The sequence below is a fragment of the Coenobita brevimanus genome, chromosome 23 (genome assembly GCF_032717465.1).
Source record: "Coenobita brevimanus isolate Jiangsu-jjx chromosome 23, ASM3271746v2, whole genome shotgun sequence".
Lineage (NCBI taxonomy): Eukaryota > Metazoa > Arthropoda > Malacostraca > Decapoda > Coenobitidae > Coenobita > Coenobita brevimanus.
In genome coordinates, this window is record NC_136976.1 from 4,481,273 (window position 1) to 4,625,451 (window position 144,179).

The following is a 144,179-nucleotide window of genomic DNA, read 5'->3' on the forward strand; positions in this document are numbered from 1 at the left end:
ACAACTTCCAGTTAGGCGATTGGCAGGCAGGATTTTGGCGTTTTTACTGGCAGGAATAATTGAATCAGTTTAAATGCATTAGAGGAGTAGACGTTTTGCTTTAAGTTGCTCCTGGTAAGATATGTTCCCTAGTGATGATAGCAACTGTGCTGCACGTCACTGAACATTACCGTAGATTACCATAGATGTTGTACCGGAAGAGGCTCTTTTCTAAGCCTGTGTCTCCGGGCTTCTCAGTTCTTCACTATTGTTATAACCCAGATGGTGTTCAGTAAGATCACGTCACATTTGGTTCAGGAACCCAGGCAGCTCCTGCATTTGATCTTTGATACCATTCCACCTGAGTAGCCAGGGCAGTCCATCACTGGATTTTTTGTGGTCCTGTAATTACACCCGTAATTTTCATCATTTATCTTTTTATTGATTTATTTTGCAAAAACTGGAGGCCGTGTCAGGAGTGGGGACCCAAGAGGCACATGGCACTGTGCCAGTTGGGTAATGTGGCACTGGCACAGGGCATAGTATTAGTCAAGTGCCTCAAACCCACAATACAGATGAAGGATATATGGCGTGGCCAGACCTACTGTGCCAGTTGGGTAATGTGGCACTGGCACAGGGCATAGTATTAGTCAAGTGCCTCAAACCCACAATACAGATGAAGGATATATGGCGTGGCCAGACCTACTGTGCCAGTTGGGTAATGTGGCACTGGCACAGGGCATAGTATTAGTCAAGTGCCTCAAACCCACAATACAGATGAAGGATATATGGCGTGGCCAGACCTACTGTGCCAGTTGGGTAATGTGGCACTGGCACAGGGCATAGTATTAGTCAAGTGCCTCAAACCCACAATACAGATGAAGGATATATGGCGTGGCCAGACCTACTGTGCCAGTTGGGTAATGTGGCACTGGCACAGGGCATAGTATTAGTCAAGTGCCTCAAACCCACAATACAGATGAAGGATATATGGCGTGGCCAGACCTACATCACTGCTCCTTCATCTCTGCCAACAGGAAGAACAGGAGAGAGAGAGAGAGAGAGAGAGAGAGAGAGAGAGAGAGAGAGAGAGAGAGAGAGAGAGAGAGAAACATGCAATCTCTGCAACTCATGCCCGTTTTTGATTTATTGCTTAATCCTGAATGACCCCACCACGAGCATTGGGGTCCCATGCTTAGCTACTTAGCCCAGAAGTACTGTAGGTGACAATGACCAGTCACTCATCCCTGAGTGACATCATCAGTAAACATCAACCCTTCTGAGATGAACCAATATCACACATCTGGTTAGAGCACCTTAACACACTAGACCACCTGGAGTCCAATTGTTTAGCCTGCTTTTGAAAAAGGGCATACCAGTGGGCATTATAGTTGCCATAACCCTATGTCAAGATGAAGGAGTTTAAATAAGCAGAAATTAATTGGATTTTTTTTTCTTTTTATTGCATAACCCCTAATGCGCTATATAGGCAGTCATATGAGTATTAGAACTTATTATAAGAATTATGTTATGGTTTTTGTGAGACAGTGGAGCGGAATAATTAAAAAAAAATTATTTCAATGCACGCATCCTACACTGTGAATGGTCAGTTGGTGATACTATATTCTTTTTACTCTAACTTGGCCCTGGGGGGGCGCGGTAGCACAGTGGTAGCGCGCTGGACTTGTGATCGGGGGATTGCAAGTTCGAGCCTCGCCCGGGCTGCCGTGCCGGGAGGGGTAGCTCCCTCCTGTAACCCTAGCGGGGCTATATAGTCCAATACAGGGCTTAGCTCGGGGGAACTCCATTTCTCCCATTTTCTAACTTGGCCTAAACCTTACACCATGGATGCTGTGTTGTAGCAATGCTGTAGATTATCGTGTCCTGTCTTTCTTCTACGGTCTTTGAAAACTACTTTTAATCGATCAATCAATCATTCCTGAGCTGCTAAAATTGATGGGAAAATTTGAATTGAATTAATGTTCCGCAGCCACTTGCTGTCCGGGTGGTATATAGTAAAATAGTCGTTTGATCTTGTATACAAAAAATAAATCAAACTTCTTTACATTAAAATATCTTTTAAGAGTGCTTAGACAATATTATAAAAATGTATTTGTTGTTTGTAAGAGCAATGAGTCTTTTATTTGATTAACATTGAAAATAAGTGATTCCAGAAGACGGAGTTACGTCTTATAAGATGGTGAGAGTCAGACGGATGGGTCAGTTGTCGCCCAAGCCTCTGCGAGGTAAGGGTGTTGCCAAATCATTGCTTCTTGCACTTGTCATTAGTCTTGTATTTCTTGCTGACTTTTGAGTGTTTGCTTTGCTACTGAGCTAGCAATGGCCTCATACGAGGTTCCATTGAAATGGCTGAAAGGCCAAAAGCTAATTCTTGAGGTAAAGATACAAGATGTGTGCATTCCGTTTGTAGTAGACACGGGGCACCCACAACGACCCTGCCAAAAATCCTTCTTAGGAAATATGGTTTAGAGGGAGTCGTTGCCTTGGCTAAAGGTTATCTGGATGATTATCTTAAAGGTGTTGAAATAGTGCTGGAGTCGGTGAGTGGCCCAGTAAGTATTGTTATGGATATTGAAGTGGATAGTTATATGAATTATTGTTGTGGCATAGTGGGCATGGATTTTTTGAGGTCATGTAGTTGTACCCTAAACACGTCAAAGTCTTGTCCAGCGTTGACTGTCAGGGTACCCGAGGTCAAACCCACTAAGATTGTTAACTTGTTATTTAAGAAAACCATCAAGATCTGTGAGAAATCTTACGGCAAAGTTCTCTTCGATACCGGAGGAATCGTGTCTCTTATGCCAGCAGCCGTGGCTAAGAAACACGGGCTGAAATTTGAGGCCGTCCACCCTCCCCTCAATATTCATTTCACCTTCTTCAATCAAAGGTGTAATATACGGGAGAGTGTCAAAGATGTTCCCGTGTTCTTTGACGGCAAGGTGCACTACTTAGACTTTCATGTGTATTCAGGCCAGAAAATTATAGTTGGCATAAATGCTCTACAGGATCAGGCATTTTCCTTTAAACCAGGTGTTATTTTCAAAGCCTCTCGCCTTTGGAAGAGATTTAAGTCAGTGTTTTCTTGAAGCGGTATGTGACTTGCAGTTAGGCGATTAGCAGGCAGGATTTTCACATTTATACTGGCGTGAATATTTGAATGTTTAGTCCTACATGCATTATACTAGACAGTTGTTTTAAAGCAGGTATTATTTTCAAAGCCTTTCGCCTTTGGAAGAGATTTAAGTCTGTGTTTTCTTGAAGTGGTATGTGACTTCCAGTTAGGCGATTAACAGGCAGGATTTTCACATTCACACTGGCGTAAGTATTTCAGTGTTTACATGCATTAGACTAGACATTTTGTTTTAAACCTGATATTTTTTTTCAAAGCCTCTCGCCTTTGGAAGAGATTTATCTGTGTTTTCTTGAAGTGGTATGTGACTTCCAGTTAGGCGATTGGCAGGCCAGATTTTGGCGTTTATACTGGCGTGAATATTTGAATGTTTACATGCATTACAGGACCAGACATTTTGTTTTAAAGCAGGTCTTATATTCAAAGCCTCTCGCCTTTGGAAGAGATTTGTCTGTTTTCTTGAAGTGGTACGTGACAACTTCCAGTTAGGCGATTGGCAGGCAGGATTTTGGCGTTTTTACTGGCAGGAATAATTGAATCAGTTTAAATGCATTAGAGGAGTAGACGTTTTGCTTTAAGTTGCTCCTGGTAAGATATGTTCCCTAGTGATGATAGCAACTGTGCTGCACGTCACTGAACATTACCGTAGATTACCATAGATGTTGTACCGGAAGAGGCTCTTTTCTAAGCCTGTGTCTCCGGGCTTCTCAGTTCTTCACTATTGTTATAACCCAGATGGTGTTCAGTAAGATCACGTCACATTTGGTTCAGGAACCCAGGCAGCTCCTGCATTTGATCTTTGATACCATTCCACCTGAGTAGCCAGGGCAGTCCATCACTGGATTTTTTGTGGTCCTGTAATTACACCCGTAATTTTCATCATTTATCTTTTTATTGATTTATTTTGCAAAAACTGGAGGCCGTGTCAGGAGTGGGGACCCAAGAGGCACATGGCACTGTGCCAATTGGGTAATGTGGCACTGGCACAGGGCATAGTATTAGTCAAGTGCCTCAAACCCACAATACAGATGAAGGATATATGGCGTGGCCAGACCTACTGTGCCAGTTGGGTAATGTGGCACTGGCACAGGGCATAGTATTAGTCAAGTGCCTCAAACCCACAATACAGATGAAGGATATATGGCGTGGCCAGACCTACTGTGCCAGTTGGGTAATGTGGCACTGGCACAGGGCATAGTATTAGTCAAGTGCCTCAAACCCACAATACAGATGAAGGATATATGGCGTGGCCAGACCTACTGTGCCAGTTGGGTAATGTGGCACTGGCACAGGGCATAGTATTAGTCAAGTGCCTCAAACCCACAATACAGATGAAGGATATATGGCGTGGCCAGACCTACATCACTGCTCCTTCATCTCTGCCAACAGGAAGAACAGGAGAGAGAGAGAGAGAGAGAGAGAGAGAGAGAGAGAGAGAGAGAGAGAGAGAGAGAGAAACATGCAATCTCTGCAACTCATGCCCGTTTTTGATTTATTGCTTAATCCTGAATGACCCCACCACGAGCATTGGGGTCCCATGCTTAGCTACTTAGCCCAGAAGTACTGTAGGTGACAATGACCAGTCACTCATCCCTGAGTGACATCATCAGTAAACATCAACCCTTCTGAGATGAACCAATATCACACATCTGGTTAGAGCACCTTAACACACTAGACCACCTGGAGTCCAATTGTTTAGCCTGCTTTTGAAAAAGGGCATACCAGTGGGCATTATAGTTGCCATAACCCTATGTCAAGATGAAGGAGTTTAAATAAGCAGAAATTAATTGGATTTTTTTTTCTTTTTATTGCATAACCCCTAATGCGCTATATAGGCAGTCATATGAGTATTAGAACTTATTATAAGAATTATGTTATGGTTTTTGTGAGACAGTGGAGCGGATTAATTTAAAAAAAAAATCTATTTCATTGCACGCCTCCTATACTGTGAATGGTCAGTTGGTGATACTATATTCTTTTTACTCTAACTTGGCCCTGGGGGGGCGCGGTAGCACAGTGGTAGCGCGCTGGACTTGTGATCGGGGGATTGCAAGTTCGAGCCTCGCCCGGGCTGCCGTGCCGGGAGGGGTAGCTCCCTCCTGTAACCCTAGCGGGGCTATATAGTCCAATACAGGGCTTAGCTCGGGGGAACTCCATTTCTCCCATTTTCTAACTTGGCCTAAACCTTACACCATGGATGCTGTGTTGTAGCAATGCTGTAGATTATCGTGTCCTGTCTTTCTTCTACGGTCTTTGAAAACTACTTTTAATCGATCAATCAATCATTCCTGAGCTGCTAAAATTGATGGGAAAATTTGAATTGAATTAATGTTCCGCAGCCACTTGCTGTCCGGGTGGTATATAGTAAAATAGTCGTTTGATCTTGTATACAAAAAATAAATCAAACTTCTTTACATTAAAATATCTTTTAAGAGTGCTTAGACAATATTATAAAAATGTATTTGTTGTTTGTAAGAGCAATGAGTCTTTGATTTGATTAACATTGAAAATAAGTGATTCCAGAAGACGGAGTTACGTCTTATAAGATGGTGAGAGTCAGACGGATGGGTCAGTTGTCGCCCAAGCCTCTGCGAGGTAAGGGTGTTGCCAAATCATTGCTTCTTGCACTTGTCATTAGTCTTGTATTTCTTGCTGACTTTTGAGTGTTTGCTTTGCTACTGAGCTAGCAATGGCCTCATACGAGGTTCCATTGAAATGGCTGAAAGGCCAAAAGCTAATTCTTGAGGTAAAGATACAAGATGTGTGCATTCCGTTTGTAGTAGACACGGGGGCACCCACAACGACCCTGCCAAAAATCCTTCTTAGGAAATATGGTTTAGAGGGAGTCGTTGCCTTGGCTAAAGGTTATCTGGATGATTATCTTAAAGGTGTTGAAATAGTGCTGGAGTCGGTGAGTGGCCCAGTAAGTATTGTTATGGATATTGAAGTGGATAGTTATATGAATTATTGTTGTGGCATAGTGGGCATGGATTTTTTGAGGTCATGTAGTTGTACCCTAAACACGTCAAAGTCTTGTCCAGCGTTGACTGTCAGGGTACCCGAGGTCAAACCCACTAAGATTGTTAACTTGTTATTTAAGAAAACCATCAAGATCTGTGAGAAATCTTACGGCAAAGTTCTCTTCGATACCGGAGGAATCGTGTCTCTTATGCCAGCAGCCGTGGCTAAGAAACACGGGCTGAAATTTGAGGCCGTCCACCCTCCCCTCAATATTCATTTCACCTTCTTCAATCAAAGGTGTAATATACGGGAGAGTGTCAAAGATGTTCCCGTGTTCTTTGACGGCAAGGTGCACTACTTAGACTTTCATGTGTATTCAGGCCAGAAAATTATAGTTGGCATAAATGCTCTACAGGATCAGGCATTTTCCTTTAAACCAGGTGTTATTTTCAAAGCCTCTCGCCTTTGGAAGAGATTTAAGTCAGTGTTTTCTTGAAGCGGTATGTGACTTCCAGTTAGGCGATTAGCAGGCAGGATTTTCACATTTATACTGGCGTGAATATTTGAATGTTTAGTCCTACATGCATTATACTAGACAGTTGTTTTAAAGCAGGTATTATTTTCAAAGCCTTTCGCCTTTGGAAGAGATTTAAGTCTGTGTTTTCTTGAAGTGGTATGTGACTTCCAGTTAGGCGATTAACAGGCAGGATTTTCACATTCACACTGGCGTAAGTATTTCAGTGTTTACATGCATTAGACTAGACATTTTGTTTTAAACCTGATATTTTTTTTCAAAGCCTCTCGCCCTTGGAAGAGATTTATCTGTGTTTTCTTGAAGTGGTATGTGACTTCCAGTTAGGCGATTAACAGGCAGGATTTTCACATTCACACTGGCGTAAGTATTTCAGTGTTTACATGTATTAGACTAGACATTTTGTTTTAAACCTGATATTTTTTTTCAAAGCCTCTCGCCCTTGGAAGAGATTTATCTGTGTTTTCTTGAAGTGGTATGTGACTTCCAGTTAGGCGATTGGCAGGCCAGATTTTGGCGTTTATACTGGCGTGAATATTTGAATGTTTACATGCATTACAGGACCAGACATTTTGTTTTAAAGCAGGTCTTATATTCAAAGCCTCTCGCCTTTGGAAGAGATTTGTCTGTTTTCTTGAAGTGGTACGTGACAACTTCCAGTTAGGCGATTGGCAGGCAGGATTTTGGCGTTTTTACTGGCAGGAATAATTGAATCAGTTTAAATGCATTAGAGGAGTAGACGTTTTGCTTTAAGTTGCTCCTGGTAAGATATGTTCCCTAGTGATGATAGCAACTGTGCTGCACGTCACTGAACATTACCGTAGATTACCATAGATGTTGTACCGGAAGAGGCTCTTTTCTAAGCCTGTGTCTCCGGGCTTCTCAGTTCTTCACTATTGTTATAACCCAGATGGTGTTCAGTAAGATCACGTCACATTTGGTTCAGGAACCCAGGCAGCTCCTGCATTTGATCTTTGATACCATTCCACCTGAGTAGCCAGGGCAGTCCATCACTGGATTTTTTGTGGTCCTGTAATTACACCCGTAATTTTCATCATTTATCTTTTTATTGATTTATTTTGCAAAAACTGGAGGCCGTGTCAGGAGTGGGGACCCAAGAGGCACATGGCACTGTGCCAGTTGGGTAATGTGGCACTGGCACAGGGCATAGTATTAGTCAAGTGCCTCAAACCCACAATACAGATGAAGGATATATGGCGTGGCCAGACCTACTGTGCCAGTTGGGTAATGTGGCACTGGCACAGGGCATAGTATTAGTCAAGTGCCTCAAACCCACAATACAGATGAAGGATATATGGCGTGGCCAGACCTACTGTGCCAGTTGGGTAATGTGGCACTGGCACAGGGCCATAGTATTAGTCAAGTGCCTCAAACCCACAATACAGATGGATATATGGCGTGGCCAGACCTACTGTGCCAGTTGGGTAATGTGGCACTGGCACAGGGCCATAGTATTAGTCAAGTGCCTCAAACCCACAGTACAGATGAAGGATATATGGCGTGGCCAGACCTACTGTGCCAGTTGGGTAATGTGGCACTGGCACAGGGCATAGTATTAGTCAAGTGCCTCAAACCCACAATACAGATGAAGGATATATGGCGTGGCCAGACCTACTGTGCCAGTTGGGTAATGTGGCACTGGCACAGGGCATAGTATTAGTCATGTGCCTCAAACCCACAATACAGATGAAGGATATATGGCGTGGCCAGACCTACTGTGCCAGTTTGGTAATGTGGCACTGGCACAGGGCATAGTATTAGTCAAGTGCCTCAAACCCACAATACAGATGAAGGATATATGGCGTGGCCAGACCTACATCACTGCTCCTTGATCTCTGCCAACAGGAAGAACAGGAGAGAGAGAGGAAAAAAAATCAAACCCATGCCTGTTTTTGTATTATTGTTTCATCCTGTATTCCCCCACCAGGAGCGCTGAGGTTCCATGCTTAGCTACTCAGCCCAGATGTAATGTAGGTGACAATGACCAGCCACTTGTCGCTGAGTGACATTATCAGTAAACACCAACCCTTCTGATTTTATCTCATATGAGATAAAACAGTGTCGTTCTGACCTTCTGGCGTAGTTCATTTAGGTACTGTGCGATTGCCACCATACTGTCACGCACCTAGGTGTCACTAGGATTGTTTTGCCAGCGCCTCTGCAAGTTAGCCAGTGTCTTCTGCCATCCTAGTATTGCTGGATCAGTAGTATATGTAGGTTTACCGGCCACTGTTTGGGGTAGCTTATCTGAGCTGTGGTGCTTAGCAAAATTTTCTATAACAGCAACAAGACGTTCATAGAAAGTGTTAACATTCAAAATGGGCCCCCTATTGGTCCGATACCATTTCTGGACATTGCAGTAGCGTTTATGCAACTGTACACTTGGAATGACTAATCCTTTCCCTGGGTTGCAAATAGTGGCTCATAATGTAAGAGAAGTTTCTAGAGCGAAATGATCACTGAGCAGATACCTGAGTACATGAGTTTCAGCAGGACTTGTTTCAAAGTTGAACTAAGCTACATAGTCGAGCCTGCCTCCCTGAACATGGGTAGGAACACTTTCACCTGTAAGAAAAGCGGTATCAACAGCATCAAGGAAATTTTTCCAACGCACGCCATTGACATTGGAAGTTTTGACGCTACCCAGATCAGCATGCCTGGCATTAAGGTCCCCGAGTAGAATAGTTCTCTCCACAAGAATGCATGTGGGAAGGGAATCCACAAGGAGCCAGCATGCACATATATATTTGCAGTATAAATGAGTATGCTGTCAAGATGTAAGCAGACTACTATGTATTTAGTTCCATCGTGTACACCTTTTTCAAAGAGTGTAACAGGGAGACGAGACCTAACATACACAGTCAAGCCCCTGGAGCTGCCTTCATCTTGATCCAGGGTGAATACACTATAACCTTAGATAGGGCACATCACGTCCTACCTCCAGTAAGGGAATCAGGTCAGGTTTGTTCACTATAAGAGTGGAGGTCGGTAAATTGATTCCATAAGACATTTACATTCCAGGTCAGGAGGGCGTAGGAGGAGTTATCCATTGGATGGTGGTGTCACCGCTATCTGCTGTACCGCTACCGTTAAATGCTCAGTTGAATGCCTAAATTCTACCACGTCTCAGGTCAAGGCATCATAGTCCCTTGTATGCTTGTCAACCTGGGTGCGGAGAGGTGGTCTAGTTTTCTCCTTAGGGCGAGCCCCCGTCGAGTTTGCGTGTCCAGCAGCAGTCTCCTCACCACCACCAAGGCCTCAGTGAGGGGAAGCCCCGGCTACAGAATCACAATCGTCATCCTCTGTGTCAGATTCAACAAACAAGTCCTCCAGTTGTTTTTGTTGTCGCGAACGTGTCTCCACCTCCTGGAGTCTCCGGGATAGGTCTTGCACCGCCAGCTGAAGATACCTAACCATTTCCCTTAGGCTTGGTTCGTGCTGACTGGAATCACCATCTGGGGCTGGCTTGCCAAGGACTCAGCAGGACGTACTGGTTGCTGGCCATGCACTGGTGCAGCAGCAGGTGATTGTCCCAGACGTGGGAAATTTGAGGCCTGAAGGCGGGTGTCCCAAGCATTGGTAGGAGGTGGCGGTGGTGGTTGGGCTACTTGAGGTGGAGCAGCAGTGTGCCATGGTGCTGGGGTCGTCTGTGGTTTCTGGGGACAAAGGAATGAATGGGCATTGTGTTTCCCTCCACAGTTGCAGCACTTGAGTATGTGTTTGCCCTGCTTGATTTTATCCAGGTAAATAGTACCTTCATGCTTCCCAGCACAGAAGCGGCACCTGGATGCTGCACAACACTTCCATGCCAGGTACCCCCACCTGCTACAGTGGTAGCAGAGGTCAGGCTCCAAAACATAATGTGCAACTCTCTTGTAACCCAGCGCCTTGATGAATACTTTCTCAGGAATCTCCCTCTCAAACAGAGCAATAAGTTGCAGCCTGGGATGTTGGCCAACCATTCTTCTCTTCATCCACAGGACATTTTCAGGTATCTCATGGTCCTCCATGGCCCAATAGACAGGAACACCATGAATGATGATCCTGGAATGGGAGTGGTTGATCACAGCTACCAAGAAAACGTCCTGAAATCCATCACTGGTCAGGCAGTCTACTGCAGGGCCACTATTCACAGCCACATATGGATGTCTTACCGTCTTTGAACAGTACCTCAAAATCAGGAAATTGTTTCGCCACTGAAATGGCCCATTTTGCTTTTTCTGAGAGGGAGAGCTCACAATCCGAGGGAAAATTCAGCTTCACTCTGGCATCACATCGTTCCTCCGGGACACCGAAGTCCATGCCACGTTCAAGTGCTAGCATGTTGTCGTTTCTTGACATAAGGACCTGTGTCACTTGTGTCACATGGTGCCACTCGCTCCATAGCCACAGCACAACCTTCCATGTTCGTGTCTCATGCTTGAGATACTGCTGCTTCTTGCCCCTCTCCATCACTCTGTGAGGACGGGAGACTATCACGGGCATCAGTCTGGGCCATGTTGCTGTAGTTATGGTCTGAAGGGCGAGTCCTGTGGCGCATGCAGTGACTGTGGTGATGGCTGCAGGGGGCCATGTCAGCACACACCCGCGCTCTATGGCCACTCGCCAGTTATTGTGAGAGTATTCTGCATAACCCAATGTACAAAATGGCTTATACAGGTATAAAATAAAACAAGCATTGATAAGTTTGTAATCATATGTTGTATAAGCACAGGTTAGGTCTCAGGGTCACTAGAGCAGCCAAAATACATCACCGTAATAAATGCTGCGTTGTCCCTTTCTCCCTCATGCTTGACTCGCAACTCACTGCGGGTCATGTTGTGGTGGGTTTACAAAGCCCCCTACCGTCTCCTTCCCAGTTTCTTTCTATATATGGCATGTTGGTCCTTTGAATCTGATTATTTTCTTATGACTAGTTTATTCTTACTTCCAGAAAATTTTATTCAGTTTAAGAAAGACCTCTCCCACTTGAGGTTACTGAAAGCTTTAACCCCGTCAGCCTGAAGTGTATCCCATGTACAGTAAAACTGTCTGAAAGCAAGAACTAAATATGACAGCCATCACTGTAAAGAAGTGTTAATCCTTTAACTACAATGATACAGAGGTAGATGGTGGTGACCATCATCTACTCACACTGACTTTATCATTGTTTCTGTGACTACACTCATCTTTCTACATCTCTCTTTCCTTCCTATCACATGTTACTGCTCTGCTTTTCACTTCAGCTGGCTCTACACCGAGTGACAAGTCTAATGGTTTCCTGTTCACCCAAGAAACCATTTACAACACTGAGTGGTAACCACATAACCAGATCAGGGTGAAGTGGAGCTGCCTATGGTGTCCCTGTTTACTGTGTGGAGATACAAATATGCCATCCGTCCAGGAATCAAACTTCCACACATTTCCCTGTGCCGTGCTGTGGCAAGGCATGGTCAACTGCAAGAAACATTGGTTCATCACACAGTATGGCCCTACAGGTGCTTCCCTGTGGTTGGTGGGTCGGCTCAGCCAGACAGATTGGGGTTGAATAACAACAAAACTCCAGTAATGAGTTTTTGGCATTTTTTTTCTTGTGCCAGAGTGATTTTACTGTGTTTAGAAGAGATCTTTTGTTGTGAAAGAAGTAGCAACAGTCTCCATGAGCAATTCAATAAGGGATATTGGGCCTTTTTCATTCTGCCTCTTGCAACGCTACTCTCGACATTCACACTTCTCACTTTCCACACCAATTGTCATTCTCCATCCTCTCCACATGCCCAAACCATGTCAGTCTACACTTCCTCATCACAACACCAATACTACACAGTCCCATCCTTCCTCTCAACTCTTCAATCGCAATCCTGTCCCCCTTAGCCGTGCATTCAAGGACACACTATACATCCATCTAATCATTGTCATTTCTGTACATTCGAGCCTACAGATATCCTCCTTTTTTACTGCCCAGGCCTCCTACCATACAGAGAGAGAGAGAGAAAAGAGAAAAGAGAGAGAGAGAGAGAGAGAGAGAATGGACCCACACAGCTAAGAATGCATTATTAGGCAGCTTCCTCATCTCAGCACACCACCACCCTCTCTCTCAACCTTCCAGTACCACACTACCACTGCAAAGGTTTATGTGCTTCAGGTTGTTCTCGTATATATACAAAACAGTAACAGCTTTGTATTTTTTTTCTAATACTACACAACGTTACAGTACTCCAGCCCCATTATATTACAGTGCTACATTACCCTGGTCTTTCAGTATTTCAGTGTTCCAATAATCTGGCCTCTAAATATTACACAGTTCTGGTATTTCAGATTCTAGCCTCTAAATGTTCCAGTACTCCTGCTTCAAAATATTCCAATTGTCTGACCTCAGCATTTTCTACTGTTTCTTCTAATACTGTATTCCAGTTCCATATTGCTTTTCAAAATATTCTGCTATCATAATATTTGAACACTCCAATAAGGCCTAAAAAAAATATAAAAGTTTTCCCGTTTTTCATGCCTCCCCCCCTTATATTTCCATGTTTCATTGTCAGCCCAAAAATAATCTCAAGTTCTGATATTCACACATTTCCAGTTTTCCATTATTCTGGTCTGTTGAAATTTCATTCACACATTTCCAGTTTTCCATTATTCTGGTCTGTTGAAATTTCAGTATCAACAGTAACACATTTTGTTGTCATGATTCTGGTCCCCATTATTCAGTTTCACAGTATTAATGTTGCTTTATCCTTTCTGAAATTATATCCAATGCTTCTTTGTGTAACCCTAACAATATTCTGATGTTCCAATACTCTGAGTCTTGTTTCATCTTCTGGGTCATATTCTATCCATAGCCTTGTCAAATCATCATCGTCGTCATTATCATCCTCATCATCATCACCCTTATATTTATCATCCATGCCTTCTTTCCCACAAACAGATAATAAGACTGTCATCATATTATCTGTATCAGAGAAATAATGATGTGTAACTGAGAAACAGGACCTGAAATTACACCTACTAACACCAAAGAAAGCCAATTTAGAAGAGGTAACACAGAAATTCCATCATCAACATAAAAAAGTTCCAATATTCTGTCCATTACTGAACTAATTTAACACTTTTATCCTCACCTCTCTCCTACTTTATTCCAGTTAATGCTTGATATATTTTTTTAAAGCTGAGAATGAATTATATAAGACTGTTTGATAATATTCTCACCATTAACCCTCTCTTGGTTTAGACAGCTCTAAGTTCCTTTCTGGCAAACTCCAAATGATTTTATTCTGCTGTGAGGGAGTCAAATGAGTGTGAGAGTTTTAACTGGCCACACAACCCATCATCACTATCATCATCGCCATCACCACTTCACTATCATTACTGTCATCATCATCACCATCATCGTTTTCAGCATCATCACCACCATTGTCTTCATCATTATAATTATCACCATTATCATCACTGTCATCATCATCATCATCATTGCCATCATCATCCACACCCCTTTCCCCACTCTGGACGGGGTAAGGACAGGTCCAGATCAACCCAACAGGATACAAAATAGAGAAGAATTGCTACATTTCACATCTTGGTTATATATTTGTGTTTGTCACTTGGTTATATTGCTCAGAATCTTATACTCCTGAACTATAGCCTTGAAAAACCTGAAAAAATATCATATACAAAGAACTGCTGAATACAGTGGTTAAGAGATGGTTATTGTGTGTGTGTGTGTGTGTGTGTGTGTGTGTGTGTGTGTGTGTGTGTGTGTGCGCGCGCGCAAAACCTTTTACAATATCAATGTGTGTGTGCATACAAACCTTGTACCTGTGTGTGTACATATAACCCTTGTATCAGTGAATTTATGTAAACTTGGTGCCAGTGTGTACATGCAAAGCTTGTCTCACTGTGTACATGCAAACCTTGTGCCAATATGTGTAAAACCTCAATGAGTGTGGCTGTTTGAGTATAATGAGTATGTGCACATGGTAATCTTACTGTCATGTACATCTTTGCATCAGTGTATGTAAAACCTTGTGCCAATATGTATACTTCAACCTGTATATGTGTAGGTGTGTGAATGTATGGGTGTGCTGTATGTGTGCATGTAAACCTTGTCCTAATACTTAACCTGTATAAGCAGGGTTGTATGAGTATATAAATTGTGTATGCTGTGTGTATGTGTATATTTAAACTGAATATGTGCACATGTATGTTGTGCTGTCATGTACATCTTTGCATCAGTGTGTATGTAAACCTTGTGCCAAAACTTCAACCTGAATAAGTATGAGTGTGTGAGTATATAAAATGTGTATGCTGTGTGTGTGTACATAGACTGAGTATGTGCACATGTAAATCTTGCAGTCATGTACGTGCTGACCCTGTATGAATGTGAAGCACCAAGGGCCTGTTCTGGTGAGCTTGTAGGCATCTGAGCACCTCTTTATTTCTCCATATAGCATAGTAACATCATCCTTTAATTCTCTGCATAGTGTATTAATATTCCCTTTTATGTTATGTATGATAAACTATGCCTATATTAAAAAGATGCCAATAACATAACAGAGAATATTAACGTATATAAAAATCCATTCTCCTATTACCCCCATGAGGTACAGGGGGTTGAGGCTGGGCTACAAAGACTATCATATGAAATAGGGTTAAGTGACTGGCCTACCGTCCTTCATCCACTTCGCAGGATTTGAACTGATGTGTATGGAACCTTCTTCTCAATTTAACTGGAGACACAGGCCTTCAGGCATGTAATATGAAAAGTCTAATATGCAAAACAATTCAGTACATAAGAGGTACTGGAATCTCTCGTGTTAATATTCTCCTGTATGTTATTTACGCAAACTATTTCCACATTAGAAAGATACGCCATACACAAGAATATCAAGGTGTAGTTTGCAAAATAAATCACTAAGGAAGAGGAGCTACAGAGCCACCTAAGCCCACAAGAAGTAAGTCCGTGGGTGGGGTGCATGTGGGGCAATCAGGTGAGGAGTGTGGGGTCAATCTCAGCAGGTGTTACGGGGATGTAGGTGGCGCGACGCAGACAACGGGATATCACCTCGGTCAGGGAGTCTCGGCTGCCGGGTTCAAGGGCACTGGTCATCACCTGTGGGGAGGTAGAGGGGTACTGTCTGACTAACACTGAAATATTTAAAAAGATTACAATACCATATCATTATCAAAACTAGAGGGTAGAAGGCCACTGTCAGAATACAATGCTAATTACACCAAAGCACTGAAATGTCAAAACAGATTACAGTACCACCATCCTCAAAATCATCTAAAATCTTTAGAGGGTACAGTGACACTGTAAGGGTACACTAATAATAAACAAAACATTAGAGCATTTAAACACACATCAGCACTGTTATCATCATCTTCAACACCCATGTGGGATAAAATAATAGCCACAACAGATTGACAATAATCAGGATGGCACAAAAGTATTAAACACAAGGCTATGATACCAGACTAACACAATATACAACTTACAAACAATCCTCTACATCCTTCATTGTACTGCAACCCCTCAAACTATCCAGTGTTTACTCATCTCATGCATCAAGTTTCCTGCAGTCCACTGGACCCCCTGGTGAGGCTGTACCCAAACCAATATGAGAGGAATAAATACCAACCTGACAACCAGAAGCTTCACTCCCAGCAATAAATAACAGACAGACAAACACTCTCTAACTTTCTCTCTCCTCACCCACCTGTGTGCCTTGCTCCCCATCTTTCAGCTGCAGGATGGCTATTAACGCCATTTCTGCCGACGACCTAACAACCTGGTTCTTCTCCTTTGTTCCATTGACCAGCATGGGCAGGAGGGGTCGTGCCACTTCCACAGACAAAAGGGTGCCGGGCATCGTTGTGGCAACAGTCTCGGCGGCATACTGGCAGGCTCGGCACATACCCTGCTTTACCTCGTTGCTTGTGTGGTTGATTGACTGGTGGCAGATAAGAAGACAATAATTATACACATGTTGTTGTTCTTGTTAATACTGGTCAGTTACAAAGACTCATCAACCACCCCTGCAAAGTTATCCCATAGTGAACCAATGTTCCCTTGCAGCAGACTGTGCCTGACCACAGTGAGGCGTGTTGAAGACTGTGCAGATTTGGTTCCTGGGTGGATGTGGCATTTGTGTCTCCAACCAGGTGAGTTTGAGTCACACCCAGTAGCTGCCATGCTGGGAGCGGTAGTGCTCTCCTCTCACCTAGCAGGGCTATATGATTTAGGTCTAGCTTGGGGGAACATTTCCCTTTCCCTCTCCAACCAGTTAGCAGGGGCACCATAGCAGACTCCACATCACCCCATCATTATCATTATCATCGTCATCCGGACCTCGTTTCCCACCCTAGGGCAGGGTGAGGAGTAGCAACATCCAGACAGCCCAAGTCTGCCCAATCTCATGGGCCATGCTTCCAATCACTCATCATTCAAGCCCTCGGAATCCTGGCTCTATCACCCCAACAATATACCTACATAATAACAAATGATTTTACCAGATTTATTGCTGGGAATATATTTCTAAATTATTTCAGTGTTCTTTCAAGGTCTAAAAGGGGTAATATGGTTATATGAACTCGCTATTAAGTAGGCAGGTAGGTTATAGATTATGCAAACAGGTACAGACATAAATAAATACATTAAAGTTGGCAAGAAATTATACAGGATAGAATAATACACATAAACTGATATAAAAAAAAGATTGATAAATGAAGTACCAACCTTAGCAAATGTTTGTATGAGTGTTGGGGGCACAGATGCACCCTGGGTGACCTGGTGAGTGAGAAGGAAGGCAACTCCTGCCATTCCATTCTCCACTAACGCCTGACGGTCTGATGACAAGTATGACACCAACGTTGATGACACCTGCAATAAATAAATGAATGAAAAAATAATAATATGGTTACTGCACTATGAGGTGTGTTCAGGGTTTTTACAGTTGCTTGTAAATTCCCCTTCCTTTCTCCCCAATGGACACAACATACAACTCATGTACCCAGAATATTTTTTTACAGATTATTTTAAATATTAAAGACATTTTTTTACATAGTCCCTGCGGAATTGTATTACAATTTCCCTCCCTCCCTTACCCTCCCTCTCCCCTTCTCTCCTTCCCTCTGTCTGTCTCTGTCTCTCTCCCCACTCCCGCAGTACCCACCTGGTCTACAGATGCCACATTGAGGACCTGTTCTGGTGCTGACTTAAGGCCAGAAAACAGAGCAGCCGATCTTCCATGCCGAGCGGTCCAATCAGCATTTGTGTTGTCATCTGCAGGGGAAAGAATAAGTTGATACAGCATTTTCTCATTATCAGTCACCATTTTTACATTTTTTTTTTTTCTATGATGTCCTAAAAAATTACAGGAAAACTGCTTAGCTACATCTTACTGCTAAATATATTGTTGATCTGTTAGTTACCCCCAATTTACAGTATTAGTTACATGGAAAAACTTGAGATTTTTTTAACACAGCCCTAAATTATAACAAAGACATGCTGCGTAAGATTGTAAGTTAAATTCCATGTTTAAATTGTGTTGCATAAGTACACTGTTCAGTTCATCAGTACCTCTTACCTTGGACATGTTGGGTACAGTGTTAAGTTCACCAGGGTTTTATAACTAAGACATGTTAAACAAGAACACTTAAATTCATCAATATTTCACAGCAAAACCATATTGTGAAAGGACAATGCTAAATTCATCAATATTTCACACACACATAAAAAAAGATGTTAAATTCATCAATACTTATTTCACTGTTAAGATGTTGGATAAATGCAACCTTTAGTTCACTAGTCTTTCACACCAAGACATATTGTTGTACAGATTGTAAATATTTGTTACCTAAGACATGCTGTGTAAGGACATTATTAAGTTCGTCCTGCGGCAACCATGGCAGCAGGACACCCATGGCACCAGCGGCACAGAGACGTGTGGAGTCGTCGTCGTGTGTGAGCAGTGCCCCCAACGTCAACACCAGACCCCGCCGCACAGCATCACTCATCTTGTTTCCAGCTGGCTGCACCACACACCGCAGGGCTTGTAGCATTGTGTCTCTGAGCAGGGTGAAAGGTAGAGTATTAATATGTATAACCATGTGACAGGGGGATGTGAGTTGCATAGAAGGATGACAGATGGCAGAGGACAGGGTGACATGATTTGTTTGTGGCCACCCTTTATGGGATCAAGGCATCTGGTGATAGACAAATACAGATAGACAGATATATATGGACAGAGACAGACAGATACATACAGAGAGACAGACACATCACCATACCATCTTTTTTCCAATTAAGAATGTTGTGTGGGAGGGTACAGAAACAATGGAAGGTTAACCAAAGCATGCCCGGTACACAGGACACACAATCACTCGTATATAATTCAAGCCCTTGGAATCCCAGTGCTGCCTCACAAGCATAGCCATCTGCACAAACCTTTATATTACTTTATATCATCAACATGCATCATAATGAACATACCTAAATCAATTACAGGCCCTATACTAGTCTTCATATCATCATCACTCATCATCATCATCATCACAACCACTTTTTTCCACCCAATGACATCAGATATAACCACAGCAACTACAGTATCACTCCACTTATTTAAGTGTATTAAAAAACAGTAGAATTTTGTGGTTGCAGAGATGGATTACAATGATATCTGTCCATATTTTATTTATTTTTTTCTCTCTCATAGCTACTGTACATACTGTATTTCACTTTCTCTCTCTCTCACCTCACAGAAGTCTCGTCAGCTGCTTTGACTGCATTATGAAGTTCAGTGAAGAGTGGGTCAGGTTTTGTGTGGATGGTGATGAGATGTGCCAAGGCTGCCCCTGCCCTCAGCCTCACTCCCCTGTGCGGATCATGTACGGCTTTTACGAACGTTGTCTGGAGCTGTGGCAGGAACGGTTTCAGCATCACGCCAGTCTGAAAACGATACACGACACAGTTAGACAAAAAGGAGGTGATATGTATTCATCTGTTTTGGGAGTCTAGCTGTATTTTATATTCCCTCTCTCCTAATAAAATCATCTAAGAAGAGCATGACTTAAAAAAGGCTACTGTACTCGAAGGGTTGGTTAAAATTACTTGTGATTCTATTATAGTATGAGAAATGGTTGTATAATTAACTAAGAACATATAAACGCAAACACATACAAACTAACCTTTGCCAGAAGTAGTGCCAAGGTATCCAGAACGGCCACCTTGACATTCCAGGCGAACCGATCACCAAGGATACGAATCAGTGGGCCGGTTACGTGCACAACGGATGGTTTGAGTGCATCGGAGCTGGTCAGGCGGATCACCTCGGTCAAGCCATTGGATGCGGCTTCCTTCAACTCTGGCTCTCCGTTCAGCACTGCCTCACGGAAGATTGGAAGGATGGGCTGGATGCCTGTGGGGTGGAGGGGTTATTGTGATAGTAGTGATCAAGTGAGTTGGCCCCTTCATAGACCATAAATATAGTAGTGAGGGGGGCTTAATTAGGCGATACTGTACCACTTCACTCCCAGTGAAAACTCTGTCCTAAGTTAGATGAAATTATCTGAATGGATTCCAAGGGTTGTCACTCCAGTCAAATGAGATCTGTAAGGGTTTAAGTCTGAAGGATGGTTTATATTAATCACTTCCATGATGAGCAACTGGCCACTCTTCCCTTTGACATCCAGACTGAGTAACTTGGCTATAAGCCCCTATACTCCTGATGAGGTAATAAGGTACAACAAAAGAAAAAAATGGCGGGGGGCAGGGCAACATGGAGGCGATTTGTTTGTGGCCACCCCTTATGGGATTCAGGCGTCTGGCAATAGATAGATAGATAGACAGATAGCAAAGACAAAAACAGATGAATGCACAGAGAGTTCATGAGAATGGTACATTACAAAGAGAAGTGGATTATAATGTCTATATTTTGAGATGTGAGATGAGAGCAGTAAAAATGTGAGTCTCAGGTTGGACATTGGCTCCATTTACTTGTGGCTGACTTTCCCACCTAAAAGTGGTGATTGTGAAGCTAGTTACCAGTTCTGCTGCCACATTTCACTCACAACAGTACAGTACCTCCCTGGGTTGATGGTAGTTAAAAATCTACTACTTAAAAAAAATAAATACAAAAAGGTGGGAGGGAAATACACTCTGACTGACTGCAAGTATAACAATATTGTCTATACTGTAATGTGTGTTTTTTTTTTTCTCCTCTCTTTCTCTCTCTCTCTGTCTGTCTCTAAAAAAAAAAAAAAAAAAAAAAAAAAAAAAACTCAAATGACACATGTGGCACAACTGACCTTTGGGAAGACAAAAGCCCGGCATGAGCTCCTCCCCCTTGAGGTCCGAGGCAGCGAATTTCACTGCCTGTCGCACATCACTAACCAGAGCACGCTGATCTGCTGCATCCAGACTCTGCGGCAAAAAGACAGGAAAAATAACAACCCTAATACAACAGGTCTCCCCTACGAATGGTTACTTTCCCCTGCCACTCCACGCTGCCCTCCCTCATCTAAAGTACTCTTCCATTTAAACCATTTATTTCTCGGTCTCCTTCTCCCTATACCCTAAATGTAGAGCAAGCACAATGGCATAACATGGCAGGTAAACATTTATCCCTGACTCTACAGCACCTTATCGAAGCACGTTTACGCATTATAAAACTCGTCTACCCACCTTGGTGACGGCATTAAGAGCAAGCCAGGCAGTCTTGAGCATTTCTTGGTTTGTGTGGGTGAAGAGGTGGATGAGGCCTCGCAGCAGCTGGGGAACATAGTCGCTGTAGTCGGCCCTGGTGTTGGAACAGAAGGCCAGGAGTAGCGCCACTGCTGCCTGGGCAACACCAAGGTTACTGCTCCTGTTGATCAAGGAAGAAAGTGCTTAGCCTGTTAAATCCAAGTGATGTCCTATTTAGTTTATCATTACTGCTACCTGAGGGCCTTATTCAACTTGGTAAAATTCCCTCATACTGAAGGCAGAAGCTATCTAGCCCCTCCAGTTTCAAAACATATGTCCAAGACTGAATACAATATCAGGTACTGTCAAAGAACATCCATCATCCAATCCTACATTGCCCCATGAGGAGTGTAGGAGCCCAGGGCTAGGCGGTTGGTCCCGACATTTAAGATGAGAGTGAAAAAAAAATATATATATACTGTATATACCTCCTCAGGCTCAATAGATTAAACACATGAGAGAGAGAATTAATCCTATACCTAAATATTCTCTGCAGCAACCTATACCTACTTGGAGTGCTGTAGAAGTTCATCCACAATGGTGTTAACGCCCGCCTCGTCCGTCACCGCCAGCACAACACCCTGACAATGTCCCAGCGCATCGTCGTACTCAGGTCCCTCCCCGGCTTCACTCAACGCCCCCAAGAGAGCGGTGAGAATCTTGCTTAAGTGTCGGGTCAGGGTATCACCAGCTACTGAGGCTAAGATGCACAGGGCTTGAGTGTTGACTGGGGGTGTTGTGAGCTGGAAAATCAATCAATCAATCAATTGTCACTAATTTCATATCTGCTTTTCTTCTCCATATAAAACTTACCTACATTAGGGTGTTAGCTGTGATAGAAGGAAAAGTACTTTGTTTTTTAATACTACTGTACCTACTTAACCCCTTGAATCTAGGTGACATTATTTTCAGTTTATTCTTAGCAATGCTTCAGTTCCAAGGGCACAGTGTATAGGTGATTCATATGAAAAGTTAATTCTGCTCCAACCCTCCAATACAGCACTGGCCTTACACTTTGGGGAGCCTTAGCCATGTGGGGCTCACAAGAATAACTTGATTTTCATATCTTGATGCCAAAATACCAGTAGCTTTTCTACAGAACAGTCCAGCCTCTAAAATATTTTTACTTAACTGTGTTGAAAAAAATAAAATTATGATAAAATAAAAAATAAACTAAAATCATTTTAAAACAGCTTTCATTAATATGGTATTGGCCAACTTTGGCTGGGCAGTTGCCCAATTTTCCAACCTCTACAGCCAACACTACCCCAACATGTCCTTCTCCCAGACTACCTCACAACCTCAACATACTATCAATACAATAATTTCTCACAAAATAATGTGAATGTCTTAAAACTAGCATCTCCAATTAAAACACTTTATGGGAAAGTTTTGTTTCTGCAAAAAATATCACCTCAAAAATAAAAAAAGTCACACTCAAGGCTGTCCCTTACCTGAGGGACAAGGTATGGAAGAACAACTCTGCTTTTGATGGCCATGACCTGCTTCAGTCCATCCAGTGCATACTCCCTGGCCTCCCCCTCCTCCTCCAACTGGGCTAACAGGTGTGGCAGTATGTCCTCCAGTGCACGGAAGCCAACAGTTCCATGTAGAGAATCAAATGTCTGAGCAGCCGCTTGTCTTACTGATGAGAGTGGGTCACACAGTGCTCGTCTGAGGGGTTTAAGCAGTAATTATGAATGCAACAGCATGTGGCATTAGGGAGGTTGAAAGGTGGAGGAGGAGCAGTGATAGACAAAGAAAAGAGTCAGTGAGTACATAGAGTGACTGAAGAGGGAGAAAGTAAGATAGTGTATGAGAGTGGAGAGTTGCAAGGAGGAGGAAAGGGAGACCCAAAACAAAATTGGAGGAGAGAAAAATATTAAAACAGGACACAAGATGTTGGGTGGTTGCAAGGAAAAGCAGAAGTAGACCAAAGACAAAGTGAAGACGTGCCTTATAGAGTGACTGGAGGGTAAGACACTACAAGAGTGAGTCATTTAGAGGGTAGAGGAGGGTAGAGGAGGTTAGGTAGATAAAAAAAAAAAACAGGGTGGAGAAATAAAGCAGGAGAGATTATGCAGAAGGGAAGCGTGTTGTGGGAAAATAAAGCAATATTGTGTTGGGAGATTCTTTTGTCACTGTCATCATCTCAATTTACCATTCATTTTCCTTCATTCATCATCTAATCCTGTGTTGCCCCATGAGGTACGTAGCACCATTACAAATTTATAACACGGGCCTTACACATAAAAATAAAAATAATATATATAAACAAGTAAAGTAGCATATATCACCACAGTAACCAAAAATATAACCCATACCTCCACTCACTCAGCCATCCAGTGTTACTCCATCTAAACTGAATACTTCACCACCAAATCCCAAGTTTTATAAGGAATGCAGCCTTTACAGTGCTGTGTGATGATGATAATGATGATGATGATGGTGGGATGGCTGCTCATGATGATATGGTACTAACTGGGTGATGATGATGATGATGATGGTGGGATGGCTACTCATGATCATATGGTACTAACTTGGTGATGATAGTGATGATGATAAGGATGGTATGATGGTGGTGGAATGGCTGCTTATGATGATATGGTACTAACTGGATGATAACAGTGATGATGATGATGATGATGATGGTGGTGGAACGGCTGCTCATGATGATATGGTACTAACTGGATGATGGTAGTGTTGACAACCATGATGATGATGATGATGATGGCACTGATGATAAAGAAAATAACAATGATGATGATAATGACAACACAAACAACACTGATTATGATGATGGTGACGAGACTACAATGAAGATGAACACACTGACGCTGGTGATGCTGGAGCCTCACCTGACCGTTGGCACAAGATTATCAGCAAAACACAAGACCATATCCTTGCTGGTGGAGGCCATGATCTCCGACAGGCCGATGCACACGCCCTGCCGCTGGTCGGGCTCTGGGGACCCCAAGCCGGCCTCCAAGATCGGGATGATTTCGGGAAGGACGCGCTCTCCCAGTTTCCGAACCAGGTCTCCCAGGGTCCGTGCCGCGACCTGGGAAATGATTAAAATTGTCATCATCATCATCATCATCATCATGAATAATAATAATAATAATAATAAATAAAAAATAATAATAATAAGCTTTTGATGGAGATGAATTCTTTTATTTTACTCTTTCTATCTCAAGATGATTTTATTCAGTTTTGGTGACTTCCCTAACTGGAGGGATTTGAGGCAGTCTTCATCAACCCCTTCAGTATGAGACAGCTTTCCTCATTTAGTCATCTAAGGGCAGAAAAAAAAAAAAAAAAAAAAATTTGAGATGGCTAATTATTCCTAAACTACCACTGGAAACTGCTGGGAAAAGTACATGAACCAAGACTTTTCAGAAGAAAATACGTGGCTCTCTTAATACCAGTGAAAGTTACTGTGAAATCTTTGAAGGGAAGATTTATAACATGAAAATTATGTTTACCAAGAAGCAATTTAAACAATAGTAGCAGCCGTGGTTCAGTGGGTTAGAGTGCTCCGCTCTGACCAAAAGGTCGGGGGATCAAGTCCACCCAAGGGTCATTGATAAACATCAGGAAGGGCATCTGGTCGTAAAATGCTATACGCTCCAATCCAAAGCTCTCTACCCAGAGGCAACGCCTTAGCCCTTCGGGGATACCTGGCGTAAAATCAATTTTTTTTTTTTTCATTTTCCATATGCGGGTATTGTATAAGCCTTCCATCTGAGCAATTAATGGCAACATGAAATTCAGCAATGGCAATATCCTCTCCCACAGTGCTGCCTTTGTGGTGTATAGGCTCATGGTTAGGCTACTGTAGTCCTGCTTACCAAAGGGCATATGACCAGCCAACTCACCTTCCTACCATTATATGACTGAAAAACCTCCAGTCACCAACTGAGAATCAAACCCATGCAAGGCTGCCAATGCAACTGGGGCATTCTAACCACTAAACTGACAAAATAAAGAAACAAGTAAATAAAACCTGCCTCACCTGTCTCTTGTCATAGCTGGTGGATGCGAGGTGTCCAAGGAGGAGTGAGAACAGTGTTGGCAATATCTCCCTCAGTGTCTTGGGCGTGTTTGTGACCACCACCTTCCACACGTGCAGGGCAGCCTGACGCACCAATATGGCCACGTCTGAGCGTCCCATGTACAGTCCTGCCAACACTCGGTTACGTCGCTCGTCACCCAGGATGTCGATGATGGCCTGGGGAAAGAAAAAGCTTGTTTGTTACTGCAGTTGTCAAGACCCCAGATTGATCTTGACATGATCCTGGTGGACTGCAAAAAAAACTGGCCACTTTAGCTGGGCACTCCCATGTTGAAAGAATGTCTATGTTATGAGAATAAGGTCATGAAGTGAGTAAGTATGTTGTGGTGTGATAAGCTGCACTGGAGTTACTGTGTTCAAGGTACAGTATTTAAAAGGTCCTGAATAGTTAAGATTTCAAGAAAATGGCATGAAGGTGTGTTGGTGCCCATTAGTGTGTAGATGAAAAACTTGGGTAGCCATGAAAAATTAAACTGAGTGAGGGATGAAAAAAAGGGAATGTTAAAATCCATTACCTTTTGTGAATGTTCAGTGCCGAAATTGTCATCTTCATGGGCAGTATCAGTTGTCATCTTGCCCGACACACCTGACACCTTGAACAACAGGTCACCCAACAGCTGTACAGAGCTGAGGGAGAGGAGGCAGCAATTAATAGTGGTTACCTCCCTGCCCAAAACTTGGTAACTACCCCCAGTATCATTCATTTCGGGAAAGAAATTTTAGGCAATTTCCACACAGTCAAAGTTTCAGTTGAAACTCCTGTACAAATCAAATATACCCTGAGATTCATTCTCCCTAACAGCTTCCAAAAACTGTCTGGTTTGGGAGCTTGATTGACCCTCCAGCACACTAACAACGCTCAGCTGCACCAAAGCCAATCCCAGTATGAAGACTCCATAGCTATTAAACTTGTTCATAATGAAGATATCTTTTTTATTACACTGAATTATGGTTAAAAGTCAGAAAATATGACTGAACCTCAATGGGACCCTTTCAAATTAGGCAGTGAAAATCAATCTCCAATAACCCGATCAACTTGCGGATATTCATTTAACTTTACTGGGGCTACAGCTACAGTAATTTTACTGAGCAAAGGCAAATACTTCTGGGGTGAAAGTGACAAGAATAAGCATGGCATTACTTTATACTGATTAACGGATCCTTGACGAACTACACTCTTCCCTAATGAATTACTATACGTTAAATGATATAGGGAAAATTCTCCTACATTTATAGTGCAGCGTAACCTGTTGTGTACCTGTATCGGATGCGCCAGTTGTCATGGAACAGTCCGGCCTCCAACTCCGGCAGCAGCAGTGTGATGGCCGACTCAGCGTAGGTGTTCACTATGCGCTGACCCGCCCTCAGAGCTGTCTCTCGTACAAACTCATTCTCATCTGCTAATGCCTGCAACACAAGGGATTTCTCACCATCATCAACACCACCACCACCACCACCAAAATGACAGTAACAATAACAATAAGAATAATAACCATCATAATCATCAACCATGACCACACCACCAAAATGATATCAATAATAATAATAACCATCATCATCATCAACCGCCACCATACCACCAAAATGATACCAACAATAATAATAATAATAATCATCATCACCACCACCACCATCCTACTTCTCACTCATAAGGGTGTGGGTAAGATCCAGATACAGCAACAGGTAAAACACAACAATGCAAGACCTATATCAATTAAGCTGCCTGTAAAATGAGTCATTCCTCTTTTAAGCCACAAACTTATAAACTGTGTGGTCATTTCCTTGGCCATTCCACTGATAATACCCTGACTACTATCTTTCCCCTCTCCTGTTAAAATAATGGCTCTTCTCCATTATTCAAACCCAATTTTGTATTATATAAGGTAAGTATGATGCAGGAAAAACGAATATGCTTGAGTAAAACCTCACCTTGAGTATAGGAGGTATGATCTGTCCAATATAAGGTGTAAACTCATCCTGGAAGACAGTGGGCAGGAATATAAACATCATGATATAACCGTCCTTCACGTGTGGGGCGATGTCAGAGCGCTCGGCAGTGGCGATGATGTCTGGCATGAGGCGGTGCAGCTTCTCTGGCCCTAAACCACCCACCACCTGTGAAATTATTATGTAACTAATCATCATCAACATCAACAACAACAACAATAATAAATTCTACCTCTAACTGATAAATGGAGTGTGGTTTAAAAACTGTGAAGGAGTGCATAAAAATGAGAACTACTGTATATTGTCCTTTAAAATGGGGTACAGTTTCATTCACTCATTATTCCTGCCTTCAAAATTCTCAGCTCCACTTCTAACAAACTATACTTTTTATTTATTTATTTATTTGTCATAATACTTGTGACATATTCGCAGGCTCAAACGTACAGAAATGGCAATGATTAGGTGGATATGCAGTGCGTCCCTGCATGCAAGGCCTGGGGGGGCTGGGTTTACGATGGAAGGGTTGAGAGGTAGGATGGGACTGGAGTGTATTGGTGTTGTGATGAGGAGAGAGAGATTGAGATGGTTTGGGCATGTGGAGAGGATGAGGGATGATACTTGGGTGCAGAGGATGAGAAGTGTTAATATTGGGGGTGGGGTAGCGAGGGGCAGATCAAGATAGACATGGGATGAGGTCATTAAGTGTGACCTCAAGGTTAAGGGACTAAACAGGGAGGCTGCCATAGATTGAGCAGCATGGAGAGCCGCCATTAGGTGACCAAGGCCGACGCATGCAAGCATGTTGGAGCCTACAAAAATGAAAATGAAAATGAATATAAGCTACTTCATCTAACAGAAAAAAAAAAAAAATTACATGCCATGAACAAACCCACACATGCCTTATCTATACACTTTGCCCTTTTTCAATTCTTTTGTTTCTCACATTCCACTTTTCATTTTCTCATAAAATCCCTTCCCACATCGAGCCATTTTCATGGTTTCCCACACTTCCTCCTACCCTCACCCTCACTACAATGGGTATACTTTTTTCACCAACTGTTCATGTCCATTCTCTCCACATCTAGGCACACACTCTCCTACCTTCCAATCAATATAAATATCTGCAGTTTTTCACTTTTTTTCTATCCTATTCAGCCTGCATATCCCACACACAAATTCCTTAACAGTCTTGATTTGCACAGCTCTTAGACTCATGCCATACCAAAGTCTCCCCACCATACTCAATATGGACACTAACACACTTTCTTGCAGGTTCTGTGCAGTCCTTTGGTTTGCTTCAGGACCTTCACGGCACTGGCTACTTTCTTACCGAGGGCCACTACTCTTCAACTCCCTTACACATTTCCCCCTCCTCTACCACTGTAAAAATAATCATCCACACCTCCTTTCCCAACCTAGGGTGGGGTGAGACTGGGTCCAGAAAAAACAGATATATCCTAAACAAACTCTGCCCAGTTAAATAGGCCACAATTCTGTTAATCACTTATCATTCAAGCTTCTGGAATCCTGGCTATGTGCAGCGTAAGTTTGGACCTGTACCTAGTTAGTACTTAATCCTTCCACTAACTTTACTCTCTCTCTATTCACCAGATCACTACACAGAACATTACTCTCTTAACAGCTATAATGCTATGTGTGTGTACCTACCTCAGCCAGGCCTTGGGCAGCTCCAGAACGATCAACACTGGATGACTCTGATGTAAGCGTCTGCATGAGCCAGGGTAACAGGTCATCAAAGCTGGACTCTCCCATACCCTTCACCATCGCTCCAAGGGCACGCGACGACACTGAACGCACCTGGGGGGGGGGGGGGAGTTCTTAAGTGAGCAGAATGGTATGAGCTAAAGTCTACCTATCTATCTATCTATAGCCCGACGCCCTAATCCCTCAAAGAGTGGCCACAGGCAAAACACCTCCAAGTCGCTCTGTCATCCGCCATTTGACTGCCCTCCCCCCAGCTCACTCCCCCCTCACTCCTTACAAAAAGCCTGGGATATGTGCTGGTTAAATGCTAATAAAAGTAAAACAACTGACGTCAGGCATGATTCTGACTCTCAATTTTAGATGTGAAAAGTACCAAACACTCATTTCTGACTTGGAAAAACTTCAAAGTGAAAGCAAGAGCAACTTTATGTAAAAATGGAGGAACTTTTAACAAGGAAACAGTTGACACGTCTCCAGAAGTGTGGGGCTCTGACAAGATAATGCTTAGAGTACTTAGTAACAGGTCTGGCTACTGGGGACCCTGAGACCTATGTGTGGCTAAAGGTAGAAACTCAGCCACAAGTATGGAGTCAAGCTGAAGAAGGCATCTAAGGCTTATTACACATCACAGACTTTTCCTTCCTTCTTCACAGCAAGTTGGTGTTTGTAGGCCTATTTGACAAATAGCTGTACAACCTGCCTAACTGCTGCCTGACTGTGACTTAGTAGCTATGGAAATTGTGAAGCTTGAAGAACAGCCTTCACATGAACAAGATGGCTGATACAACACCAATCCACTGACTTTCCAAGTGAATTAATAGGCAGTCCTTAGGTGTTTTACTTGAAGTTGTTTCACTACTGAGTTGCTGATGATTAGCTTCTCCTTTTACATACATCTGTTCATGTTCACCATAAAGTTGCTGTTAAATCAGATGCATGTGCTTTTCTTTTGTCCTTACTAACCATCATCCAAGAGCCAGATGTATGCGCATCATATGAAGTTCCAGAATTTACCTATGCACTTCCTTGACATAAACCAAGGACTGTGCATACTTGACTTATGAGGCTCCAAGCAGCTCTACAAAAGTGATTTATTTCTGCATATACTAGAATGGTACGGTACCATAATATCTTGTATGTTAGTAACCCCCCCACCAAAAAAAAAAAAAAAAAAAAAAAAAAAAAAAATATCAATGTGTAATATACAAAAATACACTCCAAAGGAAGAGGCACCTGGCAGTTCCCCATTACTTCAATGTACTGTACCGTATATCTCTTTCAGCGCTGCAAATTGTTCAAATGGAACCTTGAATTTGCATTTACTGTATCTTCACATTAAGCATAATTTCAGAAAAGTAGGTGGGTAAACGTCTTCCACTTTTCTGTTTCCCATCTAAAATTCTTCCCCTTTTCTTTTTCTCACCTAACCATCTTCATCCTCCATTCACCATTATAGACATCCCATGTCTATAAATTTTTACAATAATGATAGCAAAACAGCAATATGGCGTGTCACCTTTGGTACAGGGTCGAGCAGTGAAGCTTTCAAGCCAGGAATGATGCCTGGCAGGTAGGGTTGGAGATCCTTCTGGTCCGTTAGTGAGTACATGTTACCGATGATCTGGGCAGCCATTTTGCGCACCTGTAAAATAAAATACAGAAAATAAATAAATAAATAACAGTACTGTACACCAAGCTACAATGTTTTATCTCTTCATCAAAATTATCACCTACAAACCCTGCTTAGGCTAATCTTATGTAGTGCAACACCCCACATATAACGTCTGAATCTTTCTTCAAAAGAGAGACCACATGAATGACATGTTAGAATAAGCCTGAAAATTACCAGACTCTACTGACCTCAGTGGAACGGTCTTGGAAGGCTCGCTGGACCACAGGCATGATGAGGGCAAGTGAAGGAGCATCAATGAAGTGAACAAACTTGGTCTCCAGCAGAGTCTGAAGGCAGGTGGAGGTGTTCTTGGTGGGGTCTTGTAATGCCGCCAGCAACACCGGAACAATGGCTGAAATAACATCAACTACACTAGCACCACAAACTTCACAGACACCTCACATTACAAACCTGACACAATCCTTCCAATATGCAAACAGGGAAATCAATTTGGTAGGGCTATAAAAATATATAAAAAATAAAAAATAAAAACTCACCACACGCACATCTTCTTGTATCAATTCAATATCATCATGACTAAAAAGAAAAGAAGGGGGGAGACAGCTCTCCTTACTGATCAAGAAATTCCACCAACATCCATCCACCATTCTAGAAACATTATCAATCTCCGCCATGCTACCTTGAATCTCCGGGTTCCTGATGACGGAGCCAATAAGCCGCAGCGCCTGGCCTCCTGCACGCTGGACCTTCATGTGGGAGTCACTCAGCACCTCGATCAGCCTCGGCACGATGGAGGGCAGGCATGACGACAGCTGTTTGGGTGCACAGAACGCCATGTTGCCTAGAAGCTCCACAGAACCTGAAAATAGAAAAAAAATATTTCGGTATCATCATCATCATTTTTAGAATATCATCATTATCATTATTATCATCATCATCATCATCACTGCCATCATAATCATCATCATCCAGAAAACGTAACAAGAGGATACTAACCAGTCTGCCCAACTGCACGAGCTACAATTGCATTAAAAATTGTTACAGCATTGTTATTCATACACATCACCCATCAAATCTCAAACTCCACCCCAAGTCATCCTCCTCCACATACTGACCTGTCTTGGTGCGCCAGGAGTCCTCTTCCAGTGCCGCTAGGAGTGAGGGCAGCACCAGTTTGACTCCGTGTGCTGAGAGTTTGCTCATCACGGCACGGGCTGTGTCGTCCGTCGCTTCCCTTACATACTGGTTCGCGTCACCAAAGCAGAGGAGGAGATGCGGCAGGATGTGCACAATGTACGGCTCAAACAGCTTACCCAGCATGTTGCACAGCTGCTCTAGTGCGAACAGGGCGCCTTCACGGTACCGGTAGTTCTTCTTGTCCTGTGAGGCAGTTATATTACTACCATCATCATCTACATAATCAGTACTTGAAATATCACAAACAACATATGATTAGTCACTCTCGCTCTCTCTTTCTCTATCTATCTATCTCTCTCACTATCATCATCATCTATATAATCAGTCATTACTTGAAATATCACAAACAACATATTCTCCTTTCACACTTTCCTGTAAAATGTCCACGCCAGTTTTTCTATACGGCGTGGTGTTCTTTCTGACTTTTTCCTGCCGGCTTCGGCTGGAGGGTTTGGAGGGCGGAGGAGAGCCTTCTTCTTTGCTATCCTTATCTCATTCTAGTAGTTCAGTTACTCTTCTAGGAGCTGCCTAGCATGGGCCAACCGGCCTACTGCAGTTATCCTCTCTTCTTATGTTCTTATTATTCTCTCTCTCTCTTTTTCTCAATCTATCTACTAGGTCTATCTCTCTCTCTCTCTCTCTCCCTCTTTCTCTCTATTCCAAGTATACAAACACACTGTATCTGTCCCAAGTTGTCAGTTTTTCTTATAAATATACATACACACAGTACCTGTCTGTCTTTCAATCCATCTGTCTCTCTGTTTATCTGTCAAAAACACATACACAAACACATAATATGTCTCCCTGCCTTTTTTTCTAATAACTGTGTGTGTGTGTGTGTGTGTGTGTGTGTGTCTCTCTCTCTCTCTCTCCATCTCTCTCTCACCTGTATGGCATTAGTGAGTTGGTTCATAATATCCAGCTGCTTCAGGGCCAGGATACCCATTCCCTTCACCAGCGACGCCAAGCCATACGAGGCACCCTTCCGCTCGCCATAATTTTCTGACTCTAGAAGAACCGTCATCAGTTTTGACACCAGCTTGGGACAGTCGTCTCGGATCGCTGGAACGAGCGGATGAAGGCAGTTGGCCACCGCTTCTTGCACCTGGGAGTCGTTAAGATGTTTTGGGTGATTACTCAAGTCATCATCGTTGCTGCCTTCGTCATCAGCAATTAAATGATCATCATCATCAACCAAGTCATCAATCACCATCAATTAAATTAATCAAATCATCATCATCATCATTCAGACCCCCCTTTTTCCCATTCTCATTCGCCCATCATTCAAACCCCAGAATTCTTACTTCACCTCACAAGCATAAACATCCACACTAACATACTTAATACACAGGTAGGTAGGTAGGTGGGTTAGGAAGAGATATTGATAGGTAGGTAGGTCAGCAGACACACATATAGATAGACAGATATAGATAGATACAGTTAGAGAGACAAACTAAACTTGGAGAATTATCTAGAAGGACTTAAACACCTGCATGCTCTGCCTCACCTGCTGTGAAGGAGTGTGCAGCGCCTCCACCAATTTGGCAACGATGGGCTTGATCTTGGGGTCGGAGTGGTCCAGATGCTTGGCTAATGACCCCATCAGGATGATTACACTCTGCCGCACTGCATCATAACTGGCGTGGTTGGGTGCCGTGTTCAGGAACTTCTCAAACACCGGCAGCAAACTGTTTACTGTCTCCTGTGGGGATGAAAGGAGGAGGATGTGGAGAGGTAATGACACTGGATTACAAAGTTAGAAAATGATGATGATGATGATGATGATGATGACCACCATCATCACCATCTAACCCTCTGTTGTCCCATGAGGAGTGCAGGAGCCCAGGGCTCGGCAAGTTGGTCCTGACATTTAAGATGAGAGTGACCAGCCCCACTCATTCCTCAGTGGCATTACGCATGCAATAAACTCCAACCACCCCTTGGATATAAACCTGCACAGGCTCAATCCAACTGGAGTGCCTTAATTACCCACTAAATCACCAGGTGCCATAATTTGGTTATATGGTTGCCAACAAGCATGGTACCGGTAAATGGTTTCCTGGTGTACAGGAAACCATTTGGCTTGTCACTCAGTGTAGAGTCACCCATAGACACTACAACATCAAATAATTAATACAGTAGCTAATGCCTTCACTGCAATTTAAGTTTCTATAATTTACTCTTGTTATCTTTACACAATTAAATTCAGTGAGGCTTTTCTTTTTAACTTACTCTTAGATCCTCTGACTGTGGTATTCATGCCAGGGGTGAATTTTCAACTGAGGGTGTTAAATGTAGCCTTCATAACCTTTCCAGTATGAGAAAATTTACCAAAGATGAATAACAGTCAGGAGATAGCATGTCTCCTTACGTGTCAAGTGGGGTTGGTGGAGGATTAGTGCCCCTCCCTGTAAAACAATTAACTCTAAGCCCTTGGCCACCCCGTTTGGGATACATGGCGTCTGGCAATGAATGAATGAAAGATAGCATGAATAAACTAATAAATAAATAAATAAATACCAAAAAAACTAGTCATACTGAAGGGGTGAACGACTTGCCTTTCCACGTGATCAAAAACATTCCGTCTAAACAACTTACCTTTCCATGGGAGTTAACGACAGCCATGGCGGCCTCCAGCATCTTATTGCGCACTTCTGCATTTCGGTCCCCTAAGGCATCCGGCACAAAGAAGTTGGCCAGTGTGACCACCGAATCAGGCGTCAGAAGCGGCGCCAACTGCTGCAAAGCCATGGCCACCCCTGCACGGCCCTCCCAATGGTCCACTGCTTCTGACACCACACGGTCATATTGGTCTCGTACAGCTGGTGTCATCTGGGGGGGGGGGAATAAAAAAAAAAATCCTGGTTACCTTTTTATTTTTTCAATACCATATATACAGTACAGTAAAGGCATACAAGGTGACAGGATGTACTAGACAATTCCCCTTAATTCTCTTAATATATCTGACATTTCAAGAATAAATTTGTCTATCAAGATGAATATACAGTACAATACAAGTTTTATCAAGGGTGATAAGCATTCTCATATAACTATCACTGAGCTAGGGTGGCAACAAAGAAGGCTGGAATCACCATGCCAACGACTGAAGTGGCAAAGAGTAGTGATAAAGTTTTTTTTCTCTTCTTCTTCTTTTAATGCAAGGAAGAAGAAACCAAAGGCCAGAAGCCCATAAGATTATTCCCTCCAAGAAAAAACAAAAACAAGATGACAGAGAGCCAAATTCAAGACCTGTTCATTTTGAGATGCCTTGACACACTGCATATGAAAGACTGAAGGTCATAGGCAATAGGAAATACAGACAGAGGAAGATGGTTCCAAAGTTGACCTGTTTCATACATGAAGGACTGGGAATAATGGTTAACTCTTGCATTAGAGAGCTGGACAGAAAGGGGATGAGAGTTTGCTGCTAGTTGGGTGCTACAAGCCTGCCATAGTGGTGAAAGGATGCAAGAAGACAGTTCAGAGAAGCAGTGACCATAGAAACAGCGATAGAAAAGAGATAACGATGCAACAGTGTGACAAAGAAATAAGGGTTGAAGGGAGCCAGTAAGAAGAAGAAAATTAATGAGACAAAATGCCTTTGACCCCACCTTGTTGAGGACAGCTGTATGTGAGGAGCCTCCCCACACATGTGAGTTGTACTCTACACAGGGGTGAATAATACCCATGTATAAAGTCAACAACTGTGCAGGGGTAAAGAAGGTATGGAGTCAGCTTAGCACACCTGATCTCTTGGAAGCAGACTTTACATAAAAGGTAATATGATCTTTTCATGATAAATCACAAGAGAATGAAATCCCAAGTACGTTTCATGATGATGCAAGATTGAGTTGAGCACTGTTAAAATCTAGAGGGGTATTGTTACAAATTAGAGGATACTCCTTTGAAAGATTTTGATGGGTTGAAAGATGTAAGAACTGAGTTTCTGACACATTAAAAACTACATGGTTACTTTTACCCCAATCAGAGATATGATCCAAGTCAGACATTAGGTATGCCATAGCCTCATCCCCTGTTCGTCGAAGTAACTGCTGAGATGGATACTGAGGGAAGTAAATGGAACGGCAGAGGGTGGAGTCATCAATGCATGAGTGGACTGGGTTAGAGGTACAGCTTAGAAGGTCACTGATGAACAGCAGGAAGAGAAATGGTGACAGGACAGAGCCCTGAAGAGCACCACTATTGATAGTTCTAAGAGAGGAATGGTGGTTGTCAATAACAGCAGCCACAGAATGACCAGAAAGGAAGCTAGAGATGAAGGCACAGATAAAAGGATAGAAACCATATGAGGGCACTTTGGAAATTAAAGATTTATGCCAGACTCTACTGAAAGCCTTTGAGAGTTGCTTGGAATGATAGGTGGTGGTGACAGCAGACTCATACAGAATTTTTTTAAATCAAATTAACAGCACTATTTCCCAACACACAAATACCACAGTGCTTACCTCAGTCAGCTTCTTAAATGTCTCAATGAGCTGGAGTGTGATGGGAGAGACGAGATCGGTGTTGTCCTTGGCCAGTGCTGCCAAGGCTGCAGCGCCAGCGGCTCTCACCGCCCCCACCGGGTGTACTACATCTCCTAGAATGCCCTCACTCAGTGCTCCATCGGCCTGCCAACACAAAATCATAGCACCATCATCATCATCACCAGCCTGTCAACACTAAAACATCATCATCATCATCAAAATACCCTTACTCAGTGCCCTTTTAGCCTACCAACACAAAATTATCATCATCTTAACACTTATGCTCAGTCCACTAATACCCGGTCTGAAACTGCCTCACTCCATCTTAACAGTATGCTCTATCTATGCTAACTTTGAATAAAACTGTTATCTCCTTACCTTGAAATCTGAGCTGTTAAAAGAGACCATAATAACACTACATTATGGTGCCAGACACAGAGGAGTGATAAGGAATTGAGCCGTAGTACTGCTTTATTCTGCCTTGTGCTACAAGAAACATGCTGCAAAAGGCTGAGAATCTGCCACATTAAAAGCAAACGAACAACGCTAGTTTCCATCAATATCTAAATGTTGTGGGACAGATATAGCCTTAATACTATGACACCACGCAACAGTATAATATCAGCAATAATAAGTAACAAACAACTTATTATTAAACATCAATTAATTCTTCAACTTCACTAAGTTTCGATGAGATGAATAAAACTCTCCATCACAGTGTGGAATAAGATACGTAGTTCTTATTCTCCGTCAAAATGCTAACTGCGATGGCATGACATTCTTACTGCCCTACATTTCTCATGAGCACTGAAAAGCCATCTGGTATTAGCCACTCCCCTCCCCCCCAAAAAAAATAAAAAAATAAAAACAAACGCAAAGCAAGTAATTCACAACCAAAGGGCTAAAATTGTCACTAATCTTACCTCCATTTCAGCTGTGTTCCAAAGTGCATCAGCCAGGGCAGCCACATCCTCAGCCACATCATGTTTGGCCACCCAGAGACGATGAGCCACACGCAGCCACGCCTCTGTGTCATCCCCCACTTGTGGCAGGGACTTCACCACCACTGACAGGCCCTGGGCAAAATCAGGAAGGAAGGAGTTGTATTAGCGGCTACAGATTCACAAAAACAAAACCAATTCCCTGTTGTAAGTGTGATTTGCTCTCTCAGGAAGAACACAAAAGGAGAGTCCAGAATTTCCCCATATTTCTTGTTCCTCCTACAAACTGATTCTCAAAATATACAAGACTCCCACCCTTATTCTGAGCCTGAGGGGACAAATCCTGCAAGAAGAGATCAATAGGAACATGGATGGTCTGAGGAAAATGCTAATATAAGGGAGATGAGAGGAGAGAAAAAGAGGGGAGAGAGGAAAGGAAAGGAGGAGAGAGAGACAAGAGGAAAGGAGAGGAGAGAAGAAAGGTGACAAAAAATAAGAGGAAAGAAGTGACAGGAAAGGAAAGAGAAAATGAAAGGAGACAGCAGAATGGAAAGAAGAGGAGAGGGGAGAGGGGAGAGGAGAAAAAATAAGAAAGAAGAAAAAAAGATAGGAAAGAAGAGCAAAGGAGAAGAGGTTCAGTAGCAGCAACATTTGAACAGAATTATTTTAAACACAAATAAGTCACTTGTTGTCACCCACCCTCAATGCGGCATCCCTGACAGACTGTGCGGGGGCCTGTAGTGTGTCGAGGAGTACGTTGATCTCCTCTGACGTGGCAGTGTCACATCCAGGTTCACCCGACCCACACCGACACACCTCCTGAAGCACCGCACATGCGTTCTGTTGTGTACGCATGGAGCTGTTGCCTGTGGGTGGAGGAAGGGGAGGTTTAATGCTCAGTATTTCCCTCTCTTACAATGATATTCTCTCTCTCTCTCACCACACATACACTGCATTCATATATAAACACACACACACATTTTCTCTCCTCTTCTTTTTAGTACTGTGTATATATTTTGTTGTGTAAGAACTGAGCTGCTGCCTAAAGGGTGGACAGAAGGAGAGGCTGTGTGTGTGTGGCTGATGTATTCTAAAGGCTGCTGATACATATAGCAATTTGCATACCATACCTAAAAGACTGAGATTACCAGTTATACTCTTTTTACTTTAACTTTGCCTAAAATTGCCATCTCTCCATCTTGAATGCTGGGTTGGCACAATAGATTAATACAGGAATATGATGCAAGTTATGAAGAGGTGCTATAAAAAAGACATAGCTCTGTAGTGCAGTCTCTCTCTGACACTGACGTACGTGATATAAGCTGCAAATGGACAAAGATTGAGGCCAATAGGTTGCCACTAGAATATGATGCCAGTCACGGAGAGGTGCTGTGAAAAAGATGTAGATCTGTAGTGCACTGTCTTTGCTACTGAGATATGTGAAATAAGCTGAGGTTAAGGAAGCTCCCTAACACCTTTTCCTAGGCAGGTTATTACACCTTACTGTCCAACTTTGTGTTATATACAGTAATTCCTTCTAACATCCCAAACTCTGCATATATAACATACAAAAGGATCCTAACCACCCACATCCAAAAATAAATTGCATAGGAAGAGGTGCTGGGGAGCCTCCTTACCCTGGACACCAAACTTACTAATAACGTCGATGATGAGGGACAGGAGTCGTCGGCGTGGGAGATACCGTGGGTGGAAGAGGTCGTCCTGGTAGGCCCCTCTCATGGCCATATGCTCGCTGATGACCTGTAGGGCCTGGTTACACACGAGCTCTGAACGGTTCTCCCCGCCGGGCCGTTTGGTGAGCACCCACTCAAGGAAGGGGTAACAGTAGACAAAGCCGGGCGCACAATAGAACTGTTTAGGGTCATCATCTTGGTTTGATCTGTACAGGTAAAGTGTGTGATTTTAGGTACTTACAAATTTGACTACTAAAACCACTACTACTACTGTACTACTACTACTACTGCTATTACTACTACCAATAATAATTCATTTAATCTAATCCAGCACTGCCCATGAGGAGTGTAGGAGCTCAGGGCTAGGCAAGTTGGTCCTGACATTTAAGATGACAGTGACCAGCCTCACTCATCCCTGAGTGGAATTACATAAGCAATAAACCCCAACCACACCTTGGATATAAACCTTCACCAGCTCAATCTGAATGGAATGCCTTAACCCCTACACCACGGGCTTGTTTACCAATAACTTGCGTGTGCCGCGGGGTTATTTGGGCTCCGACAGACTCTCAAAAAATATTTGCCAAAAATCAGTTATTAGTCCTAGAATAATAAAATTACATATGCTTATGGCACATACCTTCAGCTTTCTCCTGGAATGATTGTTGAGCCTTCGTCGGTTACCGTAGGACTTGTGGAGACCTCTGAAGTAGGGTAACGAAGTCTCCACTTTACACTTCCCGACAACCCGTAATATGATTACCACAGCCAGATACAAACACTATAAACACTACTCTATGATTTTCAAGTAGTTTGGGATCCATACTAAAAAAAAAAAAACTGTGAAAGCAATGGAAATTACGAGCGCGTCTGATCGTCGCACTGGCACTAGTTCGCTCATGGTAGCCTGTCATTTATTATTCATAAAACCCCTCACACTTTATATTTCTATTACTATATAACACTTATATATATCTACAGTCTTTATCCATAAGTTTCCTTCAGTAGTATTAGTTTATTGTCACTGTAGGGATTCAATTTCTTTCAGTAAAATACGTAGCATTCACTTTCTCGTCCTGTATACTGGCATTGAGAGTGAATGTCACTTTCATCTTCACTCTCATAACTCATAGCATTCAGACATGCTAGAGTGAAACTTTCACTTTCATTACTCCTAGGGTATATACTCGTAATCTTATAATACTACTCATTTACATTTCTATTTACGTTCTCTATTTTATTTACGTTATTTACATTTCTATTTTATTTACACTGTGTTGTGCACTGTCACTTGAAATAACTTATATAACTATTTTCCATTGTTCACGTATATTTACATTCATTACTTTCACTTGCTGTTTACACATTATTTACAATTCCACTTGCACTGTTTTACTCAATAGAAAGATCATAGTCACTCTTTTATCAATTGTCAGCCCTTTACCTCTTTCCACACGAGGTTTAGTAGGGGGTAAAGGTCACAGAGCCATTTGCATGGGGGTGAAAAAAAGGCCTTGAAGTCAGCAAGATGAAACGTACGTCCTCTCACTTCGGAAGATGAGAGTACACTGATAACGCAGGGGCAGCCTAGAGGCCTGCTTTAGGGGTTATTCAGAGTTACCAATATTACTTCTTGAAACAGCTAAGTCTAGCACTGATATGATTGGCAGGAAATCTAGACAATACATTATAAATCTGGTAGTTCCAGGTGAATGTAAATATTCTCCCTTCCCTCCTTACATGTATATTTATTACGAAAATAGATTAGAGGCCTACTTAGGAGATATATAATCAGAGCTACCAATGTTAAATCTTGAAACAGCTTTGTGTAGCACTGATATGATTGGCAGGAAATCTAGACAATACATTATAAATTAGGTAGTTCCAGGTGAATGTAAATATCATTTAGGCTTCTCCCTTCTCTCCTTACATGTATATTTATTACGAAAATAGATTATACGGCATATTTCAAGGGGAAAAAAACAGCGAAAATTAGCGAATGAGTGCACGTGAGGTGTTGTCAGGTGATAATTAGCCAATTCCAGGTGTATGGCACTCTCACTTACCTGATTTCTTACTTGTATATATTATTTGGTATAAGAATACGACATAGGGCTTATTTCAATGGATGAAATCAGTGAAAAATTCCAGGGAAGATTTACTTAGCGTAGCATGGCCGGGCAGGCGAGAGCATAGGGTAATGGAGGGGGGGTAGGGAGGGGAGTCAAGAACGGGGAGAAATGGCTAAATTGCCAACAATGGATGGGAGTACAGATGAGATTAGGAGTGCTGACTAGTGTTGGACATTGTCAGTACTGATAGATGATACAAGCCCCCACTGGAAAGCCCGGGTGAATTCAAAATAACACAGAATCACAAAAGCGACGCCCCGCGGTATGATCCCTTGCTCCCAAGCGTCACGAAAGTGACGTCCCGCGGTTAAGGGGTTAATCACCCACTAACCCACCAGGCACCATAATTTGGTTACGTGGTTACCACTCAACGTAGTAAATGGTTTCCTGGTGTACAGGAAACCATTTGGCATGTCACTCAGTGTAGAGTCACCCACAGGCAGCAGGAAGAGGAAAGAATGAGGGAAAGACAGAAGTGGGAGTGTACAGAAGGATGGAGGAAAGGAAAGGGCAGACACCTGAGAGCAGCGCTACATCGAGTGAGTGAATAACAATATAATAATAATAATATAAATGATCATCATCATCAGTCTCTGTCTCTCTCTCTCTAACTCACTTCTTGGGCACAGTGGCTGCATGCAACATGGCGAGGGTCCTTAGTGCTGCATCTTCTAGTGGTTCTCCTAACCAATCCTCCGGTAGTTTGGTCTTTGACTCACTGACTCTCACCGTCGTTCGAGCCAGGGTGTGTGCTGAAAAAAAAAGTATAATATCATCATCATCATCATCATCATCACCACCACCATCACCACAATCATCACCATCATCACCACCACCACCACAACAACAATCATCACTATAACCACCACAACAAGCATCATCATCATCATCATCACAACCACCACCACCACCACCATCACCATCATCATAGCCACCACAACAATCATCATCATCACAACCACCACCATCGCCAAATAATTACCTTTAACACCCTCACTAATTACACACCTCATCCTTCACATCATTCTAACAACACACACATACAACAATTTTCGTAGTTGTAGCCCCAGGTTCATTTAAATCTGAATCTACTGAACTGCACGCTGGATCTGCCCTCCTCCAGTCCACTATCCTCCTTTTGGGGGATAGGGAGGGAGATGAGGGGTGTTTGTGTGTACCTAGGCAGAGGATTTGCTCTACTATATCAGTGCCACCACATGAAGGCATCCCTCTCCTGCACCAGAACAAAAATAAACTCTCCAAACATCCTCACTCACAAAAATAAACTCTCCAAACATCCCCACTCACAAAAATAAACTCTCCAAACATCCTCACTCACAAAAATAAACTCTCCAAACATCCTCACTCACAAAAATAAACTCTCCAAACATCCTCACTCACAAAAATAAACTCTCCAAACATCCTCACTCACAAAAATAAACTCTCCAAACATCCCCACTCACCATACACCTCGTCCTCCGCATCAAACACAGCCGAGCGCAGACTCAGGAAGATGGAGCACATTCTGGATGAGACGAGGGGTGAGCGGAGTGCCCAGGTGAGGAGTGGGATGAGGGTGGTGAAGTGCGGGGCCAGAGCTTCAACATTACCTGCCACAGCTGCCTCCAGGAGCGATAATGGGCTCTTTACACTCTCACTCAGAGCCTGGATCCTGCATAAGATATAGAAAACACAACATCACATATCCTCAACATCATCTGGACCTACTTCTGACCTACGGATGCCGTGAGGTGGGATCCAAAACCATAGACAGAAAATATCAAAACTATGGTCAGCATTACACATTATATTAAATACAAACTTGGGCAATACTGTATAATAATCACTTTTAAGGAAGAAATTCAATCGTAGAAGGAGTCAACTACATTCACATTCGTTTCCAATAACCGACAATGAATAAATGGCTGATTTTGATACCTGGTTAAGTTTCCAGACCAAAGGCAAGCGTCACCTAATCCATAACAAAATCTAATTGACTTTTTTTTTTTTTCTTAATAAAGCAACGTGACTTTGATATGATTGGTTTGATTATTGTTTCCTCTACATTTGACTCAACACAGACAATGTATACCATTCCCCAAAGCCCATTTGTCTTTTCACACACTACAATATGACATTACATACCCTCACATGTCACCACTTGGGCACTAACAACTAACCATCCATCCTGAGATATGGTGGGGCTATCTCACTCAAAATCACACACTTGTCATACTTTATTCCCTCCTAGAATGTGGTACCAAGTCACATACTATTTTTCACCACCAATTCCTGTGATCATCTTTCATATACTGTATCTTCTTTCATTCCTCACTGTCCCTAAGTAATCCAAACCTACATTGCTTACTTACTCTTCTAATAATTCTATATCATTCTCGGCCTTTTTGTTCATAAAGGCTCTAACATGCTTGCATCATGTGTTGGCCTTGGTCACCTAACAGCAGCTCTCCATACTGATCAATCTCTGGCAGCCTCCCTACTCACACTATATGGCCTTGTTCCGGGTCTTTTTCAGTCTGCCTCTTGGGTTACCATTATTATTATTATCATTACTCTCTGGGAGAAGGAGAGAGGTGAGAAGACAGGAAGAAATCAGTAGGATAGAAGTTGTGGAAGCAATGAAGAAAGTTAAATCGGGGAAAGTCCCAGGAATTGATGGAGTGTGTGGTGAAATGCTGAAGCATGGGGGAGAGATAGTAGTAGAATGGATGTGGAAGATGTGCAGATTGCCCTGGGAGGAAGGTAAAGTCCCAGAGGATTGGAAGTCAGGTATAATTATTCCCTTGTACAAAGGAAAAGGGGAAAAAGAAATGTGTGGTAATCATAGGGGTATTTGTCTTCTTAGTATAATAGGAAAAGTATGTGGTAGGATACTTATAGACAGAGTTAGAGAAAGAACAGAGAAATTAGTTGGAGAAGAACAGGGAGGCTTTAGGAAGGGAAGAGGTTGTGTAGATCAGATATTCATTCTTAGATCTTTAGTGGAAAAGTTTCTAGAGAAGGGAAAGAAGTTGTATGCGGCTTTCATGGATTTGGAGAAAGCATATGACAGGGTGGATAGACTAGGATTGTGGAAAGTGTTAAGAATATATGGAGTAGATGGGAAGTTGTTGAATGCTGTGAAGAGTATGTACGATGGTGCGAAGGCTGCAGTGCGTGTGGATGGTGAACTAAGTGAATTTTTCTCTTTGAAAGTTGGTTTGAAACAGGGATGTGTCATGTCTCCATGGTTGTTCAATCTGTACATGGATGGGGTAATAAAAGAGGTACAAGGTAGGGTAGTGGATGTTGGAGTGGCCCTGGTGAGAGAGGATAGTGTTTGGAAACTCCCTGTACTGTTGTTTGCAGATGATACTGTGTTGTTGAGTGATGACGAAGGGGAGCTGCAAGGCTTGGTGGATGAGTTTGGGAGAGTGTGTAAGAAACGGAATCTAAAGGGGAATGTAGGGAAGAGTAAAGTGATGGTCTTTGAGAGAGGTGAAGTAAGTGAATGTACAGCGAGGTTGGATGGTGAGGAATTGGAAAATGTGAGTACGTTTAAGTACTTGGGTAGTGTGATGAGTAAGGATGGAGGTTTGGAGGGTGAAGTGCTTGAAAGGGTACAGCAAGGAAGAAAGGTTGCTGGTTCTTTGAAAGCAGTGATAAGAAACAGGGAAGTGAGCATGGAAGTGAAAAAGTTACTACGACAGTATTGTAATACCAACTCCAACGTACGGAAGTGAAGCTTGGACGTTGTTGGAAGGACACAAGTCAAGAGTGAGAGCAGGGGAAATGAGTTATTTAAGAGGAGCCTGTGGAGTCACATGGAGAGACAGGCTGACAAATGAGGATATAAAGGAGCGTTGTGGTGTGGATGTGGATGTGATAGGAAGCGTTATGAGGAACACACTGAGGTGATTTGGGCATGTGGAGAGGATGGAGGGTGAAAGACTGACGAAGAGAGTGTATGTGAGTGAGGTGGAGGGGGGAAGAGGGAGGGGGAGGCCAAGGATGAGATGGAGGGATGGGGTGGAGAGGTATATGAGAGAAGGGGGTGTGAGTTGGGAGCAGGGCAGTGAAATGGCGGGGGACAGAGCGACTTGGAGGCGATTTGTTTGTGGCCACCCCAAACGGGATTGAGGTGTCTGGCAATAGATAGATAGATAGATTACTCTCTTCATTCTCAGTCATCCTCTCCTCACTCTCACCTGTTCCGGATGGCATTCTCCTTCTCCGTCTGCGCTTTAAGAACCTCCTTTTGTTTTGGCGTAAGTTCCAGCTTCCCCTCCTTCCTCTTACGCTCCAATTCCTTCTTACGCTCCTCCAGCATCATCAGCTGCTCCTTGTGGCTGTACACCTTGTTGGATTTCTTTACATTCTTCAAGTTTAAGTGGTCCTCAAATGCTCTGAAGGGAAGAAAATGGTTTAGGCAATTAGTGATGATGAGATTTTACTTCCCTACATCACTATCATCATCATCTTCATCACCATCATCATCATCATCATTATCACCATCATCATCACCACCACCATCACCATCATCAGGGCTCTTTATTCTAAGAACTGCCACCGAGTAAAAAAATAAATATATAAAAATAAAAAAACGTATGGTCCAGTGTCTATATGTTATGGTAATACTAATACTATAATAATAAAAATAATACTAATACCAAAAACTTACAATAATAATAATTATAAAAACAACAGTAATAATAATAATAATAATAATAATAATAATAATAGTAATAGTACATACATACATACAAACAATCATCATCTAATCCTGTACTGCCCCATGAGAAGCATCACAGCCCAAGGTTAGGCAAATCAGTCCTCACATTTAAGATGAGAGTGACCAGCCTCACTCATCCCTGAATGGCATTACATGAGCAATAAACCTTAACCACCCCTTGGATATAATGATGATGATGATGATGATGATGATAATAATAATAATAATCCATCCATCCATCATCTAATCCTACGTTGCCCCATGAGGAGTGTAGGAGCCCGGGGCTAGGATAGTTGGTCCTGGCATTTAAGATGAGAGTGACCAGCCTCACTCATCCCTGAGTGGCATTACGTGAGCAATAAACCCCAACCACCCCTTGGAAATAATAATAATAATAATAATAATAATCTATCTATCTATCTATATACCTAGGCTGCTTCCCCCAAGGAAAGGGAGGTAGCCGAGACAGGATGACTCACTCTCCATTTACTCATCCATTCAAACACATTCATTCGCATCTTAGCCCCAAAGGGGAGAACGGACAGATCCTCACCGCACCACACCGCACAAGGGTCAACTGGGCAATGCAATCAGTGACATCCGCAGCAGGGCCCGACAGCAGAACTGGTTTACCCCTGCCACATCATAACAGACCCATCCCCTTACCCGCACCTGACCTGACTAGCTGATCAGACCAAATGCGGGAGAATATCCCCTCAGGGCTGCGTCATCACTTATTCATTCACAATTTCTCTCCATTTATTTCTGTCACGCACAGCCACTCTTCCTTGCTCAACAGACATCCCTCTCGCATCCAGCGCTCTCTTCACACTGTCCATCCATCCTATTCGTGGTCTTCCTCTCAGCCTTACACCTCTCACATCAGATCTAGTTATCTTTTTCACCAATCGCTCATTATCCATTCTCTCCATATGCCCAAACCATTGCAACACCCTCTGCTCAACTCTGCCAGCCATCTCCCGAACAACTCCAGTTCTCCTTCGCACTTCATCATTTCGCACCCGATCCATACGCGTCACTCCACACATACTCCTCAGACATCTCATCTCCATTACATTCAAACTTTTCCTCTCTGCTACACCCATATTCCATGTTTCAGCCCCATATAATGCAGCCGGTACCACAACACCCTCATACAGCCTTCTCTTTACATCCATTCTAAGCGAACGACATTTAAACACTTTTTTCATTCCTCCCAGCACCTTTCCTACTTCATTTATTCTAAACTTCACTTCTGCATCTATTCTTCCATCCACAGCAACATGTGACCCTAGATATTTAAAACAATCTACCTCCTCAAGCAACTCACCATTCAAAACTATATTCATCCCCCTACCATCTATCAACCTCGTACACTTCATCACTTTACTCTTATTCTCATTTACTTTCAATTTCCTCCTTTCACACACCCTTCCAAACTCCTCTACCAACTGTCTCAATCTCTCCTCTGAATCAGTCACCAGTGCAGTATCATCTGCAAACAGCAGCTGCTTCAGATTCCACTCTCCTCCATCAACATTTACCAGACTCAGACCACCTAAAACTCTTGCATTCACCTCCCTTACAACACCATCCATGTAAATATTAAACAACCAAGGCAACATCACACATCCCTGTCGCAGCCCCACTCTCACGGGAAACCAATCACTCACAGCATTTCCCACTCTTACACACGCTCTACTATTTACATAAAAACTTTTCACCCCTTTTAGTAACCTACCATCAAGTCCATACAATCTTAAAACAGTCCACAAAGCCTCCCTATCAATTCTATCATACGCTTTCTCTAAATCCATAAATGCCCAAAACACATCCTTGCCTTTCGCTAAATACTTTTCACACACTTGTCTCACAGCAAACACCTGATCAACGCATCCCCTCCCTCTCCTAAAGCCACACTGCTCATCACTAATCACTCCCTCTGTACCCTCTCTAACTCTCATAATTAACACTCTACCATACACCTTACCTACAACACTCAACAGACTTATACCCCTAAAGCTAGTACATTCATACTTATCACCCTTGCCTTTATACAACGGGACCACACAAGCACTTGCCCAGTCAATTGGCACCATACCTTTCTCAAAGCACACATTCAACAATCTTACTAACCAGTCAACAATAGTCACTCCACCACCCTTCAGGCATTCCACAGCACACCCATCCATACCTGCAGCTTTCCCTGTTTTCACCTCCTTTACTGCCTTCTCCACTTCCTCCTTCGTGATCAAAGAATCATTCAACTCTCCCAACACATTTATTCCTTGCACCCTTCCATCCGCCACAATCTCAGCCACCCTTTCCTCCTCTACATTTAACAATCTTTCAAAATACTCTGCCCATCTCTTCCTTACTGCATCCATCTCAATTAACATCCTTCCATCCTCTGATTTTACTCGTTCTTCCTTCCCAGACTCTCCCTTTCGCACCCTTTTCACCTCCTTCCAAAACATTTTCTTATTCTGCTGAAAATTCTCTGTCAGCCGCCTACCCCACCTCTCATCTGCTGCCACTTTAGCATCACGCACAGCCCTTCTCGCTCTATTCCTCTTCTCCTTATACCTTTCATATGACATCTCATCCTTCCTCTGCAGCCACACTTCATATGCACGTCTCTTCTCAGCCACAGCCATACTTACTTCCTCGCACCACTATTCACTTCCTTTTCTTACACCACCACCCACACGTCTCACACCACACACCTCTTCTGCATGCCCCACCACAGCACTCTTAAACAACTGCCATTCCTCCTCCACGCTGCCATTTTCCCGATCTTTCACTGCGTTCCACTCATCTTTCAATTTCTCCTGATACTCTGTCTTTTTCTCTCTTTTATCCAACTCACTCACTTTCAAAACCTCCCTGCCACACCTAACCCTCCTAGCTCTCATCCATCTCTTACCTACTCTTAACTTTCCCTCCACCAGGTAGTGGTCAGACATACCTCCACCCTCCCCTCTCAGAACTCTCACATCCAACAATCTTCCTATTACATTCCTAGACACAACCACATAGTCCATCAAGGCTCTATCAACAACCCTTCCACCCTCCTGTCTCGCCCATGTATACTTATAAATATCTTTCTTCTCAAACAGCGTATTCCCAATCACCATCTCTCGCTCAACACACATCGCTATCATTCGTTCCCCATTTTCATTTCTTCCAGGCACACCATGCATACCAACTACTAATAATAAAACATACTAGCATGGTCCAAGGTCTCAACATGGGTGGGTTTTAGAAGGAAAGAGGGGAAAATACACAATGAATGGTTATAAACAGAACAGCTGGAGAAGTAACCATACATCCATACATTCCTCAACTTTGCCTCCATCTCACAGGCATCCTTTCCACACTATGCTCTTAACACATATTTAGGTAAGGGTCATTCTGTTACATGCCATGTAAATAATAAATAAATACAGGTGGCCTCCTACTTACAAATGATCGACTTACAAATGTTTTATTTTAAGAATTTAGAAACCGTACTTCAAAATTTGAAATCTAATCTTCTCCTGGACTTGCAATATGCAGTACGATGCAGTAGCAGTGAGTCGACTCCCAGCCTACCCGGGTGGTTGTTAGTGTTAACAATCGATGTTCCAATGCTCTACAGTGTTCTGTGTTGCCAGCATTTTTTTGGATACCCCTGCAGTATCTACACTGTGTTTTGTGCATCCATCATGTCTACAAAATGCCCTTCTGCCTCTCCTGCTACTGGTGAGAAGAGGAGGAAGGTAATTACTCGAGATGAAACTTAATTGCCCACCAGGGAGGCAAGCCCACAGGTTCCAGGACAATTCCCCACCATTTATTTACATACAGTATCAATTTACTTAGCAAGTATAATAGTTTTTAAGTTATATGGGTTGTAAAAATGATGATGGTTTATAGCTTTTATGAAAAATGTGGCATCAAATGGTCAGTATTAACGGAAAAAATATACTGTAATACTGAAACGCTAATCAGGCAATGTACAATAACTTTCACTTCATCGCTTAGCATTAGGCTTCATATGAGACATTAGCATTTATTTAATAGGAGATGCAGCATTAAGCCCAAAACAAAGCAGAGATACTACATACTGCCAGAATTTTTAATTTCTGATTTTATTTTGCAGGCAATGCATAATGCTCACATATGGGTGTTTTTTCATAATAATATTATGTACAATTTTTTCTCATTCTTTTAACCCGCCCCATCCTGACCGATTTTCCACCACTGACTCCCCCCAATCCCAACCAATTTTGGAAAAAAATTTTTTTGGCTCAAACCTCCACTTTTCGTGAAACATAAAAAATTCATAGAGAAATCGCTCACCTGAAGTTTAAAATACTCGATACAGGTAGCAGTACCCCTTACCTTACTGGGTTTTCTATCAGGCTGGCTCCAAAGAAAACGAGTTCTATTGGAGGGTAACCATTCCACACCACTCATAAATGGTATTTATTTATTTATTTGGTATGAATTTATATGTAGTACGAGAGTACTGTATATTGGTTTTCACACAGTAATATAGGCAATATAAGCATTGTTTCACTCATCAAACACATCAACATACCTGACCTTTTTGGTGACATTACCTGATCATCATTTCTGACTCTTTCTTCCTCTAATGCTACGTAAACTTTGTCCTCCACATTGTCATTGATTGGGGAATCACTCTGGCCTTTTCGTACTGTGGCACGACATGTCATTACTGGCCAGGTCACTGGTAACAGGTGAATTGCCGAGACAATGGCATGCAAAGGGGGGGGGAGGTCATGCGGGGTAAGGCATTGTCCCTGCCTGGGATCTTGTAGAGGAAGGTGTCCCGTGTATACGTACCAAAAATCACGCGCGAAAATGAAAACTGTGCAAATTTGGGACCTTGCAATCACTCTCATCTTAAATGTCGGGACCAACTGCCTAGCCCCGGGCTCCCATGCTCCTCGTGGGGCAATGTAGGATTGGATGATGGATGGATGGATGGCAATTGATGCGCGTCTCTATACGTCAACGGGACTGACAATGACAAAACGTATGGACGTATATATACGCCAGTGGGACGCGGGGGGTTAAGGTGAGTCCCATGCCTAATAATGAGGTCACAAAAGACTTTGTGATGTTCGAATGTTTTGTGGTGTTGGCTATATACGGTACGTCAAGGGATGAAGATTTATCGGTTTTACAGACATGTGCGAATATTTCTTGATTTATACTTTTATTCAAATACTCCCAGTGGTCACCAGTAAACATATTAAAAGACAAAAAATAAGATTTTCATCAAAGAGACTGCAGTTTCCACACACAGTGATTGCCGGGTCTGAGGAACAAACTCAACAAAGAATTTATGATTCATCTCTCAACTCGTATATGCAGAAGCTTTTCACTATGTGAAAGACAAATAACAGTTAATATGTCTAAATTACTGTATTTGAGTTTACACAATCCTTTTCTTACTCTGTTATTCAAGCTTATGCAATCCTTTTTTTATTCTGTTATTCAAGCTTATGCAATCCTTTTTTTTACTCAATTTTTCAAGTTTCCACTGTCCAACCAGTCCTTATTAACATATCTCACTAATCTGACGGGACCCACCTGTACTACAATTCACTTACTTCTCAACGACGGACTGGTTGTACAGAGTTCCTTCAGGGGTTAGGTAGATGGCGTATTCCTCATCGCTGATCTGAACGAGCTTAGGGTTGTTAAGGCGACTGAAAACAAACTCCATAATCGGCGGCAGGATGACCGGACCAGCAATTCGACACAGCCCAGAAAATACCTGAAGAAGATAATAATTTAATTAATAATATTTTAAAATCCCACCAAAATATCTGAAATTTTAAAGTTTCATTTTCGTTTCGTTTCGTTTTTAAAGGCTCCACCATGCTTGCATGTGTCGGCCTCAAATACCGTACCAACTTTATTGCAGCTACAGAACTTTCCAGCAGTTGATTTGATGCCCGAAGCATACCTGTTGGTCAATCTGTGAAGGGATGTAATCGGTGGTAAACTGACGTACGAGTTCCTCTTTCTGGTTCTCCACCACCTGGTACGCCCTCAGACCCAGCGATCGGCACACTTGCTCCCACAGGTTTGGGTTTTCATGCACTGCAATAAGGAAAAACAAACATAAGCATCAGAACACCTTTATCACCAAATGATCATAATTATCAGACCACCACCACCACCATCATTATCATTATCAATACCATCATCATCGATATTGTATCCCAAATGCACAAATACAGTAATCCCTCCAATATCCGGATCAATAGAGCCATAGGCAGGTCCGGATAGTGGTCCTGTCCGGATATTGGGCCCCAGCTTATGGACTTGTACTCTGGACCCTAACTCTGAAAAACACCTATACAACTCCCTCTGCACATGCATTGCACCTATTTAAGACCCAAATCACACCAATAAGGGACATAAAAGACTGAAATAAATGCAAAAGAACCATAAAATGTGGTTTTAGAGGTGAGTTTATACAATATTAAACCTTCTGGGTACTTACAAGTCCCTTGCTCCTGGACTGGTTTGAACCGCCAGTTTGCAGTCCACAGTTAATCCTCTGCACTCTAAATTCTAATTTCTTAACACTGCACAACACTGTAAATTCCTCTGTGTTCTAGTGGCAAGGTATTGCAGTTTATTCACTGTTTATTCACAAAAAACAAGCACATGTGGCTTGCACTGTTATGAGTATCTGCTCTCCATCGGAGTTAAGCTGTGACTGTTGATGTTGGTGGGGTAACAGAGTTGCCAGATCGCAACAGCCACATTACCAATCTCCTCAACTTTCATTGTCAAATATAACTTTTCAATACCAAATTCGTAAAGCTAGCATATATTCTTCACTAATTATATATACAAGTGGAAATACATGTAATCACTCTCCTTATAACTAACACCATGTTGATTATTTTCACACTATGTAGGGTAGCAGATTAATCAGAGAGAGCAAACAATCCACCATCTCCATCCTGTGTATCCTCATACATGTGAAAAATCCATTTGGTAATGCATTATTATAATGCATTACCAAACGAATTTTTCATTACCAAATTGGCCCACACTTGGTAATGAAAAATACCAAATGGCAACCTGACAGGGGAGGGGGAGGAAGGAAGGGGTGAAGGGACCATGGTGTAACAGCTGTTCGGCACCAGGCGGGAATTTCAAATTATGGGAGGGAAAAAAAAGTCAGATTTTTTTTGAATTTTTTGCGATTTTTGGCCCATTTTGGGAATATTGGATCCCAGGAGGATTATGTCCGGTTAGTGGGGATGTTCGGATATTGGGCGTTCGGATATTAGAGGGATTACTGCAAAAAACCAGCATCATAACCTCTTAACCCTTTGATTGCGACCTATTTCTTGGTCGTTCCCCTGGACGTGGCTTAAGTCCCTTACAAGTGAAAATGCTAATTATAACTTTGTTGATACTTTTCTAATATGAAATGATCGTAAAAAATGTACGTTGCTTCGAGAAAATTGTGATTTTGTGAGAAAAGAAAATGCGAAAAGATTAATTTTTGTTATTCTCTAATTTTGCAAAGATAAGATTATTTACTTCAAGCAAGGTTTTTCACTTGTATATATACACTAGACACATATACCAGTACACTGTTTGCTGTCATATAAACGAAATCAAAACTTACTGTATTAAAAAAAAAAAAAAAAGTGAGGATGTAATTATGTTTATTACACCTGTGGAGTGTAGTCGCCTGATGCATCATGAGGAACAATCAGTAGGGTGACCACAGCAGCCTAACGTGGCCAAAGGGTTAAATCGTACTTGTTTTATTGGTATACTCTTGCTATTTCAAGACAATTTTATTCAGCCTAGACCTGCCTCTTGGGTTGGGGGTTACGAGGCCATACAGTATCTAATCCCTCCTGTTTCAAGTCTCCCTTGTCATGATAAAATAATCTGACTTACAAGAATAAATGCAAAGATGTCCTCAGGCTGAAGGGGTTGGTCCACTTCTTCCTCACTAATCATCTTATATTTCTGTATACAGGCACAATCCTGGCCTTCTTCCATACCACTGTTTACATATATATTATAAATAGCTACAGAATCCCAATATGCTTTGAGGTAATAAATGGATGGCTAACATCAACCCTGGGACTGGGAGGTACTACCACAAAAGTGAATTGTGACTGCAAATATGGTACCTAGCCACACAATCATAACTCTAAGGAAGGAAACATTCACCCATAAGTACAGTTACTCTGTCATCCTTCATCTGAGTGACTGTGCAGTACATGGGATCAAAGTCCAAGCTGACTCTCTCACAGTGTTACAAATCTTATAACATGTCAAATTCCTTTACCTCCTGACAGTTTCTTGCAACTGTTGTGAAGTACCTAACTGGCTGGTTTTGGTACTTGGCTTAGTTTCCAGTCCATAGAAAACAACAACTGTACCTTGGCCAATTACAGAACGAGGATTCCTTAAGATGGAACATGGAATAATTTTTAGATCTGATTATATCCGGTTGACTTACCTAGAGTTGGATGGAATGCCGAACGCAGTGCGAGGAGAGCGAGGTCCTCCTTCTGCGTCTGAGGGAGGGTTGCACTGGGGCCGCAGATTGCCACGAGAGCTTGAGCCACCCCAGCCGGGCTCAGCTCTCCCAACCCACTGCCCCCGCCACTATCCTCATCCTCACACTTCTGAACAGGGAACAATTCAAAAAATGGTTAGATACTGCGATGTGAAGTGCATCAACGGCTCCTTCACTACAAATATTTATTTTCCATCTTCCTCAGACCACAGCTAGAAAATTTTACTGAACCACCACTGTCATACAAATCAAACACATTTAGTCTAATACTTAAATTAACAAGATTTACCCTGTCACTCAAATCAACCACATCAACTGTTTTACTCAAATCTGGCAAATTTACTCTTACTCAAACTGACCCCATCTGCTCAAAACCACCACAATTAGTGTTACTTAAATCCTGCACATGTACTCACTTGAATCTTTGCATTGAGTGTCATGGCTGCCAGTGTGTTAAGCAGATCCGTGGCCAGGTGTCCCCCTCCCAGCCCTGACACCAGTTTCTTTGTTGACGCCTGTGCTGCCAAACGCACGCGGGAGTGAGGGCAGACCAAACACCACACCAGGGCCTGATGAACGCCATTGCCGTCACTGCCCAGGCGGTTCGAATGTTGAGACAGAAGCACCTCACTCCATGCTACAAGCTGGATCAGACCTGAGGAATATAGTGATCAATATCTTTATCAATACCACCACTATAATCATTATCTAAAAATATATGTATGGGCAGTCTGGATGTTGCTACTCCTCACCCTGCCCGAGGGTGGGAAAGAAGGTCCGGTCCGGATGATGATGATGATGATGATAATGATGATACCATGTAAAAAAAAAAAAAAAAAAAAAGTTTAAAGTCATTTACTTCATCACAAACTACCTTCACACACTCTGTACACTCCTCAACTCTGTCCCTCATTTCATCCTCACCATCACCTCATCCAGATCATATCACATTCCATTACCCACCCTCGTCCATCTCCCATTTCCCCACTCCCTACAGAAAGAGTTGAAGGGGCAGAGTACTGTTTCCGCTGGTCATTTGGACAGGAAGATAAAAATAATTCCACACACTCCGTCACTTCATTTATCTATCCATTATCAATTACTGCTATGACCAAGCGGCAGTACAGGAGCCCAAGACAAGACTACAGATATTAAATTCAGACTCCACACTACACTATTTCCAATGCTTAATTCCTACAATCCAATGATGAGTTTGGGTACTTTATTCCTCCTGCCTTCAGACAATTTTACTCAACTGTGTATGGACATCTAATTGTGAAAGGATTGATGAGCTTTCTACCTAACCCTGCCAGTTGCAAAAGTCTCTCCCAAGCCAAATATAATTACCAGGCTGCAGCATGATTTAACTAGAAAAAATAATTCACTAGGATCAAGAGGCTACGGTGAAGGTACGAGTTAATTATCTGTTGTCATTTATTCTATCCTATGCTGGCCTTACACAATATATGGCAGACTGAGGAAGTTCGTTATTTGAGCATCTCTCTCTCTCTCTCTCTCTCTCTCTCTCCCTCTCTCTCTACAAATCTCAACCTTGTCCCTCATTTCATCTCAATCACCAACCATCTCTATCTGAAGCTCGGATCCAGCACTCACCCTCCTCTGAAGCTTGTGTGAAGAACTTTTCTGTGGTGAAGTAGCCTTTCTGTAGATCCAATGCTGATGACCAAACCGGCGCCACCTTCTCCTCTAAGGACACGTCGGCACCGTTTAGCCGCAGCATCAACACACTTGATGTCAGGGCTTCCACTAACATCGGTACCTTGAGGGTAAGAATATGGCATTTTATTAAGTTTGGTACTACATTTTTTTCCCTTTTTATTGATGGTTTTCTTCAGCTGAGATTACACTTTTTACAGAGAGGGGACTGGATAACATTTGAAGCAAAGGAACTCTTAATTACCTATACCGACCATGCAGATATAATTTAATTCTAACAATCGTGATATGCAGATACCAAGAAGGTGGAATATTTGAAACCACTGTAACTTTCACTTATGTTCAATCACTAACAATCTGTCAGCCAAAACTTCTATGTAACATTTAAGTACAGGTTACCAAATACCGTCTAACAAGTACATATGCAAAATGCAAGTAGAAATTAATCCCGAGGCTGCGGCAGCCCAAACATTTCCTATTTCCGTGGCGTGGGAAAATCGGTAAAAAAAATCGTGGTTTCATCATGTGTTTTGACCCGCTTATACCTAACCAAACATGATAACATTTTCATCAAACAAAGTTTACACTCCACACTGTCAATTCGCCACCCACTCATCAAGCATTAGCATGCAATAGGAGTGAAAAATGACCGAAAACTTCACAATACAGTAATCACTCCAATATCCGAATCAATAGAGCCATCGGTAGGTTCGGATATTGGTTTTGTCCGGATATTGGGCCCCAGCTTATGGACTTGTACTTACGGACCCTAACACAGAGAAACACCTATACAACTCCCTCCGGACATGCATAGCACCTATTTAACACCCAAATCACACCAATAAGGCACATAAATGACTGAAATAAATGCAATAGACACATAAAATGTGGGTTTAGAAGTATGTTCATACATTAATAAACATGCTGGTACTTATGGACTCTAACCGAACCTAACCTAACCGAACCGAACCGAACTCTGAAAAACACATTCCTACTGCACATGCATGAGGTAAGTTTAGTATGGAAAGAAGTACAGTATGACACTTTCTGGTAAGTATAGTATGGGAAAAAATACAATATGAAACATTCTGGTAAATATAGTATGGAAAATAGTACAACATGAAACATTTTGGCTACTTACAGCAAGTCCCTGGCCACCTCGATGAATAACCGCCTCCTCTCGGACTCTGACAGTAAGAACGATTTCCTGAAGCACTTGCACTACACTCTTCCTGAAGTCTTGCACTGAACTTAGTCAATAACACACAGAAGTCCGTTCTTTTCACAGTGTTCACTTTAGTCCAAATAATGTTCCATTAAATTTAAGTGTTGCACATTAACTTTTCCCAAGTTTTTTTAAGTTTCCAAAGCCAAAACAAAGAAGGTTAGTTACGTTAAATTTCTTTTCTACTTAGTCTTTTCTCCCAACTTGAAAACCTTAACACAACACACCGTTTTTTTCACTGCACAACACTCAAAATTCCCGTGTGGTCTAGTGGAGAAGTTCTTGCTGTTTATTCACTGTCAGAGCCCGAGAGTATCACTGGCAGGCGTCCAAGGGGTGCATCGGTGGGTAGTGGTGATGGCGTACCGACTACAGAAGACTCTGAAGACAGCCGCAAACTCACGTCGAGCGGTGACTCCACTGTAGCTGATGTGCTGGGCTGTGGCTCGGAGCATGAGGGCCTGTCTTGGGGAGGCAACGGAGTGGAACCAGGGCTTGGCACAGCGGGGGTCACGGGCCTGAAAAACTGTCAATCGTTGACTGACGCAAGGACCGACGATTCTGGCGATTGATGATGCGCTGCCGGAAAGCACGCACTTCCTCCACGAGTCCCAAGGGCCCCATCTCCCTGTCGCAGTCCAGGTGTTCCAGGTAGTCTAGGACGAACTCTAGATGTTCCCGGAGTGCGCTCAGCTTGGGGATGGCTGGAGTAGTGTCCTGCTGGGCGGAGTCTGCATCATCATCGCCTTCGTCGTCGGAATCTTCAAGTTCGGGACTGACACCAGCAACCGAAGACGCGATCTCGATATCAGACAACGTCTGATACCCAGGATCGCCCTCGTCATCGTCCAACCACTCACGAACATCGTCCACATCAACATCGTCGCCGTGCGTACGTAGCCGTGCATGGAAGTCATCCACGTCAAACCCTAGGAAATCGTACTCCACATCTGTTCCGAGAAGCAGACGAGACCAACCATTTTCAAGAGTTTTCACAGGGACTTCCTTCCATGCACTAGCCCAGTTGTACAGCGCAGACTTGATGTTGTAGCGGCGAAGGTTTTCCAAAGTCCGCTTGCCTCGAGTGTCACGTCCTTCCCTGCGCTTGTCCTCGTCCTCGAGAACCACCATCACCTCGTCCAGGAACTTCCGACGGTACAGGCGCTTTGTTGCCACGATCACTCCTTGGTCCATTGGTTGAATGAGAGCAGTCGTATTAGGTGGCAGAAACATGCACCTAATACGGCCATTCTCAGCAACCAAGTCCTTGTCGCACGGGTGGGCAGGTGCATTGTCGAGGAGAAGGAGAGCCTTTACCTGGTCGCGAGGAATTCCCAGTGTCTTCGTCTGGTAATGTATGACCTCCTTGACGAAGTGATGGTGAAACCAGTCTTTGAAAATCACAGCTGTGAACCATGCTTTCAAAGAATGGTACCATACGACAGGAAGGACATCCATCACCCCACGAAGGCACCGAGGCTGCTTTGCACGGCCAACAATAACGGGCTTAAGCCGGTGCATACCGTTAGCATTGGCACAACACAAAGCAGATATCCGTTCCTTAGAAAGCTTGCGGCCAGGTACACGCTTCTCCGTCTCATCGGCGAGAGTGTTCGTTGGCACCGAGCGATAGAATAGGCCAGTTTCGTCAGCGTTATAGACTTGACCGAGAGTGAGGCCCTCCCTGTCGATCAAGCCTTTCACCTTGTGCCGAAACTCGTCCACTCCATCCTCGTTAGCGTCCAATGCTTCGCCATGTGCTTTACGGTTAGTAAGGCCATGTCGCAACTTGAACGCGAAGAGCCAACCCTCGGATGCCTTGAAGTCTAGGGCGTCGTGAAGCCTTGCAAACTTCTCAGCAGCAGCCTTCAGCTCCGTTCCACGTACCATCACACCAGCTGCACGTTGCTGTCGATACCAAATCAACGTGGAGCGGTCGATCTCTGCATACTTGGGGGTAAACATAACCTTCCTCTCCACGTTGCGTTTGCTTCTCGACGAGAAGTCAGCCGTGTACTGCATGAGCTTGTCTCGGGAACGCTTGATATCAAACAAAGTCGACCGGGCCAGGTTGAACTCGCGGAGAATGCGAGAGGAAGACCAACCCGCATCAACCTTCTCCAATATCTCCCGTTTCTTCTCCAGAGTCAACACCACTCTCTTCCTTTTCTCAGGAGGCGGGGCCATCATCACACACACTAAGAGTAGGGCAGAGAGCAGCAGGAGGCCTTGCAGCAAGTACGGCACCACCACAAAAGCGAGCACGTGGGCAGCCATGGCGAAGAGCGTAGGTCTTGTCGCGGTGAGAGACAGGCGGGAAGTGGGGAGGATGCAGCGGCGCTCTATCGGACGTCGGAGGAATGACGAACCAAAACAATGCTCTCACGCGGCGTGCGCGGCAAGTTCAAATTACGGATGGCAAAAAATCGATTTTTTTCCCAATTTTTTTTTATTTTCGGACCATTTTGGGAATGTTTGATCCCAGGACGATAAGGTTCGGTTAGTGGGGATGTTCGGATATTGGGCGTCCGGATATTAGAGTGATTACTGTATTTCACGCGGCTCTTCTGGAATGTACGATACAGTCTACCAATCAGCATTTTCAGAGTGCTACACACAGCCAAGGGGTTAAATAACTCAGTGATGATGTTGTTTCAGGCTCATGGGTAAGGAGTGTATATGCATATGAACAGATCTGACTTCATAACAAGTTTATAATGAATAACAAGCACAGTTGTTACATGTAAATAGGTTAATTCATCAACAAATAAACAATGAAAAACTTCTGAGTCACCCTACATCAGTTTTAACCCATTCACTATGACAGGATTTCCTTTAACTAAATAAAATGATCTTACATTGACAGAATGGTAACACTTACTCATGTCACCTACTACAGTACAGAACAGACTATACAACATATCATTAAAAGGTGGGAGACTGAGCAACTTCCCTCTTGGGAGCTGCGTCAGATAACAATGTCACTGTCTTCACCTGACGCTTGAGTACTCTACCACTAGAACATTAGGTGAAGCTAAAAATTATACCTATAAGATTTTCACACTGATGTTACATGAACTTGTTTCCAACCCCTCACTACAAAAGCCCTCTCCAAGGTTGAATAAACTCTTCCGGTGATAGGTTAAACAAATAAAAGTAAAAAAAAAACAAGAGAAAAAAAAAGAAAAAAAAAATGGAGGGGGCAACAAACACTTATTTCCAATTCCTTCACTCCACAAAGTGTGCCCTAAGCTAAAAAATAGAAAGATGTGTACAAAAAAAAAAAAAAATCATACTGAGGATTTTAAGGAAAAAAGAAAAAAAAAATCATTGTTCAAGGTTTCCCCAAAGATAAATACAATCTTGAAGCAGCAGCAAGAACGACAGGAAAATAGAGAATACTGTAGGTGTTATGCAAAGAGTACCTGCATTTCTACTAAACTGCGACACTTTTTTTTTTTCTTTTAACTCTAACATGGCCTACATTTTACATCTATTCATCTTGAATTCTGAGCTGTAAAAGAAAAAGCTTATTACAACACAAGAACGCAGCACCAGTCATAAAGAAGTGCTATGGCAAAGATGTAGAGCCACAGCAATGTTTTTTTGCCACTTTGCCACAGGAAATAAGCCACAAAAAGACAAAAATCTGGGCCAAGACAAGGTAAACAAACCATACCAACCCCTAACGACCCTCTTACCTGAATGCTTTGTGTGAGAGCCTTGTCCATACCAGCCAGGAGGTTTGGAATGATGGATGAAACCTTGTGTGCATTTGTTGGGTTTACACATGCCAGCAGACAGCGTACATAGGCTCCGCGCACACTCGATGTGGATGTTTTGAGGGACATGCCTTTCTGTTGACCCAGGAGGAAAAAAACAGTTAAATAAAAGAGTTAATACTAAAGAAAAAGTAGAAAGATAAATAAGGAAAGAGGGAAGAATGGAGGAAGAAATAAGGGTACAAATACGAGTAGAAGGGAAGGAAGGATGAAAAGATGGGAAGGAAAATACAGAGAATGAGGAAGGTTGAAGATGAAGAAGGAAAGAAACGGGAAGGATGAAGAGGAATATGGAATGAAGGAAAAAGGAAAGGGAAGAAAACAGAATAAAAGAGGAATGAGGAAGGAAAGGAAGGGAAGAATACAGAATAAAAGTGGAATGAGGAAGGAAAGCATGGAAGGAAAAAGGAAAGAAATGAAAGAAAAAGGAAAGGAAGGAAGAGAAGAAACAAGAAAGCAATAGGAAAAAAGAGAAAGGGGAAAAAAAAGAAGGAAGTCAGAGAGGGAAGAAGGAACTACAAGTAGACAAAACACATACATGCAAACAATGTGGATGGTCTGAGTGACATGCCTTTCTGCTGAGTCCCAAGTTTGTATGATAAAATAAAAGAACTGGAAAGAAAGAAAGGAAAGAAGAAATGAATGAATGAGAACAGGAAGGAACTGGAAATAAAAGAGTGAATGAACAGGGATGGAGGAAAGGAGAGAGAAATAAAAAGAAAGAAAGAAAAAAGAAAAAAGAGAAGACTTTTCAAACCAGCTCACAGGGTTAAAGTAATTTCTGTCACATGTTGGAAGAGAATTCAGCTGCCCACAGCCTGTATCAGGATGGAAATAGAGACAGCTGGAGAGAAAGAATGAATGAATTAAGGAAGGAGAGTGGCATGAATTGATGGAAGGAAGGAAGGAAGGAGAGATGAAAGAAAGACAATAAAGGAGGAATGATGATAAGTGAGAATGTTGGCAACAAAAAATAAAGGAAGCAAGGAAGGGATGGGGATGAGAAGGAGAGAGTCTGAAACAAAAAAATAAATCAATAAATAATGCATGGAAAATAACATAGAAAGAAAAATAACAAAGAAACTCACAGGGATAAAGTCAAGCAATTTCTGTGGGATATCCGACGAGAATTTAGTGGCCCATGCCATCAGGGCGGAGAGTGCCTGTATCAGGGTGCCCTCGTGGGTCTCCGTCTCCAGCACCTTCACCATCCGATCCAGTACTGTGGTCGAGAGGGTGTAACCGCCGCTGCCCGTCACTGAGTGTTCGCTGACTACTTCCACGGCCTGTAAATATGTGCATGTTTCGTTATTATTATTTTTTTATATTTTAATTATGTTAGGAGTAAAATGTGTTCTTAAAGATTACATATAAGCTGTCCTTTTTTCTCATTTCTCTCTCTCTCTCTCTCTCTCTCCCCCTCCCCTTATATTTTAAAATTTTCTACTGCCTTTCTTTTTTTTAATCACTTTTATTCAGTTTGGCCATGTGGAGAGGATGGAGAGTGAAAGACTGACGAAGAGAGTGTATGTGAGTGAGGTGGAGGGGGGAAGAGGGAGGGGGAGGCTGAGGATGAGATGGAGGGATGGGGTGGAGAGGTATATGAGAGAGGGGGGTGTGAGTTGGGAGCAGGGCAGTGAAATGGCTGGGGACAGGGCGACTTGGAGGCGATTTGTTTGTGGCCACCCCAAACGGGATTGAGGCGTCTGGCAATAGATAGATAGATAGATTCAGTATAGATTATATTCACACTGTCTGTCTCATTATAACTTTCTCTCTCTCTCTCTCACCTGCAGGACCGATATCTTCTGCGCTGTCACTGTCAGCTTCCCATCTGAGCCGAAGAATACATCAAAGAGGAGGTGGATGAAGGCCTGAACTGCAGTTGCATCACTACACTGCCGAGCCAACTGACGACAAACCTCCACTGTGTCATCGCGAACCTGGTCCTCTTTGGCGTGTAGCGGACCTGTGAGGGAAGAAAAATTGTTGTTGTTGTTGATGTTGATGATGATGATAACACTAACGATGATGATGATGACGATAACGACAACAATGATGGTGATGGTGATGATGATGATAATGATGATGATGATAACAATGGCAATGATAGTGATGGTGATGATGATGATGACGATAACGACGGCAATGATGGTGATGGTGGTGATGATGATGATGATGATGATGATGATGATGATGGTGATGGTGATGGTGATGGTGATGATGATGATGATGATGCACATTTCTAAGTGAGTCTTCAGGAGGCGGTGAAGTCTTTGCTGAGGTTGAAGGTATGGATCAAATGCAAGGCAGCCAAAACACAGAGTCATATTCCAACTTTCAAATCAGTCTGAGTGAAATACTGATGGTCTGCATATTACATACCACCCACAGTATCTTCTAGTATGTTACTTGTGCAAAAGTATGGTGATATTAAAATGATATAATGAGACATCATTACCAACATCATTCAAACCTCCTTTCCCATTCCAAGGTGTCAACAAGCTTGCATGCATCATCATTGGTCACCTAATGGCAGCTCTCCATTCTGCTCCATCTCTGGCAGCCTCTATGTTCAGTCCCCTATCCCTAAGGTCACACACTATGACCTCGTCCCAGGTCTTTTTTTGGTCTGCCCCTCATAACCCTACCCCTGATGTTTACACTCCTCACCTTCTGCACCCTATCATCACCTCCCATCATGTCAACATGCCAAAACCATCTCAATCTACCCCTCCTCATCACAACACTAATACATTCACGTCCCATCCTTCCTCTCAACTCTTCAATCGCACTTCCCCCAGGCTTCTCATTCACGGATGCACTACACACTCATCTTATCATTGTCATTTCTGTATGTTTCAGACTATGAATATCCTCTTCCTTTACTGCTAAGGTCTCACTACCATACAGCATTATATTCCTAACACATGCTGCACACACGGACCTCTTAATCCTGGGGTGCTATGAAAACTATGATACCACCTACAATATGATCCGTAATCCAAATTCTACCACACTTACTAGCCAGAGTCTTGGTTAAGTCAGTGAGGTATTTGCTAAGGTCCAAGTTAAGGCCAGAGCACAAGGCAGCCACGGCCCTGAGCGTCACCTCAGGATTCCGCAGGAGGGACTTCTTTGCTGCCGGAAGAACTGTGTCCGAGAACTCTTGATGGCTCAGCTGTCGTAGTAGTGGCTGGGTTTGTTCCAGCACAAATGGCCATGGCTGTAAGTATATAAGCAGAATCATCATCATCATCATCAAAATCATTACAAGTATAGCTGCAAACCCTACACCATGAATAATGCTTGTTCAACCTTGTTCACCTGAAGGCTACTTCCCTAGCTGTATGGTGCACAGCATCCTTCATAAAACACAGTGTTGTGTTTTTGAAGATTATGGGGAGACAACCTCAGTTTTAACCAACAACCTTTACAACTACGAGTTGGTAGGCAAAAGGAGGTGCAGTACATTAAATATATGATACTAACTTCCTTGCAAAATCCTATGTATAGCAACCTATATTTTTCTTGGTCTGCCTGCACAGACTCTCCTTTCTACATACAGTTACATACAATGCTTCACCTAATTACTTTCACATATACTCTCTGTCTCTAAACCATCTCAACATACCTGTATACGTCAGCTGACACACAATACCTAAGCATATTCTTAATTTTGTATGCACTGTTCTGTTCCTCAGTGAGAACTAGCACTTTTTAAAAGATCAACCATTATAATCAGTACATTACACATCCATGTCACCATTCTCACTTCATTACACTCACCTCCATGAACAAATTTATTAATTACCCATATTTCATTATCATGGACTAACCTGTCATATGGGGCAATAACTCTTTAAGCTTCTTCCAATTACGGTACTTCTAGCCCTCACACAGTAATTCTCAACCAAGCAGCATAACAACTTCAAATGCCACAGCTCCTTCAGTCTTGGCAGGACCACAAGGATTTCCCACATAAAAAACACATTCATATCCATACAGTACTCTTTTTACACTAAGTTGGTCTAAAATTGCTCTCTCTGCATCTTGAATGCTGAGTTGCAGAAGAGTAATACCAGAATATGATGTTAGTCATGAAAAATTGCTATGGAAAAGAAGTATGGCCTCAGCACTGCCCTTTTCTGCCAGTGATTTATACAAAATGAGTTGCAGGAGGACATAAGGGCCAAGTTAAGGTAAAAGAACTACAGTTACCGTACATCTTACACTCTTTCACAATGTTACAAGATATTAGGTCGCTTAGCACAGAATCACATGAAGGTAAAACTCCACTGGGTTCAGAACATTTAAACTTTATCCCCCTTCCCAAAAAATATGTAGCTGCTGCCCACCACTTTCTCAGCATAACATGTCACAGTCTACAGGTTAGGAGGAACAGCCATAACAGAGGAAGATGGATACATACAGGGTTGTCTGTAAATAGCACTCCACACAAAACTAGCCTGATGGTATCTTATGTGATGCGAGGACAGTGAGGACGGGTCAGTCTGCTGGTGGGGGCGTAGGTGTGGCAGTGGGAGATGGGAATGAATAAATAATACAGGACAGACACTGATAACACTGACTGAGCCATTCATGTAACACAAGAGAAATCACCCACCAGAGTGGAAGAGATAGTGTCATATATGGATCACTCTGTTAAAAGACAAAGAATCCTATTACCAAAAACTCTGTACCACCTTTGTTTTGGCCTGAAGAACATGCTTGACGTAGGCTTCGGTGAGTGTGGATCTGAGAGTGTCTGAAGGCACGGGGATCTTGGCCTGAGCAAGGAGGTGAAGGAGATGGCCCCCCAGAATCACACGATGGATGCTCACCTCTCCGTTGGTGATGCTCTGAGGAGAAGCGGTTACCAACATCATCAGCAATCCCACAACTTTCAATATCAGAGGAGTGAAATGTGTAATAGGTCCAGAAAACAATGTGGAGTGAGGAATGACCAATGCATTTAATGGTTTGTGCACAGGTGAGGAAAATGAGAAGTGCAAGGTGACTAGGTAGGGTGGGAAATAGGAACCAAATATTTCTGTAAAGGAAAAACAATACTGGTAATGAGTTAGCTGCCATTACAAAGGCCAGGCCCAGAAAACCCCCGGTCAAACTGAACAGAGAAAAAGAAGAAGAGACACAATATACTGATTATCACCCACCATTATCATCATCATTAATTTCACCATTCACCTTCATCATCATGGAGAGTAACAGTGAGAGACTAACGAGGAGGGTGTGTGTGAGTGAGATGGAGGGGGGGAAAGGGAGGGGGAGGCTGAGGATGAGATGAAGGGATGGAGTGGCACAGTATATGTGAGAAGAGGGTAAGAGCTGGGGAGAGGGCAGAAAAATTAAGGGGGACAGAGCGACATGGAGGCAATCTTGTTTGTGGCCACCCTCCAGCGTTTCTTAACCTGGGGTGCTGAAATCAATTTTAGGGGGAGCTGGAAAATGTTGCATTATTGCTTTTTTTTTTTTTTCTTAATTGGTTTTGCTTAGTACTGGCATCCTTGATTTTTTTTTGAGAATGTATAAAATAAACTGTTAGGCAGTACTTCACTTCATTTTATTTTATTTTAACCCTGCAGTAGTGTAGCAACCGTAGTCCCAGTAACCAGATGTAAAGGGGTGCTGGACTGAGATCTTATTACAGGAGGATGCTCAGGTTGGAAAAGGTTAAGAAACGCTGTGACTTATGGGATTAAGGCATCTAGCAATAGATAAATAGATGTACATATTACCATCACTGCGACCAACTCTATCAATATCATCATCATCATCACTGTCATTCATACCACCACCACCACCACCATCACTATCATTTTCCTTCTCTCCTCTGATCTATTCAACATGATGATGACCTAAAACTAGACTCAAATGAACCACCTCATGCTTGTCTCAACTCTTTATTTAATTTTACTACGACTAAGCAACTTCATTTAGTTCAAGTCACAGGAGCCTATGAGTGTTAAGCAAGGAGCTACAGCTTTCCCATATGACATGACAGGAAAAAAAAAGACACAAGCAGCCTACCTGACAGACAGCCTTGAGTAAGCGTTCATCCTTGGTGATGGCAGTGATGGCCCTGGTGGCGCGGCGTGTCAGGTTGTTGTCACGCGCTGCCACTGTCAGGGAGTAGTGGATGGCAAGGGCTTCAGTCAGTGCACCCGCCTCCTTAGTATTTAGGTGATGTCCTGCTGATACTGCGATGCTCCACACTCGTGCTGCAACCTCCGTAGGAGAGATGTGCATGCGGGCAAGGGAACGACTGTAAACAAAAGAAAGGCATATGGTGTCTTTGTTTTGCTTTTCTGACGTTATGATGCATGCAAGGGCACGACTGTAAACAGAAGCAGGGCATGTGGTGTGTATGTTGTGTCACTTCTGTGATATAATGCAAGCAAAGACATGACTGTAAACAAAAGTAGCAATTAAGGTGTCTTTGTTATGTTGCTTGTCTGACATTACGATGCAAGCAAGGGCACAACTGTGAACAAAAAGAAGACATATGGCGTCGCTGTTAAGTCGCTTTTCTGACGTTACGATGCAAGCAAGGGTGTGACTGTAAACAAAAGTAGGGGAAGCAGAAACTGAAAAAGTCCACATTACATGTTGCCTTTTTAATGTAAAGTTTTTCAGGGTTCACAAATCAGCATGTGGAAATATGAAAGTCCTCAAACAATAAAACATTTTTTGATAATGACTAAGTGTACAGTACTGGACTAAAGCATGTGGTGCCTGGCTCACAGCGCTGCATACTTATGGCAAAAAAAGAATAGTATTCTTGAGGGTGAATCAAAAATGCCAGAAGTATGTGGTCACTACATGACGTCACTGCAGCCTGTGGGAGTACAGAGTGCTGACTGGCTGCTGCCCCAGTTGCCTGTGGGCTGTCAGAAACAGCAGATGTGTGTAGCATCTTGCTCTTCAAGTGGGTCGATTTTTTTCGTAGTTACAGGCAGTGTATGTGGCTCTGATACCTTACTATGACCCCTATCAAGGAGTTAAGCAATGAAACCACTGCTCAGATCATTGCTTTACAAAATCTAACCCACCAAATAAATGAAATTAGTGAGTTGGTGGACGTCATCGTTTGGTCAGTCCTTGTCCGAAGCTTATTGTTTGTTTTTTTAGTAAACTGTTTTCCGGGGAGGGGCACTAACCCTCTGCCAACCCTTTTGGTCGCTTCTTACGACAAGCAGGGATACTGGGGGAGTATTCTTGAAAAAACCCCCTATCCCCAGGGTGGACAGACAAGGATTGTGGAAAGTGTTAAGAATATATGGAGTAGATGGGAAGTTGTTGAATGCTGTGAAGAGTATGTACGATGGTGCGAAGGCTGCAGTGCGTGTGGATGGTGAACTAAGTGAATTTTTCTCTTTGAAGGTTGGGTTGAAACAGGGATGTGTCATGTCTCCATGGTTGTTCAATCTGTACATGGATGGGGTAATAAAAGAGGTACAAGGTAGGGTAGTGGATGTTGAAGTGGCCATGGTGAGAGAGGATAGTGTCTGGAAACTCCCTGTACTGTTGTTTGCAGATGATACTGTGTTGTTGAGTGAAGACGAAGGGGAGCTGCAAGGCTTGGTGGATGAGTTTGGGAGAGTGTGTAAGAAACGGAATCTAAAGGTGAATGTAGGGAAGAGTAAAGTGATGGTCTTTGAAAGAGGTGAAGTCAGTGAATGTACAGCGAGGTTGGATGGTGAGGAATTGGAAAATGTGAGTACATTTAAGTACCTGGGTAGTGTGATGAGTAAGGATGGAGGTTTGGAGGGTGAAGTGCTTGAAAGGGTACAGCAGGGAAGAAAGGTTGCTGGTTCTTTGAAAGCAGTGATAAGAAACAGGGAAGTGAGCATGGAAGTGAAAAAGTTACTACATGACAGTATTGTGATACCAACTCTAACGTATGGAAGTGAAGCTTGGACGTTGTTGGAAGGACACAAGTCAAGAGTGAGAGCAGTGGAAATGAGTTATTTAAGAGGAGCCTGTGGAGTCACATGGAGAGACAGGCTGACGAATGAGGATATAAAGGAGCGTTGTGGTGTTGATGTGGATGTGATAGGAAGCGTTATGAGGAACACACTGAGGTGGTTTGGCCATGTGGAGAGGATGGAGGGTGAAAGACTGACAAAGAGAGTGTGAGTGAGGTGGAGGGGTGAAGAGAGAGGGGGAGGCCGAGGATGAGATGGAGGGATGGGGTGGAGAGGTATATGAGAGAGGGGGGTGTGAGTTGGGAGCAGGGCAGTGAAATGGCGGGGGACAGGGCAACTTGGAGGCGATTTGTTTGTGGCCACCCCAAACGGAATTGAGGCGTCTGGCAATAGACAGATAGATAGAGTTGATGGATGTGGCAAGGTCAACAGTTTGGAAGTGGCGTGTGCAGTTCAGGGAGGAAAACAGCGGTGAGATGCCATCACGGAAACCAAAGTCTGGTCGTCCCACCAAGACCTCTCCAAGGCCTGTTAACATTCACATTCAGATAAAACTGGGGCTGCCACAACTACTTAAACACATTGGTTGGGGAAAAGGGATGTCAGGAAAACAAACTGGAATACAGGAAAAGTCTTCCAATCCGACCACCTATAATCCAAAAATCCCCATACTGTACTCTGAAATTGTCAATGCAAAATTTATTGATTTTTTCTGGGCTTCTTTAAAAAATTTGTGTGTGTGTGTGTGTTTTTCTGGGCTTTATCTAAGGATTAACCTGGTTTGGGCTTGCCCTTGGAGTTGGATGTACCTGTAAGCAACTATTCATTCATCTGTACTTCTATGCTTTTCCAGTGAGTCAAATAATAACCCATATCATTTTAAGTGTTTAGCCTATTTAATGGTCATGTACATACTTCTAATGTTTTCAATGGTCCCTCCCAATAGTCCAAAAAAACGAACAGTCCGAAAGACCCTCAGTGCCCTGCGATATGAATTACAGGACTTTTATTGGATTATGAGAGCTGGAACCAAGAAAATTTACTGTATATTTGGCAAAGTTGGCTCCACTCCCACCTGGCCCATCTACAACTGCCGATGTCTCAGTCTGAGCAGGAAACTCATAACCATGAAAACTAAACACAGTAACACACTCACAAGGAGAAGTGAGCAGGAGAGAAGAAGGCTCAGAGTAATGACTATTACTGCTGAGACATTTATTGTACTGGATAAGCACTGCAGGAGTGGACCAACTGTACTGGTACATGTACAACCATATTCTGGTGGACTTGGAAGCCTCCCTAGTATGATCTTAGCAATTTATTTTACATATTAGATAGTTACGGCTTAATATTCTCTTGCATGTTATCCATACCATGCAGTTTTCTAACAGGAATAAACATCACCATGCCATATGCAAAAACACAGCAGTAAAGACAAAGTGCTCAGGATCATCTGAAGCTCATACAAGTTGACACACAGGTACTCTTGACTCCTGGCTTAAAAGAGATTAGTTGATGACTTACGATGAGTGTGGGGCGGCTGCATGGTGCTGAGCGAGGGCATGGAGGGAGAGAGCAAGAGCTGGCGGTGCGGCGGGATGCTTCTGAGCCAGCGTATATATCAGCTCCCTGAGGCGGGCACGGGAGGGGCCATCAGTGTAACCTGCCACCACCTGCACAGCCACACGTGACACTCCCTTCACTACCAAGTCAGGCAGTTCTGTAGGGCAAACATTTACACACAATTTAATATATCCAAAAATCTCCTCCTCGCTACACTGCTCCTCTCTGCAACTTATGCCTTTGAGCCTGTGGTGGAGTCTTCAGCCACTATATAAGGATACAACTTCACTGTATTATCCAAACCATCACAGTCACCTCCCCTTAGCATCATTCTAGGTACATCATTTAGTTACCAATCCATTCTTGGACCTGAGTCAAGTAGCACCAGCTGCCCAAAAGAGGATTCAGACTCTGACAATAATGGGCTGTGCATCACCACTAGCAATTATGTGATCTAATTATAAGTGTCCCTCAACTCCCTATCCCCTGAAAGAAGGATGGTGGGCTGCACAAGGCCATCTTCTTCACATATGAGCTACAGGCAACAACAATAATAATATGACTGAGTTTCAAAGGCAGGAGGTTGTAGGCAAGGGAAAAAGACAGAGAGAAACGGTTTCTGAGTTAATCAGTTGTGTTCATGAATGCCAAGGAATACTGGATGATTCTTGCATTAAAAAAAAAAAAAAAGTGTATACATAAAAACCAGAATGCCTGTTGGATGAAGTTCACTATATAACCCTTAAAACAACACAAACAAGAGAAAAATAAAAACTAAAAATCTCTGTACTTCCATGTTATCTTTATAAATTTTGTTATATATAAAATGAAAGAGAGAAAATAAGATGCATCAAGTCAGCTGGCCTGGATAGCAACCGGCTGTGGGATTACCATCTTCACACACTCGCTCATTATCAATCTCTGTCCAAATATAATGCCATCTACGTCACCCACACAACTGCTGCTAACTTTTTTTTTTTAATGCAATGAAGAAGGAACCAAAGGCCAGGTATCTATCTAATCTTTACCTGCTATAATCACTTTTTCATCACCTGAGTGGCTTGTAATAGTGTTCTGGTGGTGGGCAGTTCAGCACTATAGCTCCCTAACACCAGTTCAAAGCAATTTAGTTTTGGATATGGGTGGTCAATATCCTTTTGCACATTTTTTTTTACAGAGTACGGTGATACTGGATGGATTTATGTAACAGAGAAGAGGGCAGTAAGGTGTAATAAACAAAATGAATTGCTTACGAGAAGATGTTAGGGATCTTTCTTAACCAACCAGAATAGAAGTCAAAGAGACACTAGGAAAAGGAATCATGAGGATGGAAAAAAGGGCATGTCTTTCCACAAACTGACTGGTATCACGCCCACCTGTTTTAAATTTGAAACGCTGACACGGGCATGAAGTCACTGAATGCACAGAAAGGTTGGATGGTCAGGAAATGGAAAATGTGAGTGCATTTAAATATTGGGTAGTGTGATGAGTAAGGATGGAAGTTTGGAGGATGAGGTACTTGAAAGGGTACAACAAGGAAGATAGGTTGATGGTTCTTTGAAAGCAGTGATAAGAAAAAGGGAAGTGAGTATGGAAGTAAAAAAAAATTGCTGCATGACAGTATTGATACCGACTCTAACGTATGGAAGAGAAGCTTGGATCTCGTTGGAAGAACACAAGTCAAGAGTGAGAGCAGTGGAAATGAGTTATTCTGAGAGAAGCATGCGGAATTACATGGAGAGACAGACTAACAAATAAGGAAGTGAAGGAGCATTGTGGTGTAGATGTGGATGCGACAGAAATTGTTAGGAGAATTGCACTGAAGTAGTTTGGCCATGTGGAGAGGACAGAGAGCGAGAGATGAGAGAGGAGAGGGTATGTGAGTGACGTGGAGGGGGAAGGAGCGAGGGGAAGCCTGAGGATGAAATGGAGGGATGGTGTGGAGAGGTATATGAGAGAGGGAGGTGTGAGCTGCAAGAAGGGCAGTGAAATGGCAGGGGACAGGGCGACATGGAGGCGATTTGTTTGTGGCCACCCCTTATGGGATTATGGCGTCTGGCAATGGATAGACAGACACTGGCATCTCTGAATGTCTGATGATATTAATACTGTAGTTGCTTAAAGGGTAAATAAACAAATGACTTCCACAATATATATATATATACACTTCTAAAAAATGTCCTTCATTATAAAATTCAAGAGAAATTTCCAAAAGTATAATCATTTGGAGGTAAGAAGAATAAACTATAATAAGGCATTACTGTAGTGAAGGGGTTATTATATTAATTTACTAGTCACTTTATGATGTCGCTTATTAAGGGATGCCTACCAGGTCATCAGGTCCACTTATAGCAATTATTATTATTATTATATTATTATTATTATTAGCTGTACTATTATTTGTATTATTTTCATTATTAGCTAATATTATCATTACTAGTTACATTCCCTTAGGTCCAATATCACCCCTTCATGTTAAATCAGATCCATTTGGGCTATTTCACATCCACTTGGGACATTTCAAATCATGCTAATTTTGGCCCCAGTCACAACAACTCAGGCTATGGTAAATTCATGATCAGTTATTTCACTTCACACTGGCAGCTCAATTCAGGTCGTCATATGCCAATTCTGATCCACTAAAATCTAATTAGGTTAATCTAGGTTCAGTTGGGTTAATTCTGGTCCTTTTAGATCACTTCAAATTCTATCACATCAAATCAAAGTCTACATACATCCAGATACCTTGATCTCTTAAGAGGTGGCCATAAACACCTCCAAATTAGCTTAGAGCCACTTTATAAAATTCATCCTTTTCACACTCAGATCCATTCAGGACCATTCTCATTAAATCAGGTTCAAGCAGTTCCATTTACATACCATACCCCTGGTTAAAGTGATAGCATCAGGTCCAGTGACATGCAATTCTCACTACTATGACACTCATCCACTATGCTAATTATTCAACGCAGGTTCAAATTTTATATTATGTTTATAAGGTCAAACACTCAACAACTATATTCATGCTAGGCTTTTATGGTCATGTGCAAAAAAATCAGACCTATCTATGCAAAGACTTCTACCTATCTATTTGTAGCCAGACACCTCAATCTCGTGAGAGGTGACCACAAACAAATATTCTTCATATTGCCCTGTCCTCTGCCTTTAAGCTGCCCTCCCCGCAATTCACACTCCCCTCTCTCATATACCTATCCCTACCTCCATCTCATCCTTGGTCTCCACCTCACTCTCCCCCCATTCACCTCACTCACACAATGGTTTCTAAGGTATGAAATATTGAAACTTGTTACTAAATACAGAGGCATGGTGAAGGATACAGATAAGGTGATGGTGTGGGCAGAGATGGTGACAGGTGAAAAGCCAAAAGTAGGCTGGGAGTGTGGTGATGATGTGCAGATATATATAAAAGCTTTTTTCAGGAACAACATAAATAAACCTGCACGAATTCTGCTCATAAGCCTATGTGTGTGTGTGTGTGCTGATAAAACCTGTATGTATAAACCCAAAAATAAATGCATATGTACACAGCAATAATCAAAGACAAGTTAAATGTGTGCCACTAGTTTAAAGGAATAAAAAATACCAATTCCTCTTAGATTATTGAAAATAGTAAGTTTGGGCAATCAGTATTTACAATTTACAGTATTTTCCAACCAACCTGCGACATTTAAAGCAATCATGCCTAAAATATTTTCGTTTACAAACTCATGCTGACCTATTATTTTTCAGGTTATTCAAACAATGGTACTTATTCCTGACAATTCATAAAACACGGAAAAAAACAAAAACAAAATCAAGTAGTAAAACCTTAAAAAATTTCTGAAAAGGACAGATATATATAAACTTAAGATTACCTAAAGTTATTATGTCTAAGGTCAATCTATTATATACCTTTAAAGAAAGCCATTGCATTTGAGGTTAACCATGCAAAAATGGAACAAAAATAACTCAGACACGTTAAAATCAAGTATACATCTTAATACAACATACATACATCAACTTAAGGCAGCCTATTTTTAAGCTACCCATATTCAAACAATTGTATCTCGTCTCAACTAAAGATAATAATTAAAGAAGTCAATCATTCACACTCAGCAAAATAAAACTATGGCATTCAAATCTAACCATTCATTAAATACAGCGAACACCAACACATACTGGTAAAACGGGTCAAATTCCTGAAAACAACAGACCTTCCCTGTTGACCACCTCCAAGGCTGTGTTGATGCCGGCCAGTCTATTAGCCCTCTTCGACGCCACCAGCAGCTGTGGCACCCCTTTCAGCTTTTCTATTACCTGTTGAGGGCAAAGTGGTATTAATTAGGGCCATATACGCTTACTATTAGCTAAAAGTACGAGGAGGAGTTAACTTGACATCTGCCTCACCTCAGAATCGCCCATGTTGTCACTGGAGTGTGTAAGATCCGGCACAGTTTCTGATATTTAGTCCTGATTTATAGTTTCATCAACTGACATTTAACTTAAGATTTTATTCCTTAACGATGTAAAATGTAGAGTAATACAACATATTGTTTATGAAAACGTAAACGTATATTCGAAATGTTCTTCTTTACTAATGTATTCTGCAATGTCAACAAACAGTTTCCAGGGAACCATTCAAAATTGACATATGCAAATATCTTATTATATTAATCATTCGTCGAAAAACAACGTACTACACTATATTTATGAAGATCAAATTCACTCAATTGAGGCCTCAGTTCGAGCTTATTAGTTCAAAATATATACATGTGGTTAAGTCGACTTGATATCATATGCTAAAATTCAACACTATAAGCGCCACTTTCTCTTTATTTTCCCCATATATCGCAAGCAAGAAATATTTTGCATTGTTGGTAAGGGTGACACACGAAACTAAAAATATTAATCGATGTCGAAGTTTGGCCAATGTTGACAGAATTTGAGGATAAACACTCACGGCTGGTGTGTGTGGAGGGGCTGCGAGTATTTCGGTATTTTCTCACAGTTCTTCAGGTATTTTGGGCCTTAATTTCACTGGTTTATAACTCCATTTACTATCAGTTATTTTCGGTGTGGAAGAGACAAATAGGTATCAGTGGGGTTGAAATACTGAGCGTGAGTTGCGCTAGTTGAGTATATTGTGAACCAGTATGTTGCATGATGCTGCATCATGTGAGGGGCTGTTTCAACAAAAGAACCACCTGGCTTTTCAGTACCAGTTTAACAGTGAACCTTTTCCAAAAACTCAGGTCTTTCCCCATAATGTCTTGCCTACGTTACATAAGTTACCACCACGCGTGTCATTCACAGTCTATCCTTCCGTTTTTGTTTTTTTTCCTCCAACCATTTTATCAGGCTTCATTCATCCCTTGGACAAACCATCACAGGATCTTTATCATTATCGTCCAAATTTCTCCCCTCAGACCTGTTTATAATCTGACTTACATTTGCTTGAACAGAATTAGACTTCTCTTGTGGTTGTCTCCCTGCTGTAGTTCTTTCACCTTAATTTAGCCCAGATTTTTGTCATTTATCAGTGTGTTGCACATAGCTCAGTGGGAGATAGCGACAATAGTGCGACTCTAAAAGTGCGGTTTTAATTTCCACAGCACACTGTCATATTCTAGTGAAACCCTTTTGTTATGGCTCAGCATTCAAGATGGAGAGACAGTAATTTCAGGCCAAGTTAAAGTAAAAGGGGTATAGTTCCTCTCACTCTGGTTGTGCAGTCTTCTCACCTATGGATTTTTTATTTTATTTATTTTTTTGTGTTGCACATACTCTATTATGTGTTATATAACATCTCTGCCAGGCAGAGTAAGATTCAAAAGATGTCATTGGCAATATTGGGTTTTTGTAAGCCAGTTTCTGTCTACCCCCACAGGTTAGAATGGATCGACTTCTGCGGCTTGGAGGGGGTTTGCCGACTCTTGGACAAGGACCACCTCCCAACGATGCACCTGTCCCAGATACTGCCGAACAGGTGAGAGGTAGAGGTGATTAATGGGGGAGAGAGAGACTGAGTAATGAATAATGGAAATAGATAGATAGATACTGGTTGATATAATGAATAGAGAGAGAGAGGTTGCCAAACATGTAATCCATAACCCCCCCTTTTTTTGTAGTTAACTTTTGTCAAGTGTAATACTAGTAGATTTGTGTGTGTGTGTGTGTGTGTGTGTGTGTGTGTGTGTGTGTGTGTTTCCTGCCTGCTCCAGTTGCTCCATTCATATTTTATTTTTGTCCTTGTTCTCCTGTTTGTATGAGAATTTCTGTAAAGTGTAATGAGCATTATATTGTAGTTTCAGATATTTTTGCTGTGTTTCAGTTGCTCTCCATATCTTATCATCATACCTGGTTCATTTCTTAGGTTTTTTGTATACTGTATGTAGTTTTTTTTTGTTCATTGTCCACTTGATCTGTGTTTTGTCTTCCAGTTGGTATTTATCTGTTTGTATATCTATCTGTCATTTCGCCATTCATCCATCAGTTAGTCTGTTAATTACTCAGTCTATCCTCCTACATGCATACAATAATACTTACATACCCAGTCCCTCCCTCCATCCATCCCCCTATCCATCCCTCCATCCATCCATCCATCCATCCTTCCTTCCTTCCTTCCATCCATCCATCCATCCATCCTTCCATCCATCCATCCATGCATACATCCATCAGTCCCTCCATCCATCCATCAGTCCCTCCCTCCATCCATCCACCCATCTATCTATGCTTGTGTCAGTCTTCTACCATGTTATTACTGTAATTCTGTTCCTTTTCTGTGCAGGTGTACATCTCCTCACTGGCACTGCTGAAGATGCTCAAACACGGGCGTGCTGGTGTGCCGATGGAGGTGATGGGGCTCATGCTGGGCGAGTTTGTGGACGATTACACTGTCAGGGTTATTGATGTATTTGCCATGCCTCAGAGCGGCACAGTAAGTCAGAAGTGAACAGCGTTGCCATTACAGTAGGAGATTGAACAGTATATCTAAGGCCTACAAGACTGACTTTTACATGTGTTTTAATAGATGTTTGATTTCGGATTCCATAACAGGATGAAGGAGTTTATGTCGTAAAGTGAAAGAGCCGTGCTGTAGATTTCTGTACTCATTATAAAAACAGAACTCTAGGTAATTGTTGCCATGGAGATGACAGCTATTTCCTCCGCCTACATGTGCCACCATGGACAGCAAACATTCTTTTCCAAGTTACAGTACACATATATACAGCACCATAGCTTGACTTTTCAGGTATATTTCCATTATCATTTTTTTCAATTAGCAAGTAGACATAGTTCATTGATACCAGTACACTGTGCTGTGTTTACTTATGTATATATCAAAGAGATACAAGGTAGGGCAGTGGATGTTGGAGTGGCCCTGGTGAGAGAGGGCAGTGTTTGGAAACTCCCTGTACTATTGTTTGTAGATGATACCGTACTGTGTTGTTAAGTGAAGATGAAGAGGAGCTGCAAGACTTGGTGGATGAGTTTGGGAGGGTGTGTAAGAAACGGAATATAAAGGTGAATGTAGGGAAGAGTAAAGCTATGGTCGTTGAGAGAGGTGAAGTCAGTGAATGTACAGCGAGGTTGAATTGTGAGGAAATGGAAAATCTATCTATCTATCTATTGCCAGACGCCTCAATCCCGTTTGGGGTGGCCACAAACAAATCGCCTCCAAGTCGCCCTGTCCCCCGCCATTTCACTGCCCTGCTCCCAACTCACACCCCCCTCTCTCATATACCTCTCCACCCCATCCCTCCATCTCATCCTCGGCCTCCCCCTCCCTCTTCCCCCCTCCACCTCACTCACATACACTCTCTTCGTCAGTCTTTCACCCTCCATCCTCTCCACATGGCCAAACCACCTCAGTGTGTTCCTCATAACGCTTCCTATCGCATCCACATCCACACCACAACGCTCCTTTATATCTTCATTCATCAGCCTGTCTCTCCATGTGACTCCACAGGCTCCTCTTAAATAACTCATTTCCACTGCTCTCACTCTTGACTTGTGTCCTTCCAACAATGTCCAAGCTTCACTTCCGTACGTTAGAGTTGGTATCACAGTACTTTCATGTAGTAATTTTTTCACTTCCATGCTCACTTCCCTGTTTCTTATCACTGCTTTCAAAGAACCAGCAGCCTTTCTTCCCTGCTGTACCCTTTCAAGCACTTCACCCTCCAAACCTCCATCCTTACTCATCACACTACCCAAGTACTTAAACGTACTCACATTTTCCAATTCCTCACCATCCAACCTCGCTGTACATTCACTAACTTCACCTCTCTCAAAGAAAATGTGAGTACATTTAAGTACTTGGGTAGTGTGATGAGTAAGGATGGAAGTTTGGAGGGTGAAGTGCTCGAAAGGGTACTACAAGGAAGAAAGGTTGCTGGTTCCTTGAGGGCAGTGATAAGAAACAGGGAAGTGAAAAAGTTACTACATGATAGTATTGTGATACCAACTCTGACCTGTGGATGTGAAGCTTGGACGTTGTTGGAAGGACACAAGTCAAGAGTGAGAGCAGTAGAAATGAGTTATTTGAGAGGAGCCTGTGGAGTCACATGGAGAGACAGACTGACAAATGAGGATGTGAAGGAGCATTGTGGTGTGGATGTGATTGGAAACATTTGGAGAAACACACTGAGGTGGAAGGGAAGAGGTTGTGTAGATCAGATATTCATTCTTAGATCTTTAGTGGAAAAGTTTCTAGAGAAGGGAAAGAAGTATGCGGCTTTCATGGATTTGGAGAAAGCATATGACAGGGTGGATAGACAAGGATTTTGGAAAGTATTAAGAATATATGGAGTAGATGGGAAGTTGTTGAATACTGTGAAGAGTATGTATGATGGTGCGAAGGCTGCAGTGCGTGTGGATGGTGAACTGAGTGAATTTTTCTCTTTGAAGGTTGTGTTGAAACAGGGATGTGTCATGTCTCCATGGTTGTTCAATCTGTACATGGATGGGGTAATAAAAGAGGTACAAGGTAGGGTAGTGGATGTTGGAGTGGCCATGGTGAGAGAGGGTAGTGTTTGGAAACTCCCTGTACTGTTGTTTGCAGATGATACTGTGTTGTTGAGTGAAGACGAAGGAGAGCTGCAAGGCTTGGTGGATGAGTTTGGGAGAGTAAGAAACGGAATCTAAAGGTGAATGCAGGGAAGAGTAAAGTGATGGTCTTTGAGAGAGGTGAAGTCAGTGAATGTACAGCGAGGTTGGATGGTGAGGGGTTGGAAAATGTGAGTACGTTTAAGTATTTGGGTAGTGTGATGAGTAAGGATGGAGGTTTGGAGGGTGAAGTGCTTAAAAGGGTACAGCAGGGAAGAAAGGTTGCTGGTACCTTGAGGGCAGTGATAAGAAGCAGGGAAGTGAGCATGGAAGTGAAAAAGTTACTACATGACAGTATTGTGATACCAACTCTAACGTAGGGAAGTGAAACTTGAACATTGCTGGAAGGACACAAGTCAAGAGTGAGAGCAGTCTTATTTAAGAGGAGCCTGTGGAGTCACGTGGAGAGACTGGCTGACAAATGAGGATATAAAGGAGTGTTGTGGTGTGGATGTGGATGTGATAGGAAGCGTTAGGAGGAATACACCGAGGTGATTTGGCCATGTGGAGAGGATGGAGGGTGAAAGACTGACGAAGAGAGTGTATGTGATTGAGGTGGAGGGGGGAAGAGGGAGGGGGAGGCCGAGGATGAGATGGAGGGATGGGGTGGAGAGGTATATGAGAGAGGGGGGTGTGAGTTGGGAGTGGGGCAGTGAAATGGCGGGGGACAGGTTGACGTGGAGGCGATTTGTTTGTGGCCATCCTGAACGGGATTTAGGCGTCTGGCAATAGATAGATAGGTAGACACGGAGGTGGTCTGGCCATGTGGAGAGGATGGAGAGTGAGAGACTGGTGAGGAGAGTGTATGTGAGTGAGATGGAGGGGAAGAGAGAGAGGGGAAGGCCTAGGATGAGATGGAGGGATGAAGTGGAGAGGTATATGAGAGAGGGGGGTGTGAATTGGGAGTAGGGCAGTGAAATGGCAGGGGACAAGGTGATGTGGAGGCGATTTGTTTGTGGCCACCCTGTAAAAGGATTAATGCGTCTGGCAATAGATACTGTAGATAGATAGATCAAAGAGGAAAAGTTGAAACATCACCTTTGATACATTTCTTCATCTTACCAAGAGTAGCTAATGAATATAGAGTACCGGTAATACAACTCCCTTCAGGTGCATTGTCTTTATGCTTTTCATTCTGCTACACCAGTTCCCCTTACTGCCTTATGCACTGTACCCACCTCCGTCTGTCTTCCAGTGTTGCCCACAGTCCCACTCTAAGACTTTTTTGCACTGTTTTCCAAAGCATAAAAAGAAAAAATGTTGCTACTGACTGTATCCCTAAGCAATTAAAAATAAAAGAAAAAAATCATACTATCGTATGTTATCTACAGCATATACAATCTTACAGGGTGTGTCGGTTGAGGCGGTAGACCCGGTATTCCAGGCGAAGATGTTGGATATGTTGAAGCAAGTGGGTCGTCCAGAGATGGTGGTGGGCTGGTACCACTCCCACCCGGGCTTTGGCTGCTGGCTCTCAGGCGTGGACATCAACACACAACAGAGCTTCGAGGCGTTGTCAGAGCGCGCCGTCGCTGTTGTTGTCGACCCTATACAGTCCGTCAAAGGTATGTTATGTTAAAAAACTGACCTGCAGCATTTGATCATCGGGTATGGATAGAGGGAAGTAAAGTAACAGATTCACCGATGTCTGCATACAGAAAGAGCCTTGAACATGTCACTCTTGTTGAATCCCATCATCATCATCATCATCATGCAGCGAGGTAAGGATCAGTAGAAAAAAAAATGATAGAATGAGATACTAACCAAAGTTTGCCCAGTTTAATGGTTATCAGACATTTCTATAAAGGTTTAAGTAGCTGCATTGGTGAGTTATAATTGTCTGGTAATTGATAAATAAATTGATGTGTAGTCCATTTCACTGGCCATTCCGTTGGTAGTTGTCCTGCATTTGTCTTTTTCTTTTCCTGTGTTTGGTTCATGGGTCTACCAAGCCAGATGATGATGATTTTTGTGGATCCTGCTTAACTGATTCATCTCTCTTTAGTATGGGGACATCATCATCATCCGGACCTCCTTTCCCACCGTAGGGCAGGGTGAGGAGTAGCAATGTTCAGACAGCCCAAATTTGCCCAATCCAATGGGCCACGATTCCAATCACTCATCTTTCAAAGCCCCCGGAATCATCCTAGCTCTACCAGATACGCCAGAAACATTCACCACGTTCTGTAGCTTCACATAAACATATCCAATAGAACATCTTTTGTGTTTTACTAAGTTTTGGGAAGACATTTTGTAATGTTTGGGTTAAATGGAGGTCACTTTTAGTCCCTGTACCCCAGGTTATCTTATTAAACATGAATAAAACAGCGTCCAGCAGTTGTTGGGAAGTAATTAGCTGGTTTTGCCACTTGGTTTGACTTCCAAGTCCATAGAAAACATCAGCTGTACCCTGACCAACTCCAGTATAGGGACAGATAACATGGCTTCAATTTTGTTATGTAAATCAGTGAAGTGGTGGAAAAAGTAAAATAAACAGGACAGTTTTATACTGAAGAGGATGGTTGTGAGAAATGATGTCAAACCTGTTGGAAGGGGGGGGGAGACAAACTTAGTGCTTCTGTTTTCTTCACAGGCAAGGTTGTGATCGATGCTTTCCGTCTCATAAACCCCAACATGATGGTCCTCGGACAGGAGCCTAGACAAACCACTTCCAACCTGGGACATCTTCAGAAACCATCCATTCAGGTGTGCTGCATCACGTGTAGAGTCTGTCTTGCTTATATGTATAGATGAAACATTGCTTTAAGTGACAGACAACTATAACCCTTTGACTGTTGGGTTTTCTCTCATCTGGACAAAATTGTATGGTGTTAAAGTAAATTCCTAGCTTTACCATTAGCAGAGAAAGAGTTGCTTCAGTGCTTGAGACACCCTATATAATTTGGAGATCATTCCAGGAAACAAGAAAGTAGTACTGCAAAAAGGCCTTCCAATCTACTGCATCAAAGTAACACAGATGTTGCTCTTTGGTAGGGTCCATAGGCCTTATTGGAACAAGAGGGTGGGTTACAGTACTAAAATAAGGCTGTGAGTGGAGGAGCCCAGTATAGGGAAAAAACAAAGAAAGATTGACAGTGTAAGGAGAAGGATTAGTTGTAAGGTGAAGGTGAAGTATCATGGAAATCTCTCTGGGGCTGTCAGGGATATGAGTAGGATGCTGTGCAGACTGTTCAACTCATATGTTACTAAGGATAGAAGAAATGTAGGATTGTTTACTCAGGTTGGTCAGAAAATGAGAGGAAAATCATAGGTGAGGGTCTTAATTTTGCAAGTTTAAAACAAAAAAAGAAAAGGAAAGAATATGCTCAACTTAATGCTTTTCGTTTTTCAGGCCCTGATTCACGGATTGAACAGACATTACTACTCTATCCCTATCAAATACCGAATGAATGAAAGGTGAGTATTAGGTTGATTTTAGAATGTATGGTATATTGTAGATCTTATAAGCATTATTGTCATCAGTATTGTTAGTTAGTATTATAGTCAGGAAATTACCTATAAGGTTTGATGAGACTACATTGCTGAAAAGTTGAACCATCCAAGATGTACAGCAATTCAGTTAAGGCCTTGGTTATGTTTCACTAGGTTTTAAACACTTTGGACAAAACTGGGAAGATAATTGTTTACCTGACTCTTCCATCATCATCCCAGCCTTATTCCCAAAATTATTTGTGGGTGTGTAGGATTCAGGAACATAAAGAGGACACACATAATTGGGAGAACTGTCAACAACTGTAGGTGATATGGGCTGTATATTTATTCACCTGTACTGTACATCAAGTCCTCATTGTTATCACCACCACCACCACTTTCCCACCTTTAACTGGGGTGAGGCAGGGTCCACAAAACAAGGAAAAAGAATAAAGTGGGAGAACTATCAGCAGCATGCCCATTGCCCAACCCAGAGTCTTTCACATGTCGTTCAAGCTCCTGGAATCCTGGCTTCACCTCAGGTCTAACCATCTGCATGTTGGATGGATGCTTTTCATTGTCAAATCATTTGACATAAACCTATCAGATAGAGTCCTCTTATAATTACTATGTATCTGTCCATCACCTGGCACTTTAATCCCATAAGGGGTGGCCACAAATAAATCGCCTCCACATCACCCAGTCCCCTGCCGTTTGGCTGCTTTTCCTCCAGCTATCATCCCTGTCTTACATACCTCTCCACTCCATCCCCTCATCTCATCCATGGTCTCCCCCTCCACCTCACTCACATACACTCATTATCAGTCTCATTCTCCATCCAGTCTGCATGGCTAAACCATCTCAAAGTATCTCTTAACACTTTCAGTTGCGTCCACATTAACACCACAACAGTCCTTTACCTCCTCATTTGTTTGTCTGTCTCTCTATAACTTAAAATGTAAAGATAAAGTTGTATGGTAATATAATGAATTGCTTGTAGTGGATGTATTTTTATACTTGCATTTTCTTTTCAGGGAACAACAGATGCTTTTGAATTTGCATAAGAAGTCTTGGATGGAAGGCCTGACCCTACAGAACTACAACGAGCACAGCAGCCTCAATGAAGATACCGTCAAAGAGATTCTTAATTTGGCTAAAGCGTATAATAAGGTAGGTCTGATTTAACGTAATTAATCCTTTCCATGTGATGTCTTGTATGCTTGCAACTTAAACCATTTCCATAATCCATTCATTACATTGAAGTAATTTATTTGTAACATGATATCTCTGTTTCATTCTCTTCTTTTCCACTGTCATTCGTTTTCTTTCTTCTCCCCCTCTCTCCTCTCCCCTTCCCGTCTCTTCTCATTTCTTTTACTTTTTGCATCATCCTATTCCTTTCCCAGAGTCAGAGAATTTCAATAAGTCCATTCAGTACATTGCAATAATTCATCAGTAATTTGATGTCTTTACTCCATTTTCTTCTGTACCGCTGTTGTCCCGTAAAGTATTTTCCTCCCCTCTCTCTCCTGTTCCCCTCTCTTCTTGTGTTTCTATCATTTTGCATCATCTGTTGATTCCTTCCCCAGAGTCTGGAAGAGGAAGAGAAAATGACACCCGAACAGCTTGCCATCAAAAATGTGGGCAAGCTTGACCCTAAACGGCATCTGGAGGACAAGGTGGAGATCCTGATGACCTCGAACATTGTACAGTGTCTGGGTGCCATGTTGGATACGGTTATCTTCAAATAAGCTGTGTTATTATAGTCGGTTTGTTTTTTATCTGACAGAGACCCCTAACTCATTTCCACAGTTTATGGCCAGGTGTAATGAGACTGGGGGATGAATTTGACTCGTAACCAAGGAGATTTATTCCTACCTAACAACTAAAGCAGAATTTCACACAACCACAACATAGTATTAAAATTTAGTGACCCAGTTCCTTCAGATGAAAACAAACCAGCTATAGTCCGTAATAGTGTCAGGTCATATATTTTTTTGGCTTACGAGGCTTCCTGGCATCTCTTCCTTCCCTGTTAATTTCTGCGAATGGGATTGTAATATTTTCTTGTATTTTTTTTTACTGAGCCAAGAATTTTAAGTGTTTGAGTGGTGAGTGTGTGGATGTGTGGCCCATTTTCACTCAGTCTTCATTGATCTGCTTTTGCATTTTCCTTTTCTTGTTTATGAGTCCTGTCCTTTTCATTTACTAGTGTGAAGCGGGAAGATGATTACCTGGTATATTTTATGCAACTATTTCAATAATAAAAGATATAAAAATCATACAAGACGGTATTACATTGTAATTTGCAGAGTATATCACTAGGAAGAGGTGCAAGGGAGCATCATAAACTGAGAGAATGCGGCCTTTAGTAAGATCTTTTGCTGCCGGTGGTTCAGTGGAATAACAACAACTGAATATTTAAAATGCATGACAAGGAAAAAAATACTTGTGCCAGAATATCATATACAGTGATGGAATGACCGGGGGTGGGATTCTCAAAGGTATCTATAATGGATTTCCTGGTGTATCAGATTAGTTTTTGCAGGACGGTCAACAATATGAGAATTTTTCCATTGTGCTTTCTTTCATTAAAAACAATTCCTGGTTACAAAGAAAACTTGTAGCTGTTATCTGTTTTGGATGGAAGGACAAAGAAAGAAAACAGTAGAAACTTTACATATCCCAGTTTCACTTGCAGAAGCAGATCATGATTATGGCAGGGAATCTACCATAAACATGTTTGAGAACCCCATCTCAATAGTAAGCCAGTGGTACGAGAAAGGATTATATTTTTATGACCAGAGTACTACCATCAGTAGGGGTGATTTCGGGCTGTAGTCCAGCATTTACACAGAAGCACATCTAAATTAGTTAAAATATTTTTTACCTACCTTCCAGATTCTCTAGTGTTAGCAAGGGAAGCTAATATATATATGCCATCTGTTATCAGTAGCATAATTTTCAATAAATTATATGAAGTACAGTGGCTGTTATGTACTGTACCTTTCAGTTTACGAAGCTGGAGTTTGACATCTGGGCTGTTTATTATGCTCTGTTAATGGTTGTGGATGTTACAGGAAGCGTTAGGAGAAAAACACTGAGGTGGTTTGGCCATGTGGAGAGTGAGAGACTAATGAGGAGAGTGTATGTGAGTGAGCTGGAGGAAGGGAGTGGGAGGCCAAGGATGAGATGGAGGGATGGAATAGAGAGGTATATGAGAGAGGGGGGGTGTAAGCTGTGAGCATGGCAGTGAAATGGTGGTGGACAGGGCAACATGGTGGTGATTTGTTTGTGGCCACCCCTTATGTGATTAAGGCATCTGGTAATAGATGGGACTTTACCTTGGTGTAAAATTACCATCCCTCCATCTTGACTACTGAGCAGTAAGAAAATACAGTAACACTAATATGATGCTAGTCATAGAGAAATTATATGGAAAGTTCACTTAAAATGTAATAACAACAAAGATTGTTGGCCATGTATTATTTCCTGTCAACTTTTGTTCAACATACAGTACAGTCCCAGTTAACTGGGTGGCTTGGGGAATTTACCTTCCCGGTTACAGATTTTTCCCGTATTTCTGATTTTCAAGTCAAATCTATACAAAGGCTATCACAGCAGTAAATACAGTTCAGGTACTCACCAGTCACATTAGGGGTTACACTAAGAGATTCCGCCTGAAAAACTGCCTTGTAAACACACACCATGGTCATAACGGACGTGCGTGCAATGTCTAGCAATTTGCAGTACTGCAAATTGCACCAGTCCATCGTTTACCGAATTACTGTATTCATTATATGTACTGTACTCATAAAAATTGAAAAATAAAATAAAGAAATAAAAGCTTGAACATTTATTAGTGAACTGATGATGTGTTAAGACTGCACTGGAGAATTATCACAACACCTGTGCCCCCACGGTAGTTTTGTTTACATTCTGACCCCAACTGTTCTTCTTCCCCACCTGACCTCCATCACTCCACCCCTCACCCGCCACTCAGCTGTTTTGCAGAAAATAAAATAAATGATGTACGTATGAAATGCAGGCATATTATTTATTTATTTTTCTTCCAACAAAGTAAGCTTTCATTCCTATTAACATTTATATTCAGCCATTAGTGTTTTATAATGTTCGCCTTTTTCAAGTCTGTTGCATATGTCCAGCTTCTGTTTCAAGGTAAGCACGATACGCTTACGTTTAGTTTGCACTTTAGGCATTTTGGAGTGTACAAATTACCGTCTATCAGAGGAACACAATAGCAAGAGAGCTTGTTTACTGTCTGGTGGCAAAATGCAGACTGGTGATTTTTGGAGGGTGTGGAGGATGACTGAATTCAAGTAGGGGAAAGAGGGGGAGAGGAGGGGTGGTTAAGAGGATTTGCTAGGGATTTACATTAGCCGGAAATGCCTTCACCTCGCTTTGTCTGACTTCACCCAGCCTCGCGTGACACGATCAAACGGCGGTTTGGCGGTCCATTCAAATTGGCGCACAGTTATAACTTACTGACATTTTTACCAGCCCTTGAATTTTCCCGTTTTTCTGAGTATTCCGTTTGTCTGGATACCGGATAGTTGGGATTGTACTGTACATAAGAACTACAAAAGTAAGGTAGTTTTGTCTAAGACACTGAATAAGATGAAAATAGGTAAATCTGCTGGTGTGGTAGGTGAAATGCTGAAGGCATCTGAGAATGTAAGAGTTTGGTTACTGACTGCTTTTAAAAATGAATCCATCCATCCAGCCATCATCCAATCTTTTGTTGCCCCATAAGAAGCGTAGAAGCCTGGGGCTAGGCAAGTTGGTCCTGACATTTAAGATAAAAGTGACCAGCCTCACTCATCCCTGAGTGGCATAACATGAGCAGTAAACCCCAACCACCCCTTGGATATAAACCTTCACCGGCTCAATCCGACTGGAACGTGGCAATTACCCACTAAACCACCAGGTGCTGTAAATTGGTTATATGGTTACCACCCAGCAGAGTAAATAGTATCCTGATGTACAGGAAACATAGTACCTTGTGGAGTTCACAAGGAGAAGGGTGATGCTCTTGATTAGGGTATCTGTATGAGCCTGAAACTGCAAGATCACATAATGGAAGTCAGATGGAAAGCTTTGAGATGTATGACTGGGGAGAGTGAATATTGCTGAGATGAGTTTTGTTGAATGCCTAGCAGACGAGTGTGAATGATCAGAGTAGAGCATCAAGAGTTAGACCTACGAAGACCTGGGATGAGGCCCTACAAAATTACCTCAGGACTAGGAGATGGAGCAAAAGATACTGCCACAGAACATCTAGCATATACAGTGACCATCATGTGAACAAGGCTGTCATATGCAAACAGGTACAAGGCCCTTCAAATTGGAACTATTATTACTATCTATCTATCTATTGCCAGACGCCTCAATCCCGTTTGGGGTGGCCACAAACAAATCACCTCTACGTCGCCCTGTCCCCCGCCATTTCACTGCCCTGCTCCCAACTCACACACCCCTCTCTCATATACCTCTCCACCCCATCCCTCCATCTCATCCTCGGCCTCCCCCTCCCTCTTCCCCACTCCACCTCACTCACATACACTCTCTTCGTCAGCTACTCACCCTCTATCCTCTCCACATGGCCAAACCACCTCAGTGTGTTCCTCATAATGCTTCCTATCACATCCACATCCACACCACAACGCTCCTTTATATCCTCATTCGTCAGCCTGTCTCTCCATGTTACTCCACAGGCTCCTCTTAAATAACTCATTTCCACTGCTCTCACTCTTGACTTGTGTCCTTCCAACAACGTCCAAGCTTCACTTCCCTAAGTTAGAGTTGGTATCACAATACTGTCATGTAGTAACTTTTCAAACTCCATGCTCACTTCCCTGTTTCTTATCACTGCTTTCAAAGAACCAGCAACTATTATTACACAGTACGTATAGTTTGGAGGCAGAGTGTCATGTCTGTATGAGTTAGTCTCTCCACACTCCACAAGTGTCCTGCAGCATCATGATCAAGTCCCCTAACAACACAAAGGCCTAATCCCATGTTTTTCCTTTGCATACTGGGTCTATTCCTTCCATGCTCAGATCCTTCACTTCTGTGACATATATTATCATTTGTTCATGCTATCTTCACACTTTTATTAATTTTTGAAGTTATTTTTACAATTTGAGTGGTTCAGTACAGCCTTCAGTAACCCAATCACTACTACGCAGATCTAATGAGTAAAATACTCTGGTAGTAACAAGAGTAAATTATTGAAGGATCCATTGTACTGGATTTTTTTTTTTTTTTTTTTTTTTTTTTTTTTTTAAGTAGAGGATGCTACTCATTTTTTTAATTTACTTATTTCTGCTACTTCCAGATAATATTATTCAAGTTAGGATGGACTGCTAATACTGAAGGGATTAGTGAAGGCTCTTTCTTACTGCTCCCTATCAGTATACCTGTACATGCACCTGGGCAATGCAAGCATAAACTAAAAAAATAAACAAAGACATACACTAAAAATACAAAGAGGACATGGTAGTAAAGATCTTAATTATTTTCACAATTCTCTCCACACATCCACACCATCTTTGTCTACCGGTATGCATCACCACTACATTCCATTTATTTTCATATGACGAAGATCTGTAACCTCTTTCAGCTCAGTTGATGGCCAGGGGGGCGCGGCAGCACAGTGGTAGCGCGCCGGACTCGTAATCGGGGGATTGCAAGTTCGAGCCTCGCCCGGGCTGCCGTGCCGGGAGGGGTAGCTCCCTCCTGTAACCCTAGCGGGGCTATATAGTCCAATACAGGGCTTAGCTCGGGGGAACTCCATTTCTCCCCATTTCAGTTGATGGCCAGGTGTAATCACTGGAAAATGACTATACTGATTTTATACAAATTTGGCTTAAAATTACCATCTCTCCATCCTGAAATCTGAACTGTGAAAAGATTAACATTTGAATGTGGTGGTAGTCACAAAAAGTGTTATGGAAAGGATGTAGGGCCATAGCAATGTCTTTTTCTACCAGTGACCTATGTGAAACAAACTGGAAAAGGATGAAAATCTGGGCCAAGTTAGAGTAAAAACACTATCATAACCAAGGAGACTCATTTCTGCCACATAACTAAGGCTCACTGACTTTTCTGCAACCACAACTCAGTATTAAAATCTTGGGAGTGGCCCGGTTTCCTCTGATGAAAGCAAATCAACTAAAAAACATTAAACATAGGTACCTGGTTAATAAAACTACACACTGAGATCACATTAATATTTTTTCTCGACGGAAAGATTTAGGATTAAGGTAGTCACGAGCAATAGCACCATCAGTACACAAGCAACGGGAAGATCGGAACACCAGTAAAAAATAAGAAGAGTGTAACTTCCATGACTCTTTGGCTGGTATTCTCATTTGGTAAGAAAGCACCCTAACATCTCTTCCTTAGCTGTTTATTTTCTGATGTGGCTGGCTGATAACTGATTTGTGTGTTACTTATTCTGAGTATGGTGATATTGGAAGGATTAACAAGTCCTCCTTAGCTTTTTATTTTTGGATATGAGTGGTTAATATCCTTTCGTACGTTATTTATGCAGAGTATGACAATATTGGAGGGATTTAGGTGACAATGATGACAAGAGTGAGGTGCAATAAGTAAAATAAATTGCTTAGGAAGAGGTGTTTGGGAGCTTCCTTAACCAAAGAAGATTCTGGTCCATGACTCTTTAATCCCTCCAGTCTGATGCTGTACAGGATGGTCCATATGAAACACTCCTCCTCCACTCCACTGGGCAGTTTCTTGTGTTGCAGGGATAGGTCAGTCAGCAGTTTCAATGTCTACTTTGAATCAGTAATTTTCTTCTCCTCACATCAGCAGACTGAGCCATCCCCATAACACATAAAACATCACCAGGTGACTTTTTAGTGAAGTGCTATTCATGGATTATCCTGTGTTTTTCCTTATGTTCTTGCCATCTACAGACAGTTCTATGAAGCTTAGGAAAGATTTTTCAAACTAAAGACGTTACATTTTGCCTTAAGTATTTTCTCTGTAATACTGAGCTCTTTCCTAAGCTGAATAACATAGTCAAATGATAGTCTGTAAATAGTCTATTGAAACTGTAAATATTATTAATAATAAAAACAACTAACTGAAGGGGTTAATATTAAAAAATGATGTGTCTGGAATTTACATGACAATGCCAATTTCTGCTGGGCACTGGAGGCTGTCCTCCACATCTTCCTTACCACATTATTATAGTACAGTAATTCAGCATACAGCAGCATTATCAGTATTTCAGCATATTGCATCATTATCACTATTTCAGCACATGGCAGACTAATATTCTCTTGTAGGTTATTTTTTCGTAATCAAAGTCCATATTAAAAACCTAAATTAAAAATAATAATAATAATGCAATAAAAAGCAAAACAAATACAAGTACAGTAGTTCTCTTTATTTTTATATATACACAAAATATCAATGTTTAAAAAAATACAAATAACATACAAGAGAACTTTCTGTATCAAGGTCTAATAAACTGCACATAAAGCAGTGCCAGACAGCCTCCTATGCCCGTAAGAATTCTCAACACCTCTGGGGCATTAAACACATCAAGAATTTTTCCAACAAAAGTTTGAATTCCTAACAGTTTGTAAGCCTAGATACGTGAAGTTTAGGTTACTTTTGTGCATATTGACCCCTTTGTATGCTATGACTCAATTTATGCCACAAAAAGAATTTCCTGATGTCGTTCAAGTGATGTGAATCATGTCATAAAAAATACCTCTCGTACTGGCACCTAGACACAATATGCACCATAATAATACCTGCTAAAAAAGTAACATTTTGACACAAATCACATCAAAGAACCTGAAAATATATTGGAAGGAAAAATGTCACTCAGCTGCCCATCTGGTCTCCCCCCACCAGATCGTCCTATACTATCATGGCTGCTAATTTCTCTACCTCCCCTTGTGAGTGGCAATTGGAGGACAAGGTTGGAGAAAGGCCGGGAATACACACACTACTGAATCCCCATTGTCCATTAGCTTCCACTTATATCAACCTTATTTTTCACTTCCCTCTCACCATGGAGATAAAGAAATTAGTAACCATGACAGTACAGAACACCCTACACTGAAGCATATAGTTGTGCTTGAGTTAAACTACTTCCAATTGTGTTTACATATGTTCCAGCTCAGTTTTTAGTAGTATGTATCCTTGGCTAAATAAAAATAGCTATATCCAATCCTATATTATCCATTCTGAAGTGTAGGGACCCAAGACTGGAGATATGCAGTCCACAACATTTAAAAGTAGGTGACCAGCCCTCCCTGATGGCACTACATAAACAATAAATAAAAACTCTCTGCAGTTCACAGTGATGTACCCACAACAAATGACCTGAATTCCTTCCAATGCCTTAAACTACTACACCACCAGGCATCTTGTTTACAATGTCTGCTCATTTTGTTTTAAATTCAAATTCCTGAGGGGAAAACACTAAACAAATATAGTAAACCCTGTGTTTAAGGAAGCTCCCTAACACCTCTTCCTAACAGATTGACTTTGCTTATTACACCTTGCCATCCTCCTCTGTGTTACTTAAATCCTTCCAGTATCACCAAACTCTGCATGAATAACATACAAAGGGATATTAGCCAGCTATATCCAAAAATAAATCAGTAAGGAGGAGGTGTTAGGGAGCTTATAAGATTCAAAAAGACATCAGTCAGCTATATCCAAAAATAAATCAGTATGGTAGAGGTGTTAGAGGGATTTTTTTTAACTAAAGGGAATACGAGCCTAAAAGTTAAGTAGAACAGGCTTAAGTGAAGAGTCTCTGTAGCTGCCAACACACAAGCATCCTCCACATCCACGGCTCTTAACCAGTACTATAAGCTCACCACATAAGGCATGTTGAGAATGAGGGAGAGTGGAGCGACTAAACCACTGAGCCTCCGGATATCCTTTTCATATTATCCACCTTCGGACGATTATATTCAGCTTTGGATACATTTTCTGGAACCGAAGGGGTTTTGATAATGACTTAATACACCCCTTAAATATGAGGGGCTGCATAAAATAGCCTAACAGAAACAGGAATAAACTAAGAAAGGCATCTCCTAGATTCAAAGGGCTAAACTGCAAGGCCTGCTGAGTACTGGAGATACCTATGTGAAGATGAGTTGAGTATTCAGTACAGTATTTGAAGTCTTCTCTGTCAGAACACCATAAATGCAAATATTTGTTTAAATGGCAAAAAGTGTGGTTAAATTTGTCAAATTGGAAATTCTCAAAGGTCAACCTTGTTAATTTTTCCATATCTTTGCACCTCCACAAAGCCTTACAAAGAAAAGTTTGAGAATCACATTCATATATTTTACCTTTTCACTGACTTTTTTTTTTTTTTTTCCTATTGAACCTTTTAGGATACAGGGGATTTCTCAAAGTGAAGGAATTTTCATCAAAGAAAATATATTACCCCCTCATTACATGTGCATATATATTATTTCAGTCTTAGTAACCTGGCGATTTTATTCAGCTCAGGGCACTTCATACTGATGGGATAAACTTTTTTCCAACACAGATTTTATGTTTATGAATGAAGGAATGAATGTAAGGGTTTGTTACGGCTATATCTAACCCATCCAGCTCAATCACTCTAGCCCTTACTGATTAAAATTGTCAGATGGCAAGACTGAGTTTAAAAAAGAAAGAAAGAAAAAAATAATCTTGAGGCTCAGAGGGTCAAGGCAAGAGTAGCCACATGCCTAAGAGTGGGTGGCACAATGATAGCACTAAACACCAACCACCCCTCAGAATTAAACCCTCGTGAAGCACATCCAGTTGGAGCACCTTGACCCACTACACCACCAGGCACCCATCTGTTAGCTATATACCCCTTCAATACACAGTGGGACAATTTTCAGCTCTTATTTAAACTATCAAAGGTGGTCTTATCCAGCTGGGAGTTAATAGGAGAAAGACTAATAATTAATAAGAGAAAGACTGAGATTCCTGATGAACTGCCTTGATATTCCTGTGTCTGGCTATTTGTATTTGTGCTGTTAATAAGAATGTACATGATAGTGAAATGTGGATAAGATTACACATGTACAAGATAGTGAAATGTGGATACAATTACACAGGGGTACAAATCACAAGATGCTTCTCTTTACACACACACATAGGCACACATGCAGACAACATCGATGCAAAACATGAAGAGTGTTAAGGAATGTAATATCACAAGACACTGAGTGGTACTCTCATGGGGGAGGCTCCACAGCGTTCCTTCCTTACCATTTGCATCCTGGATATTAAGCACTACAACTCTCGGATGTCCCACCATGGTTATATGAATTTGTCTGCCATTAGCCAAAACAATTAAATGAATCAATAATAATAATAAAAGTAATAATAATAATAATAATAATAATAAAGCAGTAATAATAATAATAATAATAAAACATTAATCCATCCATCCATCCAACATCTAATCCTACGTTGCCCCATGAGGAGCGTAGGAGCCCGTGGCTATGCAAGTTGGTCCTGACATTTAAGATGAGAAGGACCAGCCTCACTCATCCCTGAGTGGCATTACATGAGCAATAAACCCCAACCATCCCTTGGATATAAACCTTCACCGGCTCAATCCGATTGGAGCGCCTTAATTACCCACTAAACCACCAGGTGCCTAAACAGTAATAATAATAATAATAATAACAGCAGTAATACAGTAATACCTGTAATAATAACAGACAATAATAATAAAAAGTAAATTTGTAACATGGCTTAAATGGTTTTCCCCTTGCAGCCAAGGCACCTTGAGCTACCAACAAATTATTTCACTCAGCTTAAGAAGTAAACTCGGTAAATTAAAGGTTAGGAACAAACTCTACAAATCTCCCTGCCAAGACATCTACTCTAAGCCGGATAAAAATGTCTGGGGATAAAACGAGATGAATAATGTACTGTAAAAATGAATATCAAATGTATAATAGGCAAAATGTAGAAGGATGAGGAGCCAGGGAGTCTCCAAAACCCCATCAGAATAAAACCCCGAGAAAATATCACAAGTTATCCTCATCCTAACCTGATATCCCAGTATGTCACCAGGCTGGGTAGGACACACAAATAGAGTAGGTAATACAGAGTAGGAATACAGTACTATCAACAAAGCAGCTAGCAAAATGGGCCGCACATCCATTCACTATCAGTAAAGCCTTTGAACTTCTACCATATACAAGACACTACTGTGCGAGAGACTTTGGCTATATGGTGTGTTATAGGGAAGGTCTGTTCGAGGTTAGTGTTATTCTGATCCACCCTAACCCTTCATCTCATTAACACTCTCGGGACTGTTTAGTGACATGTGGAGGATGCACAGGAAGGCTACTGGGCCTCAGGGAAAGGGTTGTTAAGGCCTATGCCCTGAGTCAGATGCATTAAAAAAAAAAAATAATACAGCAATAATAATAATAATAATAACTGAAGGATTATCACAACTTACAGAATGGTACTTCAACACAATGTACCTTGATGTGCTGCCTGTCTGCCTTGATCTATCATTATCAATCAGGAACCTAAGTGAGACAAAAAAAAGGCACCAATATCTAAATTATATCAACCTCAAACTTCTCAATAAAACCAGGAAAATGCCACTCTGTAATTTCCAAACCTGCGGCAAAAGTCTGCATAAATAAAAATAAAACCCCATCTGGCATAAAAACATCTCACTGGCACGTCCAATCCTGAGTATTAATGAATAGAGTGGGTAGGATACAGGATAAGGAAAGCACAGAGGCAGAATGAACTAGAATACCCTACTAATAAACCTGCCTTGTATCAACCTGGATAAATTACCCAAACAGGTCCAAAGCAGTAAAAATTTAAGAGAGAGACAGTAAAACTCTCAACAATAACAATCTCTGCCTTTATCACACATCTTAAACCTACCACACAATCCTCTACATCAAGTTCTCATATGTTCATTTACAATATCATAACTCCTATACAACTTACTGTACTGTATACCGAGATTCTTTACCATATTTAACTTGGCCCAGATTTTCGTCCTTTTGTGGCTTATTTCACATAGTTCACAGGCAGAAAAAGGTAATGGTATAGCTCTACACCCATTCCATTGCACTTCTTTATGTCTAGCCCAATATTTGAGTAGCAATATACTGCTACAACTCACCATTCACGATGGAGAGATGCCAATATTGGACCAAGTTTCAGTAAAAGCAGTATAGTAAACCAGTTTTAAAGGTAGCAATGGAACTTCAGTAGATAATTTTTTTCTGTAATTTACCAAGAACTTTAAAAAAAAAAAAAAAAAAAAAAAAAAAAAAAAAAAAGACACTGAGTTTGACTTTCGATAGGCCGCAAAGATCTCAACTACACTGAAAGCTTGCTCACATCACTTCAGCTTTTACCAAACGTAGCGAGGTTTTACTGTGGTTTAAAATTTTCTACTGCCTGGACTACTCTTGAGTGGAAAGCATCATCAAAGGATCGGGATACACAAACGCACTTACAATCAGTCCCTGTCGTAACTCAGGTTTTGATTTTCAGGAGGGACAAGATGGCTGTCGAATCTTCCTCTCCATCCTGTTCTAACTTCATAAAAAAATCTTAAGTTACATGAAAATTACAACAGGAAGATCAAGGAAAAGGATGCAAAATCTTCCCCTTGACTACTACTTCCTGTGAAATATCAAAGTTACGATGGGGAACTGACTGAAAATAAGTCCAAGAATCCCATCCCTGAATACAGTATTTTAGCAGTGAATGGATGAATATGGGACTGTGATTCATCTAAGAGGGATGCCTTTGTGTGGTGGCATTGATTATAACTGGGCAGTGGAGCTGCCTGGTTATACAAAGGTACTTCAGCTCCCTCCCTATTCCCCCTAAAAGAGGACAGTGGTCTGCAGGAGAGGGGTATCTTCAGCCTGCAGTCCACTGGGTTCACATTATGATGAGCTTGGGGTTGCAGCTACTACTACTGCTACTTACTATTACTACTACAGCTGTTGCTGCTACTACTACTGCACTATCATTACTACTAATGTACTACTACTGCTACTACAAAAGGGAATTTGAACTGCCTATGCAGCTGAGAATGGCTGAGCTGTAAGTGGGATGAGTTTCATGACTTGTGATTGGCTAGCAATGATGCAATCTCAAACACTGCCAGATGGTCGATAATATTTATGTGTAAACATTTTGCTTTTGTGTTCCTGGGGAAAAAAATACTCAACTGTTTATCAAAAACATGAAGAATATCTTTAATCAATGTGGTAGGTGGGGGCACTCACCATCCACTCACTTGATGTAGTGCTGCTCTCGGGTGTCTGCCCTTTCCTCTCCTCCATCCTTCTTTCCATCCAAACTCTTCTGTCTTTCTTTCCTTCATTCTTTCATCTTTCTTCTGCCTGCGGGTGACTTTACACTCCCTCTTGTGTCTTTCTTTCCTTCATTCTTCCCTCTTCCTGCTGCCTGTGGGTGACTCTACACTGAGTGACAAGCCAAATGGTTTCCTGTACACCAGGAAACCATTTGCTATGCTGGGTGGTAACCATATAACCAAATTTTGGCTCCTGGTGGTTTAGTGGGTAATAAAGGTGCTCCAATCGGATTGAGCCAGTGAAGGTTTATATCCAAGGGGTGGGTGGGGTTTATTGCTCACGTAATACCACTCAGGGATGAGTGAGGCTGGTCACTCTCATCTTAAATGCCAGGACCAACTTTCCTAGCACCGGGCTCCTATGCTCTTCATGGGACAATGTAGGATTAGATGATGGATGGATGGATGGATAGTTCGTCTGATGCTAATAATGTTGCGAATGTATTATAACACAAATAAACACAGTACCTACCATGACCCAACACATGCTTACAAAATAATGTCGATGGCAACTCACACAGCCAGCATGGGAAGACTTTGTTTATTTCTATTATAAGACATTCCCAACATCATCATGTGCATCAGATGAACATATTAAAGATATTCTTCATGTTTTTGATACGCAGTTGAGTATTTTCCCCAGGAACACAGAGCCAAAATGTTTATACACAAATATTATCGACCATCTGGCAGTGTATGAGATAACGTCATTGCTAGCCAATCGGGAGCCGCAAAACTCATCCTGCTTAGAGCTCAGCAATTCTCAGCTGCATAGGTCATTCAAATTCCCTTTAGTAGTAGTAGTAGTAGTAGTAGCAGTAGTTGTAGCAGCAGCAGCTGTAGAAGTAGTTGTAATAGTAGTACAGGCAGCTGTAGTCCAAAGTTTATCTGAAATATGAACCCGGTGGACTTGTGGTTCAAGCTTCCCTCCTCATGCAGTCCACCATCCTCATTTTGGGGGACAGGAAGGGACATTTGTATAACTACACAGTGCAGGTGCTCAGTTATATCAGTGCCATCACATGAAGGCATCCCTCTCCAGCATCTCTCATACTCATGGGATTGTTGTAATAGTTATGACTGCTAGTTTAAAGGAGGAAGGTTTGCTGCTAATCTACTTCTGAGTTTGCGGGATTTTTTTGGAGAGGAGAGGATGGCTTTCATATCCTCTGGTGATTTACTTTCACCAGAGCTACAGTGGCCATTGGCTTCACTGCTGCTTTGCATAGCTGGTTTTGATTCTATGAACGAGACGCAAGGAGTATCGCACTCGTGACTTTGATTCATCCAAGAGAAGGCCATGATGAGGTCTGCTTTGCTCTTGTCGTGGGAATCAGATATGCCGTTGATGTTACTGCTACTGTGAGAGCTGACGGTGGTGGTGGCAACCTGAGTATCCCCTTCCCTGCACGGCACAACCTGAAGATCAGAACCCTCACCGCTCAGGCTCTGTGATCGCTTCTGAGTATTTGAGATCTCCGCAGACCTTTTAATCCATCCTGCGTTCCTGTGCAGGCCTGAACTAAAAACCGTCTCCCTCCTAGTGGCTTGTACCCCTTCATTTGACTGTCCCGAGGTGTGGCTTGCATTCCACAAAGTTGCATCTTGGGAGTTATAGGAACCACTTGCTCCATTCTCATGCTGCACCAACTTCTGAGCAAATGTGACGTGTTTTGCTCGTAATGATGGACTGCCGGGGACTTTCAAACAGGAACTGGGTTTGATTGTGGGTGCAGAATGTGGCCTTGGCTCACTGAGTTCTTGATTATCAGACACACAGGAACTTTTGTTTGAATCAGAATGTTTTTGATTATCAGGCGGAACGACACCGGTTAATATACTGGCACTTTTATATCGCTCGTTTTCCTTGTCATTTTGGAGTCTAAAATGGTTGACAATGATAGAGTCTTTAATAAGTATTGACCCCTTTCCATCTTTCTCTGGGACCTGCTGTTGGGTGCTGGTATTAATGACATCTTTAGACACTGTTTGAACAGGGGGTGTTTTACTCGGCTGTGTGGTAACGGCCTTGACGATGATTGCCCCTCTCTGACGAGCATGTCCCTGACTCGTTACATCCATGCCCATATAAACCTCCTCCTGTGTCCCAGCTTTTGACAATACAGGCTGAGTTGTGTCTTCAAAACCTGCCGACTTTGTGGAATTTCTACTTGAGGGAAAAATGGGTATGCTCGAGGCTTTCTTGTTTTGATAATAACTCTGATCTGAAGATGGACAGTGAAGATAGCCACTTGACTCCCGAATGGCCATGTTTTCTTCAAAACTGCCTTTGCTGGGAATAACTATGGAGGTTCTGACAGGGTAGGCGGATGTGTTTATGGAAGTCTGTAACACTGTGCTTTTATCCACGTCAACATTACCGTGCTCACTGCCCAAACTACCTTGACGGGACATTGCGCTTTTCTCCACGTCAAGATTACTCTGATCGTTTCCCTGGCCTCCATGGCCGTTATCAGGTCGTTGAGGCTTTGTGGGGAGCTGTGGGATGACATTAAATGATTTGGCAATGGCGGCACTCCTCACGTTGCCCTCCTGAAGGTGCTGGGGCTCGGAGTGTTGGGGATACGAGTGACGAGCGTAAGGGGAGCCCATTGGATAGCCAGGATGCTGACGCAGGCTAATTGGCTGCCAGAGGGTTGCTGGTGTGATGGGGTGTGGAGGTTCATGTGGGGTCAGTGATACCTAGAGGGTCAAAAAGAAATACTGTATCAGTCTATAAAGCATCTGAACAAACATCTGAACAAAATAATAATTAGTCTATAAAATTACCACCACCACCACAACAACAACACCCACTCCCACTTTGCACCACATTAACAGAGGCATAGGGGCCTGTTCTGACAAAACTATCATTCCATAAAACATCTGAAGAAAATGACTGGTCTATTTTGTAATAAGTCAATATAACATCTGAACAATCATACTTTAACTGCCTCATATTTAATCTTCTTCACTATCCACATCATCATAATATAGCTTCTTTATTATCACCATTATAAATATGATCAGTGAATACTGTATCTGGAGAGATAAGGGACAATCATTAGTCTACAACATATCTATCTACATGAAGAAATAGTCATGCTCCAATTCATCCAGAAAAAAAATGCCTCCACACTCCATTACTTTTCCTCATTACAAAGTTGACACAGTTCAATTATTTCAAGTTCCACACTCCTACTGTAATGAGTATACACAAAAACAGTACTGACTGATTCACAAATGCTAGTCATACTTCACCTGTGTGATCAATCGGTTATTCAGATAAAGAACAAATATAGTAGAATGGAATATACAGTAGTGTATTTCTAAAAAGGAAGTGGTGTTATCAAAAGATCATAGCATTACTGACTCTCACAGAGTCAGTATGATGATTGTCAAGTTAAAAAGGGGTGCTAAACCCTGGTCATACACTTCTCCTCACAAAATTCATCCAGCCAGCTCAATCTCTTGTTGGTTCCTATGCCTCAACATAATAAAAAAATAATAATAATAATAATAATAACAATAATAATAATAAAAATAATAATAATACAAATAATGATAATAAAAATCATCATCATCTGGACCTCCTTTCCCATCCTAGGGCAGGGTGAGGAGTAGCAACATCCAGACAACCTAAGTTTGCCCAGTTCAATGGGCCACGCTTCCATTCACTCATCATTCAAGCATGCATCCACACCAAAGGCACTACACACTGCCAACCTTAAGATGTCCCCTCAGGGCCCCCGAGAGGTCCAGTAAGGGGTACCATCCACACAGGGACACGTGGCCGCCCCAGATGGATGTGGCGTCGACGGAAACAAACCCCAGCAGAGGGTCGTCTTGCCGGGACCCACCTTCATTGGGGCAGCGATGATGTACCTTCAGGATCAGACTGCCTTTGGTCTGTGTGGTGGCAGGGAAAGACAGACTGTAGATGGGGTGGGAATGATGGTCAGGATGATGATGATGACAATGACGATGACAGTGATAACAATGATGATGACTACGACAATATTCTTCAAAGGTACCGGTACATGATATCAGAGTAGTTTGGAAAGGGATGAAGGAAAGTATTTAAGTGCAGATGAGGTTTCTTGCAACAAAATCTATCTATCTATCTACTGCCAGATGCCATAAAAATATTATACAAAAATACTTAACTCTATCTGACAGAATGAGGACTATAGGTGAATCAATTATCTATCTAGCCATCAATCCATCTATTGGTATTTATTTATTCATCCATCCATCCATTCCATCCATCATTCAATCCTGCGTTTGCTCATCACGAGTAGGCTATACACACCAGCACTCAACATTATAAGCTAGGTATGAGATGTTTATACAATTATCACGTCTTTTTCCACGTACCGGTAACTGATACCATAAACTCAGGGAAAACCTCTGTGTCAGTTATACAAGTTGCATTGTAACTTTTGGCAATTTTTCTGTGATTTATTGTGAACTAAACTGCAAAATGAATGTCAAAAATGGCAACTTACAATAATTACTTACTGTATACTTACTACTACTACTACTACAGATACTCTACTACTACTACTACTAGGTACTCTACTACTACTACTACAACTACCACTCTTCCTGACTGAGCCAACTGAACTGGTCAGACTGTTAGACAAAGTTAGTGTATGTATAATTTTGCATTAAAAATATGGGGCTGATGCAAAAGATATTTATACACAGCTCTACCACACCTCAGTGCTCACCTCAGCCAGCTGTGAGTACGGCAGGAGGACATCAGCCGCAAACCCCCACACAGGATTGACTGACTCCAGGCACACGTTTGTGAGTACACTGAGGTGACCCACATTTGTCCTGACGTAGGTGTTGGGCGGGATTGGGGTTCGGTCCGGGCCTTCAATCCAGGGCAGGTTCCGGCCTTTGATGATCTCCAGGTGGACCCGACAGCTTCCATCTCGGTCCTCCTGCCAAGATCGGACTTCTGGCTTGAACCCTAAACTATCGTAGTTGATGAAGTCCGCGCAGTAGTCGGTGACAGTCTGTATACACGGTGACTCCCCCCCACTCTCCACAGGCTGGTTTGAGCCATTATACTCATTAAACCCAGTCAGGAGTGATCCCTGATACACGCCATAGTTCCCAACAACTTTTGTCTCATATGGTGTTCCCAAAATACCGTCAACCACCTCAACCCGACTCTGGCTGCCAGGATACTGTGCTGGGTCTCTCACAAGTTTGACATTAGGACTGGTCTGGGCTGGAAGGTAGATGGAGTTGAGGGATGGTACACTGGAGGGGTCATGGTAACTGGAGATTGATACATACTGACTCCTCTGGCCTCCCACAGAATACTGAGCATCCTTTAACTGCGACACGGGTAACGGCTCACTATGCCTTTCACCCTCCCTCTCTATTCGGTACAATCGTTCACTGGGCAGTGTCACAGGTGGGGGTTCCCTTCGCACTGCTGATTCAATGGCTGGTTTAGTCTTCTCCGCAACCGTCTCGCATGAACTCCACCTCTCACTGTCGCTATCTGAAAGTTCTAGGGATTGGTTCAGGGCCAGAGCAAGTCGAGCAATGAGTGTGAGTTTGGCAGATGCTTGTGGTTCAAATTCATCTTCAATATTACTTTTCCTTCTGCACTGCTCATATACATTTCCCTCATCTTTCCTTCCTCTCTTTCCAAGGTCATAAGGATCGTCTTCTGCCTTCCTTCCTTTCCTCCCTTGTTCATACATCTCCTCTTCTTCCCTCCTGGCTCTGCTTTGCCTCCTGGTGAGTGAGTTCTGTGACCCTGTGCCATATAAGTAGACCTGAACCCGGGACCCATTATGCTGCCACAGATCCAACAGACTCACCCTCGCACTACCCACTTCCTCGCTGTCTCGCTCACCCAGGCGCCGACACACACTCCTACAACACAAAAAAAACTATACGTTCACAATGTTTTTCTACTAACTTGGCCTAAAATTGTCATCTCTCAATCTTGAAATCTAAACTGCAGTAACAGACTAATACTAATACAGTATAGGGTGCCAGTCATGAAAAAGTGCTATGGAAAGAATGCATAGCTAAAGCATTGTCTTTCTGTGCCACTGAGCTACAGGAAACATGTTGTCAAATGACAAAAATATGGGCCAAGTTAAGGTGAAATAGGTACAGGGTGGTCCAAAAATATTCGTACACGGGAATAAGTCTCTCTTTTCAGGCAACCTTCTGGAATGTCAGATGTGTTAGTGCAAGTTCACCAAGTTCCATGTGTGTTTTCAAACTGCAGTAATGGCAATGATGTAGAGCATGTGTTGTGAATAAAATGACTTCAGAAAGTGATCATTTTCCCCTATGTAAGGAGACTTTTCAACCACCCTCTGTAATAACCACAGGTGCTTCAAAAATTACAAGAAAATACTATGGGCTCATATTCCACTTATAAATTTAACCCGTTAACTGCTCTATACAGCCCGGGCTGTTCCGAGTGCGACTGCTCAGTGCAGCACTGGCTGCGCAGGTGAATTTCGAATATAATGCCACAGTGACCAACGCTGACCCATGCAAGCATGTTTGAGCCTTCAAAACCGAAACCGAAAACGAAAACCAAACATTCCAACAGGGAATCAGACACTTCGATGTTCATCCATGGCTTTACCAAGGTAAATATTGAGCTAATATTTTGTTACTATATACTTTGGCATGTGTTCTCTCAATTCCTAAGACAAAATTTGGCCTTTGGGAAATTTCACTTTTACCCCTATGTCTGCACACCACGGACACCTCCCAAAAGCCGCCATGCGCAGTTAACGGGTTAAGGTTTAAGAAAGTGGCCATAAGCTACGACATGGAAAAGATCGTATATACATAAATCACATCCCTGGTGCCGTACCTGATAACCAGGTGTCCACGTAGTACCTCCGTGGCTGACACTTGTGGCAGACGCAACACCTCACGTTCGTTGTAGTGGATTTCTGAAAAAATGAATAAATAAATAAATAAAACACAAAATTAGCCTCTCCACTAAACTGACTCTCTCTCTTTCTCAAATTTATTCTTAACACCATCAGCCAATTTCAATCAGCATCAAAAATAAATAAATAAATATATAAAAGCAAAATGCACAATTAACCTCCGTTTATTCTCTCTCTCACTTTCTTCTTAACACCATGACACAATATTATTCAGTATAAACTTTTTGAAGAGGAAGGAGTGAGATATAGCTTTAACATTTCCCTACTGTGCTTCTATGCTCAAAAAAATTGTTTGGTGGCAGCAAGAAAGAAATTGCGAGAGAGAGAGAGAGAGAGAGAGAGAGAGAGAGAGAGCCAATTCAAGGGGTCAACGAAGTAGTTAAGAATGGAAGACGAAGCTATCATCACATCATCATCATCATCACTATCATCACCACCACCACCAAAAACAATAATGAGATGTTTTCCTCGTTTCTCACCATCGTCTCTAACTTGTCTGGATGCGCAGGTGTGGGAGACAGGGCAGTCAGGCGAGCCCGGGTCAACAGTCGGGAGCCGCACGTCCAGGCTCGTCAGGTAACACACGCGACTCCGATGCAATACTTTCACACCTGAATTTTTTTTTTACGAAGATCAACAAAGAATGGAAAAAGATTAAATTAAAAAAACACACACACACACATTACAATTTTTTTTTTTTTTTTAAGAGATGAACAGAGGAAAGGAAAAAAAAGTCATATACCAGACTACAGGTGACCTCCATTCATTAAAAAACCTGTAACGGTACACAGGTTTAATACAGGTTTTATCAACTATTATCAACAACTTATTATTATTCGTCTTTTTGGCACCATGACGTTGTTTTTATATTAGGATCTCAGATGAAGCAGCCTCTCTTACATTCATTTTTAAAAGTGAGGTGCCTAATGATGTGGAAGGGAAACGAAACTTCAGCTACACGGGAAAGGATATATGAATAATCTATATGTAAGAAAGAGAAACAGGAATTGTGATCAACAGAGGCAGACAAAGAAAGTGATAGACAAACTGACAGACACACACACAGATAAATAGATAGATAGATAGATACAGCAGCAAATAATATACATACTGGACATCTTTCTGTCTCTCTCAGCAGGTCGATAATTCATTAGCGGTGATAGAAGTGTAAGCGTCCCCACATCCACGACCAGAACTGAGCCGTCATCTGTAGTGGAGGCAGTTTTCTTGTCACTCTTATGTTTTTATACTCATTTTACACTAGCTTGGCCTAAAACTGCCATCTTTCCATCATGAATGCTGAGTTATAACAATACATTAGCACTACAATGTGATGGCTGCCACGAAGAAGTGCTATGGAAAGGACATGCAGCCATAGTATTGTCTTTTTCTGCCAGTGAGCAATATGAAGTATGCTGAACAGGAATGAAAATCTGGGCCAAGTTACAGTACAAGTAGTCTTATCATTTTGCTTCCAGACATAAGAGGAACTGATTAAGATTCCTTGTAAATAGCATGATTAGTTCCATACACAAATATCCTGATTTATGAATACTGTACAGTGCTTTACAATACATCAATCTGCTAAGGAAAACTGCTAACTCTTTCATTCTCACATATCAGGAGTTACATTATGTTACTGCATTATAGGTGAAACATTAATTATCTGGAAAGTCTCTCTCTCTCTCCCTCTCACTCACTCACTCACTCTCTCTCTCTCACCTTCTGTGGAATGCCTCCCCGATGTTCCCTTCTCACTTGCTCCCCAGGCTTCCCTTGGACCTGCAGAGTATTCCCCTTGCGGCAAAACCTTCCGATCACTGCCTGACCTCCCTGGGAACGTCTGGTATGTCCGCACCGATGTCTTGGCTTTGTGCGAGAATGGGATTTTTGTGCGGCCATTTTGTGCTTGCTGTTGTTGTTGTGGCCGTCTGGGTGAGCCGAACTTGGGTATACTACTCGGGGAGATCTTGTCTGAGGTCTGCGTGTGTGGGGGGACTGCGTGGATGCGAGTTTTATCTGTCGTTCCTGATTCCTTCTTCTCATCTAACGGCCACACCCCAGAGAGAGAGATACCTGACAAATCCCCAATGTCCCTCTCATTCTCCCTCCTCAGGACACTATATGGGCCCTTAGACCTGCCCCCCTCCCCCGCCCCCTCCCCGTGGGTCTTTTCCTCGGGTTTCACAGGGGTGGGAGCTTGTCGTGAGGGTGAGAGGGACAGGTCCAGCCCATCAAGGAGCTGGTGAGTGTGGGGGTCCAAGCCAGGGATGTCAAGGTTGGGTGAGCGGCCTTCCAACACTTGTAGCAATACTGGCAGTTCCTCAGGTTCAATAGCTCCTGATTCTGTTGGAGAGATTGACGCAAATTTACTGTTGGTATAGCATATTAAAGACAATATCTTAGACAACATCAACACATATAACATCTAATACTAAGACCAGTAACATCCATTACTATAATAAGAACAATACCATCAATATAACTGACAATTATATGAGCAATATTGCTGAATAAAGGTTTCAGTTTCTGCTGAATATAAAGATGTAAACTTGATTGTGCTAAAACAACACCAAACACAATGATTCTGCAACACTGAATCTGCTCAAATAACAGGTTTAAATGTATTTGGGTTAGAAGAGATTCCCTGGACTGGAAGGGTTAATATCACTAAAGTTAGCATTGTACAAAATTTATGGCAAAAACTACAACAGCACTCTGGATTGATGGTCCACACTGTCAACAGATGGATGTAAATAAACCTGACTAGACAAGCTATATCTACAGGCTGAACCCAACTCTATTAGAAGTGTGAACCATTTTTACTGGACACTATAATGCTCTTTCTACAGCTCTACTTGTTTTCTTTCCTCCATTATCATGTTTCTGATTCCTATATCCCACCAACCACATGTTTAACAGAAGGAACACAATGAAAATGATGATGTGAAGATATAACAGGTATGATTTGACCTGGACACTTTTCCAGGCTGGAATAAAACTACTGTATCCTCATAACAACAATAACAACAAAAACAACACCAACGGCTGATACGTCACATTCTTATTCAAAGAGTATGAACTAAAATACTGAGGGGAAAAAGAAAAGAAAGAGAATGGAAAAAAATCCATTTAAAAAAAAAAAAAAAAAAAAAAAAAGACATCTAAAAGAGAAGCAAATCCATGCCCACCCTACAAGTTAAACCAAGCATACCGTACAAGGAACTCTGAAAGCTGGGTGACTACGCTAAAATTATATACAGTAGTCAGTACACTTTGCATTATGACTCTCCCTGTGTTGTACTTTGTGACTCATATGACTAAGTCTTGCAATAAACTACTGTATATATCCTATTCTATCATCAATCATCATCCTGGCTTTCTTTTTTCCACCTAAGGATGAAATGAGGAAGTATATTTTCTATTACCACTCTTTAAATTAAATAATATCACATCTGAATTTTTCTTAGAGGTATCAGACACAGCAAAACATGGAGAGGCATCACTCAGGTTCAGTTTCAACAAATATATATGTAACAATATTTCTCTTTGTTAAAATTTTTTAAAATGAAAATGGTAGCTTCAAGTGGTGGGAATGAGGGACTAGAAACCCACTTCTTTGTCCTGCCATTGAACTGTGATGGTCTTATGGCTCAGTGCTCATGCTGCAAGCCAGTTCATACCTCCTACTGAAGAACAGGGCAGGAGGGAGGGAGAGGGAAGCTATTTAAGACTTCCTTTCTCCTCTGATTTGCATCCTCAATGAGGCTCCTATAAATAAATAAGTCTGGATCTCTTCACTGACTATAAATGAGGAAACCTGGATAATGATACAAAAATAATGAAAAGATATAGAAAGAAAAAGAGAAAAATGACTGTGGGTAGCAGAACTCCAATGATAAAGAAGAGGAGAAAAAGTGAGCAAGAAAAAATAGTAACAGTGAAGCGAAAACACAAACACGCAACTCATAACATACCAACAAAATCTCGTGGGTCGGCACCATTTAGGAGTGGATACAAACCCCAGCTGGCAGGTCTTTCCTTAACCCCATCCTGGCCCTTCCTCTCCCTCCGCAGCACTGGATCCGAACCCTGGACCTTCCCTCTCGTGCTCCCTTCAACTTTAGCCTGTGAAATTTTTGTCTGTGGCACCTGTGAGGTTTTCTGGTGGTCCTGAATTTGCGACGGCTTCTGTGGCTGTGGTGGGAATGATTCTTGGTGTTTCAGTGACCCGTGGGAGGGTTTCTGTGGCTCTGTGGGTGGGTATTCCTGATGTCTTTGCATTCCCTGTGAGAATTTCTGTGGCTGTGAGTAAAGGTATTCTTGATTTTGCCGCAGCTGACTGCCTTTCTGTGATGAGTGGTAGTTCGAATTCTCCTGAGAGGACTTCTGTGGATCTGATGGTGGGAAGTCTTGGTGTCTCTGCAAGGTCTGTGGGGTTCTCTGCCCTGATTGGTATTCCTGGTTCCCCTGTGGAGCCTGGGAATACTGCTGTGGCTGTGAGGGTGGATATTCTTGAGTCCTTTGTGGTATATGGCTGCCTTTCTGTGATGCCTGGTATTCTTGAGTGCTCTGTGGTACTTGCAACGACCTCTGCGAGGGTAAATATTCCTGGCCTCGCTGTGATATCTGAGAGAACTTCTGAGGCTGTGGGTGGGGTAATTCTTGGGCCCTCTGTGGTGGAAACTGTTCATGGTGACGTCTTTGAGATCCATCATACTGCTTCATATCCGAGCTTCTCACACCCTGAATATTCTGCTGGTGAGGTGGTGGATGCGTACCGTGTTTCTGGACGTGATTCTGAGCGCCTGACAATTGCTTATCATAGTGTTTCTGTGCCTGGTGGCTGTCCTGCTGCTTTGTACTGTCTCCCAGTACCTTTGTGAAGCTCCCAGTTCGCTTTCTTTGGGGTGCATAATTCTCCTTCTCCTCTGCCTTATACCCTACATGATTCTGACTCAGTTTGTTAGAGGATCTCAGCTTATCTAATTTTTGCCTGAATGATTCTCTAAAGCTCCCACTTTGGCTTCTAGGTCGATGAGAATCTTGTGGTGTTGTGACAGACGGCTTTCCCCCTCGTGGGTCAAGAATTGGGATGCCGGACATACGTGACTTTGACCTTGCATCCTGTTTCTCCGAGCCATTGTGGTCTTGCGTTGGCTCAGAGCTGTGTACCTTGGGCTGCGACAACTCCTCAAGTGTTCCATCAGTGTACACCATTGTAACCACCACCGTCCCTACGATGTCCGCTGAGGAGTCAAGTATTCTACCCTCATGCACGTAGTCCCCACGGGTGTTCAGCTTCAGTTCTGGGAGTACGAAGGTCCCAATGACGTCCCCATCCTGCCAGCCTTTCTTTAGTCGCAGTTGTCTTCGTAGGAGCTTCTGGCGTGGTGTGTCCCCTTCATTGCGTCTGGGGCTTTGGATCTGGTAGATGAAACTATCCTGCTCGTCATCAAAGGAGTCGCCGCTGCTTATCCTGAGGCTGACATGGAGCGTCTTCATGTCCACAAGGTACTGGCGGAAGGACTGGCTGTTGCAGGTGACGGTGTGGGTTATCCTCACCTCCCCCTTCTCTGGTGGCAACCTGAAACAAATACAGTCAATCCTATGGTCAGTGTGTTTTCATCTGATGGAACTGGACTACTTTTACTATTTCTGTACTAAGTTTTGGTTACATGAGTTTCAATGACCCTTAGTTGTGCTGTAGGAATGAGTCTCCTTGGTTACCGGTCAGATGCACCTTCTGGTCCGACTATACTTGAGTGTCAAATGACGCTGAAAGGGATTAGGAATGTTTGTCAGAAGAAAACAAACAAACTTTAGATTTAAGCAGCCTTTTCTAAACTCCTTCTTACCTCGTCCTAAAAAAAAAAAAAAAAAAAAAAAAAAAAAAAAAAAAACTGCCTCTTAAAGTTCCAGTGGTATCTAGCAAGTTGATTTCTCAGTTTCCCAATTTTCAGTAGCAGCTGAATGTAAACAGGTATAATGCTTAAAAATCATTGATTACTTACGAAAACTGCTTGTAAGGAAACATAGTAACTGCCAATCCCACATTGTCCCCTTTGAGGTGTACGGTGCTGAGACTATTTTAATCCAGTACATATATGGACAGATAATCAACCCGTTTCCCTGATGACATAATGAACATGGTCCAAAAACCTCTAGTCATCCATTAGGGACCAAACTTATGCCATGCCAATGCTACTCCAACTAGGGTTATAAACAACAAACTACCAGACACCTTCTAACAAATACCTATGTACCAGTATTACAATAAAGGCAGTTCTTTACTGTAAGTGATGGATATGTTTAACCTTGTCAATTTGGCAATGTGCTTTTGTTTTATTTCTGCAACCATCTGAATACCTTATTCCACTCTGAAAACACCTCTGGTATTGAAGGGGTAAAAAAAGACTATATCTAATGCCTACACTAAAATGAGTACATAAATAAATAAATAAATAAATAAATAAAAAAAAGTTACTACATGACAGTATTGTGATACCAACTCTAACGTACGGAAGTGAAGCTTGGACGTTGTTGGAGGGACACAAGTCAAGAGTGAGAGCAGTGGAAATGAGTTATTTAAGAGGAGCCTGTGGAGTCACATGGAGAGACAGGCTGACAAATGAGGATATAAAGGAGCGTTGTGGTGTTGATGTGGATGTGATAGGAAGCGTTATGAGGAACACACTGAGGTGGTTTGGCCATGTGGAGAGGATGGAGGGTGAAAGACTGACGAAGAGAGTGTATGTGAGTGAGGTGGAGGGGGAAAGAGGGAGGGGGAGGCCAAGGATGAGATGGAGAGATGGGGTGGAGAGGTATATGAGAGAGGGGGGTGTGAGTTGGGAGCAGGGCAGTGAAATGGCAGGGGACAGGGCGACTTGGAGGCGATTTGTTTGTGGCCACCCCAAACGGGATTGCGGCGTCTGGCAATAGATAGATAGATAGAAATAAATAAAATAAAAAGTCTCTCTCCTACACTGAATAAACTTATCTGGAGATAGCAAGCATGAAATAAAGTCATTCTTAATGAACAAATTTTGTTCCGATTCAACATGCACCTAAAAAATGGAAATTTCAAATTCAGTTATTACAGTGCTTGTATAACCAGTAAATGCACCACCATCTATAACTGCATAAGTGAAGAAATAAAAATCCACATAGCTACTGAAGCTAGTTTTATTGTTAAGATAAAACAGTTTCAGCCTGAGCAGGAGGGTCAAAGTCAGGCCAAAACTGTTGCATCATCACAACAAACACAACTTCAATACTGTTCTGTTTGGGGGTATAATTTCTTCCATTTAAATAAGTCTCCCAATCTATCACTGTCTTTTATGGCTCTCTTGACCCTATCTCACCCCACCCTGGGGTTCAAAATGAGGTCTGGACGATGATTCTGATGATGATAAACAAGTCATGGTAAGGTAAAATCCAGATCCAAGATGGTGTAATGCTTGTAAACACTGGCACTACACACCAGGAGACAACAGCTCACCTCAGCATGCATGGCCTAGTGTCCCCCCACCACCGGAACGTGAAGACAAAGGTCTGTGAGGGCAGTGGCGGTGGGAACACTGCAGGACGTCCAAATATAACATCTAGACGACCCTGGAAATCAACAAAAACACGTTCAGCACTAGGATGGGTTATTCAGTTTTAATCTTATTCAGCCTATGTACACATAGATGGTGGGTGTTAGTGCTGAAGTGGAGACATCAGGAGGCGCATGGTCCATAGGAGGACTGCTGAGCCTCAGGAAATGACCTGTTAAAGCCTATGACAAGTTGTGAAAATATAAATAAATAAGAGCTACTATCTACCCTGGGAAGTACTACCACGATAGTGAAGTGTGCCTAGAAGCATGCCAACTAGCCACACAATCATCACTCTTAGGCAATTCATCCACAGGTAAAGCCACTTAGTGATCTTTCTTGACTGACTGACTGTACAGAGAGTTATGTTGAAGTTGCTGGGCCCAAGGTTTTATAGAAGTGCAATACCTGGAAAGTATGGTAACTATGAAAAAATAAAAATAAATAAAAAAAAAGTCTACAATACCAAGAACAGTAACATCGCATCTACTGTTATACTTGTCCACAAATAAACTCTGTCTTCAGATATGCATTGACTGTGTGCAGACAGAAGGAAACCCCATCGCTACAGCATGAAAAACATTATAGAAAGTTGAGGTTTTTGGAAACTGGATGTTCAGATTTCAGAGGCTCTGCTGTATAAGGGGAGGGAATGTTGAAATACACACCTGATCCTTTGAACATGCAAAATGTGGTGACCTCACTGTTCAGGAGTGTTGCTGAAAGCTGCCACAAAAGAATAGGGGACTATGAGGTACAAGCTGCTTCCAACGCATGTGCTAGGAGGTGGGGTTACCTTGTACTTCCATGCCAATAAGAAGAAGTGAGAATTCCAGCCTTCTAATCTGACCCATTTCAGTAAACTTTAAGCAACGTTGGGTCTGGTTAGTACTTGGATGGGTGACCGCCTGGGAACACCAGATGCTGTTGGCATCCCTACGTGTGAAGTGGGGTTGGTGGAGGATTAGTGCCCCTCCCTGTAAAACAATTAACTCTAAGCCCTTGGCCACCCCGTTTGGGATACATGGCGTCTGGCAATGAATGAATGAATGAATTATCACATGCAGGGAATAAAGAGGTAGCGTTCTTTTTCTAAGAATCACAGATACTGAAATGCTTAATTAATATTCACGTAGAATAAAAAGGAGAAAGATGGAGTTCACAAGTACCGTGAAATTGGTTCATTTTCATATAATGTTTGTGGGGACAAAATACTATTTTATTAATAAAATATCAGTAATAAATATGCTTCTCACTCATGTCTACACAGTTATAAGCACAAAAAATACTAAATTTTAACTCTGCAGTGACTTTACACTGACTCATATGCAACTTAAAATATACAGTAAGTGTACATGAGAGGAGGACAGTTGGAGGGGGAGACTGAGGAAGAGATGGGGGATTGAGTGGTGAGGCACATGAGGGAACAGGTGTGGGTTGGAGAGAAGGTAGTTTGACAGTGGAGTAAAGGGTGATGTGGAGGCACTGCATTAGTAGCTCAGGATTAAGCTTAACCCCCTAAAATTTAGGTTTCTCTCTCTCATCACATACACACCAGAGCAGGTCCATCCACTTGAGGTGGTAAACATCCATCTGCCATCTTATTCGTCTCCTCTCCTTACACCTCCTGTTAAAAAAAAAAAAAAAAAAAAAAAAAAAGTGAACATTAGTCTAATCACAACTCAGCTTTTACCTGGATGGAGAAAACTGTCTTAAGTTAGCCTAAATAAAAAAAAATTAAAATGTGTCATTAACCCTTCGAGATTCCGATGACGATTTTGATGGTCATTTCAAATTCAACCTCAGAGATTCCGATGATGCTTTAAATCGACATTTTAAGAAATTTTTATAAAATATTCACCGTAAATTGCATTTATGCTTCATAACAAAGAGGCACGAGCGTGACGCCACGGAATGGTTGCTCTATACATGGAAGGTACTGCACAGCTGGTCTGACTCATGGCTTTGTTTCTTTATCACTTTATTCTTGGCAAATATTTTTCTGCAGGAAGGTATAAAATTTTTTGGTTTTTGCCTAACTTTAACTCGTCACTTTGACTTTATATTTCCTTTGTTTTCCTTTTATGAACAAACTAAGATAAAGTACAACTATTCAGCTTCAAAATAACACCACAACCAGCATCCTGTCATAAAAAATGTATTTATACTGACCAATCAAAGAAAAACATTGTGAAGCAAATATGTGGCCGACTAAATTAAAGTTGTGCATCACTTTCCTTCTGCTTTACTGCGCAAAAAAACGCAAAAATTACCACAATCTATATATCATTGTAAAGGTAATTTATTGTATTTTTGCATGATTTAAACCAGATTTACATATCTCCATTATTATCATTTTTTTTTTTTTTTTGCCAAATATTTTTCTACGGCAAGGGGTAAATTTTTACAAGTGGACAATACACCCCCAGGTAGTGCAATATATTTTTCTGGCAGTTTTTGATGCGATTCGAATGTTTCTGACCTTCATTTTTGTCGGAAATGTCCCTCACCGAACACAATAAAACTAACCAAACCAAACTCAACATACCTAACCTATCTTAGGGGAGTAATAATCAATTTCCGAATGGGGTAATGGGGGTTATTTGTGATCCTTAGGGACTATACTATACGATAATGGTGCTAAAATTCCAAAACTGCATACTGTCCACTTGTAAAATAATACCCAGAAGGTATAGAATTTTTGGTTTTTGCCTAACTTCAACTCGTCAGTTTGAAGATACTACGATAAAGCACAACTACTGAGCTTTAAAAAGACACCCAAACCAACATTCTATCATGAAAAGTGTATTTACAGAGGGATCAAAGAAAAATATCGTGCAGCTAAGATGCGGGTCATAGTGACAGTGGCTGACTCTAGCACAGACATAATCTGCCCGGCCCAGAAACCTGATAGGGTTAATAATAATGAAAGCATTCAGACAACCTATCAGCTGCCAGCTTCCAAAAGCTTAAGGCTTGGCTCTTCTCAGATCAGATTAAATACTGTAGCCTATAATTCATCCACTCCTGACTTGGGGAAAGGAAGTTCATCTGCAATTCCTAAAAGCAGTATTTTCTCAGCTATTTCATTTACTCGAGTGTTCCACATACATATCTCCTAACCTCCATTTCATTTTCAACTATAATTTTCCAGAGAAATTATGGGCCAGATCAAATGAACACTAAAATCAGAATGCTGTTTTACCAATGTTGACAAAACAGTAAACTAATATTCAATACTTATCCTATATTTTTCCTGTTCAAGCCACCTTCCCACATAAACTCCTCCACTTTTATCCTTTTACTATTTCCCTGAAGGCCCTGGTTTTCCCATCTCCCATCAGTTTCACTGCTCAACTGAAACATATATCCCAACCACTACACAACCTTCCTACCACACATATTTCTTTTATTATTCCTTCTTACTCATTCTTGATCTTATGTCCTTATTCCCCCATCAGCCTTGTTTGCATACGGATACTTAGTTTTCCAAGGTTGCATTCCCTCATAGCCACAACCTCATCTGTCAAACCAACCATTTACCAACTCGACGCTCTTACACCAAATCCCTTTCAATACCTGTCACCCGTACACAATAAGTGATATACAGGAAATTAAGCAATACGAACGCGAAAATAATTCAGAGACGAAGCTGGAATATATAAAATAGGGGTCATCTTGATAGGAGTTTGAACCAGTGGCGCCCTTCTTGCTCCCAGGCTTTGTTTACGTCCTTAGTTCCTACTTTGGCCGCCAGGCCCTAATCAATGATTCATTAAAAAAAAAAAAAAAAAAAACTACGTATATACTTGTTGCTACTGTAATATTGAGTAACTAATCAATTCTTATTAAGTGAAGTGTGTTATATTTCTACCGCATACAGTATATTACAAATCTAAGTACTCTGTATACCTTTTTCGTGAGTATTTCAAATCGTCAATCCATTTTGTAAATTCTGAGGAAGGTATGTGGCAAGACTCATCACATACTTTTGTTGTATGTACTCTGTATGTTGACTGCTGAAAGTGTGTGGCAAGATCCATCAATTCCCTTTGATTTATTTGGTTGAAATGTTTATTGTTGTAGATAGAATATACATTCACAACAAAAGGAGGTGGTAGGTCTTGCCACACACCTTCTTCAGCAAAACACGGGGAGCGGAGTGGCTAAAGTGGTAGAGCTGATGCGGCAGTTACAAATGGATGTCACTAAATGAGCGATATGGCATCAGTCCAGGAGGTGATGGTAAGAGGGAGATGGAGGACACTTGGCTTTTGGTGAGCCCCCCCCCCCAAAAAAAAAAGACTCGCACCTCCTTCATATCTTCCTTGTATACCTCTCAGCACTCGCAAGAGAGATCGACAGGCCGGGGCGCTAAACTTGAGGCATATTTCCTTAATCAGTTCTTTTGCTCGATGCCTTTCCGTTTCCTGTCGCAGGCACACTAGAAAGATCTTTACCTCTGACTTGGACCCAGACTTGTTACCTATTAAGTTTAGAGGAATAGACTGCGATACAGACGTGAACCTCAGGGTCTGGAGCGTTGATCAGATTTTAGAAAAAGGTTGGCCAAGCTTAATTATGATGTGGTCCTAAGAGAAACCTATACGTTGGGTCCGGTAGGTCCAGTGATATTTCACCGCAAATTTGGGGTGGCCAAGCATATTTCAGAGGTGGCCAGTGCCACCCTGGCCAAATGCTTCTGCCATGCCTGATCTTGCCTCCTAGTCCCTAGTTTAAATCAGACGGCGGATCAATAAAACTTTGCTAAGTTAGTATTAAGATTTGCATAACAGTCGAAAATGGGTGTTATTCATATAAATGTACCGTCAATCCATTTTTATTTACACTGCAAAATACGCGAGAAAATTCAGCCAATCAGCGTGGGCCACCGTGTTTTGTGATTCTTTTAGCACAATATACACGCCAAAGAAATGCAGCGATTAGGTACTACCTCCGTCACTGATCAAAAACTGGATGTAAAGCAGTTGCAATGTAAAATATAATTCAAACTCAGCATTAAAAGTTAGCCAAGAAAAGGGGAATACATAATGAAATGGTAATAAAAGGTAAAGGGACGAACGTAGCAGACGACAGGTAGCCGTGTTGACAGCCTTACAAACCTGTGGAGCCTCGACCTATCCTGCCATGTCCCGCTTCCTACCTTGCATTTTCTTGCTGTTGGCTCGTCTCCTCGCAGTTCACGGCCTGGGGGAAGTTATATATGCCGTGAATGCAGGTGGGATGATTATATGTGGATGGAGGTGGGGGGAGAGGAACCCGGTGTAACTTGCCACTTGGCTGTTGTTTACACTTTGATCAGCTGGCTGTACATAAACATAAATTAGCTTTTTATGGCCAGTTTATTTGTTTTCGTTGTGGATATCATGTTATTTTTACATTAATGAAACATAAATGAGGTTGAAAGTTTGAATAGACGAGGACAGTTAGGTAAGGGAGCTTGGAGTAAGTGAAAAGTAAAAGGCCAACATAAATTTGGCTGCTCTTTGAAATTATTGGTCTGTAGATAGAGAGGATGAGACTGCTAAAGCAAACAGTTTCAGTGAACACTTTAGGGTTATGTTTTTTTTTTTTTTTTAAATTAGGTAATCGATTTTTTATAATGTTATTGAGTATTGCTCCTTCAAGTGGTGCTCACAGCTTTTGCTATATCCTTATTCTTCCACTTGAACCATAACCATTCATTTAGGTAAGATTTGTGAAGTAGTTCTGAAGGAAATTTTTATTACTGCATGTTTTGGAGGAAGAGTGAAGGTAGCAGAGCACAAAGTTTAGTGAAATGGAAACTGTGGAGGTTAAGTACAGTGGTAAGATATTACAGTGAATTTGATGAAACAGTTTGAAGTTAGGGCATTGCAGTGGAGTGTAGGACACACAGTGAGCATGCAAAAGCACAGTGGAAATAGGGAAACATAATGAAGGATGGAAAGCAGAAGGAAGATAAGGAATAATGAAGGATGGAAAGCATAGGGAAGTTATGATAACAAAGTGAAGGAAGGAAAGTGTAAGGAGAAGCATTATTAGTCAGGAAGAAATACACACACACATTATAGAAAACACAGGACTCAAATTTATTATGGAAATGAAAAGATTGAAAAACAGAAAATCCCAAGCCAACTTTCAAAATAGCAAATTTATTAAGCTTGGAGAATTATAAATCAGTGCCAGGTTCCATATAATAACATGGCAGCCTTCAGACCTGCCCTAGGCATTCTTTGGACCTACCGGTAACTTTGGCATCCCCCGAATCTAATCTTGACATTTTTCGCAGCTAACCCTGGCATCCTAAGGTGTGAATGATAATTTGTGGATTCCCCCCCCCTTGTTTTTATGCAAGGAAGGAGGAACCAAAGGCCATGGACCCGCAATTATTGTTCCTTCCAAGAGAAAAACAAAATACAAGAGAGAGCCAAATTCAAGATCCGATCATTTGGTGAGGCACTTATGTATAAATAGCAATATATACTTTTTTTTTTTTTTCATCTCCAGGAGGTGAGGCGCATATAGACGTTTATGGTGTAAGATACGAGAAGGATCCCCTCACCGGCAAAATTGGCACAGCGTCGGACTTCGGAAAACAGTTGGTGATTGGCAGAGTGCCCCCTGGTGATCAGGTGAGTTGAGGCCCACACACATCCTAACAGTGTCCATTACAACTAGTTATTTAATTTTTTACTTACTGCTTGAATTTCTCATGGCTTAACAGTACCATCTGGTGTTAGCACTGTACATATCCAGATACTGTTATGTCCATGTGAATTATAGTTTTCTTTATCCTTTAACTGTTTGGATATTCTCAGCCTATTAATTAGCAGTTGATGGATCTTGAAATCACTGTGTCATGAGATCCTTTCTACTGGAAGAAATTATACTCATATATTGAAGTTGTGTTTATTGTGGTACTGTATCTTCACAGTAAATAAAACATCATTAAACTTCAATGCAGTATTGTGGTTATGATTGGCAGTATCATCTGTTGTTAACCTCCTCAGTGAAATACAGTGTACATGTCTGTCTGTTGCAAGTTAATATGTTGTCATTTCTTATATGTGTGTCCATTGCAGAGAGAGTTAAGGTTCATATCTTTTCCAGGTTCTATACCAAACAGAGCGGTACCACCATTCCACCTTTGGGTATGACATTCCACTTAAGGGAGACGGTGACTATGTTCTGGTACTCAAGTTTTCCGAGGTTTACTTCAACGCTCCAGATCAAAAGGTTGGTGATGCTCTTATATTCTTGACCTTGGGCAGAAATTGCCATCATTCCATGTTAAATGCTGAGCTGTAATGATATTGTTGTTGTTGCTGTTTTTGTGGCCCCTAGCTCATCAGAATGTGAACTTGGTAGACTGCAGGCTGATGTTGCCCTTCTCCTGCAGTCCACCATCCTTCTTTTGGGGGACAGAGAGGGGGATGAGAGACTTCATCCAGTTACACAAATATCACTGCATGAAGGAATCTCCCCATTACAAGACATTGACACTAGAGTACAATGTTTAGCTTGTCAGCAGGAGGTGCCGTGGAAAGAAGGTAGACTGTTCTGGTAATGACTGGTGATAGCTTCTCGTGCTTTTGTGTTTTCCTTACCCTATTTCCCGATCCTGCCCACATCATTGGAATAAGTGGGATATTGGATGAAGATGATTTTAGTGAGGGTGATTGTAATTCTGGTAGTAATGAGCATGATGGTGGTGGTGATTGTAATTTTGGTAATGATGAGTATGATGGTGGTGGTGACTGTAATTTTGGTAGTGATGAGTGTGATGGTGGTGGTGATTGTAATTTTGGTAGTAATGAGCATGGTGGTGGTGGTGATTTTAATTTTGGTAGTGATGATGACTGTAATTTTGGTAATGATGATGACTATGTTGCTGGTGGTGACATGAAGATGATTGTGATGGTAATGACATTGGTGGAGGTGATGGTGATGAACATTTCGCTGGCTATAATATTATGGTAAGTCAGGCAACATGGGAAATGAGATGGAAGCCACGTGGGTTGGAGGAAGAGTGAATGATAGGGGGACAGGATAGGGAAGGAGATAAGGGGGAAGGAGAGAAAGAGAGAGAGAGAGAAAGGAGATAAGGGGGGAGAGAGAGAGAGATACCCGTTCTGCCCGACAACATAATTATACTGAAATAGCAAGTAAATTTTAAGCTTTGTGGTTGTGATTATTGAAATGCCAAAAGTCCCATATTTTGAAGATCATAAGATAACTTCCAAAAACAAGAATATTCTGTAGTATTTTATGTTATTAAACTATGTACAGCCATGAGCTCAACTTTGCCAACAATTGTCTTCCAGTAGTGTGCCCTGTCTTCCATATTTTATATTCCTTCTTAAATGACATAGTATCCTTCCTCCTCAGATTTTTTTGCTCTGTATATTGGTACCACAAACAATCAGTCTTTGCTTGTCATGCGCCCATTGCCTCAGTCATCAGAGAAGTGTCAGTGAACTTTTGCTGTGGCTGTATTTTTTTCACCATCATCTAAAACTGCTGCCTCCTGGAAGCACATGGACAAGGGGTGGCTAAAACAGAACTGCCTCCAGGCAAATTTATCCTCCCACACCTCTCTTACTTTCCCAAACACTCCACTTCCTCTTCCTGCACTTTTCAGCATGTTTGTGGCCCTTTATGGGACTAAGGCATCTGGCAGTAAATAGATAGAAATTGAAGGACATGATATTTATTCTTACTGCTAAGAGATTAATTTATTCATTTTACGAGAGCACCCTGGTATACTCTCTTCACACTAACTTGGTCCAGATTTTCATCCTTTTGCAGCTTATTTCACATAGCTCAGTGGTAGAATAAGACAATACAACTGTAGTACAACCTTTCCATACCATGTCTTCATGACTGACATCTTACTGCTGTGTTATCTGCTGTTACAACTCAGCACTCGAGATGGAGAGATAGCAGTTTTAGGCTAGAGTAAAAAGAGTGTAGGGAAGGAGTTAAAAAAGGCCACATCTAACTTCTGTTCCAAATATTCTGAATTGAATAAAGTCATGAGATGGCAAGAATGAAGCAAGTAAGACCTCATCAAGCTGAAGGCATTAACTTGCACATAGCCTACACAGATATAAACTATACTCCATTTCACCTAGTCTGCCACCATCATTGATGTCCTCAACACCTGCAGCATAGATGAGGGTCCTCAGTGCTAGATATACCTTTCTGTATTGCCTTTTATATTGATTCTCAGGGTAATAAGTAGAGGTTCACATAGTGCAAATGATTCACATGAACACTACAGGTGTTGAGGACATCACTGATGGTGCCAAACTTGGTGAAATGGAGTATAGTATGGAAGAGGTGCTAGGGAAGCTCCTAAGTCTATCAGAATAAAAGCTAAGGAAATACAGATGTTGTTGAGTAATCCTGATCTGTCTGGCCAATAAATCCATCACCTGTTGGCAAGCAACAGTCACTGCTGGGCTGTTCCATATAGTGAACTGATGCTCCCCTATGCTAGACAATGCCTCACCACAGCAAGGCTTGGGGAAGATTGTGGAGGTTTGGTTCCGTGATGGAAGCTGCATTTGTCTCACTCCATCCAGTTAACATAGGTACCATAATAGACTTCACATCATCCTGTTATTTGATTATATGGTTACCACCCAGCATTGTACTGTAAATGGTTTTTGGGGTTACAGGAAACCATTTGGCTAGCCATTGAATGTAGAGCCACCTGAAGTGGAAAGAGAAGTAATAAAACATGACAGGAAGGGTGAGAGAAATTGGAAGTGAGGAGGACAGACAGAAAAAGAATAATGAAGGTGAAGGAATATGTAGGCAGCTGTACATCAAGTGAGTGGATGATGTATCCAGGGCAAGCCAGGAAATTTGCCACTTAACTATTTTCATTCTTTTTTCTATTTTATCTGTATTATCATGTGGGGTTCCTGTCTCTTCTGTACTGTACTTCCTGTGTGACTCTCTCTCTCTCTCTCTCTCTCTCTCTCCTATTATTATTATTAATATGGCAGGAGGAGGAAAAGGGCATCATTACTGTATCTGTCTTTCTGTGTTTATATATCTATTTATCTGTGTATTGCCAGATGCCTTAGTCCTGTAAGGGGTAGCCACAAACAAATCTCCTTCATGCTGCCAACTGTTCTTTTCCGTATGGCTGCCCCCCCTCCAACTCACACCTCCTCTCACATATCTCTTCACTCCATCCCCTCATCTCATTCTTGGTCTCTCTCTCCACAGAAGCATGAAAAATATCAACAACTTGACTGATGAAGTTATTTATTTGACCAGAGAATGTCTTTTGTGTCTTCAGACAATTTTATTCTGTGCAGATAAGCCTTGTTGTAATAGGTGGGTCAGTTTAGCCTTTATAAATTGCCTCATTTCAAGGGGGTCTTTGCCAGGCTTAAGGAAATTGTGTGGTGGCTGGGAGTGAAAATTTTAACGTGAGTGGTGTTAACTGCAGTCCCATATTCTGTTAACTGCAGTCCCATATTCCATTTCAAGCCACCCTCTCATATGCAGTATTCTTTAGTACTGTATCTCATTCCTTTCCACATCACCCTCCCACATGTACATCTCAGCTTAGTCCCTCCATCTCATACTGACCTTAACCCTGTCCCTGATCCTTCCGAAGTCACCCTCCCACATATACGATACTTCTCAACCTGTCCCTCATTCCATCCCAAACCATTGTCCCATATATACTCCTCAGCCTATCCCTCATTCCACCCTAACCTGCAGGTGTTTGACGTCATGCTGAATGGTGAAATAGTAGCGGTGGCAGCCTTGGACATCTTTGGTCGAGTGGGTCGGGGAGTGGCACATGACGAGTACATTCCCTTCTCCGTGGCTGGACATCGGCTTACAGCTGGTGGCCAAGAAAGTTCTCTCAGGGGTACCAAACTTAAAGTGGAATTTGTCAAGGTAAGTTGGGTTTGGCTGTGTTAGGTGGGATGGGGTGGGGTGGGGTGGGGTGGGGTGGGGTGGGTTGGGTTGGATTGAGGTGAGGATAGGCTGTGTGGGGTTGGGGTGGGGTGTGGTTGGGTTTGGGTTACTATAAGCTAGGTTAGGTTAGGGTAGATTTGGCTGGGTGGGTTGGGTTGACCCCAAAAAATTTTTAATATATTGATGGGCCTATATATATATTTTTTTCCCTGTTTATCAGCACTGTCCATTGTTTAACATTCTCCCTTGGACCATTTGCAACTAGGAAATCCTGTCTGTACACTATATAAGTTTTTTTTTTTTTTTTTAATCTGCTTTCATTCCTTAGAAGAATAAAAACAGAATGGTGATTCCACAGTTTTACCCAAGAACAGTTATTCAAATTATTCTTTTATTGGAAATTTGTTATACTTTTAGTTGTACTCCAGACAATCCCAGTGCTGTTAAGCTTTGAAAAATTACCATCATCATCCTGAGTAGTATTGGGTGAGTAGGAGTTATAAAGAGAAGAAAAATTTGTATTGGACATGTAAAGTTGTTTTAAGGTTGTTCCACTCATTCATTCATCATTCAGTGCTATGTTACCCCATCAGGAGTGTAAGGGTCCATTGTTAGGCGATATCGTTCTAGACATATAAGAGCTGTTGTTGGCATCAGTAAGAGACTGGTTGATGCCAGGAAGGGCTTTCTACAACAGATAAATCCACATTTGATTACTTTTTATTTTCAGAGATGAAACCTGGGTTCTGTTCTTGAAAGCTTTGTGAATGTCAAAATTTGCACAAATTGGATATACTTTATTATATCTGTGTAATCATTCAATACACATTCTGTACCCACATTATTAATAAGCAAATGTACTGTATACTATAACAGTACCATACCTAATAAATATACACCCACCTCAAGTTGACTCAGGACCTACATACAGAATTGCTATGAGAGAGTTATCTGTCTTTGCTTTGTGTTTCCACCTCTACCAAGTGAATTTTTTGGGCATGAAGTAACTGGCAACTCCTCTGGTGTTGGCAGGAGGTGGTGAAACACTCAGCACATCATTGCTTGCTCAGAAGCGAGAGTGGGAGTATATGTTGCTGTCCCTCTGAGCTTACACCTCCATCTTTTTTTGTATGCATTACTGTTTGCCCTGTTATTTTCCTAGAGTAGAGTTGTCATGCCTGGAAAGTACTGCTCAAGGGATGAGAGGGTCTGTAACATTGCATGGAGGCAGGATAATGTCCCTATCAACACGATTTGTGAATGTACTGGACGCAGAAAGGCAACTGTCATGAAGATTCTTGCTGCAGCGCGTGGCCTGCCACCTGATGCACAAGCATGGCGATGGAAAGAGGAGGACAACTTCCAGAGGTAAAGATATGCTTCTGAAGAGGGAACCTTGACTGACAACAGCAGAATTGATGAGAATGCATCCCTAACTGTTACAAGACGTCTCAATTCGAACTATCCAACACCGCTTGGAGAAGGAGCTGGGTTTGCCAAGCCACACCACAGCCAAGAAACCGCGTCTCACTGACCGCATGAAGAAGCAGCACATTCAGTTTGCCAAGAAGTATGCACTCTTGACATCGGATGAGTGGAGAAAAGTTATGTTTTTCGATAAGAGCACATTTCAAGTGTTCCAGGTGCATTCTGCCAAAGTTTGTCGCCCTGCCTTCTATAGTCGATATGACCCTGCTTACACGGTGCCAACTGTGAAACACCCACAAACAGTAATGGTATGGGGGTGTTTCTCAGGTGAAATGGGAAGGGGAGGCCTCTACTTTCTTCCTAAGAACTTGATGGTGAATGGTGGCTGGTACATTCAAGTTCAAAAAGATCATTTGTTAAACTTTTTTGCTATTCATGGGTGCGACTTTTTCATGCACGATTGAGTTCCATGTCACAAGTCAAGAAAGGTGACAAAATGGCTTCAGGATAATCGGATTGAGGTCCTCGACTGGCCTGGCAACAGTCTGGATCTAAATCAGATAGAAAACTGCTGGGCAAAGATGATGAAAATCATGGCAGAGAAGAAGACACCCAATCTGGACAACCTCAAGACTGAACTGGCATATGTTTGGTGCAAAGAAATGTCCATAGATTATTTTAGAAATCTAAGTGATTCCATGCCAAAACACATCCACCTGGTCCTGAAAAACTAGGGAAACATGATTTCATATTAATGAATGGCATTTCATGAACAAACATTGTGATATACTATGATATCTGTGTTTTTTAATACCCTGTGGGGGGAGGTCCTAAGTCATTTTGCAGTAGGCTAGCTGTACATGTACATATTAAGTGCACTATAAGAGCTTTCTTTAAAGTCAGATTTCCAAAAGTCAAGAACTGTGTAAGACAGTTACTGGATGGTCTGTATGTAGCACACCATTAGAAACTCATTAAGGTACCTTATGTGTGGTGGGTATGGCTCAGTCTGCTGGTGTGGGTGTAGGTGTGGCAGTGGGAGTAGGATATGAATAGATGATACACGATAGTCATTGATCACACTGACTGAACCATCCCTACAAACACCATAGCTGGACACCACGGCCTGGCCCCATCAGTGGTCTCTGCAATTTTTAAATCAGCAGAGGCTGTCAAGAAGGCAGGGGAAAATACATCGTCTCCACAGGCTATAAAGACCATCTAAGCTTGTGACCCTGCAGTGGAGTCCTGAAATACACAAATATTGATTCAAAATTAGCAAAAAATGGGTTGATATGGGTGGATGGTGGAAAAATCAGGGTCCTGGAACCAAACTCCATTTAACCCATGTTATTCTGGGTTCTCATAATGAATTGTTGCTTAGCGAATGGTTTTTCAGGAATGTAACCTGTTCTTAAAGTGGGGGGACTCCTGTACATTCTTTCTTGCAAGGGGAATATGTTGTATTATTAATTATGTTGAGTCAAAATTAATGCAGTGTTTCTTTTTCCAGGGATACAAAGACAATCCAAAAGTCAATGCGATATTTGTGATAAAAGGAAGGCTAGATGGTAAGTTTGTTTGTTCGTTCATTTATGAAGGTTCCAACATGCTTGCATGCATCGGCCTTGGTCACCTAATGGGGGCTTTCCATACTTCTTTCTTTCTGGCAGCTTTCCCATGCAGTCCCTTATCCGTGAGGTCACACTCAATGACCTCATTCCAGGTCTTTTTCAGTCTACCTCTCTCAACTCAACCCCTACCATTAACACTTCTCACTTTCAGCACCCAATAAATACAAAAATGTATATCAAATTTTTGCTCATTACCATTTTACACATCCCTGTATTTCTTGTTGATTGCATTACAAAAAAAAAAAAATAAAAATTATGAAAAAATAAGTTGCAGAAAGCCTCCTTAATTTACTGCATTTTTTATTCATATCTCTTCACCGAATGATATGATAAAGTAACTGAAAGATTGATTAAAACTTTAGGGAAGGTGTTTGTGTTGATAATTCTCCAGCTTTTCTGTTTTCCCTAAGTTTGCTTCTGGATCCTACTTCATCCCATCCTTACCTGAGAAAAAAGGTCATGATGATGATGACGAAGTGATGATTCTGTTGCCCCAAGAATGATATGATGATGATATAAAAAGGGGGGGGGGGTTGTTATAGATATACTTCACATACATGTGCCAGATAGAATATTTTCACCAACATTTACAAATATTAAATCATTTCCCTGATTCTCTGACCTGGGATATCCATACCCTGATACTCACACAGATTAGATAACACTACAGACAGCACATGTACCCTTGTTTTGATGCCACACCATTCAGTGCATCATGTCATAGTGTCTGGAAACATCATCATTATTATTATTAGAGCAACAGACACACCATCACCATTATTATTATTAGGGCAACAGACACACCATCACCATCATTATTATTAGGGCAACAGACACACCATCACCATCATTATTATTAGGGCAACAGACACACCATCACCATCATTATTATTAGGGCAACAGACACACCATCACCATCATTATTATTAGGGCAACAGACACACCATCACCCTCATTATTATTAGGGCAACAGACACACCTTCATCATCACCATCATCATCATCACCATCATCATCATCATCATCATCATCATCCAACCTCTTCCACCCTTGGATGGTCCATTTGAAAGATCCACACATTATCTCACCGTTCAGTCCATCAGGTAATAATAATCATCATCATCAATATCTAATCCAGTGTTGCCCCACGAGGAGCCTGGGAGCCCGGGGCTAGGCAAGTTGGTCGTGACATTTAAAATGAAAGTGACCAGCCTCACTCATCCCTGAGTGGCATTACATGAGCAGTAAACCCCAGCCACCCCTTGGATATAAACCTTCACTGGCTCAATCCGATTGGAGTGCCTTAATTACCCACTAAATCACCAGGTGCCATTATTTGGTTATATGGTTACCACCCAGTGTAGTAAGTGGTTCCCTGGTGTACAGGAAACCATTTGGTTTGTCACTCGGTGTAGAGTCACCCATAGATAGAGGAGAGGAGAGAGAGTGAAGAAAAGAAAGTCAGAAGTGGAAGGAAGGAAAGATGGAAGGAAGAGAGGAAAGGGCAGTCACCCGAGAGCAGCACTTCATCAAGTGAGTGGATGGTGAGTGCCTCCACCTACCAAATACAGTAATAATAATAATAATAATAGTAAGAGTAAGCTATCAGATAATAATAATAATGTGCCATCAAATAATATTAATGCTAATAATAATGACTGCAATAACAACAACATCTAACAATAAATAACCCCCACCAGACGTCCCCAAGTTACCACCCCTACCCCGTGAGGAGGACCTGGACAGCGAAACCGAGGAGAGCCGCCAGATGCCCTCCGTGCACCCGAGCAGCTCCCACCCGCATCCCCACACCAGCAACAACAAGCAGCAGCACCAGTCAGCCAAGCGTAGACCCAGCGGACCCCGAACGCCGGACCCCTATGCCTCCGACGACACCAGTTCCATGCTCCCTGTCTTTGTGGCAATCGGGGCGGCCATCCCCATCCTCTTCTGCCTATGTAAACTGTGATCGATCTGCCGCGTCGTCGCCTAGTTAGCGCCATCTTGTAAATGTCTGTGTTGTTTGTTGTTGTATTCCTTCCCTCCCTCCTGAGACGTACAGTATTTTGTCTGGCTGCGCGGAACCTCTTGGGACTTACAATATTCCATTGTGTATATATCTTTCATCGCAAAGCGTAAACCAGAACCTCATCAGCTTAAATATTCCTTCAATCTTTTTTCCTACATCACAAAGGTTAAATCAGAGCCTCCATGTATCTTTTTTTTCTTTTCTTTTCTTTTTAAATTGCAAAACTTTAACTGACCTCATCAGCATGAATATTTTCATCTTGCTTTGTATATATTTTTCGTCATTGCAGAACTAAAGTCAGTATGGTAAGTATTTTTCTGTAACTAATCCTCTACCTTCCTTCTTATGTATAATTTTTCATCATGGAACTAAACTCAGACCCTCATAGAATATAAGCCCTGTTTTGTTTCATCATAGACCTACCAGTAAAATTAATAAGTATTTTTTGGTGAATACTCCATCGCCTTTTTTCAAACATACTTTTTTCACATGCCTTAATTTTGTAACTACTACTTCCCCCTTCCCGTTGCTCAGCCTCATCTGTCTATTTAAACTATGAAAATTATATCAATATTACATTATTATTATTTTTCATATTACCAGTACTCTGTTTTTGCCTTGGTTCTTCAAACATTATTATTATTATTATTATTTTTTTTTTACTTTTTGCTGGACAAATTTTGAGTGATATTCTAAGCTGTTTTCATATTTCTTTACTTTGTGTACATGTTCTGTTTCTCCATATGTACAATTAAAGACAAAAGTCATGTTGCTGTTTTGTGTAAAGATTAAGTGTAACACGTGAAATATCATGAGAGCTGAGCCACAGTTACATATTCATGGTTGGCCAGCCTGACTGTCCTCAAGCTTCATATCTACTGTTGATGGTATGAATGAACCCAGGAAATTTCAAAGCCTTGATATCCATTCACAAAAGCTGTTGGATCCCGAGAGATGAAATGTAAACTGTATTTGGCCAGGTCATGATAGCCTGGCAGTTACAGCTTACATCTTATCACAAAACATCAAGTATGGAGGGCAAACAACATGCATCCATCTACTAGGAAGATGAGAGAGGGCATGATATACCATTATTTAGGGGAGGGGGGATAATCCAAACAGATAGTGCAAACATTCGGTGTAAACAGAACTTTGGAAAGGCAGATTAAACTATTTCAAGAGGAAGGCACAATGGCGAGCAATTATCGTTCAGGTAGCCTGTGTGTTACCACACCAATATAGGACCAAGAAATAATCAAAACTGGATGGTAGTACCTCAAGTACTGTAGTACTTATTCTGTAAGAGACGAATTGCACCTTGAATGATGCATATGGATAACAAAGTAGACGTATGTGTTCAAACTTCAGCTTGTTGGGTTCATTTCATCGCTAAGCAAAACATTTGATTATTGTTATACAGTAAGTCTGTCCTCATATGTAGAATAGTTTGCACAGTTTTGTTTGAGGTCACTGACAGATAATGACAATTAATAATAAAGTAGAACTGATTTCTGGTCATGTCTTTAGCTAATTGAATTGTAGTGTTGCTGACATAGCATGAAAAGAGGACAGATGAAAAAATGTTCATATATAAAGTAAAAGTAGCAGTCAGGAAAATTACAATATAGATTTGGTTCACTTAGTTACCAAAAAATATGCTGGCATCCACAGGTTTTGTCATCTGGAGCCAGTGGCAAATCATGTTAGTGCTACCAACCATCCATATGACACAAAGCAGAGCACACCAGAACTTGAGCCTTTCACCGGCTGACTTTATCAAATTTCAGGACACAACTTTTGTCTTTGATTGTACCTAAATTATTCTTCTTTTTTCACTGCACAAAATCTGACATGAAATATTCCTTTCTTTATTTATTTTTATTTTTTCAACATGTGGAACTTGGGCATCTTGTATGCTATTAATCTGTTGACCCTGAAGATGTCTATTTTTGCCGTCTCATGACATCATTGTTCTGGATGGGATGGAGACAGTTTCCAGAATCTTAAGTATGTTTAATATTTTTCTCTTACGCTGGAAAATTGTTTAGAAGTACCTGAGAAAATGTCAAGAGATGCTATTGAACTGAGGTATTAATGGCTATAGCTTTCATCCTGTTTTTTTTTTTATTAGTTTTTATTTTATTTACTTGTGTGTGTGTGTGTGTGTGTGTGTGTGTGTGTGTGTGTGTGTGTGTGTGTGTGTGTGTGTGATTCCTGTAATGTGTGCATTTTTTGTACGATTATGTGTTTGTTAATTTGGAGTAGTTTTGATTTTTTAACTACTCAGAGGCTTAGCAATTACTGTACTGGTATGTTGTGTTTCTGTGTGATTTTTTGTTATGTTTTGTTATTTTCTGTTTCGTCTTTTGTACATATATTTTTGTTTTATTGTTTTAACATCATCATTGTAGCTCCATTTCACATTTTCCAAAGATGTATGATCCAGAAATTTAAGAGAGAGAATTCAAAACTAGGAGAAGCTACGAACATGGTGGCTAGTGTAATAGGCCAGGCATTTATTCAGTCCTCATCGTCATTGCTGTTGTCATCATCGTCATCATTGTTGTCATTTTCATCATTGTTATTATCATCATTGTCATCATTTTCATTGTTATCATCATCATCATTGTCATCATTTTCATTTTTGTCATTGCTATCATCATCATTATCTTCATTGTCATCATCATTTTTGTTGTCTGTCATCATCATTAGTATGATCATTGTCGTCATTATCATCATCAATAGTCCACATAGATCCATCTTTTGTTCCCTTTCATACACATCATCATCATCATTATCCACATGGATCCATTTTTTGTTCCCTGTCATAAACATCATCATAAATCATTCCACATGGGAGTTAGGATGATGATGATGAGGGAACAGATGTATGGTTCATTTCACTGACCACTTTTATTTTTCCATCCCTAAACCCTCAACATTTTAAAACCTTGTCTGGGCCACATCCTGAGCACCTAAAACCACTAGACCACAAGGCATCTTTTTACTGGTTATGTAGTTATCACCCAGTTTAGTAAACATATAAATAGGAAACAGGATGATGATGATAGTGATGATTTATGTAACTGTATCAACTGTGTGGCAAAATTGGTTAGGATGATGATGATGACGATGATGATGATGATGATGAGGAGGAGGAGGAGGAGGAGGATTTGACTTAAATGCTATATTCATTACTTGTTTGGCTGTGTGATTTATGGCTGCAGTTTTATGAGTTTTTATAATATTTCTTGTTAAAATATTTGGTTTTGTATGTTTTTCAAAGCTCTCCCATCATGTTTAACCCACTCAGTACAATGATACCCTTTTTAATTGTCAGACAATTTAATTTAGTTTTGCTGCTGTTGTGATGAAAATGAAGCGGTCAGATAATTTTATTCAGCCCAGGAGATACCTCATAAAGTAAAGGGGTAAGTGGACATTTTAATATAAAGGGACCTAAGTGGACATTGAAGGGGCCAGTGGACATTTTTTTTAACCTCTTCATGAGTGCTTGAGAGGGGTGCCTTCAAGTGGTGGCACTGATACAACAAGCTGGTTCCCTTGCCTGGTCATACAGAATTCCCTTGACTTCATATCTCACAAAAGAGGATGGTGGACTGCCAGAGGAGGGGAGCTTCAGCCTGCAGTCCACAGGGTTCACATCCAGATAAATGGGAGAAATGGCGTTCCCCCTGAGCTAGACCCTGTATTGGATCATATAGCCCTGCTAGGTTACAGGCAGAGGGTTAGTGCCCCTTCCCGTAAAACAACTAACTCAAAGACTAACGGGCACCTCTTACGGGATTATGGCGTCTGGCAATAGATAGATAGAATATCGTGGTGGCTGGCAGTATAAGAACAGAATATATATATAAAAATTTGTCATAGTACTAAAGATGTTAATGGATGTGGGATTTATTGCTGTATATTTTTTTCATCTGACTGAATGAGCACTTGGTTATAAATCCAAAAAGACCTCTCATAACCCTTTTGATACCAGACATTCATTTAAAAAAAAGTAATCAGAATAAAACTGGAAAGTAATGAGAATAAAACTGAAAGGTATCAAGAATAAAATGATAAAACAGAATTGGAAGATAACACTAGTAGCCTTGGGAATTATAGTGACAAAAATAGAACTGGAGAGTACCAAGAAAAAAAAAAAAATTAAAAAAGGAAAATAGTAAGAATGGAAATTGGAAAGTAGCTAGAATGAAATCTGAAAGCACAGTAATCATCATGGTGAAGGGTGTGATGGAGAATTTGGATGACCTTTCTAATATGAGGGTCTGTCCTTGGCTGTATGAAATTGCCTGGTGGAAGGAGGAATTAACCCCTTGATTTAGGTGAAGGGGAGGCCAAGGATGGATGGGGGGATGGAGAGGTATATGAGAGGGGAGTGTGAGCTGGGAGCAGGGCAGTGAAATGGTGGGGGACAGGGCAACATGGAGGTGATTTGTTTGTGGCCACCCCTTTCGGGATTAAGGCATCAGGCAATGGATAGATAGATAATTTTTTTTCATTCCTGCAGGCATTTTTGTTCAACTTAGGAGAGAATCAGAATGTCTCCATTCTTCACAACCAAGGCCTGTATTGTCACTGGCTAAGGAAGCTCCCTAACACCCATTCCTAAGTAATTTATTCTTATTACACCCTATTGTTCCCTTTCATGTTATTTAAATCTTTCTAGTATCATCACTCTTTGGATAAACTATCTATCTATCTATCTATTGCCAGACGCCTCAATCCCGTTTGGGGTGGCCACAAACAAATCACCTCCAAGTCGCCCTGTCCCCCGCCATTTCACTGCCCCGCTCCCAACTCACACCCCCCTCTCTCATATACCTCTCCACCCCATCCCTCCATCTCATCCTCGGCCTCCCCCTCCCTCTTCCCCCCTCCACAAATAAACAACATACATTATATTTACCAGCCTTATCCAAAAATAAATCACTAAGGAAGAGGTGCTAGGAAGCTTCCTTAAAAAATGTCTTATAGTTTACCTGACAGAAAAAGTCTCCATTTCCCCTTGCACAGCCAAATGTCCCTCCTGTCACTGATTACAATTGTCTGAAGCCGCAAGAGTAAAATGGAAAGTATGTTGTTGGACTTCAGGGGTAGGATACAAAGGGCATCATCGTACTGAAGTGGTTGATATCCATACTGATTTTCTTTGAACCTCTTCTGTTTTTTTTCTTTCTGTACAGGTGTGGCTCTCTTTGTTTTGCTTCTGTTTTATTTATTGTTTGTGTTTTGAGGGAGGGGGTTACTGAGCCATATGTGATGTTTGAAGGAATATTTGAGTGTTGTGGGGATGGTGGGTGATGCAGGGAAGGACCATCTTAACTGCCTGAGGTACAGAAGGTGGCCTAAAATTACACCTCTTTTACATCTCCCGTAACCTCTGCTGGCTAGTATTCCAAAGGTGAGAGAGACTTGGGACTCTTCTCGTCAGTTATGGAAGCTCCCTAACACATCATCCTAAGTGATTTATTTATTTATTTTTTGCACCTTATACTTTATTGTCCTCAGCTGTGTTATATAAATCCTTACAGTATTGCCACAGTCTCCATAAACAGTGCACAAAAGGATGTTAACCAGCCATATCCAAAAATAAATAGCTAAGGAAGAGGTGTTAGGGAGCCTCCTTACTCGAGAAGAGACCTAAATACAGTATGCTTCTCTGCCAGTGGGTTATCTTATATATAATTAATCAGGGAGGAGAGGGAGAGACACTTGCACTAATTATGAAACAGACGCAGCAGAATAGTAGGCCAACTTTTGTTCTTGATTGTACACTTGAAAAAAGAAATACAGTATTACCAGTTGGGTATTATGAATTTTTGAATGAAGACTGTTGGTTATGTCATTTTGGTATGGGTGGTATATTTTGGTCTGATCTTTATGGTATGACTGGTATATTCAGTGTGTTGTTTATCCCAGAATTTTTATAATGGCAAATGGATTGGTATATTTCGGCGTTATTCAGGTCTAATTTTTTTCCGTGATCTCTTTTTTCCATAATGTTAGAAAGTTTATCCTTATGGTACTTAAAACTCAAAATGCCTTAATTTTTATATACAGTATAGACTAAATTTTTATATACAGAATAGGTTTAAAATGGCAGTTCTTTTATGTTCCATTTATTTTGTCATATTGTAAGATGGCTAAAGTTTGGATTTTTTATTTTTCATTTTTCAAACATAATGTTGTACTGAATAATATTGTAATGATAACTACTTTGGATAATTCAGTTCATAAGGTTATTTGTAATTCAGTTTGTGTACTATTATTTGTTATTCATTTTGTAAGACTGTAATTCAGTTTGTACTGTGGTTTGCAATTCAGTTCATACAATGGTTAGGAATCCAGTTTGTTAATGATCTTGACTGATAATTTGTAATAAAAGTTAGTAGTTCAGTAAGAAAGTTTGCAATTCAAGTGAGATGTTGACCGATTTGTAAAAGTTCACAGTTCAAGTTACAAGATGTTGACCGATCTGTAAGAAGGTTTTTAATTCAGTTTGTAAGGTGGTTTGCAGTTGAGCTCGTAAGATAGTTCCGATGGTCCTTACCCTGTCGTAGGAGATGATATTTTAACTTGTATTTTTGTCAGGTAAGGAGACTGCCTGACACCTCTTCCTAAGTGATTTATTCAACATATTACACCTTACTATCATCTGTGTTACACAAAGCCTTCTAATATGACCATATTCCGCATAAATAATGTATAAAATGACATTAACCAGCCATATAAACCCTTCTAATATGGCCATACTATGCTTAAATGTATAAAAGGATATTAACCAACCATATCCAAAAATAAATCACGAAGGAAGAGGCGTTAGGGAGCGTCCTTACTCAGGGAGAATACGAGTGTTTCCGGTAATGCCAAGGGGACTTAACGCACTTCAATCCAGTAAGATATATAATGCCAATCTAATGCAATTCACGCTGACAGTATTATGCAGTTGTTTATCTCCTCACAAGTGCGCATATGAAGGCACAAAGAAGTATCGCGAAGAATTTATGCACAAAAAAATGTCTTAAGTTTTTTTTTTTTTTTTTTTTTTTTTTTTTTTTTTGTGTATATGTGGTGAGAGGGTGTTTGTGAGAGTGGGTATTTATTCTTTGTGGGATTTTAAGAAACTTTGTGTAATGAAGTTTTGAGTTGCCTCCCAAAATTTATATATTTTTTATTATTATTATTATTAGATGATGGATGGATGGATGGATTATTTAGTATTATTATTATGAGCCCCAGGCCCTTATGCTGCTGTTTACATGCAGCAAACTGGGATTGATGATGATGATTACTTTTTTTTTTTTAAATCATGCAAGTGAATTTTTTTGGTATGAATTTATTTATGTGGGAGTTAATGAGTGAAGCACGAGTTTTTGTTACTGAGTTTTTGATTTACCAATAACTGGGGGTGTGAGTTAGTTTTTATGTATATACGGTATTATTGATATTTATATTTTTTAATGTACTGTATATTGGATTTGGGGGACAGTGTGGGAGATTTATTTATTTACTTATTATATTATCATTATTATTTTACTTTTTTTTTCTTCAAATCTTCAACCCCTTTCAGTCCAATGATGCCCTTCTTTCTTCTTCCTTTTTGTTTTGTTTTGTTTCCAGCCTCTCTTTTTTTCCCATCCTTGTTACTCATCAATGATTTTATTCAGCTTGAGAGAGACTTTTTGAACTGAGGGGGTTATATATAGCCTTCATTAAATCCTTCATTGCCATAGATCTTTTTTGGAGGTGAATAAAATCATTTGGAGGTGGCAGGTATGAAGGTAAATTTGAATCATTGGACTGAAAGGGCAACATGGGGGAAAGTGTGACATTTTTGTTTTATTATTATTATTATTATTTTTTTGAGTGATGTGTTGCCAATAAGTACGAGTCTGCTTCTGGTCCTGTGAGGAGGGATAGTATTGAAATAAAGGAGAGAGAGAGAGAGAGTTACAAGGGGTTATAGGGGAAACTTCATTTCTCAAAGACCTTGCAGTCCAGAGAGAGAGAGAGAGAGAATATAAAAAAAAGTGCAAATGAGTAATAAAAAAAAGCAAAGCATGAACACTTCTCTCTCCCTTCATCTCTTGCCAAACCTAAAATAAAGAAATAGTAAAAACATTTGGCCAGAAAGCAGTGATAGTTTCTGTATAGTAAAACATCGAGATTTATTTATTCATTAAAAAAGCATTCCCTTCATTTCCCTCTCATTTTTGCCAGTCCATATATTACAAGTGGATATGGGGAATACTTGAGTGGGAAATACAGTGCAGTCACTCTATGTTAATATGCTGAGTTTCTGACATAATATTGGGTATTAAATCAACAGAAGTATTGCCTAGTCTATTTTTACTCTAACTTGGTCTAAAATTGTCATCTCTCCATCTTCACTGCAGTCATAACACGTGATGAAAACCAGAATATGGAGCTAGTCATGAATAAGCACTATGGAAAGGATGCAGAACTGAAGCATTATCTTTTTCTGCCAATAAACTACATGAAAAAAGCTGCAAAAGGTGGTATCTGTGGGCCAGGTTAAGTGGAAATTGGTATTAAGTCAACAGAAATATAGGCTATAGTTCTTGCACCATTACTTGGCCGAGATTTTTGTCATCTTGTAGCTTATTTTACATACAAGTAGCTCAGTGGGGGAAAAAGACCTACTATGGGTCTACTTCCCTTCCATAGCACTTCATAACTAGCACCATATTCTAGTGTAAATCTTGCAATATAGCTTATCGTTCAAGATGGAGAGATGGCAAATTAGTCCAGTAAGGATTTGATTCTTATTTGTGAGCTCTCTAGTAAAGGAGCTGTAAATTATTCCTTCTCTCTGAAATAAAAAAAAAGCAGTAAATGATTCCTTGTGTGTTTAAAGTGCAGTAAAAACCAAAAAAGAAACTACTCGTTAAATGATTCTTTCTCTGAAATAAATATATGTCAATGTCTGGTAAATAATTCTCTCTAAAATTAATGTTAATGTCTGATAAACGATTCTCTCACTCTCACTCTAAAGCAGGATAAAGTAGAGTATAAAAGAGTCCATGATTCTCACTCTAAAATACAAGAGAATCATTGGTCTCTGATAAATGATTCTCATTCTCTCTCCCTTGGTACAATTCTTGCCAGGCCATATACCACTAGTCTTAAGGTGCTCCAATGTCACTGCTGTCAAAGATTTCAAATGCCTCCTCACAAGAGATCGTATAGTAAACAGAGATGGGGCGACTACCACCACTGTTACACATATCTCGCCTGTCAAGCCTTTGTAAACACTAAGGTCTGGTGATTTGTGTAGTTTTAACCTTTCCACTAGGATAACATCTCTCTTGTTTATTCTTGCTTCTATGACACTATTCTGTTTAGCCTGAGAGTCTTCTTGTACTGAAGGGATAATTGAAAACTGCATACAGTTCAAAAAGTCTTACCCAGTTCAAGAAAGTCAAAGCTGAGTACCCTCTTGCCAAATATAAGTAAAGTGGGCTGAATGAAGTTAAAACACGTCATAGTATTACTTTTTTGTACACAGCCTGTTTAAAGCACACTGTTGTCCTGGTGATACATGGGATCAACTGGAAAGCACTCTGTGCATACCTCCGCAAATGCCGTTAAAAAGGATCTGGATCGTGGTCCATGGAGATATTGTGTGTAACACATAGGATCCAAATCCGACTCAAAATTTAATCAATTGTTCCTTGACCCATGGCCCATTCTTCCATAAATATTGTGCGGGATATATAGGATACGGATACAGATCCGCCTCCAAATTTAATCAGTTCTTTCTTGGCCCATGATCTAATCAGTTCTTTCTTGGCCCATGGTCCACCCTGCCACCAAATTTCATTGAAATTGAGAACTTTTGCAGATTCTTCTGGACAAACAAACAGACAAACATAGGTGAATACAAAACCTTCCCCAGCTTTGTTGGCAGGGGTAACTAGAGTTAACCTCTTTCTATCAATGGATGCATTTTCCAACATACTGTCGCTGCTGTCAGTTTCATTCAGCTTGGGTTAGACTTTGAGGGAGGGGTTAGATATAGCCTTAATTATCTACTACTAGACATTATTCTAAAATTAAAATCATCTGGAGGTAGCAAGAATAACCTGAAAATGTCATCAAAGTGAAGGGGTTGACTGTTTACAATAGCACTGCAGGTGACAGATGAAACACTGTGGGTGAAATTGTGCCATCTCTGCTTAATGCACGGACTCTCCTCCTCACGCATGTCGTACGTGATAAATTAACCAAAGATTGCTTCCCTCTTGGCGCTTTCATCTCTGCTGAACAAAGCTGGATCTTGTAAACTCTGGTAGCAACTTCCTTAACATGACAGCGAAGATATTTTCTTAAATTTCAGGTGTGCATTTATGTTAAGTAGAATTATTATAATTTTTCGAAAGTGAGCATCCAGTGTTTTTCCACCAACCTCAATTTCCGTTCTTTTTCTTCTTCTTCTCTGGGTTTAAAACTGATAATGTTCCCCTGAGGCCCTGGAATCCTCGGATGAGCCACACAACCTTCACATGTCACCCCTTTGTCATTGATACCCACAGTCTATATACTGTACGGGCTAAACTGTCTCGCTGAGGACTGGTGTAATGGTATTAGTGGGGATATTTTTATGACATGTCAGTGGGTCGTGTGGTGGATCATTTGAGTCTTTTTAAATTCAAATTCAAATCATGAAACTTTCTTGCCACAGTCTGGGTTTGAACCTTTTATTTATTATTATTATTTTCCAGGAACATGATTGACTGGAAACATAAATCAATTTGGACTATCTGGAATTCCATTAATTAATTTGGACTATCTGGAATTCCAATAATCAAGAGATTGCCTAATTAGAGTTTTGTATGGATAATTCTCCTATACAGTATACCAGTAACATTAATTCTTACTACTTGTCAAACAATTATATTCTCAAGGAAGTCTTCAATGCACAAATGCTTTTTCTAGGTCGTACCCATCTCATTCACTGCTAAGGTGGAAAATAGGGTTTGGATGATGATGATGATACATATATGCCACATCAAAACTTTCAAATTAACTCACCCACCCTGTGAGATGGACTTTGCACAATATTGCTGTACAATCTATAATTTTTTCTATTTATTTTTTCCCTCAGCTTCCAATAGCCAGAGGTTATATGGTAAGCAGAGGTGGGACAACTTGAGCTGTTTTGGTTTATCTTTCATCAAGTTACTGTTAATACCTGACTTGTGTTTTTGGAATGGCTGACTGTTTATATGAATGGATTTTCTAGTAATGCTTGTGATTTGCTATGGATAATTAAAAGCATATGGATTCAGAATAATTACTGTTTTGGATTAACCAAGCATTAAAAAGTTATCAGTATATATCTACAGATATGCGTACACAAATTTGTCTGTCTGTATCTACAGCTAAGTGTGTTAATTTCAGAAGGGGTAACCACACACACATTTTACATTTAAACTGCCCTTCCCCCAACTCGCATAACCCTCACTCTTACACCTCTCCACTTCATTCTTCCATCTCATCCTTGATATCCCCTGCCACCTCACTCACACACATTCTCTTAATCAATCTTTAATTTTTCTTTCACCATTAGTCTCCCCTTCCCCCAACCCACATCACCCTCACTAATACACCTCTCCACCTGGTCCCTCCATCTCATCCTAGGTCTTCCCTGCCACCTCACGCACATACAATCTCCTAGTCACTCTCATTCTCCATTCTCTCCTTATGGCCAGATCACAAGGGTTAAAAGTTTCAAGGTTCAGTCAATGGTGGATATTGGGCGGGACATTTTCTTGACAGTTCAAATATCTCTTCATTGGTAGTTTCCTCTCTCTCTCTTTCTCATCCAGACTGCTTAAAGAATAACTTAGAATGTAAATCCCATCAGTCACAGAAACACTTTAAATTTAATTCCTATGTATCTTCAAATGACTTAACACTTAGATTGTTTTACAGGGAGGGTTAATTACAACCATAATTATCCCTTCACATCCTGATATTTTAAGCTAAATAAATCATGTGAAGGTAGTAAGAATGAAAATTTTAAATGTATCACTGGACTGAATGAGTTAATGTGCCATAGAAAAAAAGTAAGAATAGTGCTAGAAAGTTTACTAATCTCACAACAGCCAGTTGATATCTAGTTACATAAATTTACACACCACACAGACCTTATGGTCCTTTCTAGATGACCTAACCTTAAAATTATTCGGTCTTACTCTCACACTGTACTACAACTTAATGAAATAAGAAAAGGATAGCATGACATACAGCTCTTGTCCCCTCCATGTTTACTGTTTAATCTCTACTGTTAATTTATGATATATTTGTTTCCAGTTGTATTCTTGTTAGTTAGAAGGCTCCCCAACACCTCTTCCTTATTAATTTATTTTTATATCTGGTACTGTAGTCGATTCTTGTACATCATTTACACCAAGCTAATGTAAATAAATAAATAAATAAATGCCCAGACTGTATTTGGTACTGTTGTAAATTCTTGTATGCCATTCACTCCATGTTGGTTAAAAAAAAAAAAGATGTAAACATTTAGCAGGGTGAATTTGGTGGTGTCATCATCCTTGCCCATAAACAAAGAAAACAGCCAACCAAACAAATAAAAGATACAGCATACAGTACAAGAGAATATGTACATTGCAGTATGGAAAATGAGGATGGAGAATGACAGACTGACTAGAAGTGTGTATTTGAGTGAGGCAGAGGGTAAGACCAAGGATGAGATCAAGGGATGGAGCAGAGAGCAATAGGTGAGAGGGAAGGATGAAAGTCAAGGGAGGGCACCCAAATGGGAGATGACAGTGGGACATGGCGGCGATTTGTTTGTGGCCACCCCTAACAGGATTAAGGTGTTTGGCAATTGACAGACAGTCAGAATACAGAATAAACCATTAAGAAAGAGGTGTTTGGAAGCCTTGCAAGCTAATGTGAATACAAACAAATGTATTATAAGATTGGATGCCGGAAAAAACACTTCTTTCTTTCTTGAACCCTTTCCCTGGTGATGGAGAGGGAGGCCTTCATGTGGTGGCACTGGTATGACTGGGTGGTGGAGCTGCCCAGTTAGACAACAGTTCCTCGGCTCCCTTCTCCCCCGAAAGGAGGATGGTGGACTGCAGGATGATGACAATTTTACCTTGCAGTCCACTGGGTTCAGATTTCAGATGAGCCTGGGGTTGTAACTACATTACTACTACTACTACTACTACCACCACCACCACCACCACTACTACCACCACCACCACCACCACCACTACTACTACTACTACTACTACTACTGCTGCTGCTGCTACTACTACTACTACTACTACTACTACTACTACTAACCCTTTCCCTGCTACTGTTGCTGTTTCATGTAGGTTAATACTGATTTTAGATTTTATTACAACTGTGTGAAATCATGGGAGTCAAGAATATTAAGAACTCTCTTAACCCTTTTTCTGCTGTAGATGCACCTAGATAACTTATTCAGGCAAATACCACGTGTTTTTGTACAATTAACCACTTTATTTCAGTGATGTATTTTCTAGTTTTATCCCTGCTGCTTCCAGGTGATTTTATTCACTCAGAAAGGCCTCTCTGATGTAAGGGAGCTAATTAAGGCTGTATCTAATGCCCCTTCCATTTGAAAAACCTCTCTCAAGTAGAATAAGCAGTTTGGAGGTAACGAGAATAAAGTAAATGGTTATCGAAGTGAAGAGTTAAATTCTGCCACTTCGAGGGCTGAAAACTTAGGGTTTAGACAAACCCTTTTGCTGCCTTGTATACAGTTATGCACAATTCCATCCCCCCTTTTTCTTTTTTATACAGTTATGCACAATTCCACCTCCCCTTTTTCTTTTTATACAGTTATGCACAATTCCCCCCCCCCCCATTTTTCTTTTTTATACAATTATGCACAATTCCATCCCCCCCCTTTTTCTTTTTTATAGATTAATGCAGTGGAGAATATTCTTGATGATATTGGAGACTGCATAGCACCTCACCTTAATATATTTTCTTCTGGATTCATATTTTATTGTTAACATACTGTGGTTGGTATAACAGTGAGTGGGAAGGAGGGAGAAAGAGACACAGGTGAAGCAGAGTTGATACTTGTTCCCTGTTTGCTTCACCCATGTGTCCTTCCATCAGTGTTTCCTACCTCTTTCTTGTATGTCAAAATGGTTCATACAGCATCATATCGTTTCATAACATACACCATAACGGTTCCACAGAAAAGTGATTATTACCAGATGTGACAAAGAAACTAGTAAGGAAGAAGTGCTAGGGAGTCTTTTAGCTGATGAAAATATGGATCCATGCAGTTTTGTAATTTGGAAATTCTGTACCTTGGCAGTCAAAAGGATGAACACCAAAAAAATGGGTATCTTTTATTTATTTATTTTTATTTTTTAATTTTTTTAACTATTTCAGATGATTTTTACATAGCCTGGGAGAAAATTTTCATATAGTAGGGGTTAGATACAGCCTTCATTATCCCTGCATTTTTTTATAAGCTGAATAAACTGAAAGTAGAAACAAAAGCTAAAAAAATATATATGCCAATAGATTCAAGGGGTCAGAGTAACATTTTCAATGCTATGATATATTCAGACCAACAGTATGTAATTTTATATATGTAATAATGACAGTGCAGCCTCTTGTTAATATGCTGTAAGTGAAACTGTCAACAACTGTGGCAGGAACAGCTTAAATTCACTGCCACCTCCTCTGCAATAGGTCAGGGTGTGTGGATATGTAAAGAAAAATATAATTACATAACAGCTACACAATTTTTAGGCCTGCAGTGGTGAGGTGAGTTCAAGCTTCACACAGATGAGGGTTCTTTATGGCACAGTGTGTTTATGATACGATGTTTATTAGTAAGGTATATGATTTGAAGCCAATCTGAAGGCAGTCCAATCAGTCAGAGGGTTTAAAAGTTCTGTCTCTGCTAATTTATGGTGTTATTAATGGGTTTATATTCTTATGTATTGACACCTGTTATGACTGTGGGTTACCAGTGTGTTTTTGTATGATTTGTGTCTGTTTGTATTTGCTCAATTTTCCTTGTGTTTGTGTACATGAGAGAAAGAGAGAGGCTGTTTAGATTCATAATGTAGAGGATTGAATGTAAGGTAGAAGATTAATGAGATACAATTTTTTGTTTTCAGATTATTTGTGTTTCATTTTCCAAGCATATTCCTGCTTCATCCCCCTTAACTTGGCAATTTTCATACTTCTACAGCTAGAGAATATACCTGCTTCGGTCCTACATCCTGCATATCCACTTCCTCATGACCAGCACCATATTTCAGTATTAAAATCTTGTTAAAAGGGAGAGATGGCAATTTTAGGCTATATTAAAGAGGGCAGACAATGTACTGGCTAGGAATTAGAAAGCATAAAAAAGTAAAAGTATGTTGAATGGAATGGAAAAAGTTGATGGACTGACTTAGGGCTCAACAGACAGCGAGTGAATGGACATACAATATGCCTATACGATGAAATCAAGGAATTCAGAGCTGAGAACTGAATGAACAAACAAAGGTACAGCTGCAGATAATAATATATCACTTTTTTTGTGGGGGGGGGGGCTGAACAAATATGAGAACAATATACATAACACTGTTAAAAGTTATTTGTATTCAAAAGATCACATCCCTGGGTTATGAAAGTATTTGCTCATTCTCTTTATCATCCTGAGAGTGGTACAAAACTATAGTATGTGGAGAGACAGGCTGACGAATGAGGAAGTGAAGGAGTGTTGTGTGGATGTAGATGTGAGAGAAAACGTTAGGAGAACTACTCTGAGGTGGTCTGGCCATGTGGAGAGGATGGAAAGTGAGAGACTAATGAGGAGAATGTATGCGAGTGAGGTGGAGGGGGGGAGGCTGAGGATGAGATGGAGG

The 144,179-nt window shown here is 41.5% G+C and overlaps 4 protein-coding genes across 5 annotated transcripts; 2 read left to right on the plus strand and 2 right to left on the minus strand.

The window, feature by feature from the left end:
* Positions 1-13,891: 13,891 nt before the first annotated feature.
* l(3)80Fj (lethal (3) 80Fj) lies at positions 13,892-75,128 on the minus strand. Its single transcript, XM_080267227.1, has 45 exons — positions 75,114-75,128; positions 74,921-75,023; positions 70,668-70,863; positions 67,246-67,480; positions 65,901-66,056; positions 64,219-64,420; positions 62,985-63,163; positions 62,283-62,480; positions 61,114-61,269; positions 56,125-56,290; positions 54,927-55,165; positions 54,451-54,619; positions 51,910-52,046; positions 51,551-51,717; positions 45,403-45,600; positions 42,658-42,866; positions 41,811-41,946; positions 39,024-39,268; positions 38,068-38,234; positions 37,351-37,503; positions 36,407-36,571; positions 34,539-34,772; positions 33,448-33,642; positions 32,827-33,045; positions 31,859-32,123; positions 31,423-31,602; positions 30,971-31,134; positions 30,627-30,752; positions 29,054-29,203; positions 27,368-27,553; positions 26,697-26,845; positions 25,954-26,065; positions 25,379-25,594; positions 24,222-24,424; positions 22,818-23,037; positions 21,874-22,106; positions 21,304-21,484; positions 20,928-21,042; positions 19,809-20,038; positions 19,376-19,569; positions 18,479-18,690; positions 17,795-17,904; positions 17,359-17,502; positions 16,340-16,573; positions 13,892-15,732 (listed from the first exon to the last, which is right to left on the minus strand). The coding sequence occupies exons 1-45, from the start codon at positions 75,126-75,128 to the stop codon at positions 15,607-15,609; spliced, it is 7,989 nt and encodes a 2,662-aa protein (XP_080123353.1). The 3' UTR covers positions 13,892-15,606.
* Positions 75,129-75,655: 527 nt separating this feature from the next.
* On the plus strand, positions 75,656-86,991 carry Rpn11 (regulatory particle non-ATPase 11). Of its 2 annotated transcripts, none has more exons than XM_080267221.1 (8): positions 75,656-75,722; positions 76,594-76,692; positions 77,494-77,643; positions 81,163-81,379; positions 82,408-82,520; positions 83,167-83,231; positions 84,281-84,416; positions 84,836-86,991. In XM_080267221.1, exons 2-8 carry the CDS (start codon positions 76,600-76,602, stop codon positions 84,995-84,997), a joined length of 936 nt encoding a protein of 311 aa, XP_080123347.1. In that variant the 5' UTR covers positions 75,656-75,722; positions 76,594-76,599; the 3' UTR covers positions 84,998-86,991. The 2 variants fall into 2 exon arrangements, with proteins under 2 accessions (XP_080123347.1, XP_080123348.1); XM_080267222.1 differs by having other exon boundaries at positions 75,681-75,700.
* Positions 86,992-98,730: 11,739 nt separating this feature from the next.
* Positions 98,731-113,798, minus strand: LOC145392941 (uncharacterized). Its single transcript, XM_080267228.1, has 11 exons — positions 113,754-113,798; positions 112,102-112,214; positions 108,578-110,187; positions 106,323-106,946; positions 105,712-105,807; positions 105,080-105,211; positions 104,519-104,600; positions 103,375-103,551; positions 102,381-103,266; positions 101,374-101,556; positions 98,731-100,350 (listed from the first exon to the last, which is right to left on the minus strand). The coding sequence occupies exons 1-11, from the start codon at positions 113,796-113,798 to the stop codon at positions 98,731-98,733; spliced, it is 5,568 nt and encodes a 1,855-aa protein (XP_080123354.1).
* A 3,548-nt stretch (positions 113,799-117,346) lies between these two features.
* Positions 117,347-128,181, plus strand: LOC145392947 (malectin-A). The gene is made up of 6 exons (XM_080267235.1): positions 117,347-117,437; positions 118,709-118,833; positions 119,312-119,437; positions 122,948-123,130; positions 126,093-126,150; positions 127,913-128,181. Exons 1-6 carry the CDS (start codon positions 117,347-117,349, stop codon positions 128,179-128,181), a joined length of 852 nt encoding a protein of 283 aa, XP_080123361.1.
* Positions 128,182-144,179: the final 15,998 nt, after the last annotated feature.

Bases quoted from the DNA above. Each gene is read 5' to 3' on its own strand.
- Rpn11 (XM_080267221.1), top strand. From the start codon at position 76,600: ATGGATCGACTTCTGCGGCTTGGAGGGGGTTTGCCGACTCTTGGACAA. The intron at 76,693-77,493 runs GTGAGAGGTAGA...TTTTCTGTGCAG, and splicing joins TCCCAGATACTGCCGAACAG to GTGTACATCTCCTCACTGGC. The intron at 77,644-81,162 runs GTAAGTCAGAAG...ACAATCTTACAG, and splicing joins CCATGCCTCAGAGCGGCACA to GGTGTGTCGGTTGAGGCGGT.
- LOC145392941 (XM_080267228.1), bottom strand. From the start codon at position 113,798: ATGGCAGATGGATGTTTACCACCTCAAGTGGATGGACCTGCTCTG. The intron at 103,552-104,518 runs GTACGGCACCAG...TTTGTGTTGTAG, and splicing joins CGTGGACACCTGGTTATCAG to GAGTGTGTGTCGGCGCCTGG. The intron at 100,351-101,373 runs GTTGGCAGTGTG...TTGACCCTCTAG, and splicing joins CCCTGAGGGGACATCTTAAG to GTATCACTGACCCCACATGA.
- LOC145392947 (XM_080267235.1), top strand. From the start codon at position 117,347: ATGTCCCGCTTCCTACCTTGCATTTTCTTGCTGTTGGCTCGTCTCCTC. The intron at 119,438-122,947 runs GTTGGTGATGCT...CCTAACCTGCAG, and splicing joins TCAACGCTCCAGATCAAAAG to GTGTTTGACGTCATGCTGAA. The intron at 126,151-127,912 runs GTAAGTTTGTTT...AACCCCCACCAG, and splicing joins GATAAAAGGAAGGCTAGATG to ACGTCCCCAAGTTACCACCC.